Source organism: Camelina sativa, chromosome 1, assembly GCF_030686135.1.
Source record: "Camelina sativa cultivar CO46 ecotype springtype chromosome 1, ASM3068613v1".
NCBI lineage: Eukaryota > Viridiplantae > Streptophyta > Magnoliopsida > Brassicales > Brassicaceae > Camelina > Camelina sativa.
In genome coordinates, this window is record NC_141880.1 from 15,078,190 (window position 1) to 15,201,239 (window position 123,050).

At 39.5% G+C, this 123,050-nt stretch overlaps 9 protein-coding genes, 1 long non-coding RNA gene, 1 other non-coding gene and 2 pseudogenes across 16 annotated transcripts; 5 read left to right on the top strand and 8 right to left on the bottom strand.

The window, feature by feature from the left end:
• Positions 1-464: 464 nt before the first annotated feature.
• Positions 465-4,254, top strand: LOC104792318 (uncharacterized). 4 transcript variants are annotated; one of them, XM_010518437.3, is made up of 12 exons: positions 465-1,404; positions 1,498-1,607; positions 1,736-1,805; positions 1,914-2,064; positions 2,160-2,297; positions 2,550-2,689; positions 2,842-2,889; positions 2,989-3,099; positions 3,317-3,492; positions 3,594-3,715; positions 3,826-3,902; positions 4,005-4,254. In XM_010518437.3, the coding sequence occupies exons 1-12, from the start codon at positions 1,213-1,215 to the stop codon at positions 4,116-4,118; spliced, it is 1,449 nt and encodes a 482-aa protein (XP_010516739.1). In that variant the 5' UTR covers positions 465-1,212; the 3' UTR covers positions 4,119-4,254. The 4 variants fall into 4 exon arrangements, 3 of the variants coding, with proteins under 3 accessions (XP_010516739.1, XP_087315418.1, XP_087315422.1); XR_015562362.1 differs by having other exon boundaries at positions 1,150-1,404; positions 3,003-3,099; XM_087459292.1 differs by having other exon boundaries at positions 1,150-1,404; positions 1,711-1,805.
• Positions 4,255-5,907: 1,653 nt separating this feature from the next.
• On the top strand, positions 5,908-8,686 carry LOC104792330 (BEL1-like homeodomain protein 7). The gene is made up of 5 exons (XM_010518464.3): positions 5,908-6,538; positions 6,747-7,355; positions 7,451-7,830; positions 7,921-7,981; positions 8,070-8,686. The coding sequence occupies exons 2-5, from the start codon at positions 6,798-6,800 to the stop codon at positions 8,523-8,525; spliced, it is 1,455 nt and encodes a 484-aa protein (XP_010516766.1). The 5' UTR covers positions 5,908-6,538; positions 6,747-6,797; the 3' UTR covers positions 8,526-8,686.
• On the bottom strand, positions 8,630-13,277 carry LOC104708738 (protein CHROMATIN REMODELING 35-like). 2 transcript variants are annotated; one of them, XM_087459298.1, is made up of 6 exons: positions 12,896-13,277; positions 11,865-12,556; positions 11,562-11,732; positions 11,002-11,160; positions 8,941-10,697; positions 8,630-8,854 (listed from the first exon to the last, which is right to left on the bottom strand). In XM_087459298.1, the coding sequence occupies exons 1-6, from the start codon at positions 12,930-12,932 to the stop codon at positions 8,851-8,853; spliced, it is 2,820 nt and encodes a 939-aa protein (XP_087315424.1). In that variant the 5' UTR covers positions 12,933-13,277; the 3' UTR covers positions 8,630-8,850. The 2 variants fall into 2 exon arrangements, with proteins under 2 accessions (XP_087315424.1, XP_087315430.1); XM_087459304.1 differs by lacking the exon at positions 8,630-8,854 and having other exon boundaries at positions 8,937-10,697; positions 12,896-13,103.
• A 791-nt stretch (positions 13,278-14,068) lies between these two features.
• LOC147949950 (uncharacterized) lies at positions 14,069-14,584 on the top strand. Its single transcript, XR_015598531.1, has 2 exons — positions 14,069-14,226; positions 14,309-14,584. It is a non-coding gene; the product is annotated as an uncharacterized LOC147949950 (long non-coding RNA).
• A 465-nt stretch (positions 14,585-15,049) lies between these two features.
• Positions 15,050-16,612, bottom strand: LOC104708748 (uncharacterized). The gene is made up of 2 exons (XM_010425368.2): positions 15,700-16,612; positions 15,050-15,624 (listed from the first exon to the last, which is right to left on the bottom strand). The coding sequence occupies exons 1-2, from the start codon at positions 16,565-16,567 to the stop codon at positions 15,050-15,052; spliced, it is 1,443 nt and encodes a 480-aa protein (XP_010423670.2). The 5' UTR covers positions 16,568-16,612.
• A 49-nt stretch (positions 16,613-16,661) lies between these two features.
• On the bottom strand, positions 16,662-18,550 carry LOC147949951 (uncharacterized). The gene is made up of 5 exons (XM_087511495.1): positions 18,328-18,550; positions 17,930-18,222; positions 17,621-17,748; positions 16,867-17,525; positions 16,662-16,669 (listed from the first exon to the last, which is right to left on the bottom strand). Exons 1-5 carry the CDS (start codon positions 18,548-18,550, stop codon positions 16,662-16,664), a joined length of 1,311 nt encoding a protein of 436 aa, XP_087367621.1.
• A 24,439-nt stretch (positions 18,551-42,989) lies between these two features.
• LOC147949952 (small nucleolar RNA R71) lies at positions 42,990-43,096 on the bottom strand. Its single transcript, XR_015565556.1, has one exon. It is a non-coding gene; the product is annotated as a small nucleolar RNA R71 (small nucleolar RNA).
• An 18,504-nt stretch (positions 43,097-61,600) lies between these two features.
• LOC109132216 (protein CASPARIAN STRIP INTEGRITY FACTOR 1-like) lies at positions 61,601-62,755 on the bottom strand. Its single transcript, XM_019243484.2, has 3 exons — positions 62,538-62,755; positions 62,059-62,105; positions 61,601-61,882 (listed from the first exon to the last, which is right to left on the bottom strand). The coding sequence occupies exons 1-3, from the start codon at positions 62,620-62,622 to the stop codon at positions 61,763-61,765; spliced, it is 252 nt and encodes an 83-aa protein (XP_019099029.1). The 5' UTR covers positions 62,623-62,755; the 3' UTR covers positions 61,601-61,762.
• A 7,177-nt stretch (positions 62,756-69,932) lies between these two features.
• Positions 69,933-89,594, bottom strand: LOC109127324 (putative F-box/kelch-repeat protein At5g03000 pseudogene; annotated as a pseudogene).
• LOC147949953 (small nucleolar RNA R71) lies at positions 72,830-72,911 on the bottom strand (annotated as a pseudogene).
• A 6,672-nt stretch (positions 89,595-96,266) lies between the features above and the next one.
• LOC104708756 (uncharacterized) lies at positions 96,267-97,106 on the top strand. Its single transcript, XM_010425381.1, has one exon. The coding sequence runs from the start codon at positions 96,267-96,269 to the stop codon at positions 97,104-97,106; it is 840 nt and encodes a 279-aa protein (XP_010423683.1).
• Positions 97,107-101,181: 4,075 nt separating this feature from the next.
• Positions 101,182-104,887, bottom strand: LOC104792347 (phosphatidylinositol/phosphatidylcholine transfer protein SFH7). Its single transcript, XM_010518480.3, has 13 exons — positions 104,704-104,887; positions 104,471-104,505; positions 104,136-104,379; positions 103,611-103,710; positions 103,229-103,495; positions 103,045-103,122; positions 102,824-102,975; positions 102,602-102,701; positions 102,420-102,509; positions 102,180-102,294; positions 101,708-102,075; positions 101,564-101,638; positions 101,182-101,458 (listed from the first exon to the last, which is right to left on the bottom strand). The coding sequence occupies exons 2-13, from the start codon at positions 104,487-104,489 to the stop codon at positions 101,444-101,446; spliced, it is 1,623 nt and encodes a 540-aa protein (XP_010516782.1). The 5' UTR covers positions 104,490-104,505; positions 104,704-104,887; the 3' UTR covers positions 101,182-101,443.
• Positions 104,888-107,051: 2,164 nt separating this feature from the next.
• LOC104792357 (bifunctional dihydrofolate reductase-thymidylate synthase 1) lies at positions 107,052-110,039 on the top strand. 2 transcript variants are annotated; one of them, XM_010518497.3, is made up of 10 exons: positions 107,052-107,366; positions 107,480-107,968; positions 108,059-108,440; positions 108,524-108,568; positions 108,678-108,743; positions 108,855-108,916; positions 109,004-109,078; positions 109,164-109,329; positions 109,407-109,637; positions 109,730-110,039. In XM_010518497.3, the coding sequence occupies exons 2-10, from the start codon at positions 107,541-107,543 to the stop codon at positions 109,838-109,840; spliced, it is 1,566 nt and encodes a 521-aa protein (XP_010516799.1). In that variant the 5' UTR covers positions 107,052-107,366; positions 107,480-107,540; the 3' UTR covers positions 109,841-110,039. The 2 variants fall into 2 exon arrangements, with proteins under 2 accessions (XP_010516799.1, XP_010516792.1); XM_010518490.3 differs by having other exon boundaries at positions 107,091-107,366; positions 107,457-107,968.
• The last annotated feature ends 13,011 nt before the right edge of the window (positions 110,040-123,050 follow it).

Sequence of the window (123,050 nt, forward strand, 5' to 3'; positions counted from 1 at the left end):
TGTATTCCAACCAGATAACAGCTTCACTACCATCCGGGAATTCGATAATGGTCTCCTTCGTGATGGGCTCCAGGCCATTGAGTAAGATCTTGAGATGTATGCATGTAGAAGAGATTTCCCATTCCAGAATTTCACCCAGTGCTTCCCCAATGGAGTGGACCATTTCCTTTTTCCAGTAATGCTTAGGTAGTCCCTGGATTTCTAGCCAGAACGGTAGGGAAGAAGGGAAAGATGGAGAGATAACTGGTTCCCATCGCTGTATGATGATCATCCACTGATCGAAGTGGTAAGGTCTGTTCGCCAGCACTTGCATAATATCCTCCTCTAGATCAAATTTAAATGGGAAAACACCTTGTCCCAGATCAGCTCCCGTTGCTTTCCCTCGTAGATTCCACCTGTTGATAAGAAAAAGGAAGAGAGCCCACATTCTTTGTCCGGCTGGGTTGGTGAGTCTTCCTATGAGAGTAAGAGAGTTTTCACGGATTAGATCCGAGGTATCTACTTCCGGAGCTTTTATCCGTTTACATGGGGGTGGAGAAAAACCTTTCACAGGCTCCTTGCCTTTGAGGTGATAAGGGATGCGATTTGACATGTTTGTAGATTGGAAACAAGGAGATATGGATAAAAGGTGACCGTTTGTGCCGAAGTTTTGAAAACAAGATGAAAGGCGGTGAAACGAAAGCTCACAGGTGCTTGATCCTCACGGTAACTAGAGTAAATGCAGGAAAGAACGTCGTTGGGGACGTTTTGTTGGGTCGAAGTTAATGCTTTGGATCAGATCTGGAGGTGGCCGAGGTTGGAGAAGGGTAGCAAACGTGAAGAACAGCTCTCATGATTGCAAATGTCCAGCGGGTAAAGGCTTGGGGGTTCCTATTGGAGGATAGAAGTGGTTGAGATCTGGATAATAGCTTGCTTCATACTTTCTCGGGGAAGGTGCCTGGGAGAGTTTTCAGTTTTTGCGCTAGCTTTTGCTTTTTTTCGTCTGAGTATTGTTGGGCCTTTTTTTTGTTATTTTCATAAAATAGAGGGTTTTATTTGTAATAAATTCGCTATCTTTCGGTTATTTTAGTTTTCTGATTTTGTAAAATTTCATCTTTCTTTTACGATCTGCAGAGTTTAATTTTGTTTGAATAAAATGATGATTTCGTTCTGCTGATCAATTGATCTACCGTAAGGTAAGGTAGGATTGCTCGGGAAGATTTGATAAAAAAAATGGAGGTGAAACACGGATCAGCAGAGGTAGAGATCGGCGAGAAAGATGAAGCGAAGAAACAATCAAAGGATCTCGAGTTTTTGAGCTGTATGATGCAACCGACAACATCGGAATCAGATCCACAGTACGTCGGAATCCGCCGGATTCTTCTCCATCGGAAAGCTGAATCTGGTGCTATCTCTCGCCGTTATGTGAGAAAGCTCTCTTTCATCACATTTATGTTATATACAATTGACTGATTCTACTAATTTCTAAGAGCTTCTGTGGTTGGTTGATTTTGAAAGGATTGGAGATGCAATGGGAAAGGATATGTTGCTTATCGTAATTTCATTAGTAGACCTAGGAAATGGGAGAATCAACGAACGCCTAGTCTCTTAAGTAGTCCAGGGAACAGGTTCTATCTTTAGCCCTTTTGAGTTTTTTGTACTTGTTACCAGCATACATATAATTCTGTGTTTTCTGCGGATTTATAAGTCCCAATATAATTCTGACATCAGGGTAATTTACTGGTTGATGCTTCAGTGGTCGATGGTTACCTTCTACGGGTCCTCTCTCTCATCAGTTTGAAGCTGAAAGCTTTACTTCTAGTAGGGTAAGTAGAGTTTATCCATTCTTTACCACTTACTGGATTCCTAGTTTAGACTTTAAAGATCACTGGAATTATCAGAATAGATCATTGGAGTTCGTGTTTTGTTCCTAGGATTTACGGAGTGTCAATCAGGTTTCAAGCCGCAGGGCGAGTTTTAGCTCGAGCTTGAGTGATGGTGATAGTTCATATCGTCGTGGTGGTGTTGAACATGCTTATTCTTTTGTCGGAATGCATTCCATTTTCGATCAATGCAAATCTTCTGGTATTTTAAAAAAATTTATTGTTGGTTTTGTGTTCTTGACTCAGTTTTTGTTTTTTTTTTTGTTCTAAGAGTGAGTCTGTTTAACTATTATGCAGTTACTGTTCTCAAGTTTGGCCACATGAGTTCTGATCTACTTGCGTATGGGGCATCGGATGGAAGCTTAACAGTTTGCAGTCTCTCCGAAGAGCCTTCTGTCCTCAAGCAGTTGACAGGACACTCGAAAGATGTCACAGGTTAGATTGACTGGTATTGTTTCTTTTTTTTCTTTCTGTATATTGGGAAGATCTGTCTGCTATCCTGAACTTGCTCTTCGAAACTCTTAGAATATGATGCACAGTACTTATTTAACATGCTTTGTTAGGGGTAGATTTGAGTGGGAAGTGTAAAAGAAATCGATAAGGGTTTATGGATGACATTCCTTTTAGATCCTATCTCAAAGTATAAATTCAAGCATCTTACTTTATTGTTTCTTCAAATACCTTCAGATTTTGACTTCTCGTCAAACAATCAATACATCGCGTCATCATCGCTTGATAAGACAATACGAGTATGGGAGTTGTCAAGAGGCGTTTGTATTAGAGTTATATATGGAATCTCCCCACAGTTTTGTATCCGTTTCCACCCTGTAAGTTGCTATCTTTTTATCATCTGTTTATTTTTCTCTTGTTGCAACTTGTTGTTTTTGATAGTGAATATCTTCTCATATACTGTGTGAGGAAATTTGTGGTTTTCTCTCGCTTCTTTATTAAAGATATTCCATTTTCATCTTTTCAACAGGTTAATAACAATTTCCTCTCTGCTGGCAATGCAAACAAGGAACTCACGGTACTACTCCTTGTAGCTAAGTAGATTGGTGTATTGCTTTTGTGTGTTTCCAACTGTTTACTTATCTGATGCCTTGCATCTCTCTTGTTGACAAAGTAGGTGTTTAATTTCAGCACAGGGAGAATTATTAAGAAATTGTTGTTCGAAGATGCGGTGACATCTATGGACCATGATCACACTGGCCAAATTATTTTCTGTGGGGATGGGCAGGTAACTATTCTCTGTACTGATGTCAAAAGATATTAACTAGGGAGATGGTCTGATATATTGCCAGTTACACATGTGGTGGTCAAGACTGACATTAAGTTTTGCATTGTTCGTTATAGCTAGAACGGGTTACATGATGCTTTTGACATTTCTTTGACTAAATAAAGATTTCTGTGGCATTTTTACGTTAGTTTGACAAGGTAGTTACTAATAATTGCAGGGAACGGTGTATTCAGTGAGCATGGATTCGCATACAGGTTCATTATCCCGGTCTCATCGCCATCGTACTAATCACAAATCCCCTGTCACAACTGTGAAGTACCGAAGCTTCTCCCTACTGGCATCAGGTCCTGTTCTGCTCACATGTACTCAGGACGGAAACTTGTGTTTCTTTAGGTTCAGCAACAGAACTTCCACTTTTGTTTCTGAATTTGTTCTCTTTGTTTTTCCTTATAAATCCTTGTGATTGATTGTTCTGCTTTGTGTTGGTGATGCAGTGTTGCCCTTCAGATAAAAGGTTATCTAACTTTGCGTTGCTCCCTCAAACTAGCCCCGCGAATACACAGAATCCAAGCATCGTTTTGCCCGCTATTATCCGTAGAGAAAGGAGAATACATAGGTTTGAATTTCAATCCGTCATTCACCTATTATACTGGCTATAGTAGATGCTTAGGTCTTTTTAGCACTCCTAGTCATGTGCTCTGCGTTTCTTCGTGTTTGAAACTGCAGTTGCTGGGAGCGAAGACTCGAATGTCTACTTCTATGATCTAACCAAACCGAAGCACACATGTGTAAACAAGCTACAGGTTAAACAATATATTCTTTTCTTCTTTATCTGAAACTTTTGTTGGATGGATTATACATTATAGGAAACCGGACTCACGAGTTGTGAGAATTGGATACTGCAGGGTCACAGGTTTCCAGTAATGTGTGTTGCGTGGAACCATGGAGAGGACTTGTTGGCCTCGTCTGATTTCTACGGTGTTGTTATTGTATGGAAAAGAGCAAAGAAAAGCTCATAAGGTTTGTCTATAATATTTTAAATGAATCTTAAAACCCGCCATTTTTTGCCACAAAGGCTTTGGGGTTTTGCTTCATCTCTTTGTATCGCTAATCACAAACTGTGTCAATTTAGTTTTAAGTTTGTTTTCTTTTCCATCTCTTACAAATTATAAGGTTCTGTGACAATCCTATGCACAGATTCAATAGCTTAAATGTAGGGTTGGGACAGGCACGTCCATAAAAAGTGAACAACTCTTTCGATCTCTAAAAGAAGAAGAAGACATTACTTAATTACTTCTCATCCGACGACAATTCTGTCTTTTGTCTGTGTATTAATTTCCTAACTAAAAGTCTAAAGGCAATACAACTCAAATTCAACGTAAGTACTAACTACTAAGTAGGGGTATTAACCAAATCTCCCGGCTTCATGACTTATTAGATTATTGCCTATGTAGATCTTCCATTATTATTTTTGTTTATTACTTTTTTTTTTAGTAATAATATGGGTTGGTTGGTCGTATATATTAAGTCACTCTTCCCTATCCACTGACTCGACTCTGTCCATTGTCAAAGTCTCTCTGTCTCTCTCTGCTTCTGCCATCTCTGTCCCAATTCAGACATTTTCCCCTTCTTTCCTTTGCCACCCATCAATTCACGTTCTTCTCTTACTCACCCCAAATGATTTTTTTCTTTTAATTTTGACGTCTTTATTCTCGATTTTTTTTTTAATCTCGAAATTTGCAATATATTTTTTCAGTAAAAAGACTACTATTTTTACCCCAAAAAAAAAAAAAAAAACTCAACTGTATGTATTTCGTAAAAATTCTTTTTGTTTTTCTTTTCTATTATGGTCTCTCCATTCAAAATATATACACTTATGTTTTGCATCAATACCGCTGTGGTTTAATGTGTACCACGTCCTACATCCTCTATATAAATTTACAAACCTTTCACTTTGATGATAGTATGACGAGGTGGTACCACCATTTTTCTAATCACACTAACATTGCTCACCACACATGTTTATTTTAACTAGATTTACATATATCTCTTACCATCATTTCTTGTCATTTTCATACCACCTTATACCACAAATCAGACTTACAAAATGTCTTGGAGTTGGCATTTACTCATTTTGTTTCCGCTTCTTAAATATGTTATATGGACCTAGTCTCATAGAGAAGAAAGTAAAAGTTTCATTCATCCATGACAAGATATGGACGTACACTCAGTGAGAAAGAAAGTAAAAGTTTAAAACAGAAGAGAAACATTGTGGAAAGAAAAGGTATTAATCCGTAAATACCTAAAAAATCTACGGGCACAATAAGACAAAGCTGAGTGGGCAATTAATTCATAAGAATATGCGTTTTGTTGTTTTCATTTTATATTTTTTCTTATAAAAATTGTTGTATATTGCAAATGCAACTATATAGTATGGCATGTGGACCATGACACAAAGTTTTCAAATGTTGAAAAAATGAACTTTAAAGACAAAGAAGAAGAAACTGTAAAAAGCTTACCCAAAAAAAGTGAAATTATTTTTATTTGAATAAAAAGGTGTTGAAAAAAATACATCCGTGTGTAAACTTTGATCAGGCTACACAAATTATTCCCACTCTAATAAAGATGATGAGACTACTAAAGTCTACAAAGAAAAATATCTTTGGTTTACAAATCGGACAATGAAATATTTTAAAATTGTATAGCACCCAAAACTAGATATGAAAATGTATTTTGTCTTATTCTCCAAAACTATGCTTGATGAATACAAATCATCTTAGAAGAATTAGGAATATCTTTACTTTTAGTAACCAATTAGGAATATATATCATATTTTCAACCCAAACAAAAATTATTAATAAAAAAAAACACAGAAAATAATTGTATGGTAGGCTTTTATAGCTCCAATCAAATTTTGTTGCAGCAAACAAAAACAAAAGGCCACAGAGACGAAAGAGACAGAGAGAGAGAGAGAGAGAGACTTTAGGGTTTAGAGATGGGGTTTATAGATCTACCAACTAGTTGTTAAGAACAGAAGCTCCTTAACTTAATTTTATTCTTTAAACGTTTTCTTGGTTTTGTTATCTTTGACTCCAGGAAACAAGAAACAAGAAGAAGAAGAACAAGAAGCAAGTTCAAGAACCAACCAGCTTTAAAGAGATCATCCATTATCTTCTACTCTACCTCAAAAGGGGAAACTCAAAAGCTTGCTTTAGACAGATGGGTCTTTTGTTCTCTTGAATCTTTTTCTGGGGGTAAAAGCATTTTATATTCTCAAAAATTTTGATTTTGGGGAGATAAGGATTTGTTTGTCAATTTTGTGTTCTTGGGATCATCAAGACTTCAAACAAAACAATTTTATTCTTTTTTTCCTTTTTCAATTTGAGATTTCATAGTGTCTGTCTCCTTTAACACCCACAAGCCAGCTGATGGTTTCCTGGTAATTTTTTAATCTATCCTTTCTTTCTCATTTTTAAATTCTTATGTTAATGCAGAGAGATAATAGATTCACATGTTTCTTGTACACTCCTTGTTCATTGGTTCAATTTCTAAAAAATCATTTCTTTTTCCTTGTTTAATTAAAGATTTTTATAACATAATGTGAAAGTAAAAGGGCTTACTGTTGAATGTGTTTTATTCTGAAACAGAACAATCCTTGTTTGATGGTGATGATCTGATGTCATAAGAAGAAGGACACTATGGCAACCTATTACAGAAGTGGCTCAAGTGAGATTTATTCCAGACCAGAATATGTCCCTGGAAACGCAACGATCTACACGAATTCTTTCTCAGAGACGTTTCCTAGAGAATCAACTAACAATGATGTCTCACCTTCAAAAGAGATTCAAGCACTGTCAAGTTTTGGTGGAGCTTCACAAATGGTGGAGGTTCAAGATTCTGGTTCTTGGAGAGATCAAGAAGACAATGATAGGAGTTGTTTCCCTGTGATGATGCGTCTTGGCCTCAGCTCGCAGATTGAGACATCCAGAAGCAAGAATAATAACAATGCGTATGCAACACGGGTTGTTCCAGGCTTGACTCGAACCATTCACAACTCCAAGTATCTCAAGGCTGCTCAACAGCTTCTTGATGAAGCTGTAAATGTTAAGAAAGCTCTGAAGCAGTTTCAGCCAGAGGGAGACAAGATTGGTGAAGAGAAAGAGAAGATTCTTCAGACGAATATTGCTGAAATCCCTCAAGCAGAGAGACAAGAACTGCAGAGCAAGTTGTCGAAACTTCTATCGATATTAGATGAGGTAATCCGCCTTATAGCATATCCTCTATGGTCTTAAGTCTTAACTTATCTCTCTTGGTAACATAAATTGCTGTTTTGATTCTTCGTTTTTTAAAGGTGGATAGAAAATACAAGCAGTATTACCATCAGATGCAGATAGTTGTGTCGTCTTTCGATGTAATAGCTGGATGTGGAGCAGCCAAACCGTACACGGCCCTTGCGCTTCAGACCATCTCAAGGCATTTTCGTTGCTTAAGGGATGCGATATCCGGACAAATCTTGGTGGTAAGGAAAAGTTTAGGAGGGGAACATGATGGATCAGAAGGGAGAGGAGTGGGGATTAGCAGATTAAGGAACGTTGATCAACAGGTTAGGCAACAAAGAGCATTGCAGCGGTTAGGTGTGATGCAACCTCACACTTGGCGGCCTCAACGCGGTTTACCTGATTCCTCTGTTTTGGTTCTCCGCGCTTGGCTATTTGAGCATTTCCTCCACCCGTAAGTCTCTATACTACTACACTTGTGAATTTCTTGATTGATCACAAGAGATTCTGACCAGTTGTATTTGTTTTAAAACTCTGAACTTAGTTATCCAAAGGATTCAGACAAGATTATGCTCGCTAGACAAACGGGGTTGAGCCGAAGCCAGGTATTGTACTTGTTAGCTTTTGTGTCATGGAATGCTTTTCTTTTTATTGTCTTCATTATTCATTGTTTTGTTTGATGACTGTTGAAAGGTGTCGAACTGGTTCATAAATGCGCGTGTGCGTCTGTGGAAACCAATGGTGGAGGAGATGTACAAGGAGGAATTCACAGAAGCATTGGAGGAGAATGATCCCAACCTGTCTTCTGAAAACACACCAGAGATCACCGAGATTCAAGAGCATCAAACTGAGTCTAGTTCCAACAACGGACATGCATCTGGTGTGGCAAGCAGCAGCATGGGACAAAGCACGGTGGCTCGTGGTGCTGACAGGTTCATGATGGTGACTGACATGACAAGGAAAGGTAGTGGTGGGATGTCTTTAACGTTGGGGATTCAAAATTCTGACGCTCGTGGCGATGTTCCTATGTCTGGTGGGATAGATAATTACGAAAATAACATCTCCGGAACCGATTTCCAATACTTAAACTCCCACAACCACCAGCACCGGCTTGGCTCTTCAAAATTGCTGCATGACTTTGTAGCTTGATGAGGAGATTAGAAAGGTGTAGAAATGTATTCTTTTGTGAAAGTAAACCCAGAAAATGAATTTGTAGATTAACGAGAAAACATGATGAGATGATGAACACAATCTGAGACTGAAAACAATTTACTCTTCCTGGTTAATATAATAGATTAATTATATGGTCAGAGGCATATGGGATAAAAGGTTTGACATTGAAACGAAGCTTGAAGCTGCACTTAAACTGCTAACAAACTTTTAAAAAATTCACAAGAGTCCATCCGAAGTTATCTTATTGACAGGTTTCTAAAACCTAAGCATGTCCGAAACCGGAAGAAGTTTCTGTCTGAGTTTACCTGAAAGGGAAGCATTAAGAAAGTTCAATAACAGAGAAATGTGAGTTAAAAGAGTTATGTGTTGAGCTGATCTAAAGTGATTTTACCTTTTGTAGAGAACTCTTATGTCTTCTCTTAAGGCAGGACTTTCAAGGAACTTATCACCAGCTTCATCCACATCGATAGTCTCTACCTCAAAGTTTCGGTAGCCGCAGTACTCGTTCCACTCGAACCACATCTTTGAGATAACTTCCTTTTTGAAGCAAGTGTTGTGATCCTCTTCCTCAGGTGATGACCCAGCAATCAATCTGTATGCATGCACCATCTTCTTTTGTCCAGGTCGAAACGCTCGCCCAATAGCTTGGCGGGTCACAGAAGGGTTTAGCGGAACATCCAATATTAGTATGCGAGATGCTCCCACAAGCGAGATACCTTCTCCACATGCTTTTATCGAACCAAAGAAGATTTTGGCGTCTGGCGAATTGTTAAAATTTTCCATTGCACGCTCACGATCCTCAGAACTGCTCTCGCCTGTAAGAACAAAAACTTCTGTCCCTTCTTTCCATCCCTTAGCTACAGCAGCTAGTCTTTCAAGAAACTTCAGTGGAATGAGATACTGGCTGAACACCAAGAGCTTTTCACCAGCTGAGTCGCACAGGTTTATCAAGTTAAGGAAGAACTTTGCTTTGACGCCTTCATTCACATCTAGCTTCTCTAGCATTTGGTCCATTGTATCATCACGGACATTATCAGACTTATCAGAGAAAACTTTCAGCTTCGGGTGAAGGTAAATTGCACTTCCCACAGCAGAAACCTTAAATTTTCTCTTCTCATGCCTTAACTTCTTCACTTCGTTCAACTGCCTTGGAGACAGATTAAGAACCACAGTGAAATCAGCAAGTCCAGGAAGCTCATCTAAGAAATCTCCTTTATAGTAATGAAGCACCTTCTTGGTCATCTCCCGCAAATCTTGGATTACGGCAATTTTCACCTTGAAATCCTCGCACTTCTGCAGGGTGTGTTCCACAGTTTCATTGAACACCGAAGCCAAGTCTGAATTGCTGTTTCCAGTAAGTCTCCCCTTGACACCAGATGGGGCACGACTCAGTATCCTCTTCACAACAGATTTGGAAGTATCCAATTTGAGAAACTTGGGTCGAACAAGGTTCAGAATGTTGAAAACCTCCTTTACATGGTTCTGATAAAGCGTTCCAGAGAGGACAACTTTTCTTGGTGTTTGGACTTGGGCGAGGGACTGCAATATATTAGTTTCTTCATTCCTTGGAGTGTGTCCTTCATCCAAAATGAGGATTGAAGGTGCTTTGAGCAATATCTCCTGGCAAGAACGTGAGTCAGTACTTGCATCATCACACACAATTGTTGAGAACTGCACGTACCCAAGAAATAAGATACTCTTCTTCTCCAGCCACTGTTTTAAAATAGCCAGCTGCTGTGCACGGTTATCTGCTTTAGCACTATAGAAATCAAGCAGTGGTATGTCCTCAACTTGCCATCTCACGAACTCTCTTTTCCAAGTAGACAGAATACCCTTTGGAAGTATAACCAGTGGCTTAGCCTGAGGATACTTTGCAAGAAAGCTCTGCATAAAACTGATAATCATGAAGGTTTTTCCAGAACCTGGAGCATGAGCCATGATACAACCACCAGGATCGTCTGTCACTAAATTGCTGCAAAGGAACTGGAATCCCTCAACTTGATGAGGCTTCATTTTGTTAGCATGCAGTGGATGAGCAGAAAGTCCACCTATCATCAGCCCTTCTTCAGATAACTTAAGTTCAACATCAGAGTCGCCAAGCCTTTTATTCCGGGTTTCAGAAACATATGTTCTCGTGTTTCTTTTTGCCTACAACAAAATCATTATAGGAAAAAATAAATTAGAAGCTCCACCAGTATTGACTAGGGATAAAAGTTTTGCGCTAAGCATCCAGTTTGACCATATACCAATAGATCATTATGGACAATAAAGTTCCCACGTCAGTTGGATGAGCAGAATTCAGAAGCACAGTCATTATGGAGGTAATGGAAATAGAAAACATGTATGAAGAAGTCCTACCGCTACTGTGCCAATAAAATTTCGAGCACTACGAAACATACTTTTCCATCAAAGCACAAATTAGCTTCGTATCAGAAAAGGAAAGGATACTTACTTTAGTGAATTGCACATCGATTATATCTAATATACTTTTCTCAATAACTCCACAGACACGGCAAACAGAACCCATATCGTCCTTTAGAATAAACGAGTGCTCACAGTCTTCCACTACGTCTGCCTTTGGTTCCTTTTGTGAAGTCTCCCCGGCTACATTCTGCACGTTTATCGTAATCTCAATGAACAAAGCAAGAAAAGTGGGAAATAAAACATTAAATTTAAGGAGCTAAGTTCTGAACATGAGCTTTCTACTAAATATCTCAGATGCAAGAAATCTAAAATTAAGAGAGAGCAGAACCCTCTTCACAAAAGGGATACCCAGTCTCAGTATTAAAAGGAATGCACAGTTGCAGTAGGGAAACAATTTATGCAAACGTAGAGTCCATATTTAGATCCTTGTGATGAATTTCTATTTTCGTTAATATATAGGACAACAAGATGAATTTCTATTTTCGTTAATATATAGGACAACAAGATGAATTTCAATCCTTCTCTCGGAGGAAAAGCAAAGGATTGAAATTTCAGTTCCATCTTAACAAAATCTTCAGACATATATACCTTGGAACACACTATTGACATGGCCATTTCATTCCAGATATCACCAAGATCCTCATCTCCTGATTTAGATTCATTGTCACTGTCATCCTCCTCAACGCCCACGTAAACACCTTTATCGTTAACCATACCATTTTCTATGGGAAGTACTTTTTCTCTACTTGTTTGTCCCTCCTGTGAAAATTACAAGTAAACAAAAAATCAACCTCTTTTGTGGCTAGTTTGTAAATACAGGTGACATTAATTTGTAACCTTTAATCAAGTCTAAACGCAGAACCAGATAGCTTGACCAAAAAAGGAACTTACCACCATGTCCTTGATGGCAGAAGGCATCTCCATGCCATTGAAGGCAGAAGGCACCTCTATGTGCTTGATGGCAGAAGGCATCTCCATGCCATTGAAGGCAGAAGGCATCTCAATGCGCTTGATGGAAGAAGGCATCTCCATGCCCCTCCCTAAATTGACCTCCTCGAAATTGAGTTGCGGTGTTACTGGTGTCACATCCCCTTGACTCATCTGATGCAGCACAAGACTTGACTGAAACTGATACTTAGGCCTCGGACTCTCGCTGCCCTCATCATCAGAATCAAGATTCACAATCTCGGATGAAGGAACCACACAGAGAGCTTTATTTGAAACATCAGTATCATCATCATCATCCAAATTGATGACATCGGCTTCCACAACCTGTTGATTTTCCAACTCAATCGTCTCATTTTTACCTCCTCCAAATTCAGTATCCGCTAGAGATGGGTATAACCATATACATTTCTTAACTAAGTCCATCCTCAGATCAGCTATCTCTTGCAACTCTTTCGTAACACTCCCAAATCTACCACCTTCCAAAGCTTCAAGCATGTTGCTAACAGCAAATGGCTGAGAAAAATCAATAAATTTTGATGAGCACTTAACCCGCTTTGCTTCAGGTGTAACAGAACCAACATGGACTCCATCATCAACTTGATTCAGCTTCCTTTTACGCACATTCTTATAGTACCCTGTCATCAAAAATCAAAACAAGCCACACATACATTACTCTCCAAATGACCAACACAGCTAAAAAGTCAACCAGTTGGTAATTCCACACAAACCCTAAATTACATTTCCATCACAAAAGACCCAAAGATGAGAAAATGAACCAGACGTCAGCAAGAGTCTAAACACCCAAACAACCAACATTGCAAAGATCTTCGTAATTTCCCAGAATAAACACAAAATCATGTCTGGGAACGACATGCATATAAGGAAGTGGCACTAAAATCATACAAAAGAACCTAACTTTTTTAGCTGAGAACATTCATAAACAGTGAGAGTGGAGGAGGGAGAGGGAGAGATACCGTTAGAGTAAGCTTGATCGGGCTGGAGAATCTCCATTAAAGTAGTAAAGGTTGGAAATTTCGAGGTGAATTTGAAGGAAGACGAACAAGAATCGAAGATGAGAGAACGAACGAAGCAAAAGCTGGGTTTGTTTGGGTTTGCCTCGCTCGCTCGTGCTTCGAAGCTGACTTGGGAAGTTGTAGCGATTTTGATTCTCTGACCCGGTTCGACTCTAAACTACTATGGGAAAAAAATATTTTGCATAAAAAGCCTTTGAGTTTACTACTAATTCGAATTAACACCTACAACTTTTCTCGATGTGTATAACAAACCTCCAAGGCTGCCGTTGGTGCCACCGCTCTACCGTTTAAGATCAAGCTCGATATTGAATTATTGAGGGATTCAAAACAAATTAACATTAGTCCAAATATATATAACCCAACGTTTGATATTTTATTTGTCTTTCACCAAGTTTTATTATGGTTTTTTGTTGTTATTGTCCTTAAACAATCCCCAATATATTTTTTTCCTCTAAAATAGAGTAACTTTATAATAGAGCAACTAGATCCGGATCCGCACGTACGTGCGAGATTTTTTTCAAAAACCAAGCTTTTTTTTTTTTGTATTTGTGTCTGTAAATGTTTGAAATTAAGTTATAATTGGTTTATGTCAAAGTTGTTTAACTTTTAAAGAAAAGGAAATCAATTCTTTATAGTTCTTTGGTTAGAGTTTATAATTTGTTATAGAGAATAAAAAAGAGTAGAGAATGTGTTGTGAATGTAGTATAGAAGATTTGATGTGAATGTAGTATAGTTTTTTTTTTTTTTTTTTTTTTTAATTTTATCAAAATCATATCTTTCTCAATTAAACTGCGTTAGCGAGTAGAACTCGAAAACTACATGGATATTGTACTCTTGATTATTGTCCAAGTTATTGTAGTACTTTATAGAGCATAGGATTAAGATACTTTTTTTTTTTTGGGAATCTAGATTTGATTGAGCTACCTATAATTGAATAATTAGACTACAAATCCTATAATTTAAATCTATTGCATTTAGTCCCACCAAAAAGTTATGGGCTCATAATTGGGCTCGATTTAGTCCAAAACAATAATCTCTTTGTAATACCCAATAAAACATGGAAACCGATTCACCAAACCCAAAAAAAAAAAACAAAGTAACTGATTGTAAGGGGAAAAAGTTCCGGTGATAGTCCGACGGGAAGAGGCGAAAATTTGAACCTTTTTCGTCCACAAAAACAAACTCGATTGAAACATCAAGCGGCATCCAATTTCATCAATAATTGGCCGAATCTAGTGAGATCAACACTATGTGTGTTATCATAGTGCAAGGTAAGCAATTTCAGTTTCTTAATTTGTATTGTTGGTGGGTTTTTGAATTCTATCAGGTTTTCATTTTCTTTCATAAATCTAGTTTTCTTGCAAGTAATCAATGGATCAAAATTGAGATGGGTAGTCCACGATCAACGCCCAAAGCAAGGTTCGCCATCGTTTATATCATGTCGGTTAACTTACTCAATTATCTGAAATTTGTTTTAGATGAAAATTAGATTAAGGAAATTTCCAAATAGGTTTCTCAAATTAATCTCTAGATCCCCAATGATGACAATATTGAAATCTAAATCGGGATCCTCCTCTTTTGATTATATTGCTTTGTCATATTATCATTATCTATGATTAACAGGAAAAATATTTATAAAATTTTACCATCAGCTCTACTTCTATACTATTCTTGAATCCACAAACTCCTCCGATATCCAAATAATTAATCTTGAAGCCTCTACGACATTTTTAGGAATCTAATGTCTTATTGTAGACTCTTTCTTTATAAAAACTGCGTTGAACCGATCTTAGACAAATCTCATGAAAAAATAGGTCCCAACTGAAAGTCTTAATAGATTTCAACATGATAGGTAATGCAATGTTTGCAAAGATATAAAAAGAATGTATAGCAACTTAAACAATTTGATTTCATGTAAGACACATAAATCCACCATTGATCATCACTCACGCCTTCACCAATACCTACCTGTAATTCAGCCAACCGAGAATAAGCCAAAGCAATATAAAGTAAACCATAAGTTCTAAAACTTAGTGTAATACTTAAATAAATACATACCTAAGTAACATAAGTTACTTCGTGTCCAGAAATTGCCTATATGTTTTGAAAAACTTCTTTGAACACCACATTCATGGTTTTCTTTTGTGGTTTCCCATCTTTATCAACGATTAACACCTTAAGCCCCTTCTTAGAAATAACTCTTGATAAAGCAACATAGAGCTGGCCATGTGAAAAACATGGTCGGGGTAAATACAAACCAACGTTGCTCAACGACTGTCCTTGACTTTTATTAATGGTCATTGCAAAGGCGACAACCAATGGCAATTGTCTTCTACGCATGATGAAAGGAAGTTTTGTATCTGAAGGAGTTAACAATAATCGTGGGATCAACACTTTATCTCCAACTCTATCTCCTGTAATGATAATAGCTTCCAAAACAAATTCTGCCATTTGTGTAATCTGTAAACGTGTACCATTCATTAGCCCACCTCTTGCATCTATATTCCTTAATAGCATGACTGGACATCCAACCTTCAACCTAATGCTGTGGTTCGGAATCCCAGAAACCTTTATGATGTTCAAGAACTCTGGAGTCATCACTGGATTGTTGGCAGAACGCTTATCAGAAGGCTCAATAGAGTCTGAACTTAAGTATATATGTTCTTGACCTACAAAGAGATTTTAATAGTTATATAATAGCTGTAAGATTATTAAAACAACATAATAGAAGAATAGGTCCTTACCTTCTAGTTGGTCAAGCATAAAGTCGTTGTTAATGCCCACATCCTCATTGGTTGGGCACAAAATTGCTCTTTCTTGGAAAAATTTAGGATCAGTCTTATCCTTCAATAATTTTGGATCTCCATAAACCTCCTTGGTTATTGCTTCTATGGGATCACTTGCATTGTTTATTAGTAACTCATCGGGGATATCAATCAAAACCTCACCGTCATTAGGCTCCGAGAGTTTACATTCTCCAACAGCAAGAATCCACTCTGAGAACTCGTTAATATCATTTGTCTCAGTCATACTCAGCTTACCAGACATTAGGCGCATATTTTTTGTAAGCCTTGAAACTTTACAATTATCCCAAATATAAGAAGCATTTAGTGCAGCTATACAAATTTCTGCCCTCCTACCACCTTGAATGACCGGCAAAACTTGTCTGAAATCACCTCCAAACACAACGACTTTTCCACCAAAAGGCCTATTGTTTTCACATCTAATAATATCAGACAAACTTCTATCTAATGACTCAAAACAATGTTTGCTCATCATTGGAGCTTCATCCCAAATTATTGAAGATGCTTCTTCCACTAAGTTTGCAAGATCACTTCCACGCTTAAGGTGACAAAAACTAAACTCATGAGGGTTTAACGGGATACCAAACATTGAGTGAGCTATCCTCCCACCTGCTAACAGTAGTGAAGCAATCCCACTGGATGCCAAATTGAGTACAATGGCCCCTCTACTTCTAAATCTAGCAGATAGAGTATTATAAACAAATGTTTTCCCAGTACCTCCAAAACCATAGACGAAAAATACACCACCAGTGTCGTTATCAACCGCGTTTACAATCTCAGTATAAATATGCTTATGCTCTTCAGTCATCTGAAGCAACCATTGATCATGTTTTCTTTTCTGGTCATCACGATCATAATTTTGTTCATCAATGATCTGCACATTGGTGTTATCAACTATTCCTTCAGGCAACTGCGGCATCGAACCAAAATTTGTTAGAGCTGTTCCGTTCCTTCTCAATATGTTATCAATATCTTGGAGTGCAATCCTCTGTTTATCTTCATCTGACAACATTAGGTCTAAAAAAGAAAAGTAAATATTATTGGTACGGTAATTTAATATATAGTAAATATGAGTTAACAATTTTAATTGAACTAATTTATTATTACCTAGCTGATTAAAGTATAATCGCCTCTCCCTTTGAATCTCATCACAAAGAAGTTCCCAAGTTTTGTTCCAAACCAATTCTGGCTGGGATAAACTGCTTGACTGTAGCATGACAACAAACATATAACGAAGGTATTTCTCAGAACCCCAATGACTTGTCCTCAATATATCATCAATATATTCTTGATCATTATCTAGTAATCCTAGAGCATAACATGCCTCTTTATATGTTTTGTAAACAATCCCCTTGACCGTTTTCAGATCATCATAACTTTGTGGTCCTAATCGCACATTAAGAAGAACTCTTAGATAATAACCATCTTCAAACCCAATTGGGACATAATTTATCCTCCCTATAGCTTTCCCTGGTCGTTTGCGCAAATTAAATTGCCTCTCTTTCCCATCGTACGTGAAATATTCAGGAATTTGAACATAGGTTAAACCCCTTGTTATCTCACTAACCTTGTTTAGTTCAAACCAAGCCAAAAACATAGTATCTAGTAATTCTGATCTATGCAAAACATACTCAACCTCATCATCAGCTTTAAAGTATATCAGTTGCTGCCCCTCTAGGTGAAATGATAGCCTCTGAACAGATATTGATCTATGATGTATTGGATTTTTTAGAAGCCTCCACCCTGCTTTGCATGCAGATACGTACCTGGTACACAAGAAGAGTTATTGATATTTGCCTTTATTAATGTGAAATCATATCTCAAATATTATCTATATTCAAATAGTATAGATAGGATAAACCTGCAACCAAAGAAATCTTGTATATCATTTTTCGGCTTCTCCCCAGAAACAGAATTTTTTGAACTTGATTTAGTGTTACCTGTAACTGTAGTTTTCTCTGAATGTTCAACAACAACCACTACCTGATCCTGACCTTTGGTTATATACTTGAATAAGTATTTTTATAGAGCCTGATTGGTTGCACCACTCTACATTAATGTGAGCTCTGTACCTTAGCAACAACTTTTTGTTGTAAGGTATAACATAGCGATTATCACACTTAAACCCATTTTTCTCAACAAAATTTTTGCTCCTTCTTCTTCTGTAAACCGGAAATCCTTCTTTGTCAACAGTTGTATGCTCCACGTATTTCTTTAGATAAAACTTTGTACACTTCCCTTCTTCCATACATGGTGAATTTGGGTTAACAGCTCCCCAAGGGCCATGAATCATTGTTTCCTTTACAATGTCGAAAAGTATTGGATCTTTATTCTTGTTGGGGATTTCAGCGGATATCAACTTGTCAATGTCCTCAGCTTTTGGCAATTTTGAATCTGGGTGCATCCATAGCAAGATATGAGCATGAGGTAGACCTCTTTTCTGAAACTCGATGGTATACATGGCTACAATAATTAGCAAAAACATTGGTTAGATAAATATATATATCAAACATGACATAGTACTCAACATCAAAAATATTAAATAAAAACTAAGGCATGTAAACTTACAGCAAACTGTCTTCCCTAGGATATGTTTTCTGGTAAAGTCGTCCATGAAGGAATTTAGTTTCATCTTGAAAACTCTACTTATAATATCTGGCCTGTCATCAGGGTTCAGATTTCGAGTACCAAAATATCTGACCAGCTCAGGCCATTTAGGGTTACATGTGAATGTGATGAATAAGTCTGGAAATCCATAGTGCTGACATATAGCCATTGCATCCAGATACATATTTCTCATATATCTTGGACCCCCAACAAAAGTAGCTGGTAAATAAAATTTGGTACCTTGTTCATTCGAATTATATATAGTTGTACAGTTTCCAATTAAGTTGCGAGTTAATGAGCAAAACAATAATGGTAAGTAGAATTTATTTAGTGTAATATTTTCTTATTGTTTTTGGAAACATTGCATCCGGTAATTATGCTAATTATTATCATTTCCTAGTTAGAAATGTCTTAATTTGAGTGACTGGGACATAAGGTTAGTTTCCCTTTTCAACATGAGTGATATACGAAATTTTGCTAATGTTTGATTTTACCTAATTATTAAATGCTTCATTTGCATGATTATGAACACACAAATATATATTTGTGTTTCTTTAGTATTGGTATTATTAAATGCTTCATTTGCGTGAGAATGAATATATAAATATATATTTGTTAACCTTTAGTATTGGTATTCGTTTTTGTTTATGGTATACAATATCTTCGTAATTATAGTAGTCATTACCTTTTCTTATGTAGAGAATTATGTTGTGTTTGGAAATATTTCGATCTATTGGACCACTGTATTTATTACGTATATTGGTAATGGATTGTTGGATATTACACGTTTGGCCCACTCGCACTAATTTAAATGTCGAGACTTTGTTGAAGCATAAAGACTTTATTTGGTTATACTATTATGTAATCTGACTCCGAATTGCTTATAAATGATCCGAATTAATTACACCCGGGTTAGAGAAGGATCCGTGATTTTTTACATCGACATTTACTTCAATGTCCTTCTTATCTTGTATGCTTTTAAATTTATTCAGGGGCATATTATGTCATATATTTTGATGTGTCATTTTTGTCTTGAAAAAGTGCTTCCCTTTTAATAGTATAGATAGTTAGTGTAAAAAAATAGAGATGAAAATAGAGTTGCTCTATATATAGAGCAATCTGAAGCAAATATTGCTCTATAATAGACTTTTGACTCTAAAATAGAGTGGGGTTGGAGATGCCATTATACAAACCACAAAATATGCATAATCTCTTTAATACCAAATGATTCTTTCTCTATTTAACATTAACTAGGTTGGTACCCGCGCTACGCCGCAGATTATTTTAGATTAGTTTTTATTTATTAATTTTATTTTGTACTTTTTGGAATACTATTTGTTTTTATGTTGTTTGGAATCAGATATATCATAATTAATAAAGTTTTTTGTAGTGATTAATAATATGTTTTTTTGTATTCGTATTTTTATAATTTGTTGTAGTTTTCAAAGTAAAAATTGAAGAAAAAATTAGAGTTAAACAAATTGTGGTTACTGTAATTTTTGTTACACATTGGTACGTGAGTCCGCATAAATGGTTTTTAGAAAAATTAATTACTTAGATAAATAAACATTCAAATTTACTATAATGATATATAAATTGGATGATATTGTATATAAATGTGACTTTTTATTATAATTCAAACTTACTCATTACATATATATATATATATATATCACTACCAAGTACAATATTTTTGTCAATCAAGCTCAATAATTGAAGCCATCCAATTTAGTTCAATTTTCCAATACAACATGATAAACCGAGATAAGATTTTCCTTTGTAAGTATTATTAGCGTGGACGTTGATTAGTTAGCTTGACGACTTTAGAATAAAGTGTTTGGTTTAAATCATTGTCAACTTCTCCACACGATATCCTTTATAAAGCTTTGAAGTCTTGGCCATGCTTAGGAGAATCAACGGTTTGAACCAAACATCTTGAATCACTTTCTCATATGAAGGTGGCGATTCTGTTTTTAATGGTGTTCTCTATATGGCATGTGTTAGTTGTTTCGTTTTGTCCATAACTCATATCTTGAAGAACGCCTCCAACGATTTTAGATATTGCAACTACATAACCGATCATGATTCCAATCTATCATCTGTTGTTTGTTACAAATCAAAGATGAAGCTTTTGAAATTTACTAAGATCGAAAGGGAAATAAATAATGATAATTTTTACATAGAGAGTTCTGCAGTAGTAGTAAGTAACATTATTGTACTAAACCTTGAAAAAAAAAACGTTATAGTCCAAAGCATCAATTTGCTCAATATCATCTTCATTTAAGACCTAAGTCAACAAAAAAGAGGTGAATCAATTTTACACAGACAACATCTTTACCTCAATTAGACCTACGATTCTAAAAGAAATTAATGAATTTTTTCATGCCTAACTTGCTCTTTCGTGAATTTTATTAATCTTTTGTATATCAGACGACAATTGTGTGGTTAGGGAGGGACTTGCCTGAGAAATTGATATCTCTATGTCTCTCTTATCTTCTTCCTTCATCTTCACATCACTATCTCTCTCTCTCTCTCTCTCTCTCTCTCTCTCTCTCTCTCTCTCTCTCTCTCTCTCTCTCTCTCTCTCTCTCTCTCTCTTTTCAAATTTCTTCCCTATCCTAATCTTTAACTTCGCTTCTTCTTCTGTAGATTTTGATAAAATTATTGTTAGAATTAATCAAAGGTGAATTTGGTGAGATTGCTTTGCCTCTTTAACAATGACCTAAGCTTCTTCAATGTATCTTGCCGCATGAGTCATGCGTTTTCTTCTCTTTTTGATTGTTTCATTGAAGGTAAATCTTTGTGACGATTCTTTTGTTCCTTCTCTCTAACTGAATTCAAGAGAAGTTAATGTGAAGGAGACGAACAAACAATTAGAGTCTTGGTGTTTTTCTTTTATTATGTCTGTAAGAGTTTATGAAGTGAAAGACAACGTGATGTGGCACATAGGGATGTCAATCGGCCTGGCTCGACCCGGTCCGGCTTGAAATCCGCAAAACCTGCATATATTTGAGCCCTTCTCGGCCTGGTCCAAAATATTTTCGAGCGTATATTTCAAAGTCCGGTCCGGCTCTAACAGAGCTACAAGACTTTTCGAGCTTTTCCGGGCTTATCTTACAGATAAAAAATTCACACTTATAAGTTAGTTTATAACATGTCTTAAAAAGCAATGTTTAAAGGTGCAATATAAAACAAATCAATCAAAACTTAAATAACTCATCTATATTCACTAAAACCAACTTAATCTAAAACAAGTAAATAACTTAAGACCAAATAAATTTTTATACTTTAACCAAATAAAAATATAGATAATTTATATAAAATATCACAGATAAAGATTTTAAAAATATTTAGTAAGGGTATTAAGTAAATATGAAAACTAAGATTAGAGTTTTAAACTTTATTTACAATCAAATATTGCAATCAAACAATCATGTTAAAAAAAATATAATTATATTTGTCTAATGGCTTTTCGGGCCGTTCCAAACCCCATTGGACTAAGTCCTAAAACTCTTAAGTTCGAACGGGCTGAGTCCAAAAAGCCCAATTTTCTGGATATATATTTAAGTCAAAGCTCAGTGTTTTTCAAAGCCGGGTCGGGCCGGACCATCCTTCAGGCTCTAGGGCTTTTCGGGCGGTCTGAGCCTCATTGGACTAAGTCCTAAAATTCTTAAGCCCGAACGGACTGAGTCCAAAAAGCCCAATTTTTTGGACATATATTTAAGTCCGAGCTCAGTGTTTTTCAAAGCCGGGTTGGGCCGAACCAGCCTTCGAACTCTGGGCCTAATTGATATGTCTAGTGTCACATAGTTTTTTTATTGGTTTAAAAATCTTAGTTATATTAATTAAAATGTTTTTATTGGCTATTGATTTTAATTGATGTGTCAACACCAACTTGACTGTTAAAGCTGATGTGTCATCACCTTGTGAAAAACATCCAAGTTTCATTGTATTGATTACAAAATATGTTAAGAAGACTTTCATAGTTAATATTTGAATATTAAAACAAAAGAAAGTCAACATTTTATTTTTGTCAAAAGATTAAGCTATGCAATTTTGCCGTGTTGGACGATAAAATAATACACATTTTTAAAGATATAAACTAGATTCAGACCCGTACGTACTTGCGGGATTGTTTTCAAAAACTAAATATTTTTTTATTTTCTTTTTGAAAATATAGTTTACAGTAATTTGGATTGTTGTTATAATTCGTCTATGGACCATAAAAGGGAGTAAAAAATGTATTTTGAATCAAGTAAAGAATTTGTCAAGATGATCCTATAATGGCCATGTATGTAATAGATTAATAACATTTCAATCGTATAGTTTGGTTGTATTAGTTATTAACTCTATGTTTAAAGTTTTGGCCTAACAAATATGTGATGGGCTTGATATAGCCCAAAAATCTTATCCATTTTCCATGTCCACTAAAGTTATCTAAACCGATCACATTTTTTTTTCCTAAAAACTCACTGAAAGAGAAAAAAAAACAACTTCTGGAATTCTCCGACCCAAACAATTACATAACTGAATGGTATAGATCAATATGTTGATAGATGTTTAAATAATGTATGTATGTAGTATACGCACTAATGTAAAACACTAATATACATAACTTACTTCGAGACAAAATCGAGGACACTAGGATTGTCGGAGTTAATCAGTAACAAAGACATATCATACGCACTTGCTATGGATCTTTCACCTGTATATTTCATAGTCAATTAATTTATTTTTTAATCTATACTATTAAGGTGAAAAGATATAGTTTATAATTTTTATGACCATTGAACATATTGATCTTCGCCAGTTGTAGCTAGCATGTAACCATATTGTTGGCAGCGTTCTCACAAGCAGCCCACATGGTATCAGCATATCTCCCCCATAATTTACAGGACAAACAATTGTCATTGAGGAATTAAAAGAGAAGCTTATAATATACTTTTTGTGTTACCAAATTATTATATATTATGATTGAAATTTTAATTCACCTTGTGTCCCGTAGCTTAACCTCAAATCTCTTAAAAATCTTTCCATTGTTTTCAGTTGTTTTTATAGCACCAATGTTCCAATGTTAACAACTTGACCAAGAACATCTACATAGGAAAAAAAATTTTAAAGGATATCGTGAAATACATAGATAACATTATGAATAAACTGATCAAAAGCTAACATACCAATTAAGATGTTTTCATTGATACCATCATCAGCAGTTATGGTTTCAAAGCTATGCAAGTGCAAATACCATTCATTTGAGAGTGAAGGAGATCGAGTAATGATTGTTGTGTTAGTTAGGGACATCTTGAAAACATGTTTCGTTGCCCTAAACTTTCCTATCGATTTAGTCAACTGGAAATTTGAAACGACCCAACCCGTTTTTTTTTAAATACTATATATATAATTAAGCATCCCATACTACTTAATTAAATCAACCCAAACCACAAAACATCATTTAAACCAGCCATAACCATCTTTTACAGCGGAAACGTACAAACAATACCAAACCAACATATCCTTAATATAATAACATTCCTAACCATTCTATCCAACAACCTATCATAACTCTAACCAAGGTTCCAACAAATAACCATAAATAACCAACAACACACAAATGAGACCCTAGATCATCCTCCTCCTCATCGCCTTGATTCCACGTTCACACTTGCCTTTACCCGCACCGCAAACACAAATTGAGATGCATGAGTATTTAATAAACACTCAGTGAGGCCATCCTCCCATCTACTGGGCTATACACACAAGCAACTGAGATTCTATTATTAAAGCCAACAACCAAAACGCAAATAACACAACAAACCAGGAAAACAAGACTCGGTTAAGTCTGGTGTCGACCGACACTAAGTCGGTGTCGATCGACGCTAACGCGTTAATGGTGTCGACCGACACTAGGTCGGTTTCGACCAACACTCAACCAACATGGTGTCGACCGACACAACCTGGTGTCGATCGACACCACCTTCGCAGAATCGATCTGCACGAAGCCGAACGACGAACCTCCATTCCAAACCGCTTCTAAACCCTCCCAAACTCTTCCAAACTTCTCATGAACCTATGGGAACATGAAAACAACCAACCCACACAAGCAAAAACACCACAAACACAAAGAAACATCCAAAACAACAGAGATCTCAGGCTTAGATCAGCCATGGTCAAGCACTCACCTCTTTTGCAGGAAGATTCTCACTCAAAAACGACGAATCCAACACTTAGAAGCCTTCTCCTTCGTTCCTAACACAAGATCTTCCCTCCACAGCAATAGATCTCTCAAGAACAACAAAGGATCTCACAAATCTCTTTCAAAAACGTTTTCTCCTTCTTCTCTCTGCTTCTCTGTCCAAAAATGGCTAAAATGACGAAATAAGTCGAGTTCCCCTTTTAAACTCGAGTTTAGGGCTTCTCTTAAACCAACCACACAATTCGGACGATTAAAATCGAACCAATCGAACCTTCAGCAAACGGTGTTGACCGACACCACATGTGGTGTCGATCGACACCCTAACCAAAATTCCAGAAATTGGTTCGCAGGCGTTACAATTCTCCCTACCAATAAGGATTCGTCCTTGAATCCCGCAATATTGTCCCTCCACCAACAACCCCCGTGCAACCGTCACCACGGCCTGCACAATATCCGACCGGACTGAACACTATCATCCCAACTATTTCTGTGCAACTGTCGCAACAGCCCGCACATCCACATGTTACAACGGTCCACACAGCCCTGACTCCACTAGTCATCACAACGCAAAAAAAGGACAAGATCAATCCCGACCTCCGAGGTCTACATCTAGCCACTATGCTCATACCCACATCCTAGACATTGTTTGCTCTCTCACTCATACGTTCTTAGGTCGCAACCTTCGAACTACACCGCCTGCACTCTCAGACCGTCGTCCTCGAGCCATACTGTCTCACTCTCGGAATTTAACCCTCGAGATCTCGGTACCAGGGGAACTACTCATCCCCTCCGGGGAACAAATCATCCCCTAGGAGATCTAATTATCTCCTCTGCCGCTCTCAGGGTCGCAACCCGTCAAGCCCACAGTGCACTAGGAAAACTAATCATCCCCTAAGGAGAACTAATCATCTCCTCCGGAGAACTAATCATCTCTCCCAAGAGAACTAATCATCTACTCATGAGCAAACAAGTCCTAATGTCTTTAAGCATCTCCTGACCGGAACCACCTTCCGTGGTTTGCGTAAAACATCACAATGTCCTACCAACCCCCATATTCTCTCACTGGAATATCAACACCATCATGACCACTAATCAGGCCAACTCTAACACATCTTAACCATTCGGGTGTTTACACACGCCCTTTTCAAAAACAGACAAGTTCTAACTATTCATAGAACGTTTTATTTGTTTGCAACTGCAATCTCCATAAATAGCTTTTTCCGCTTGGCAATTATCCCCAGCAAATCATCAATACGAGCGTAATAAAACAAACAAGTACCATACGTTCGCATATTCTGATTCACCGCATCAAATGCTTTGCAAGCCGCAACTCCGGTGTTTCACATCCCCTTTCCAAAAATAGACAAGTCCTAACTAGTCATAGAACTTCACATTTTTAGAAACTTTCTATTCATGGAAACTTTCCATTTATAGAAATCGAATAATCCTTCAACCCAGTATACCTCAGGGTTCCATATGAACTAATCATCTTATTAAATCCTCTTCAACAACACCAATAAGCACATCGGCCACACAATTGGCTAAACAGCCCGCCAAAAAGGCCACACAAGCCCCTCCAAGGCTCGCAACCGCTAAAAAAGGCAACTTTTATCTCCCCTAAAACTTTCCATTTTTAGAACTTTCCTCTTTTGGAAACCTTCTACTTATAGAAATTTCTATATCAGGAATTTCTCTCCATTTACAAATCACATAAACATTCATCCATTACGCATCAAAATTTCATAAGAACTAATCATCTTATTAAATTCTCAAATGCAACAAACGTCTACAATTCCAAAACGCAAAAGCTTAACAAAACCAATGAAAACAGAAAGAAACTAAACTCCGGGATTGGCGCCTAGCCCCTCCCTCAGCTGCACCCGTCTCACTGTCAACCGCTGCAACCTTGGACAATGTGGCCTTATATGTCCCCCCTCCTTGCAATAAAAGCACACTCGAATGTTCTCTTGCGTCCCGCTTCTCTTGGGGCAGCTTGCCAACCTATTATCCATGCTCCCGCACCTGTAGCATCTCTGACCGCCTTGATTTGTCACCGACGTCTCCTCCCGCTCCCTTTATGCCTTTGTTCTGACTTCTTACCCTTGCTCGGAATGCTCGGCTCCAATGTCTCATATGGCTGAACGGTAGGGCTAACCACCACAGTCTTCCCCCTCAAGTCATCCTCTATCTCAGCTGCAGTCTCCACTAGCTCCGCCATCGTAGCATAACTCCTCCCTCTGCAGTGGACCCTTAAGTTCTCACGAAGCGCCCTCATGAACCTCTTAATCTGAGCCACTTCAGACTCCATCGCCCGACCACCATACATTAGAAGCCGAATAAACTCCAAGTCCAGCTCCCGCACCGACCGAGTCCCCTGAGATAACTGTAGAAACTGTATCTCCAATCGGTCCAATGCCTCTCTAGGAAAATACTTGCGGTTGAACTCCTCGACGAAGTCAGCCCAAGACATCTCCCTCTGCACTCTCCTAGCAGCCATTGATCTCCACCACAACTAAGCATCGCCAATCAAGTGGTGGACCCATATGTCCACCCAAAAATTCTCAGGACATCTGAGAGACTGAAAGTTACATTCCACTCTCGTCCTCCATGCATCTGCAACAGTAGGATCAGTACCACCCGAAAACCGTTCAGTACCGATGTTGTTCATCTCCTTCCTTTAACTGACATAATGAGAATGAACCCGCACATCCGCAGGCACTGGCTGCCGCTCCTCCGCCACTACTGGTGGCACTACCTGAGCCTGAGCCGGTGCCACTGGTGGCAACCGCTCTAACAACTGTGCCAGCAAACCCGCAAGGTCGACACCCGGGACTCCACCCACTGGGACTCCCACACCTGGGGCCCTAACATCACCGACTACTGGGGCATCATCACCGCCCCCTCCGGCCACACTCATGGAATCTCCTCAGACACCCTGCGACTTGCCAACACCCTCTGGTGTCACACTCTGGTCCGCAGTCTCACTAACAACTGGAACTCTATCCCTACCACGACCACGTCCGCGTCCACGACCACGTCCGCGACCTCGACCACGACCAACAACAGCACCCTCTCTAACCATCTCTCTGCACTGACAGAACAGAAGGCTAAGCACACAATTCAAAACCACAAACAGAGCACACACACATCTTACCGTGGAATCTCATTGAAGGCTCGAAGAGGATGATGCTAGGACTCCATACAACAAGCAAATTGACTAACTACTCATAATCAATTTCATCAACCAACATCAAGTATCAAACAACATAGAGATCAATTCAACCAATTAAATCCCTAAACCGCTCCACAACATCCACATGACGATCCTAGAACCGTATACGCTCTGATACCAAATTGAAATGACCCGACCCGTTTTTTTTTTTAAATACTATATATATAATTAAGCATCCCATACTACTTAATTAAATCAACCCAAACCACAAAACATCATTTAAACCAGCCATAACCATCTTACACAGCGGAAACGTACAAACAATACCAAACCAACATATCCTTAATATAATAACATTCCTAACCATTCTATCCAACAAACTATCATAACTCTAACCAAGGTTCCAACACATAACCATAAATAACCAACAACACACAAATGAGACCCTAGACCATCCTCCTCCTCATCGCCTTGATTCCACGTTCACACTTGCCTTTACCTGCACCACAAACACAAATTGAGATGCATGAGTATTTAACAAACACTCAGTGAGGCCATCCCCCCATCTACTGGGCTATGCACACAAGCAACTGAGATTCTATTATTAAAGCCAACAACCAAAACACAAACAACACAACAAACCAGGAAAACAAGACTCGGTTAAGTCTGGTGTCGACCGACACTAAGTCGGTGTCGACCGACACTAGGTCGGTGTCGACCAACACTCAACCAAAATGGTGTCAACCGACACCACCTTCGCAGAATCGATCTGCACGAAGCCGAACGACGAACCTCCGTTCCAAACCGCTTCCAAACCCTCCCAAACTCTTCCAAACTTCTCAGGAACCTATGGGAACATGAAAACAACCAACCCACACAAGTAAAAACTCCACAAACAAAAAGAAACAGCCAAAACAGCATAGATCTCAGGCTTAGATCAGCCATGGTCAAGCACTCACCTCTTTTGCAGGAAGATTCTCACTCAAGAACGACAAATCCAACACTTAGAAGCCTTCTCCTTCGTTCCTAACACAAGATCTTCACTCCACAGCAATAGATCTCTCAAGAACAACAAAGGATCTCACAAATCTCTCTCAAAATCTTTTTCTCCTTCTTCTCCTTCTTCTCTCTGCTTCTCTGTCCAAAAACGGCTAAAAGGACGAAATAAGTCGAGTTCCCCTTTTAAACTCGAGTTTAGGGCTTCTCTTAAACCAACCATGCAAACCGGACGATTAAAATCGAACCAATCGAACTGTCAGCAAACAACCAAAATTCCAGAAATTGGTTCGCGGACGTTACAAAATTCTCCATAAATCTCCACTCCCTAGCCATGATCATTTTGTGGAACTTGTTAACTTGATTTTTTTGAACACTGGCATGGATTAGAGTTCCCTACAATCACATAGTAACTTGGTTAATCAGACTAATCATTAAAGTTTTAAACGAATATAAATATATAGATAAGGGATTAATATTGACGAATATAAGATAACCTCGACATCTCCTAAGATCATTTCTAACGTTTCTTTCGTATACTAGCTCCACGAATGAATGATCCGCACCTGAATCTTCCAAGTCATCTTGAAAGGCTTACTGTTTGTGAGGCTCGTCATTCCATTATTTGCAGCCAATTTTTGTAGATTATAAATTTGTATGGAGTACATTGTTGTACGCTATAATGATAATCGAAGAGCCATCAATTTATAGTTGGAGACCTATGTAACCTAGTAGATATTTTACGAATAATTTATCATACAAGAATATAGTAAGTTCCTGAGATTTCGTGTAATTTTCTATCGTTAATTTAGATAACAGTATAAACGATTTTCTTGAAAATTTGTTAAATTTGGAATAGTTCCTTAGTTTGTGTCCCTATTTAATATAATTGTTCAATTTTAGGAAATGTTTTTCGTTACACGGAATTGCTTTACTGATTTTGCATTATTTGATCATTTTTCAGAAAGAGGTAAGTTGGGTGATCTTGAAAATTTGTTAAATTTGGAATAGTCTTAGTTTGTGTCCCTATTTAATATAATTGTTCAATTTTAGGAAATGTTTTTCATTACACGAATATCCTTTACTTGTTTTGCATTATTTGATCATTTTTGATTGATACACGGACATTAATATGGGGACATTAAGTTGCGTGATTATGGGGACATTAATATTATTGATTTTTGATTGATATCTTCGTAATAGTTTTGTGGAGCTAATGATCGTTATAATTAATCTATATATTAATTATACAATGCTTGTTTTTAGAATATTGTATGTAGACCAATAAATACAAATATCCAGGTTATGGGCTGATCGTCCAATTTATGGGCCCAAGTGTTTTTACGCAGAATGATACTTTCATAAAACCGGTATAAGTTTGGTAACTGGGATAAGTGTCCTCAATCCAAACACACAAAACGGGATCCGAACAAAATAAAACCGGATTACATTAAGGTCCGTGTGCTTTTGGCAATAAAATTACATGCCTGTCCTTTTCTTTTTATTTGCTTTGTTATATTATGAAGGGTATTTCATGTCCTATTTTGTCGATTCTTTTTTTACTGAACAAATAATGTTTACCTTTTAATAGTATAGAAGTCCAAATATATATATATATATAACCCAACGCTTGATATTTTATCTGTCTTTCACCAAGTTTTATTATGGTTGTCTGTTATTGTCCTTATACAAACCACAAAATATGCATAATCTCTTTAATACCAAATCATTATTTCTCTATTTAACATTAATTACACAATATGTTAACAAGACTTTCATAATTAATATTTGAAGATTAAAACAAAAGAAAGTTATCATTTTATTTCTGTCAAAAGATTAAGCTATGCAATTTTGCAGTGTTGGACGATAAAATAATACAAGTTTTTTAAAGATATAAACTAGATTCAGACCCGCACGTATTTGCGGGATTGTTTTCATAAACTATTTTTTTTTTAATTTTTGAAAATATAGTTTATAGTAATTTGGATTGTTGTTATAATTCGTCTATGGACCATAAAAGGGAGTAAAAAATGTATTTTGAATCAAGTAAAGAATTTGTCAAGATGATCCTATAATGGCCATGTATGTAATAGATTAATAACATTTCAATCGTATAGTTTGGTTGTATTAGTTATTAACTCTATGTTTAAAGTTTTGGCCTAACAAATATGTGATGGGCTTGATATAGCCCAAAAATCTTATCCATTTTCCATGTCCACTAAAGTTATCTAAACCGATCACATTTTTTTTTTCCTAAAAACTCACTGAAAGAGAAAAGAAAAACAACTTCTGAAATTCTCCGACCCAAACAATTACAGAACTAAATGGTATAGATCAATATGTTGATAGATGTTTAAATAATGTATGTATGTAGTATACGCACTAATGTAAAACACTAATATACATAACTTACTTCGTGACAAAATCGAGGACACTAGGATAGTCGGAATTAATCAGTAACGAAGACATATCATACGCACTTGCTATGGATCATTCACCTGTAGATTTCATAGTCAATTAATTTTTTTTAATCTATACTATTAAGGTGAAAATATATAGTTTATAATTTTGATTACCATTGAACATATTGATCATCGCCAGTCGTAGCAAGCATGTAGCCATATTGTTGGCAGCGTTCTCACAAGCAGCCCACATGGTATCAGCATATCTCCCACATAATGTACAGGACAAACGATTGTCACCGAGGAATTAAAACAGAAGCTTATAATATACTTTTTGTGTTACCAAAATCTTATATATTATGATTGAAATTTTAATTCACTTTGTGCCCCGTAGCTCAACCTCCAATCTTTTAAAAATATTTTCATTGTTTTCAGTTGTTTTCATAGCACCAATGTTCACAACTTGACCAAGAACTTCTACATTGGGAAAAAATTTAACAGGATATCGTGGAATACATAGATAACATTATGAATAAACTGATCAAAAGCTAACATACTGTAACATCCGCGAACCGAAATCCCGGTTTGGGGATGTGCATCAGTCGATGCTGGAGGAGCATTAGTCGATGCTGGAAGAGCATCAGTCAATGCTGGAGGAGCATCGGTCGATGCAGGTTCAGTTTTTTGCGTTTTGACTTAAGTTAAATGCTGCATTTTGGGCAAAGGGAAAAGGAAAAAAAACCCTTAAGTCGTATGTTTGTCTCATTCAACGAGTTTTAGCCGTTTTCAGAGAGGAAAGAAGAGAGAAAAGAGTTCTAAGTGTTCTTGGTGAGTTTTGAGAGATTGGAGGCGTTTCTGTAGAGATCTGTAGCTGAGATCGTTGTAGGAGCTTCCTAGGAGCGTGTTCTTGCTTGTTTGTGGTTCAGAATCTTCTGTGGCAAAGGTAAGTGCATGACCATGGCTTATCTAAGCTAAAGATTCTCTGATCTGTTTGTTTATGTGATGTTTGGCTTGTTAGAGCGTTGTTTAGGTTCGTGTGAGGCTTTTTTGTGGCTTGGGATCGAGTCTTGTGGTTGCAGGAACGAAGATCCGACGAGAAGCTTCGGGAAAAATGGTGCTTGGCATGTGCATCGGTCGATGCACTTTGTGCGTCGGTTGATGCAAGTGCGAGAACAACGCGGTTTAACCTAAGAGCATCGGTCGATGCCATGTGGAGGCGTCGGTCGATGAAATTAGGGTTTCTGCGTGATGTCGAGCATGCGTCAGTCGATGCAATGGAAGCATCGGCCGATGCATATCATGTGTCGGTCGATGCTGTCCCCAGATGGTGTCGGTCGATGCAAGCCTTGTGTCGGTCGATGCAGAGTCTGGTTTGTTTGTTGATTGTCGTTTGATGGTTAGAGTATCTCTATTGCTTGTGTGTATAGACCACTAGATGGGAGGATTGTCTTACTGAGTGTTTATAAAATACTTATGCATTTCAATTTGTGTTTGTGATGCAGGTAAAGGTAAAGTGTGATCGTGGAATCAAAGGCAATGAAGAGGAGGATGTTGTAGGGACTCAATTAGATGTTGTCTGATTATGCTAGGTTGCTAGAGATGGGTCTGTAGAACATTGCTAGGTTGCTGGTTCTATGCCTTTTGTTATTTGATCATGGATTATGGGAATATCTGGAATAATGGTTATTGGATGATTGGCTATTTATTGATATTGTTATTTCCGCGTTGAATGTGTTTGTGGTTAGGTGGCTAGTGGGTATGAGACCACTAGCTGAAGTTTTTTATTATTATTATTATTATTATTATTATTATTATTATTATTATTATTATTATTATTATTATTATTATTATTATTATTATATTTATTATTTATTATTATTTTTTTAAAAAAAAGAAAACGGGTCAGGTCGTTTCAGTTTTGGTATCAGAGCCCTTACGGTTCTAGGTTTGGGTTCACTAGGTTTCTGTTGTGATGTTTGGGATTGCATGTCTTGATTGATTATGTGAATTAGTCAATTGTGTGTGGCATGGAGTCCTAGAACATCCTCTTCGAGCCTACAGTGTGATTTCACGGTTAGTTTATGTTTCTGTGTTATGATAATTGTGTGCTTAGCCTTCTGTTCATGGTGGTGCAGATGGTTAGAGGGGATGCTGTTGCTGGTCGTGGTCGTGGTCGTGGTTGTGGACGCGGACGTGGTCGTGGTCATGGTAGGGGCAAAGTCCCAGAGGTTAGTGAGGCTGCGGACCAGAGTGTGACAGCAGAGGGTGTTGGCGAGTCGCAGGGTGTCCAGGGGGATTCCATGGCGTGGCCGGACAGGGCGATGTTGATTCTCCAGTAGCCAGTGATGTTAGGGCCCCAGGTGTGGGAGTCCCAGTGGGTGGAGCCCCGGGTGTCGACCTTGCGGGTTTGCTGGCACAGTTGATAGCGTGGTTGCCGCCAGTGGCACCGGCTCAGGCTCAGGTAGTGCCAACAGTGGTGGCAGGGGAGCGACAGCCAGTGGCTACAGATGCGGAGTTCCATTCTCGTTATATCAGCATGCTGACAGAGATGGGCCGTATTGGTACTGAGCGGTTTTCGGGAGGTACAAATCCTACCGCTCAGTTGTGGTGGATTTCTGTGGCAGCCAGGAGAGTGCAGAGGGAGATGTCTTGGGCTGACTTCGTCTTGGAGTTTAACCGCAAGTATTTGCCTAGAGAGGCACTGGATAGGTTGGAGGTGCAGTTCCTTCAGATAGCTCAGGGGACTCGGTCAGTGCGAGACCTTGACTTGGAGTTCAGTCGACTTCTGAGGTATTGGGATCGAGATATGGAGTCTGAGGAGGCTGAGATTAGGAGGTGTTTGAGGGCTCTACGTGATGATTTGAGGGTTCACTGTAGAGGGCGGAGTTATGCTTCGTGTGCAGAGTTGGTTGAGACTGCAGCAGGGATAGAAGAGGATATATGGGCACAGTCAGTGGCGGCTAGCCCAGCAGTTCAGCCTAGTAAGGCTCAACATCAGGGGGTTCTAGCAAGGGCGGCAAGCTTGCGTAGGGAACCAAGAGGAGGTGGGAGGCTACGCAGACGCGGAGTGGTGCGAGTTGCTTCAAGTGTGGGAGAAAGGATCACAAGATTGCTAGCTGTCCCAAGAGGAGTGCTCCTTCGACAGCGGCTCGTGTATGCTATCATTGCAGGGAGCCAGGGCACATCAGGCCCTTGTGTCCTAAGTTGCAGCCGGTAGTAGTGGCAGCTTTGCAGCAGGTGCAGCCGGGAGGGCAGCCGGTGGCACAGATTGAGCAGGCGCCACGAGTGTACACGACTGCAGAGACTGGTGGAACCAGTGACGAGGCGATCCCATGTATAATTTCTGGTACTCTGTCTTTGTGAATTCTTAGTAAGTTCAGTTTTTATGTTGTCCTGTGATAAATTGTTAGGTTCTCAACACATGAGGTTTGTGTAGGGACCTTGTTGGTGGGCGGGTTTAAGTCCCACGTTATGTTTGACTCTGGAGCTACTAATAGCTTCATTACCGCGGAGTGTGCAGAGAGTGCGGGAGTTGTCAAAGTTGCTGGGGGCAAATTTCTGAGAGTTATTGATCGAGTGAGGGGTATTGATATTCAGATCGCGGGAGAGTCTTGGCCTGTGGATTTGCTTATCAGCCTAGTGGAGTTGTATGACGTTATCCTGCGGATGGACTTGTTGCATCAGCATATGGTTCATTTGGATTTTCATCGGGGTAGAGTGGAGTTTGAGTGCTCAGGAGGGAAGTTGGTTTTTCAGGGGATGAGACCGACTTCGGGGAGTCTCGTGATCTCGGCCATTCATGCTGGGAAGATGATCGAGAAGGGCCGCGAGGCTTATCTGGTTACCATATCTATGCCATAGTCAGTGGGGAAGTCTACGGTTAGCGGTATTCAGGTTGTGGAGGAGTTTGAGGATGTGTTCCAGTCATTGCAGGGATTACCACCTTCTCGGTCTGATCCTTTTACGATTGAACTGGAACCAGGGACGACACAGTTATCCAAGGCTCCTTAGAGGATGCCTCCAGGAGAGATGGCGGAGCTGAAGAAGCAGCTAGAGGATTTGTTGAGCAAGGGATTCATCCGTCCTAGTGTACCACCGTGGGGAGCGCCGATGTTATTCGTTAAGAAGAAGGATGGGAGTTTCCGCCTGTGTATTGATTACAGGGGTCTCAACCGGGTCACGGTGAAGAACAAGTACCCTCTTCCGAAGATCGATGAGTTGTTGGATCAGTTGAGAGGTGCTACTTGGTTCTCCAAGATAGATCTGGCGTCGGGTTATCATCAGATCCCGATAGATGAGGCAGATGTGAGGAAGACTGCTTTCACGACAAGGTATGAGCATTATGAGTTTGTGGTGATGCCGTTTGAGTTGACTAACACGCCAACAACGTTTATGAGATTGATGAACAGCGTGTTTCGGGAGTTTCTGGACGTGTATGTCATCATTTTCATCGACGACATCCTGGTTTATTCTAAGAGTCCTGAAGGGCAGTTCTAAAGAAGCTGCGGGAGCAGAAGTTGTTTGCTAAGCTGAGCAAGTGTAGTTTCTGGCAGCGGGAGATGGGTTTTCTGGGTCATATTGTGTCTGCAGATGGGGTTTCTGTAGATCCGGAGAAGATTCAGGCTATCAGGGATTGGCCTAGACCGCAGAATTCCACAGAGATCAGGAGGTTCGTGCAGGGGTTTGCGAGCAGAGTACGTCCTATGACTAAGTTGACAGGGAAGGATGTTCCTTTTGTCTGGTCACAGGAGTGTGAGAAAGGCTTTGCAAGCCTGAAGGAGATGTTTGATGTTCATATATTTTACCCTGTTTTCCCTTAATATATTCACATCTTTTGTATCTTTTGCTATCCTTTTTCACCATATTTGCATAGCTTTTAGGACTGTTCATGCATTAGAGTATAGTTGCATTGCATTTGCATATTTTCTTGCATAAACAGGTGATTTTGGAGCCTAAGGAGCATGGAAGCAATACTGAAGAGGAGTGAAGCTATCAAGAGAAGAAAGCAAGGGAGTTAGAGGTGAAGAATCAAGGGTCCGGAGTTCCACTCGACCGCCCACTCGACCAGACACTCGACCATGTGCGGAGAAAGACTCGACCGAGTGGAAGGAGCACAAGAAGAGCCAACTCGACTGGTCACTCAACCGAGCACCAGGTCGAGTTGACCGAGCCGCCTAGCTATTTTGTCTTTTAGCATTTTTAGGGCCTCCACTACTTTTTCTATAAAAGGGCCTTGTACCCTTCAGCCACCACAGAGCCACCTTGGAGAAAATCTAAAAACTTAGTTCTTACCCTTTTGGGAATTTATGCTTTTTGGTTTTTACATTTCTTAGAATTTGTTCTACTTTTAAAGGAGAAAACAAGAGATTTCTTCATACTTGTTTGTTCAATAACTCTCAAAGTATAAAGAATTCAAGTTTGATTCCTTCTTCAATACTGTAGATCTCTGCTTTATCTTTCTAATGATGCAAGTTTCGTTATTTTCTGGGTTTATGACTTTGTTCATCATGTTTAGCATTTGTGAGTAGTTGCTTAGGATCTTGAGGATGGGTTAGGCTGGATTATGGTTAAGGTTTGTTTAGCTAGGTCAAGCTTGATTGTTATAGATCTCTTCTAGGCTAGATATACTCTATGCTGATCCTATAACTGAGAGGGTAGGATTTGATTTTAAGCTTCTTAGCATCACACCAATGTCTAGGTTGCAAGATAAGGCTAGATCTAGAGATTATCATTAGGCATGCTAAGAGATTAGATGTCTTGTTTGATTTTTGACATAAATGATCTGTTGCTTAATGCTTGCTTGTATAAGTTCTTTGCTTTGTGAGAAAAAGTCTAGAAATATATGAGCTTAATTGTTTTTGCCATGAGAGTGGATTAACATGTTCTAGGAGATCATTGTCTAGAGATTAGCTCAAGTTGATTGAGATTTGTTGACAAAGTTAGATGACCTTAATCATTAGTCCAGCCTATGAATCCCTCCTCTTGACCTTCCTTGTCTATTGATTTCTTAGTCTAAATCCTGTTGTTTGGTCGTTGTTTGATTTACTTTTGTCTTGCTCTGTTTTGTTTGCATTGCTCTGTTTCTCGCATTTTTCTGACTCGACCCTGTACTCGATCGCACACTCGATCGAGTGCTTGCTCGAGCTCATCCCCAGAATTCTTGTTTCTGCTTTGTGTTTGTCCTGTTTCAATTCCTATTTCATTTTAGTTGCTTTTCTGTTACATTCATTTAGTTTCCTGTTTATTACTTGCCTTGCATTAGTTTATTACTTGCATTACTATAGTTTCTATTTATGTTTCATTGCATTGTTGTTTAAATCATCCTGTTCTCTTTACTTTTAGCATCTAGTTTTATAAGCTTTTACATTCTGCATTTTACATTCATCATTAGGTTGTTAGTGACAAACATCCTACATATTTGGCTTGACTTAGACAAATATTCATAACCTGATTGCTTGCATAACACTCATTTAGGATTGACATCTCTTATACTACAACAACATAAGGGAAATTGAAACTCCTTGCATTCCACCTGTTCATCATCACATCATATCATCTCATTCATCATCACCCACCATAAAATACCAAGTTTCAATGTTGACTACCGCTCCAGTGTTGGCTTTGCCTAATCAGGGAGAACCTTATGTGGTTTATACAGATGCATCCAGAGTTGGTCTGGGGTGTATGTTGATGTAGCATGGGAAGGTGATTGCCTATGCTTCGCGGCAGTTGCAGAAGCATGAGGACAACTATCCTACTCATGACTTGGAGATGGGTAATGTAGTTTTTGCCCTGAAGATTTGGAGATCTTATCTTTATGGTGCAAAAGTACAGGTGTTTACAGATCATAAAAGCCTGAAGTATATATTCACTCAGCCCGAGCTGAACTTGAGGCAGAGGCGGTGGATGGAGCTAGTGGCGGATTATGATCTGGAGATAGCCTATCATCCTGGTAAATCTAACTTGGTTGCAGATGCTTTGAGTCGGAAGCGGGCGGCTTCGGGTCAGGAGCAGGATATGGAGTCTTTGGTAGGGGAGATCAGTGCGTTGAGCTTGTGTGCGGTTTCTCAGGAGCCGTTGGGTTTGGTTACAGCTGATAGAGCAGATTTGTTGAGCAGAGTGCGGTTGGCTCAGGAGAAGGATTTTGGGCTGGTGAATGTCTCAAAGGATGTTGATTCAGAGTATCAGGTTTCGGCTAATGGTACAATTTATGGTACATGGGCGGATTTGTGTGCCTAAGGATGAGGATTTGATGTAGGAGATCTTGAGAGAGGCTCATGTGAGCATGTTCTCTATTCATCAAGGAGCAACTAAGATGTACCGTGATCTCAAGAGGTACTATCACTGGGTCGGGATGAAGAAGGACGTGGCTAGTTGGGTTGCGACTAGTCTAAGTTTCTGTTTTGCTTAAGGGCAAGCAAAGGCTAAGTTTGGGGGAGTTGATATATCATGGTTTTTAACCATGATATTAGGAGTCTTTTATAGTCTTTTGATTTGTTTTGTAGGATGTTTTAGAGTCTTAACAGGTTTTCTAGGATTTTGGCATGAAAGGAGCAAAATGGAGCAATTAGAAGGGATTTTGGAGCAATTCAGCTAATGAAGAGAACTTGAAGCCAAGGAAGGATGAGACTGTCGATCGACACTGCCTTAGCTTGATCGACACCATGTTTAGCCGAGAGAGAAGCAAGTTTTGGAAATTTTACAAATCTGCCCAAAGTTTTCCATATTTGCATCATTAGTCCCTGATGCAATCCTAGAAATATCAACTCATCAAGAATTGGTTCAAGGAAAATCAAGATCAAATTATAAAGAAGTTTCTAGAAGACAATCAATTTATGGTTACATCAAGAAAGTGTCTAGATACAAAGAACCAATCTCCATCAATGATGATTGATAAAATCTCTCAAATTTATTCTTGATTTCTTTATGTAATTAGTTTGATTTATTTTATATTTATGTTATTGATTTGTAAATTGAGCCTATATAAGCTCATGTTTCCCTTCATTGTAAATATAGAATATTTTTGGAAAAATAAAAGAGAGAGTTTTCTCACTTTGAAACTTAGGCTTTTGTTTTACTTGTCTTTTCTATTGTGTGTGATTCCTTTAGAAAACAAGTTGAATCTTTATCTTTGTGTGTGATTCATTAGATATTGATTTGTGTTCTTATCACAAAGTCATTCCGCAACTTTGTGTGGCGAACTTCGATCCATCATTCATCTTCATCATATCCGAGTTAGTTAGAGAGTTCCTTTAGACCAGCTATTGACTCACCCCTATTTTGGCTCACATCATTTTGGTATCAGAGCTAAAAGCTTCTATCTCTTATTGTTTCATTTTAGCTTTATTTGAAAAAAAAAAATTCATTTTTGTTTTATTTAAATCGTTTAAAAAATATAGTACAAAAAAATATCTTTTTTATTTGCTGAATTTCAGTTTTATTTGAATAAAAAATATAGTTTTTATTTTATTTAATTAGTTTAAAAAAAATACAAAATAACTTTGTTTTGATTTGTTGAATTTCAGTTTTATTTGAAAAAAAAAATTGCTTTGTTTTCATTCAATTTTTCAATATAAAAAAAAATGCAAACTTTGGTTTTAGTTTTGAGGACAAAACCTTTTCAAGAAGGAGAGAGTGATGCAATCCTAGAAATATCAACTCATCAAGAATTGGTTCAAGGAAAATCAAGATCAAATTATAAATAAGTTTCTAGAAGACAATCAATTCATGGTTACATCAAGAAAGTGTCTAGAATACAAAGAACCAATCTCCATCAATGATGATTGATAAAATCTCTCAAATTTATTCTTGATTTCTTTGTGTAATTAATTTGATTTATTTTGTATTTATGTTATTGATTTGTAAATTGAGCCTATATAAGCTCATGTTTCCCTTCATTGTAAATATAGAATATATTTGGAAAAATAAAAGAGAGTTTTCTCACTTTGAAACTTAGGCTTTTGTTTTACTTGTCTTTTCTATTGTGTGTGATTCCATTAGAAAACAAGTTGAATCTTTATCTTTGTGTGTGATTCACTTAGATATTGATTTGTGTTCTTATCACAAAATCATTCCGCAACTTTGTGTGGCGAACTTCGATCAATCATTCATCTCCATCCTTTCCGAGTTAGTTACAGAGGTCCTTTAGACCAGCTATCGACTCACCCCTATTTTGGCTCACATCATTTTGGTATCAGAGCTAAAAGCTCCTATCTCTTATTGTTTCATTTTAGCTTTATTTGTAAAAGAAAAAAAAAATCATTTTTGTTTTATTTAACTCTTTACAAAAAAAAAATAGTACAAAAAAAAATAATACAAAAAAAAATTCTTTTTTATTTGCTGAATTTCAGTTTTATTTTTTTTTTTAAAATATTTTATTTAATTCGTATAAAAAAAATACAAAATAACTTTGTTTTGATTTGTTGAATTTCAGTTTTATTTGGAAAAAAATTGCTTTGTTTTCATTCAATTTTTCAATATAAAAAAAATGCAAACTTTGGTTTTAGTTTTGAGGACAAAACCTTTTAAAGAAGGAGAGAGTGATGCAATCCTAGAAATATCAACTCATCAAGAATTGGTTCAAGGAAAATCAAGATCAAATTATAAATAAGTTTCTAGAAGACAATCAATTCATAGCTACATCAAGAAAGTTTCTAGATACAAAGAACCAATCTCCATCAATGATGATTGATAAAATCTCTCAAATTTATTCTTGATTTATTTATGTAATTAATTTGATTTATTTTGTATTTATGTTATTGATTTGTAAATTGAGCTTATATAAGCTCATGTTTCCTTTCATTGTAAGGATATAGAATATTTTTGGAAAAATAAAAGAGAGAGTTTTCTCACTTTGAAGCTTAGGCTTTTGTTTTACTTGTCTTTTCTATTGTGTGTGATTCCTTTAGAATACAAGTTGAATCTTTATCTTTGTGTGTGATTCACTTAGATATTGATTTGTGTTCTTATCACAAAGTCATTCCGTAACTTTGTGTGGCGAACTACGATCCATCATTCATCTCCATCCTATCCGAGTTAGTTAGAGAGGTCCTTTAGACCAGCTATCGAATCACCCCTATTTTGGCTCACATCAGTCCCTGACGTGTTTTTGGACATATAAATAGTATTTTTAGGTTTTAGAAGACCCAAAAAGTTTTATTCTAGCAAGATTTATTTTTCTGCAACCTTGTGAGATTTTGAGAGCTTTTTGGGAGAGAGATCTGAACTGCTTTGAGAGAAGAATTCCTAAACACCTTCCTTCCTCTTTTAATCTCAATTGCCTATTATTCAGAATTATGTTTTGTTCTTCATTGAATATGTCTGAGTAGTTTGCTTGTTAGGTTCAGGGTTTTTCATAGGGATTTTATGATTTATTAGATCTGTTTATTTAGGATTCATTATCTTTCTAGATCTTCATCATGGGTTGTTCTTCATATTAATCCTTGATTGGCCATCTAGAATTAATAACCTAGGAAAATAAATTGATATGAGAATAAAATTGATTTTCCTGATAAAACCTTTTGATGAGCAAAATTACTTCTTGCAAAGAGATTTGATTTAGTAATTTTGTGAACAATCTAAACCTGTTTTTAAAGCTGATTTTTAACCTAGAATTTTACAAAGAGATTTAGATTTTTTGGTTTTAAATTTAGATAATATTTTGCAGTGAGAACTGATTTATTTTACAGAAGAGTTTAGAGTTCTAGATCTGATTTTTAATTGCTTGAATCCTAATTAATTTATTGATTTAATATTTCATAATTTACTGAGAAATTCCCTAGGCCTAGCTTTTTGATCCCTTGAATTTACAACAGTTTATTTTAATACTTTTGCATTGCTTTTATTAATTCAAATCATCTTGTTTAGTGTAATTATAAAACTCTATAATTAGAAAACTCTATAATTTATTGTGTAGACTTGAGTCCTTGTGGAATTCGACCCCTAAGTATTACAATGACCTCTTAATTTGAGAGAGTAGCTCAGGGTTTAATTTGTGCATATCTAATTTTGGCGCCGTTGCCGGGGACTCTTAGATCTACCATTAGATTTGAGTTTTTGATTTTGTCTAATTTTTTCTTTTTATTTTCTACTAACACGCTTTTGTTTCTCTTCTCTTGTGTGTTTCAGGTACATGCCTAATAGGCCTACCACAAGAAGCAACAAGACTGCTCCTACTGTGAAGCTTTCAAACCAAGAGTTGGGAAAGTTAGAGCGTGAAAACCGAAAAGCAGCCAAAACCTTGAAGATGGTTAACACAATCATTCTGATGTGTGATGCAGATGGTGCTTTGAGGGATCAAGAGGGCCACTTGCGCAATGAGCAGGGCCAAAAGATTGATGCAGAAGGCAATGTGATTGCTGAAGCTGCTGTTGTCGATGGTGTCGATCGACGCCAACATGGCATTGGTCGACACCCCCTTCTTGCAGACGGACGTGGAGCTGCAAACCACGTTAACAATCCGGTTCGAAGACAGCAGCACAACCGAGATTTGATCAGGACCATTGCTGACTACAACCGGGCTGATCTTGTGCATGAGAACCGGTCTGCTATTATTCCTCCTCCATTCCAGAGGAATGATTTTGAGTTGAAACCTGCATACTTCCAGCTAGTTGGACAAATACCCTTCTCTAACCTGCCAAATGAGAAGGCTTTGGACCATATTGTGCATTTTGAAGACTTGGTGACTAGTATCAAGGCCAATGGAGTGACTTAAGACTATATCTACTGCAAGCTCTTCCCATATTCACTTGCAGGAGAAGCATCCCAATGGTTGAAACAGTTGCCAGCCAGATCTTTGACCTCTTGGCAACAAGTAAAGGTGGCTTTCCTCAATTACTTTTATGATGGTGCAATGTCAGATGAGCTGAGAGTCAAGCTGTCCTCTTTCAAGCAAAGACCAGATGAAGCTCTCAAGGCAGCTTGGGTGAGATTCAAGGCTTATCAGAGGGACTGTCCACACCATGGATTTTCAAGAGTGCAACTGCTAAGCATCTTTTTCAGAGGAGTTGACTGGGAATATCAGCTAGCTTTGGATGCTGCAGCCATGGGAACTTCAAGACAAGATTTCCAGAAGATGTTGAAGCTTTGATTGAGAATTTGGCTTCCAGCAATAGCACTAAGAGAGCAGATACTGAAAGGAAGAGATTGCATGGAAGATTTGATTCAAACCAGCTTCCTTCTGTTAATGCCAAGCTGGATTCAGTTCACAATCTTCTTGTGGGTAAGAAGTCAGTTCACTTTGCTGCTGAAGTTGAGATATTTGAGCCACAACCTGAAACAGGGAATGAAGAAGCAGATGTCAACTTTGTCTATGGAAATCAGGGTCAGAGATTGGGTAATCAACAAAGTTACAAGCCTTACAGTGGGAACTCTTCAGGCTACACTCCTAAGCCTGAGTTCCAGAAGCAGCAACAGAATAATGGTTATACTAGAACCTATGGGAACTCTTCTTATTAGTCTCCTCCTCCACAGACTTCTTCTAAGGGTAGAATGGAAGCTATGTTAGAGAAACTTTTGCAAGGTCAGGAACAATTATCAGTGACATTCAATGGGAAGATTGAAAATGTCTACAATGAGCTTACTGGGAGGATTGATGCTTTGAACATTCATGTCAAGAAGCTTGAAAATCAGGTTGCGCAGACTGCTTGGTCAGTTAAAAGGCAAGAGGGATTTCTCCCTAGAAAAACTGAGTCAAACCCCAAACATTCTTGTAATGCCATATAAGTGAGAGATGTAGATGATGGAGAAATTGAAACTGCAGAAAAAGGAGAGCAATCGGCCGAACCCGAGTCGGAGAATTCGACTTCAGACGATGGTGTCGATCGACACCCCTCTCAGACAGAATCTGAAACTGCAAAATCTCAGGTTCCAGCTGCTGAAAGGGTGTACCAACCGAAGATTCCTTTTCCTAAGTGAAGAAGGTCCAAGCAGGAGCTTGAGGAAGCTAGATGCAAGGCAATGATGGATAAGGTAATGATTGAGATGCCTTTAATTGATGCAGTAAAGCTTTCATCACCACTTAAGCGGTATGTGAAGAGGATGGTATCCAATGGTTTGAGCCCTGAGGAAGGAGCACTACTTACCAAAGATGTCAGTGCAATTATTTTGAACCAGCCCTCACAGAAAAGGAAAGAGAAGAAGCAAGAGGTGGTTGTCTTTAAGGAAGTGAGTGCAATGATTCATTGTAGGACTGCAAAGGAGTTACCAGACCCTGAAAGCTTTGTACTTGATTGCTCTATCTCTGCAGAACGGTTTGCCCACTCACTTTGTGATCTAGGCTCTAGTATTAAGTTGATGCCACATTCTGTTGATGTGAAACTTGGGATGACAGAATTCAAGCCAACTAGATTATCTCTTATCTTAGCTGATAGATCTCAGAAGAATTCCTGAAGGTGTCTTAGAAGATATTCTAATTAAGGTTGGAAACTTCATGATTCCCACTGACTTTGTGGTGCTGGAATATGACAAAGAGCCTAAAGACCCTCTCATCTTAGGAAGATCTTTCTTGGCTACAGCTGGTGCCATCATAGATGTACAGAAGGGACATATAACACTGAATGTGGGAGGTTTGAGTATGAACTTTGAGATGGATTAGATGATGAGGGCTCCTACTATTGATGGACAGAATTTTTCTGTTAAGGAAGTTTCTAAATTTCGAGCATCAAGCTCAGTGTCGATCGACACCGCTGCATCATCGATCGACACCCCTCCACATCCGAGCCTGCACTTGTCCACAACTGATGCTCCAAGTCCGACAACTGTTCCCAAACAGAAGACACACCCCTCCACACCCTAGAGTCCTTAGGTAAGGCAAAGGTATGCATTTTCTTTACCCAACCCCCCCCCCCCTCCTATCATTAACAAGGCTTTCAAAGGTACAAAAACTGTTTTGCAGTTAACCAAGCCACGAAATTATCGTAGAGCGTTTGTTTCTTCTGTTGATGATTGTGAAGGACATAAAAGAAGCAAACCCAACCCTAAATCCCACCCAGGTCATGTTCCTCACATCCTTGGCAGTCCTCATGCACCTAAAGCTTATACACCACCTTGGATGAAGAGGACATTCTCTCGGAAGAATGCATTGCCATGTTCTGATCCACCCGATGCCTGAGCTTCACCACAGTCACGTTAATGACTGAAAACAAAAGTTTAGTGGGAGGCAACCCACTTCTAGGTTTTTCTTTTCCTTTTGAGTCATTTTTCTTTTTGTATTGAGTCAGTTTTTGTTTGAAATTTGTTTGAAATTATGGATTATCTATCTATCATGTTGCTTTTAACTTGTATTTGAGTGTTTCTTAACAGAATCATCATCTGAGGATTGATCCATCAACACAACTAACTGTAACTAACAAGGAGTTTCGGCCAAAAAAACACCATTCGTGATGAGTGTCGATCGACACTGAAATGGTGTCGGTTGACACTTGCTGGTGACCCGAAAACAGTTCATCTTTTCCTTACAATTTTCAATACACTTTTTGTTTCTTTGACTTTCCCTTGCTTGAAAACACTGGGGACAGTGTCGTTTAAGTCTGGGGGAGGTTAGTACTAACTATTAACATAGTTTTTGTTTTTTAGTGTGTCAAAACCGTATTTTTGTTTTATTGAGTCAAATTTTTCAAAATTTTGTTGGAAAATATGATTTTTTTTTTTTAGTGTATTGCCTTGATTAATGCTGCAGAATGAATCCACTAATCCGACTAATGAAAAATCCAATGGCTGACCAGTAAACCAGAGACATCCAAATTTCCAACAGAATCCATAAAAGCCTGAGGTAACTTTAGCACTTTTCTTTTTACCTCATCAAGGAGATTGATGTTCATAGAGCTTGACTCCTTGTTCATGCCTGACAAGTAAGATTTTCAAAAGAAACTGGTACTCCTCTCCCTTTTTTAAGTTGAAAAGATCACTCCTGAGAGCTTTGTTAAAAAAAAGAGAATAAAAGATGAGATGATTTTGATCAGTTTAGAGAGGGAGGTAAATTACCAGTGACCTCATTATTCTACTCTTGAGTCAAATGATCACACAAAACTTGGAAGAGAGGGGTAGGTAAATTACCGATGACCCCATTATTTGCTTACACCTTTGAATCAGAAAAAATAAAAAAAAATAATAAAAAAAAACAGCAAAGCAAAGCTCAAAGGAGGATAAGAATAGAATAAGTTTGGGGGAGAGGAAGAATACCACATGTTGTAAAAAGATATATCTTGCTTGCTTGAATGAGTCTAGAAGGTTCTTGACATTGATCTAATTGATGAGACCCACCGATGAAGGCTTAATGGAGGAAGTAGTGGAATTTGTTTTGAATTTAGGATGCTATGCATGTCAACGGAGAAGTACATGGTGGTTCGATTTGGATTTGTCTGCTAAGCATATGAATTATGGTTTGGATGATCATGGCAATACCTTAGAGAGAAAATGAGTTTCTGTGTTTTCAAACCTCTTTCACAGGTCTAAGTTTATGTTTTGCTTGAGGGCAAGCAAAGACTAAGTCTGGGGGAGTGATATATCATGGTTTTTATGGTTTTTAACTATGATATTAGGAGTCTTTTATAGTCTTTTGATTTGTTTTGTAGGATGTTTTAGAGGCTTAACAGATTTTCTAGGATTTTGGCATGAAATGAGCAAAATGGAGCAATTAGAAGGGATTTTGGAGCAATTCAGCTAATGAAGACAACTTGGAGCCGAGGAAGGATGAGAGTGTCGATCGACACTGCCTTAGCATCGATCGACACAATGTTTAGCCGAGAGAGAAGCAAGTTTTGGAAATTTTACAAATCTACCCCAAAGTTTTCCATATTTACATCATTAGTCCCTAGCATGTTTTTGGACATATAAATAGTATTTTTAGGTTTTAAAAGACCCAAAAAATTTTATTCTAGCAAGAATAGTCTTAGTTTGTGTCCCTATTTAATATAATTGTTCCATTTTAGGACATGTTTTTCATTACACGGATATCATTTACTTGTTTTGCATTATTTGATAATTTTTGATTGATATGAGGACATTAATATGGGGACATTAAGTTTGCATGATTATGGGGACATTAATATTATTGATTTTTGATTTATATCTTCATAATAGTTTTGGGGAGCTAATGATCGTTATAATTAATCTATATATTAATTATACAATGCTTATTTTTATTATTAATAAATAAAAATTTCCAAGTTATGGGCGGATCGTCCAATTTATGGGCCCAAGTGTTTTTACGCAGAATGATACTTTCGTTTGGTAACTGGGATAAGTGTCCTCAATCCACAGACACAAAACGCGATCCGAACAAAATAAAACCGGATTGCATTAAGGTCCGTGTGCTTTTGGCATTAAAATTACATGCCTGTCCTTTTCTATTTTGTCGATTCTTTTTTTACTAAACAAATAATGCTTCCCTTTTAATAGTATAAAAGTCCAAATATATATATAACCTAACGTTTGATATTTTATCTGTCTTTCACCAAATTTTATTATGGTTGTCTGTTATTGTCCTTACACAAAACACAAAATATGCATAATCTCTTTAATACCAAATCATTATTTCTCTATTTAACATTAATTACACAATATGTTAACAAGACTTTCATAATTAATATTTGAAGATTAAAACAAAAGAAAGTCAACATTTTATTTCTGTCAAAAGATTAAGCTGTTGGACGATAAAATAATACACATTTTTTAAAGATATAAACTAGATTCAGACCCGCACGTACTTGCGGGATTGTTTTCAAAAACTATTTTTTTTTTTAATTTTTGAAAATATAGTTTATAGTAATTTGGATTGTTGTTATAATTCGTCTATAGAACATAAAAGGGAGTAAAAATGTATTTTGAATCAAGTAAAGAATTTGTCAAGATGATCATGTAATGGCCATGTATGTAATAGATTAATAACATTTCAATCGTATAGTTTGGTTGTATTAGTTATACTATACTATGACCATTGAACATATTGATCTTCGCCAGTTGTAGCTAGCATGTAACCATATTGTTGGTAGCGTTCTCACAAGCAGCCCACATGGTATCAGCATATCTCTCCCATAATTTACAGGACAAACAATTGTCACTGAAGAATTAAAAGAGAAGCTTATAATATACTTTTTGTGTTACCAAATTGTTATATATTATGATTGAAATTTTAATTCACCTTGTGCCCCGTAGCTTAACCTCAAATCTCTTAAAAATCTTTCCATTGTTTTCAGTTGTTTTCATAGCACCAATGTTCACAACTTGACCAAGAACATCTACATAGGGAAAAAAAAATTAAAAGGATATCGTGGAATACATAGATAACATTATGAATAAATTGATCAAAAGCTAACATACCAATTAAGATGTTTCATTGATACCATCATCAGCAGTTATGGTTTCAAAGCTCTGCAGGTCCAAATACCATTCATTTGAGAGTGAAGGAGATCGAGTAATGATTGTTGTGTTAGGGACATCTTGAAAACATGTTTCGTTGCCATAAACTTTCCCATCGATTTAGTCAACTGGAAATTCTCCATAAATCTCCACTCCCCAACCACTATAATTTTGTGGAACTTGTTAACTTGATTTTTTTTAACAGTGGCATGGATTAGAGTTCCCTACAATCACATAGTAACTTGGTTAATCAGACTAATCATCAAAGTTTTAAACAAATATAAATATATAGATAAAGGATTAATATTGACTAATATAAGATAACCTCGACATCTCCTAAGATCATTTCTAACGTTTCTTTCGTATACTGCCTCCACGAATGAATGATCCACACCTGAATCTTCCAAGTCGTCTTGAAAGGCTTACTGTTGGTAAGTTTGTATGGAGTATATTGTTGTACGCTATAATGATAATCGAAGATCCATTTATTTATAGTTGGAGACCTATGTAACCTAGTAGATATTTTACGAATAAATGATCATACAAGAATATAGTAAGTTCCTGAACAAAATAAAACCGGATTGCATTAAGGTCCATGTACTTTTGGCATTAAAATTACATGCTTGTCCTTTTCTTTTTATTTGCTTTGTTATATTATGAAGGGTATTTCATGTCCTATTTTGTCGATTATTTTTTTACTGAACAAATAATGCTTTCCTTTTAATAGTATAGATAATTAAAAATCTCACAAGTCTAAATGCAAATTACCTTAAATTACATGATAAATTCATATTTACGAGTTAATAGTGAGTTAATGGACCCAAAAACCATCAAGAAAAAGGGTTTAAAACACAATAAAATATCACCACATCACCCTTCATCAAAGAATGTGGAAAACTTCATCAAATATCAAAACCTTGATTGTTTTGTGGTTGGTCAGAACAACCAAGAGGCTTGGATGAAGAGTTTTCTTTCTCATCGCCAAAATCTTACAACAACCATTCAGCTGCTAGTGCATTTGCTAGTGTGACATCCCAGTTTCAGGGACTTGCGAAGAGGTTTAAAAGAATTGATTTGGCCACCTATGTTACCAAAGTGCACTTATTTGTTTGGTCAAGGGTCCTGAGAGTACGACATAGTTAAGCGTGCACTTATTTGTTAGGATGCGTGACCTTCCGAGAAGTGACTGTTGGATCTGTGCGAGTGAGGACAAAACACAGAAAAAGATCATGTGGTGATTTGTAGGGACGATAACAAGTCTTTAAAGCCTCCCGGACGTAGCAAACCGACCGTCGAATATGGATGGGCTCACAGGCTTAGTGAGAGGACGGGGGGGGTTCACTAAGAGATGGCAGTCGGGGCATTACAACTGGTATCAGATCCAAACCCAGACGAGTGTGGATTCGAGTGGGCTCACACCGTTGTGCGAACGGAAGTTGAACTTCTATCTCCGGAGTATTCTCTGTGCGGGGGTGCTTACCACCGTCCTAGTTCCGAACTGAATAACAGAGTAAAATAGCGATTGCGTAGTGAAAGTACATATATTATTGCCAAATGAAAGTTTTTCGACCTCCTCTGCAGTGCCCTCTCACTCATACTTATACTACGAGATTACAATTAATGTCGTATGCATTTGTCCCCGCTAATTATGCGTCCTATTTAATGCCATTGATCAGAGAATCTTTGACCATTCCCGAACTATGAGATGACTTGTGGTATCATCCTGCTCCGACTTTGCTCCGCTTGAATTGGGCGTAGTGGGCCTCTCCCAATCATTATTTCGGCCCATTTATTTTATCCCAAACCCAGATAAGAGGCCCATGGAGGCCGATTGTGGTACCAACAGTTGCCCCCAAGTCCTCCGAGTTGGCTAGTTCGGTGGACTTTTGATCTTCTCACAACCGCTTTGGGAAACTGAATATATCCCGTATCTCATGATTTGATCGTGGTGATGATGGGATTTGCCTTGCCAAGAAAGCACATGGTCCCACTTGGACACGATATAAGAGAGGGGAGAAATGAACCATGTCTTTTCGTTTCCCCTTCTTCCTTCTCATTATCTTCAGAATTTAACTTTTCTGTTCTTGCTCTCTGCTCTTTGTTTTCTTCTCTATCCTTTAACTGTTCTACCGGAATAGCCTCTGTTCCTCCCTTCTGTATTCGTTTCGAATCATGTGTCCTCCCAAATCTACCCCGAGTAAGGTCGCTAAACCATTCATCCCCGGAGTTTTTGGTCCCCCACCTGTCGTCCATTCTTTCTGAGAGCAACGCGGCAGAGATTAGGGGGTCTTGCGGGATTCTGTCGCATATCGAAATTTGGTTCCCGGAGGCGCATGAGTCCCCGAAGAATCCTCCTCCCGGTTACTGCTGCGCGTTCGAGAGTTTCTTCTCGACTTGCGGGCTGTCTTTTCCACTTCCGGAACTCATCTTGCAAATGATGTTCGAACTAGGATTTGCCGTTCAGCATTCTCTGTCTCCAGACCTTAGCGGAGGAGCACAGCTACAAGTTGTCTCTTGCCGACTTCCTTCACATTTATACTGTGAAGACATGGCAGACTAAGGGCACCCTCTACGTAAGCTGTCTCTCCGGCCTCAAAGTCTTCGACGACCATCCCTAGAAGGATGAAAAATGGCGAAACTCATTTTTCTTTTTCCAAGTTAACGAACTCACTTTCGATTACCTTGCGAGTTTATTTGTATCGAACTGGACTGCGAAAATCGGTAGCGTAGTGAACTTCGTATGGTATTGAAATTTTTTAGTTTTTTTCTTCGTTTTTAACAACTCCTTTTGTATTGCAGCTCACTTCGAGCGAGGTCAACTTTCTCCTACTTGCGCCGAGTACTTCTCTAAATTCTGCAGCGGCCAAATTGCCTGGGATTCCTTTTCTTGTGAGCGAATTAGAGAGTCCGGGGTGAGACTCAGAAACTGCTCCTACGTGCGCTCTCCCCCACCTTGAATTTTTGACACTTCCTCGATGGGTTACAGAGAGGAGAGGGCTTTCTAGAAAGAGCTCAAGACCGATGAGAAAGAGGCAAAGAGGCTGATGTTCAACGCCCTTGCCGAGGGCAAAGCACGCATTCCGACGTAGAATTCCGACTCTTCTACTTCCATGGTCAGCGATACCCCCGAGGCAAGCGAGGTTCCTGTTCCGACCTCATCACCTGTTCGCGCTCAGAACCCGGAGCTTACTGCGGCTTCGACCTCAGAGCCTTCTGCAGCTCCGCTGATTATCATCTCGGATTCGACTGATGAACCTAGGAAGAGCAAAGTTCCTTCCACGGCTGTGACAGTGGCCGAGCCGATGATGGCTCGCAGCGGGTGGAGCAATCGAAGAAGAGGAAGGAACCTGAATTCTCCTCTTCTTCCCGCAAAAAGGTTCGACTCGGACTAGGTCGTCTAGGGACGGGCGAAGCAGATCTGTCTCGAGGGATGGAACATCCCTCTCTGAGAAGAAGTCTGAGGACTCTCATCATGCTAAGGAGTCCGGAGGCAACTCTAGTAGGCCTCACTTGAAAGAGTAGCACTAGTCTCCTCGTGATTAGTTTAAACGCTCAAGTGTTTTTTTTTTTTTGGAGAAATTTGTTAAAAATGGGATAACCCAGCTTACTCCACGCAGCTCCCCTGTCTCTCCAGCGGACTTGATGTGGAACTACGCCCACCCTGGAATTCGCGTTCCGGCGTACTCCGACATGTCCGAGACCAACCGCGGGAACTTCTTCCGCTTTGCGGACAAAGTGGGCGAGGTTGGTGTGACCTTGTTACTTGCCATTATTTTTTGTTTTTATATTTGCTGATCTCCGGGTTCTTGTAGATGATGATCGAGTTTAACAACTAGGTGGCGTCCTACAAGGAACAACTGTTTACGTCCCCTCGGTGTCTGAAGTGATCAGGCTACAACGCAAGGTAGCTGAGCTCGAAGGTCAACTCGCAGAATATATCCGTCTAGAGGCGCCGAATTCCAAAACTGTGGAGAAGGCTGAACAAATTTGAACTCGGATGAAGAAAGCCGTGATCAAAGTGTTAGACCTGGGAATCACTAATGAGGACCCCAGGGGGAAGCTGAAAAAGGCAGGTGAGCTTTTCTATGAGGTTGCGGAAAGTGAGAAAGCAGCCATAAACAGATTGCACGAGATTGAGCTCCGCAATCAATTTCTGGAGGCGGGCAACAGTTGCGAGATGGAGAGGGTGCAGAGAGAAGAGAGGAAATCCTTGAAGCGGAGTCTTCGCCCTTTGATTGAGGACGTGAAGGTCCATTTCGAAGAGCGGGAGAGGTTAGCCCCGGCCCAAATCCGAGCTGCAGAGATCAGGGTGAACCGGATGCTTATTGAGGAAATCTCGAGAGGAGAGATCGAGGATATCGAGGCTGAGTTCGGGATCCTGCGAGCTGACGAAGAGAAAGCTGATGTCGAAGTTTCGAAGGTAACACTCCGCAACTTTGACCCTTCCGCTTTTTCTAGCCTTTTAGCTGACACCCCCGAGCTGCTCTGCAGTGAGCCTCCTCTGAGCATCACCATTGATGAGTACGGAACTAACTTCGAGCAAACTTTAGATTTTAATAAACTTTAGAAGTAAGCCTTCAGCATCAAGTGTTTTTACGAAGTAAGACTTTGGTTTAATGTTGTAGTGAAGTAAGACTTTAGCTGCGATTGATTATGCGAAACAGGATTTTGGCTTTTAATAGACTTTCGAAGTATGACTTTGATCTTAAATGGATTTAGGAAGTAAAACTTTGGTTTAATGTTGTAGTGAAGTAAGACATCAGCTAGGTTGATTATGCGAAACAAGATTTTGGCTTTTAATAGACTTTCAAAGTAGGACTTCGACGAAGTGAGACTTCGGTTTAATGTTATAGTCAAGTGTCATACAGAAAACTGTCATCGCTTAAAAAGTACTGAAAAGCAAACAACTTTAATTTTTGTAAATAAAGATAGCTAGACCCGAAGTGGGTTGCCTACGTACCCTTTACTCGCGATCAAGCCAGTCGTAGTTCGATACAAGTTTCAAGTGAACTAATTATAGAAACGCTAGAGATGCAAGGAATTTCAAGACCTCGGGATTGGCTTTCCATCGGAATCTTCTAGCCGATACACACCATTTTGTACTTCACAGGTGATTCTGTAAGGCCCTTCCCAGTTGATCCCTAGTTTTTCCACATTATTCTCTTCAGTGCTCTCCTGGACCTTCCGAAGTACCAGAACACCAACCGCTAAAGGCCTACCACGAACCTTAGAATTATAATAGCGAGCCACAATATTCTGAAAATTCTGCATACGAGCCAAAGCTCGGTCCCGACACTCATTTAAGATGTCTAGAGTATCTTGCAGAAATTCCTCATTCTCTGTGGCCCGAAGTGGATTCAATGTTGTGCGGAATCCGGGTACCTCTATGTTGGCTAGGACTATAGCATGGACTCCATATACCAGGGAAAAAGGAGTTTCGTTGGTAGCTCGACGAGGCGTAGTTCGGATTGCCCAAAGTACGCCTTGAAGTTTGTCTGGCCAACACCCTTTGCTGGAATCCAACCGTTTCTTTAAGTTGGCCAATATGACCTTATTCATCGCCTCGTCTTGTCCATTCCCTTGCGGATAACGAGGAGTTGACTTGCTAAGTCGTATTTTCCACTTTGCGCATAAACCTTTGAACTGCGAGGAGATGAATTGCAGACCATTGTGTGTGAAGATCTCGTACGGAACGCCGTATCGGTAGATTATACTATTTAACACGAACTGCTCTACTTGCTCACTTGTCACACCTGCATAAGTTCCTGGTTCCACCCATTTGGAGAAATAATCAGTAAGGACTAGCACGTATTGAACTCTTCCCGGTCCCTGATGTAAGAGACCAATGATATCCATAGACCATTTCATAAATGGATAAGGCGCAGACACAGAGGACATGAGCTCGGTGGGCTGATGGATTGACGGAGCATGTTTTTGACATTTCTCTCAAGTTCGGGAATTTTCCTTCCAGTCGGCGACCATGGTAGGCTAAAAGTAGCCTTGTCTTTTAATTTTGAAGGCCAAGGTCCAACCTCTGGAGTGATTTCCATTGGGCCCGTTGTGAACAGCTCGCATTATCGTCGAGGGCTCTCCGCCAGCAACACACGTTAGATAAGGTCCAGCTACACTTTGGCGTAGAGGTGCTCCGTGTACTGCTAGTTTTAAGTTTCCTAGCCGCCTGCCCCCCAATTGTCGGTGTTCGTATTGCCCAGAGGCCAAGGTGGGAGATCGTGTAGGTCCGAACTTGAGGTAAGTTCTATGCCCATTTCTTTGTCGTCGACGAGTGAATAAGGACCTGCCGAGGTTGCCGTCGTATGCGTTGAAGTTATTACAAATGAGAGATAGTGAGCCGCCTCCTTAGCAGCTATCTTGTTCTTCCTCATTGCCCGGGTTATCACACTTGAGTTTTCTAGGCGTATGCTCGGATATTTGATGACCTCAACCGGGATAATTCGAGTCGTTGTGGGATCCAAGGTCGTGGCTAGCGATGCCAACATATTTTCGGCCGAATTCTCACTGTGGGGGATTTTGGTGATTTCAAATTCATCTAACTTCATTGCATACTCCTGAGCCGAGGTTAGATAAGCTTCCATTCGTCCGTCTCTAGTTTCATATTTCCCTGAGAACTGGTTGGTGACTAATTGAGAGTCACAGAAATCTCTGAGTTTCCTGACTCTGATGCCTGCTGCGGGGCGGAGCCCAGCTAGAAATGATTTTTATTCGGCTTAATTGTTAGATGCATTGAAATTTAGGCGAAAAGATTGCTCGATCACCTTGCCTGTGGGGGAGGTGAGACGAACTCCTATTTCTGCACCTGTTTTTGAAGAGGCTCCATCCACGTGCAAACTCCAAGGGGCTTCAGTGTTGTCGGCCGTACTGGCCAACAGGAGCTCTATCAGGAAGTCGGCTAAGACTTGCGCCTTGGCACAAGTTCGAGTCCAGAACTCGATGTCGTACTCACTTAGTTCGACTAATCACTTGGCTAACCTACGAGATTGGATCGGGCTATGGAGAACGGTCCGAAGCGGTTGTGTTGTTAGTATTACGATCGAAGGGGACTGAAAATAGGGGCGTAGCTTCCTAGCTGACGTTACCACTGCCAAGGTCAACTTCTCCATCATCGGGTATCTGGACTATGGTCCCGTGAAGAAATTACTGATATAGAAGATTGGCCGCAGCTCCCCCCTTTCTTTGCGAACTAAGACCCCGCTTACTGCGCTTCCTGAAACAACTATGTACAGAAATAGAGGCTCTCCTAGCTCGGGTTTCGCCAGGACTGGTGTTTTAGATAAGTATGCCTTTAGCTGAGAGAATTCTTCTTCGCACTTTTCATCCCACGCGAAGTGCTTTCCTCCCTTTTTTATAGCTGATAAAAATGGAGACATTTATCCGTTGACTGAGAAATGAAACGAATGAGAGCTGTGATCCGTCCGTTGAGATGTTGTACTTCCCTAAGTGTCTTGGGGAACTCATGGATAGAAAGGCATTGATTTGCCTCGGATTTGCTTTGATTTCCCGCTCTGTCATGATGTAACCCAGGAATTCTCCTGATGGGACCCCAAACTTACACTTCGTGGGGTTGAGCTTCATTCCGAACTGGTTCAGTATATCGAATCAAACTTTCAAGTCTGCGAGGTGTGAGATTGCTTCCATGGACTTCACCATCATGTCATCGATGTAGACTTCCATCGTCTTTCCGAGCTGTTGCTCGAACATTCGATTTACTAAGCGCTGGTAGGTAGCACCGGCGTTCTTTAGCCCATATGGCATTACCTTGTAACAGTAAGTTCCGCGGTCCGTGATGAATGCAGTCCTCTCCTGATATTCCAGGTTCATGAGGATCTGGTTATAACCGGAGAAAGCATCCATAAAAGATATCAGTTCGTGCCCCAAGGTCGATTCAACTAGTCGGTCGATATGCGGAAGTTAACGATCTCGACTCGTTCTGGGCCGAGTTTCCTTCACTTTTGTTTTACTGGCCTGAATGGGGGGTCTACATTCAGCTCATGCGAGATGATTTCAGGACTAATCTTGGGCATTTCGTCAGCGGACCATGCGAAGGTGGCAATGTTTTCTTTCAGGAAAGAGATCAGACTGGTCCAAAGCTCGCTTCCTAATCCAGCTTCGATCTTTATTTCCTAGTTCGGAAACTTTGCATTGATGAAAATGGATTCGGTGAGGTCTTCTTTGAGCTGCTTTCGCGAGCTTCCATTGGTGGTCCTTGATTGCTGTTATTGAGTTACGAAATAAACGTGATCCACCCATGATAAAGTCTATCCTCTTTTTGGGACTTGCTTCACCATCCGCTTGCTTCGGCTTTTTTGATGGTGGGGCATCCTCATCGACCTCGAATACTGTTTTTTGGTTGATCTCATCGATGGATAAACTTGGCATTTCATCTGATATGAACTTCTCAGCAAGAAGATGCATTAATTTTTTGCAATCCCGAGTTGAGTACCCCTTAGTTTTGTGCAGTTTGCAGTATGTATTTTCGTCCCGAATCCGCTTGTTACTCGGGAGCACTCCGCTCTTTGAGCCTGGTGAAAATGGAGGTTTGGACGGTGAGTTCCTAGGGAACCTTTCTGCGGAGACTTTTCCACTGCGAAGGTGCCGAGTCCGGACTTCGGAGTTTTTGGAGATGTCTTCTTAGCTGGGAACTCGATCTGAGGTTTAGACGCAACTTTGTGCTTCTGGGCTGCAGCCGCTTTCTCTTCCTCTGCAACTATCCAGTTCGAAGCGCGATATAGAGCATCCTGGATGGTGGCGAAGTGGTTTACAGTCAATTCCTCGTGGAAGCGGGATTCGTGCCAGAGGCCGTTCTTCAAAGCGGCCAGGGTGGTTGAGTCTGAGAGCCCCGGAATGTGGACTAGGATCTCCTTGAACTTAGTATGTATGAGCGAAGTGATTCCCCAGCGGCTTGGTTTAGGTTTCCAAAGTTGGGCATCTGTTACCGCCGTTTTGATCAAGCTCGAGTATTGCTTGATAAAGAAGGTTCACAATTTTGTGAATTTGTGAATAAAGCCGGCTGTTAAGGATGCGAACCAAAGCACGGCTGGTCCGCAAAATGTTTCTGCAAACAGCTTGCAGTACTCGGCATCGGCTTCGTGAAGTTCGAGGTTCACGCGGCTGGCAGTGAGGAGGAAGGTTTTGACGTGCGTCGTCGGATCTGCCTTCCCCTCATAGCTTGAAAATTTAATATTTCCATTGTCCTTAACGCGGACTCTAGCTATCTGAGCCGAGAAAGTAGTTCGCTTTGATTCCTCGATTACTCGAGAAATACCTGGTGCTGAAGTAGTCGCACTGTGTACCATAGATCGCATATCTCGGATCTCGTCTTGCATCCGATGGAACTCAGTGTTAGAAACATAGCCCGGAGTTAGGTTATCTTGAGGGACACTTACCCCAACAGGGGGAGGGACCCGAACAGGGACTTCTGAAGAACCCGCGACTTCGAGATGTATTGGAATACGGCTTTGTCCGGCCAGTGTTGGTGCTACCTGAGAGGTAGGTTGGGGTAGGAAGTCCAGCGTATGCGCGGTGAGAAGCCGAGAGATCGGTTACTGAACTAGTGATTTCCTCTAACCGAGTATAGACTTGTCCTTCCCGGCTATCAAAATGAGCAAATAGAGCTAATAAGAGACAAAGGGAAATATTGGATTACAAAAGATTTTGGTTGAAACTGTTTGGTTTTATTAATCTGTGGCATATCTTGGGATAATATTTTTTTAATTAATATTACTTTTATGATCTTATATTATTACTGTAACCCCTTAACATACCCACCGATATTTTTAAAACATAATACTATGGGATTTTTGTCAAAAGTGCCACATTCTCAAAAAAACTTTTTAGCAATGCCACATTTTGTTTTCCTTTCTAGAAATGTCATAATTCATCTTTATGGCATTTGTAAAAATTACAGAACTAACCCCTGAATAATAACTAAAAAGAAAAGAAGGAAGCATTAAATGTGGTATGACATTAAATGTTTTAACTGTGGACAAGTATAAATTGGAGACATTATTTGTCCATCAAAAAACAGTGGACAAGTTTAAATTGAAGACATATTTGTCCATCGAAAAAACAGAGTGTGAGAATAAGTGGACCAACAATTCACTAGGTCGTTAACAAGATTGGAGATGATAATGGATTTGTTCAAATAGTTGTCCACTGAATATTAAAATTGTTTACAAACACTATTCACAAGTAAAATATGAGAAATTAAGCTAAAATTGTTGTCCATTAGAAATTTAAATTGTCCATGAAAAAAAGTTGTCTACCGAAAATTAAAATTGTCCATTGATGATGATTAAAGTTGTCCATTGACGATTAAAATTGTCCATGACATTAAAATTTGGTCTACTACGAGGAAAATACTCCAATTCAGATTTGAGGTCTGTCATGTTTTTTTGTGACTCTCCATCAACACGATTCAATAGTGTTTTTTCTCAGGGAGATTTTCGATGAGAGGGTGTGAAAGAATTTAGATCTAACCTTAAAACTAAGATAAAAACACTTCTAAACCACCTTGAAAGAAGCCATAACACACAATAAAACAGATCCTACGAGAACATATCCAACAAACCAGATTGGCGAGTCACAGACCCAGATCGAAAAACTTCAACCTCATAATCAAAGCAGAAGCCATGGATCTGACTATGAACACCATAGATCCCACCAAAACTGACTTAAGAGTTGCCACTCCGAAAAGATTCATCATCGTCAAGAGAAAAACAAAAAGAGTTGAGATGAATGAAAGGAAAAAGATGACAAGGCCACCAATCTCTAACCATCGGAGAAGATGATAAACAACGGCTAGGGCAAATTTAGAAGAGAGAAGATTTTTGTTTTATTTAGATAAATATCTTTTTATTAGAAAAAATGTGAGAAAGAAAGAAAAATAAAAACTAAAGGAACAAATTTAAAAGGTTAGTTTTGTCTTTTTGATTGTCCATTGTGGCATTGTAGAAAAGAACCGATGAATGTGGCATTTTTCACAAACTTTTTTACTGTTCATGATATTTTCTTTAATTAACTCTAATACTATTGTTAGTTAAATTTATAAGAATGTTATTTGATATTATATGTATATATATATATATTTGATTTTATACTTGTAGCATTTATGTGTATATATATATATATATGTTATTTGATACTATATATGGATATTTATTTATTTGATAAAGACAAAGGGAAATATTGGATTACAAAATATTTGGTGTGATTATGTGCAAAATGAGCAGACAAAGGGAAATATTGGATTACAAAATATTTTGGTTGAAACAGATTGGATTTTGAAGATTCATAAGAAGTGCCAAAAAAAAGCTCAATTAATCGAAAAACCACCTAAACTATATTGAAGGGCATCAAAAATAAAGAATCTGGGTCTAAACGAAACCCACAAGACTCGACAATTATAGTAAACCCACAAGACTCGACCCAATCCAAACCGAGTCAACCCAACTCGGACCAGAACCTCTGTTTAATCATTTTTGTTTACCAAGCGTTGATGGATCTATCTATTCACTTGTTGTTAAAAAATTTGGTGAATTGGATGATTAAACTTCATTTTTCTTTTTTAATTTCATATTTGCTTATAATTTTTTTCCTTTTTACATTCATTTTGCATTTCTTACCATGATTTATTCGATAATCATGTGTGAGTAAATCTAATTGTATATTGTTCTTTTAAGCTAAAAGTAGATTAATTAGGAAGATTTGATGGATAGGATTTGGTACCTAGGGTTAGTTATTAAGATATCTATTATTATGAAAATGGATTTGTAGCTAGATTTAGATTGGAAAAATGAAATTCTTAGCTTAGATATTTCATACACAGCAGTTTCTCACGTTTTTTTGACTTTTCTCATTCATTTTCCCAAATTGATGATCGGTGATACTGGAGCCGACTGATGAATCTCAGTGAGTTTGTATTTCTTAATTTATATTTTATCTGTTAGCCCACTCATTAATGAAGTGAAGCAATGGATTAAGGCATCTTAGAAGTTTTTATATTTGTTTAAAATACTACAAAAAACCAGAAACTATATATAAAATCACATGGAACAACCTTCATATAAACGTTTACAAGTAATTCCATAAGCGTTAAAAGAATCACAAAAAGAAGTTAAACATTGCATGTATATTTGCAAATGAACAATTCTTGGGTTCACTACTAAGGAACCCCTTTGTTCACTTCTCCTTAGCTAATGATAATCTGACATTTCATAATACATTTAAGAACCTACTTATTGACTTCTTTATAAAATAAAAAAACAAAATCTGTATACATTAGTATAAAATTAAAAACTTAAACCGCTTATTTATAAACCCAAACCTTTATATAATTTCATTCTAATTATAAAATCTAAACCCTAACCATCTCATTTGTAAACCCAAACCGACATATAATTTCATTTTAATTGTAAAATCTAAACCCTAACCATCTCATTTGTAAACCCAAACCGACATATAATTTCGTTCTAATTGTAAAATCTAAACCCTAACCATCTTATTTGTAAACCCAAACCGACATATAATCTTGTTTCAATTGGTAAAATCTAAACCCTAACCATTTCATTTGTAAACCCAAACCGACATATAATTTCATTTTAATTGTAAAATCTAAACCCTAACTACTTCATTTGTAAACCCAAACCGACATATAATTTTGTTTGAATTGTAAAATCTAAATCCTAATCACCTTATTTGTAAACCCAAACCGATACATCATTTCATTCTAATTGTAAAATCTAAACCAAACCAATATTTAACTTTCCTTAAAAAAAAATATACAGAATTTGTTTCCTTAATATGTATTATTTTTTAATTTAATTTTGATTTATTTTTTTAAACAAGATAATGTATAAAAGATTTTGATTGGTTGAAAAGGAAGAAGTGAACGAGAAGGTTCACCCTACGAGTGAACGTAAGTATTTTTCTTTGCAAATTCATTTTTTCTACTTGCATTGAATTGCAAAATGATGTGTTATTAATGTGTGCATATAATAATAGTACTAGTATATATATATCACACAAGGACATATATCTGAAAACCAAAAACGAAGACACTATAATGTGATGACATGGATATGTGCAACGCATATGATATAGTATTGTAGCATAGCTCGAGCTAGCTGCTTACCTTTATTTAGTTTTCACGTACTATATTTTATATTACATCTCCAAACTTCGATAGAACTATATATAGTCACTGAAACTAATTTTGTCTACATTTAGTACTAAGGATAGATTAGGCCCAAGCTGAGGTCATCAATTGGGAATAAGCTTGAAAGGAGGCCTCTCAAGTCTAGGCGACGGACTGTTGTGCCCATAATCCTTTGTGTTCATTCTTAAAAGCCTCTCATGCTCATGCATGCTTCTTTCCACCATCTGTCTCTCACATCATTATAAATCACTAAATTTGTTTCTAAAAAAATTCTTGGATGTAATCATACAAATTAAGAAGAGTTATAATATTTATTCAACTTTGGAAATGATATATGTATGTATGAACAAAATCTATTTGAAAAAACATGTTCCACCTTATGTATGTTTGTTAGACTAACCTCGTCATGAAGATTTATATGTGTATGGACTAGAATCGACGATCGGCCTGCATAGGGAAAGAAGTATAATTATTTTAGTCACTCGAAAGATTTCTGCATAAATTTAAAAGATAATTTGTTAATGTTTCTTTATGAAATTTTCTCTAGGGTGTAAATAATAGTTTTCGTTATGTATTTTATTAATCCGTTTAGTTCAAGATTATGTGTATATGCTTTTATTGATAACTATATATCATTGATTTTTGAGTAATATTGTATTATAAATTCTCATGCATTTAATTTAGTTATTAAAAAAAATCCCATCCACTAATATGAATTAATCGTTAGTGAATATATAAGTTAGCATAACCACATATTCAATAAAATCTCTAAATATTCTAAAATATTTCTAATAATTATACAACAAGATATCTTAATCTTCTATAAAGTATAGAGTAAAGCTGCAACAAATCAGAAGATCGGATGAGAGAAATGAAAACCTGCAAAAGAGACAGAAAGAGCAGAAGCTGAAACAATCATGAAGATGAAACCAAGTTTCTTCACTGTTAATGGTGACACATCCATAACTTTTGGAAGTTTTTTTCTTCTCTGGAAAATTTGAGTTCTCAATTGGTCTTGAGTCGTTGGGGTATAATAAATGAGAAGAAACAGGAGGCCAAACTAAAGAGTTCGTTTATTTACATTATAATATCTGCTTGGTGTAGCTTTGTAACTATGATTAGACGTCAGATAATGCAAGTTTTATGTCGTATTATGCTTTTTTGAGATTATTAATTCAATAATCAATAGTGTTCATGAAAATGGGGGAGAAAGAAAAAGTTAAAAGGATGCCACATTCCTGTCGTTGGGCAGCATAAGTCTAACGGGGAGGTATTGGTTTAGGATTTAGAAAGAATTTTAATGACTTTAAAAGTTAGGTAAATTATGTTGTTATTCAATCAAAACTTTTAAAAACTCTTTAAAAATTTGGTGTTATTGGTTGTGGATTTGTAAAAAGTTATCTAAAATCTTGATAATTTAGTGTTATTGGATTAAGAGATTTATAAAGTCATTAAAAGTTTTATGTTATTCAAGTAAAACAAAAGAATCTTGGATTGTTAATGAATTCAAATTTTATGTTATTGGTTTAGGATTTTATATCATTTCCTTCATAACAAAAGTCATGAAAACTCTTTCATCAAATAGAAAGATTTTACAAGATTAGAAAAAACAAATCATCAAGATTTTAAAAAACTTCCTAAACAATCTCTTAGAATCCTTCATTTTTAACTTTCAATTTTCTATGATTCTAACAATCAGCAAGAACATAAAGTCATTAAAATTCTTTCTAAATCCTAAACCAATACCTCCCCCTAAAGAAGTTAGTCACTTAGATTTTTATATATTGAGGTCATGAATGGCGACTTAAATAAGCAGGGGTGTAATTCCAAATATAAGAAATGTGCAATAACTACGGCCTTGTTCTTTTACCAAATGCTGCGACAGCAACATGATAGAAGAAAAACAGTTTCGAGAGAGAGGAGAATACAGTAATGAAAAGAAAATTTTGTCGCAGAACATGAAAAGAGATGATGACTGAAGTGTTGCTGTTAGTTTCAGCGACTCATATGATGCCGTTCCGACTCATTTTTTGCCTTTTACGACTCATCTGAAACTGTTATTTTTAAGTTTCGATATCGTTTTAACTTATTTCTACTCTTCATGACGCGTCGTTTAGCTCTGTTGTTGCTGCTGTCCCAATGTTTAGTAAAAGAACAGGGCCTACACCAATCAAGTAAATTATAGTAACTGCGGTTTTCTAAAATACAAAAAGAAATCTTTTTTTTATTTAAGGAAATTCGTTTTTATTTTTTTTGTTATGTCTAATAAAATGAAAAACGCACTATCTTGTAAATAACTCCACATATGGTGCGGGATATTAAAATCCGCTTTTCATTACTAATATATACATAAATAATAATAACTATAAATAATAAAATAAATAATAATAAGTTCATATAAGTCATAAAAAAATAGTAATTAATAAATGGTGTTTTTAGTTATGCATAAATAATATGTACATAAAAACTTGAACTTATAGTTTAGTTAAATATTATTTATGAAGTAATTTTTCATTAACACAAAATAGACAATAAATTACAATTATATTGATTATTTAAATATTTACTAGTTTATTCATGCAATTATTATTATAATATAGAAATATATGTGTGATTTTATTGTGAACCGCAGTTACTTTTTTCACCAATAAAATATTATTCTATAACGCTTATTTTTTATCAACCATATTTGTCCCGCAAACATATTTTTCCCTCATGAACTGCAGTTTAACCGTATCGCACTACTAAACTATTTGCCTCGTACAACTTAATACGCGGTCACCATTCGGACCATAGGTTTATTTCTATATGTGTTTTGGTTAATAAAAATATAATTTTTTATTTAATTATCATTTTTTTTTACTCGAAGAAGTTTATATTACTTAACCAGAGTCATTACAAAGTGGTTCAATTAGCCAAAAAGAGGCTTTGTTACAGATTCAACATAAAAAACATTATTTTGACATCCAAATTTTGCAAGAGTATCAGCAACTACATTACATGACCTTCTTGTAAATTTACCAACAAAGTTATGAAATTTTGATCCCCAGAGATGTATATCCTGAATCACATTCGAAATGGACGCATTCCTTTGATGACCATTAACAATTTTCACCAAATTTTCACAATCCCCTTCAAAGATCATCGACTTATAACCTCGAATCCATGCTAGTTTTAAAGCCGATAGTAGTGCATTTTCCTCTGCTTCTAGTGTCGACTGAGAGTTAGATAAAACTGTTGCTCTCCAAACCAAAACTTCTCCCTGATAGTCTCTAATTATCCATCCACCTGAAGTAGAGTGACTATGTGTATCAAAATCTGCATCAAAATTACATTTAAACATTCGATAGCTTGGTCTTGTCCAATTTGATAAATTCGTAGAAGAACAGGTTGGAGGAATCCGTGTGTCCAGATTTAGAGTTGTTATCCACTCTTTTGTTTCAGCAACCGCTTTCAAAACTGTGGTTGAAGGATCTTCTTTAATGCTATCAAAAACTTGTGTGTTCCATATACGCCAAAGGAGCCAAAAGGGTAAATAAAACTTTTGTGGATCGTTATGTTGAGTTGCTGAATTGAGGAGTGTTTCAATAGATGACTCAGTATCCGATTAATTATCATTTAATCCCTAACAACTTGAAGAGATTGTAAGTTGTAACTAATAATTTACTAATTTGACGATAAAATTTATCTTTATATGTCTGTAACAATATGCATGAATGCATGGGATATATGAGTTTTTACACTAAATATATAAATCATTATAGATATATTTTATGCATTTTTCCCAATATGGAATTTTTAACTAAAATGGATAGAAGGCAAAAGAGTAAAAACGGTTTACAAACATTAATTGAACAATAAAAAGAGATGTCATCTAATATAAAATTAAACTAACATTAGGAAATTAGTATTTTTCTTTTCTGTTTAACTTCACGTCCTTCACCATCTACATCTCTTCTTTTTCCAATTTTTTTATTTTATTTTTTTCATAAGAAAAATTAAACTTAACAAACCAAGATATAACTTTGTTTAATTTTAAAATCTAAACTATAATTCTCATTTATCAAGTTCGACATATAATTTCTTTTAATTATAAAATCTAAACCCTAATTTTCATTTGTCAATCCAAACCAACATATAATCTTTTTAAATATAAAATCTAAACTCTAATTTTCATTTATCAACTCAAACCGACATATAATTTTGTTTAATTATAAAATCTAAAATTTATTTATACACTCAAACCGACATATAACCTTGTAAATCAAAACTAAATATTATATTAATCTTTTTATTAGGTGACCTAATCTGATTTGTCAACCCACATTTAAGTATTTTCCAACATTATTACATTTTGAAGGTCTAGAAAATATTATTACTTCTGAATTGCATCGAGATAGTTTATGAATATGCATTGTGGTAACGTCATGTTGGTTAATTTACCTAGGATTGATTAAATTGTTGGTTTGCTGAAATTTGAATCTAGGATAACTTGGCGAGTGAATTGTGGTATAAGATGCTTGGGTGCTCTTCTTCAGGATCTCTGTAAGTTCCACGGACAACTCTTGAATTCGATAAAGAAAAGTCTGGTTTAACTATTCTCCTTAAAATATTTGAATTGCTGATAAAATTTGCAAGGGTGTATTTTTAAACCGGCCATTTGTTCGTGCATAAGATTTGAACAAGTCCTCTTCTTTTGGCTCGGTAATGGATGAAATGATCCAAGTAAACTCTTGTCCTCTTCTTTTGCTGATAAAATGATCCAAGTGAACAAGTCCAGAAAACTTCTATCCGTGTCCGCTAGTAATGCGCCTATCAAATCTCTACCTTATATACTAGAGATATTTTAGTTTACACCAACTTGCAATGTGGGACAAAACCTACTTCGTCCAATTTTGTGCGTTAATTCCATGTTACTCACGTTGAGCATATACTTTTCCTTCAAAAGTACTTTCATTCTTGTCATCTGTGTGCGTTATAAGATAATATTCAAAACTCTAATATTTGTAGAAATTAACATTGCCAAAAATTGCCTGGAAAATTATATGTGGAACGTATTAAAAATAAGTTTCAACACAACGTTAAGAGTTGTAATTCGACATACGAATTTACTAAAAGAATCATATTAGAATTAGATCCAAGGATTTGTTTAAGAGAAGTGTAGTTTCGATCATTCATAAGGACAAAAAAACTTTACCAAACAACACAAAACTTTGAGAGGTGAGTGGTGGAGGATAAAAAGAGAATGTAAATTGAATATATTAGTTATAGGTTAAACTAAAAGTATGAAATATTAATTGAGATAGAACTCAATAATTCTATGTGCTCCGTTTGACTTAATCTTCTTACTTTTCTTAAAGTAGACCTGCTCTAATAATTGGTCAATCCCTACGAAAACCACGTTTCACTTAGTCACTTGCAGAAACGATTGTGTAATTTTTATAGATGATTAGAGGTGTCAAACGGGCTGGGCCGTCTACGGCGGGCAATTTATATTTTCTAAACCGCGACGGTCAGTCCGCTAAGCCCGCGGACATAAAAGTTATGTCAAAGCCTGCCCCGCGGGCCTAAATAATGTATTAAAAATAAAATAAAATTAATAAATAGTAATTTTTAAATAAAATTAATGTTTATATTAATTTTTATAGATGTTTTATTTTTTTTACATTAAATTTGTTTGGGTTATCACATACTTATAAAAGATATATATTTAAAATTATATAAAAATAGTTATGTATCTATATTAAATATTTATTTTTATTTTATGTTTGAAGACCGCGGGCCGACTTCAATCCGCGGACATAACCCGCTAAAACCCGCAATCTGTTTGAGCTAGGTCCGCAAGACCCGCTTTTTTATGTGCCAAATATTTTGTGTGTATGCCCGCCCCGCTGAGATACTATTTTGTATCTAGATCTTTAGTTCCCTTATTCAACTTCCTGATATTCTTCGTTGTTCCTCTAACTACTTCTCAAGTCTTAGCGACTTAGCCTTCTCTTCACTCAGCTCTTTAGAGAGCATCGTGACGTTCAGCTGCAGTGTATCCCTCTCAGAGATCAGATCAGTGTTGTCTCAGGTTTTTTGTAACACTGTTTTGATGAGAAGCTCTGTCTGATCTTCAGTCGACAAGTCTGCTTCCTCTCCATCCGAGTCAGAGTCAGCCTTCTTGCTTACACCTTCTTCTACTGACAAGACCTCGTTTTCTTTATCTTCTTCAATTACACCCAGTAGTGCCACAAAATTGTTCAATATCTCACCCTTGCTGTCTTCTTCGTCTGAATCACTCTCACTCCAGGTAATGTATGATTTTTGTCTATTCTCACGTGAAGGACAATCAGTTTTAGTATGTCCATAACTCTTACATCCATATCATTGCAAAGAGTTCTTACGCTTGTTGTTTGGACATTCAGACATGTAATGTCCATACCCGTCACATTCAGCACATTGTCGATCCTGCTTGTCATTTTTCCTGAACTCCTTATCTGCATCAGTTTTAATGAGTGATGTTGGTCCCTTTCGTTGACCTCTTTCCATCTTACGAAAGTACTTCTTAACCAGTAAACCCACTTTTTCTTCATTTGCAGCCTCCTGAGATTCTGCAATTTCCTGTTCTTCCATATCCTTGAGTGCAAACAACTTTTCATTCATCTTTTCCTTCTTCTTCAGTTGTAGTTCAAATGCCTGCATCATCTCTACTACCTGATTAAACTTGAGCTCGTCAGAATTCAAAGACACGTCTATAGCAGACCTGTGTGGTTGGAACTTGTCAGGAAAACTTCTGAGGAAATTTTTCACCAGCTTTTTATCCTTGTATCGTTTCCCCAAAACAACATCCTCTTGTGCGATACCACTTAACCTACTACTGTAGTCTGCCACTGATTCATTTTTCCTGAACTCCTTATCTGCAAGATTGTCTTGTCTGGTGCGCTTAACCCTTCTTGTGCCTTCAAACGTGACTACAAGAATGTCCTATGCTTCCTTGGCAGCTACACATCCCTGAACTTGATTGAAGATATCCCTCGGCAGAGCATTGAAGTTAACTGAGAGCTTGTGAGTTATGTTTGCATTATGCTTTTTCCTCAGTTGTCCATTTCTTCTTGTGCTTAGGAACCAATTCACCTTTCTCATCCTTTTCCATAGGATGTGACCAGCCATCTTCCACCGCAAACCAAGCTTCCATGTCGATGCTCGAGATAGTCTGCTTGATCGTAACTTTCCAATAACCAAAACACTCTGGATTGAGTTTCAGTGGTTTTGGTAACGCAACAAACCCCAATGATTTCTCCATACCCTTGTCGCAAGATCACCTCTGTTAAAAATATATCCGAACTTTTATCAGGTGTTTGCTCTGATACCAATTGTTAAGGTATAGAGACACACACAACAAATAATCCGCTTAGAAATGCGTCAAGCAAACGCTTCTTATTCAATCTTATACAAAAAATCTCGTTTCTTACAAGACTTGAACCTAAGCTCTCTCTCCTATTTATCTAACACAACACCTTGTGTAGATCTAAGAGAAACGAACACACTCACCTTCTAAGCCTTTTTATGAATGCTTGAAGGTTACAAATCTCACAACGTTTTACCCCACGAGTGTTAGCTCTTTTTGTGTCTAGCCCTAGTCGATTTATACTTGCACCAAAGATCTCTAACCAAATCTTTGTGCATCCTAACAAAAAAGAAATATTATTGATCCCCAAGAATATTACTTCTTTATCCACTTTATGAAATATACTCTCAATATCTTCAAGTATATCCTGATTGCTCATCCTTCCATATCTCGTGACTCGTCACCTCGTCCAACAAACTTTTCACACATCATCACTTCATGCCACGTCAGCAAATCAGACCTCTAGGTCTCTTTACAGCGTCCTGTCACATTCAGAGCTCTGATGCACTGTATGCGATTCAAAGCTCTGATGCACTGTATGTGATTCAAAGCTCTGGACCAACCCAGATGAGTTTAATCCTGAAAGATTTCTTGACAGTTCCATAGATTAAAAAGGACTAAACTTTGAGCTTTTACCATTTGGAGAATCTATCTCAGAAAGGGAAAACTACCAAAGACATTGACTTAGAAGAAACCGGATCGATCATTGTCAGCAAGAAAGCAACTCTTGAGCTTGTTCCATTTCTTCGTAACTAATTAATTATGGAACCAATAGTCTAAAAGACAATGTAATATTTGTTTAAACAAGCACAAAAAAAATCTCTTAAAAATCCATACAAATTCTAAATTTCAATCAAAAAACTAAAATAAAATTCCAATGATCAGTATGTCACAATAGCATAATGCAAAAAGAAATCATGATAAGATTCGCCTTGGTCAAAAATAAACACATTCTTAGACCATTCAACAAACCCCCAAAGCCTTCCTACATCGCGTCTCTCAAACGAAATCTCTGCACACCAAATCTCTGTTTTACATTCGTAATCACAATTGCTCATGAACAACTTCCACCAAACTGTTACTCTCATTCCTTGGTCTTAACTTGCCACCCAAGTTAGATAACTAGTAAAATATGAATCACGGGGCACTCCTTCAAGTCCCTCAACCTTACGACTCAACTCCAAACTCTCCTGTAGATCACACCATACTAACATCCTATTCGAAATCGATATTTGGTGCATCATGTTCTCTATTTCTACCAAAAAAACCTTCGTGTTCATGTTAAGCTTCAAACCATCCATATCATAAACTTTTTCACCCATTACCAGTTTACCTGGAATCACACTCTTACGAACGGTGAGATCTAGTACTGTTGTAGGCAATAATGGCTCCCAAGTTTTGGTCTCTGGATCATAAACCTCTCCCCAATTCTCGATTTTGTGGGAGTTTGATATGTCTATATTTTGATTCTTCTTAGCATATATTTATCATGCATTTAGCTAGGATAACTGATTGTTTTGCATCATTTTCTAGTCTTTTCTTTACACCTTGCATGTCTAGGTAGTTCTTGCATCATCCTTGCATACATTGTGCATTTTGGAGTATTTCAGGTATCTAGGAGTTGTCGGGAATACGTTACTCGTTGATCGAGCCAACCTCCGAGCACCTCCTTCGAGCCGTCGATCGAGCCACTCCCACTCACCGTCAATTGAGCCACTCTCCTTCGAGTCGTCGATCGAGCCACTCCCAGTCACTGTCGATCAAGCCACTCTCACTCACCGTCAATCAAGCCATCCTCACTCACACTCATTCGAGTCACGCCCCACTTCACTCGACCCACCCAGGTCGAACCTCGATGACATTGCATTCCACTCGACGTGCACGGACTCGATCGCACATGTTAGGAAGAAAGACGTTTGGTTTCACACGCTTCGGGAGAGTATTGAACCGACGTTTTACCTTGTCATTTTAAGTTTTAGGGCTTTCCATGTTGGACCACTATATCTACATTTTGTTAAGTCCTTGCTGAGACATCTTATCTTTTATCTTGTATTGTTTTCTTTTCCTTAAGGTTTGACCTAGCCACCAAAAAATGTTCTGAGACTTGTAATCCGACATCTCTGAGTTTATTTAGTTTTTGTTCTTGATTCCTTCTACAAAGTTGTTCATCTTATTTTTATCTACCTAATAATGCTTGTTTAAATATTTTCTGTGTTTGCATCCTTGATAATGATTTTCGGATCTGAGTAGTGTAGTAGTCCTTGAGGATGGGATAGATTAGGTGGAGGATCTTAGGATGTAGAGTGTTTAAGCTTTCATTTTTATGATTCCCTTCTAGACTAGTGTTAGAAATGATAGTTTCTCTCTGATCAATTGGAACTAGGTTCGAGACATTTCCACACCCAAAAGGTGTTTGATGAAATGTCTGACCAACTAGTGCCAGAGACTTACGTTCCTAGCCTAAGAGATTAGTTGTCTAGGATGTTTGTTGACATGAATAAAATTGTTTGTCATGTCTGCTCAACCATGTTTCTCTAGCGAGAGCTGGGTATGGAAGTGGTTGAGTCTGAGTAGCTTTTGCCAAGAGATTGGATTAGCTAAGTTGTGATGTTCGTTGTTTAGGGGTAGATTGCTTGTGGCATGTTAAACACTTTGTAGACTAGGAGACTTTACCGACATCAATTACTCACATCCTTAGGACCTCTTTCTTTCTGATTTTTATTACATTCCTGAGACTCTTTCGTGTCTTGCCTTTTAGTTCATTCTTAGACTCGTTTATGTTTTTATTCATTTTTCGTTTCTTGTCATGCATTTTCGTTTCTTATCTTTTAGTTCATGCTTAGACTCGTTTATGTTTTTATTCATTTTCGCTTCTTGTCATGCATTTTCGTTTCTAGTCTTAGAAAACATTTCCGTTTTGCATTCTGATCATTCTAGGACTGTTAGACAAACACTCTCTTTGAATTGGCTTGACTTGTGATTCCTTGATTGCATCTTGAGTGATGGCAAAGATTCCCAACTGGATTGACACCTTAAGTATTACAACTGCATAAGGTTAATTGAACCTGCTATGATAGACACAAAAAAGTCAAGTATCAATTTGGCGTCGTTGCCATTTGGGATTTACTTTGCTACATTTAAGATTTCAAGTTTTCCAAGATTAAGTTCTGTTACATTTGTCACTCTGAGTACTTACTCGTTTTGGTTATCTACTTGTTTGTTTTGCATCACAAGAACCTGTTGATTGCAACATTGCATGCACACCAGATCAAGAGGACATCAGAACCTCCTTCCGCCTATCGACGACATCAATCAGTTACAAAGACCAAGACAAGCTCGTCATCTCACTGATCTTCCCGCACCAGTCACTATGGAACAACCGAATGGACCAAATTTGAGACCGCAAAACATTGGTGTTGGGGATGCACCGAACACTCATACTCAACATGCTGGAATCATCCCTCCTGTCATGCTGAACAACAACTTCGAGATCAAAAGTGGTCTGATCTCCATGATCCAAGGAAACAAGTTTCACGGTTTGCCTATGGAGGATCCTATGGAGGATCCACTCGACCACTTGGATGAATTCGACCGTCTGTGCAGTCTCACCAAGATCAATGGCATGAGTGAGGATGGTTTCAAGTTGCGACTCTTCCCATTCTCCCTGGGAGACAAAGCTCACCAATGGGAGAAAAACCTCCCCAAGGGATCCATCAACACTTGGGATGACTGCAAGAAGGCATTCTTGGCAAAGTTCTTCTCCAATGCCACAACTGCACGTCTCAGAAGAGCTCTGAATCATTCTGTGAAGCCTGGGAGCATTTCAAGGGTTACTAGAGCCAGTGTCCTCACCATGGGTTCAGCAACGAGTCACTGCTGAGCACTCTATACTGTGGTGTACTTCTAAAAAATCCGCATGCTACTTGACACTGCCTCTAACGGAAATTTCCTGAACAAAGAAGTGGATGAGGGATGGCAACTCGTTGAGAATCTCGCCCAGTCTGACGACAACTACAATGAAGATTATGACCGCACCGTTCGCGGCAACGCTGGGTCTGAAGAGAAGTACAAGAAAGACCTCAAGAACGTCAATGAGAAGCTAGACCGTATCTTGCTAAGTCAGCAGAGGAGCGTCCACTACGTATCTGAGGATGACCCTTTCCAAGTTCCAGATGGGGAGGGTGAGCAGTCTGAGGAGATAAACTATGTCCAGAATCAAGGTGGATACAACAAATGTTACAACCAATACAAGGTAAACCCAAATTTGTCTTACAGAAGTAACAACGTTGCTAATCCACAAGATCAGGTGTACCCTCCACAACAACAGCAACTCGGTCTCCAAAAACCTTTTGTGCCTTACAATCAGGGATTTGCGCCTAAGCAACAGTTCCAGCATGGTTATCAGGCTCACTCAGGACCCCCACCAGGATTTCCATCCCCACAGGTTCCGCCTACACAAGCTCCTGACCAAGAAATGAAGCAAATGATGCAACAAATTATTCAGGGTCAAGCTAGCGGTTCTATGGATACTCCTAAGAAGTTTGCTGACCTTAGTCAGAGGATGGAATGTTCCTACAATGATCTGAACGTCAAATTTGAAGCTCTCAATTCGAAAATAAGGTACATGGAAGGCCAATCCGCTTCTACTTTGGCACCAAAGCCTGGCCAATTCCTAGGAAAGGCTGTTGAGAACCCTAAGGAGTTCGCCAATGCCATTACGCTGAGAAGTGGGAAAACGTTGCCTCCTAGGCAAGGAGTTCCAGACGTCACTGCGGACAGTGAGGAATTAGATGGGGAGGGTTTTGTTCAGGATGACGCTAAGATGGAGAACCCAGTTGAAGCAGTCAAGGATCCGGTTGAACCAGTGAAGTCGTCCGAACCTGAAACTGTTAAGGAACCTTTTGTTCCTGATGCCAAACCTGTGAGATTCATCCCTCCACCGTACAAGCCTCCTCTACTATTCCCAGTGAGGTTCAAGAAGCAGCTTACTGAGAAGTTCAAAGCCTTGTTCGAAAACCAAGTCAAGGAAATTGAGTTGAGAATGCCATTGCTGGATGCATTTGCACTTGTTCCTCACTACTAGAAATTCCTCAAGGACTTGGTGATGAAGATATCAAAAGAAGTTCAAGGCATGGTGGTACTAAGTCTTGAGTGCAGTGCAATATTCCAGAAGAAGATTGTACCAAAGAAGCTCAAAGATCCTGGATCATTCACTCTACCTTGCTCCCTTGGACCTATGTCTTTTGATAGGTGTCTATGTGATCTTGGCGCTTTAGTTAATCTGATGCCACTCTCTGTTGGTACGAGGTTGGGTTTTACAAGGTTCAAGGGTTGTGATATCTCTCTCATCCTTGCAGATAGATCAGTGAGACTTCCAAATGTTATTTTAGAAGACTTACCCGCCATGATCAGATACGTGGAGGTGCCAACCGACTTTGTGGTTCTGGAGATGGATGAAGAACCAAAAGATCCTCTGATCTTAGGAAGACCGTTCTTGGCGACTGTTGGAGCCATCATTGATGTCAGAAATGGCAAGATTGATCTCAATCTGGGCGACGACTTCATTATGAAGTTTGATATCAAGGATACCTTGAAGAAGTCAACGATAGGAGGACAAGTCTTCTACATTGAAGAGATGGATAAATTGGCTGATGAGTTATTGGAGGAATTAGCTGAGGAGGATCATCTCAAGACTGCTTTGACCAAGGATGGAGAAGAAGGGTTCCTGCATGAGGAGACCACGTGTTACAAGAATATGCTAGACTCCCATAGAGAAACGGATGGACCAGAGGAATTCGAGCAGCTATCTAACGCAGAGGAGGTATGTGCAGTTGAGACAGAGAGTTCAGAACGTGATATCTCCCACTCGACCGATATCATGACCCAACTCGAGGCACCGACAGACGCCATCGTCTCTCCTGTTCATCACCAACCCGACGTCCCTTGCTCAGTTCGAGACCAGCTGTAACTTGACCGCCATTCGAGCCAACGTCTTCCACCTCCATTGAGTCGCCGTCTTTCACCCCGCTTGACCCTCGCGTCAACTCAACTATACTCGACCACGACACGCTCAACCGGAGAACTCATGCGTCATCACACCACACTCGATCTACCAATCTAGCCACCTCCATGAAGCACCGCTCGATACACCGTGCTGCTGACTCGATCGAGCCACTATCGAAATCCGATCCAGCCATCCTGCGAACTACTCCCGTTCGAGCCACTGTCAAAATCCGTTCGAGCCATCCACATACACACCGCTCGAGCCATCTCTTCAGTGTGTGTCCACCACCCGTTTCTCGAGCCAGTCTTTAACGTGCCTCTCGAGCCACTCACGCAGATCCGCGATCGAGCCATCCATCGAAGAGTCACGTTCGAACCAATCTCAATCGATCCACCTTCGACACCAACTCCGACCTGTTCCTCGATCGGTTTTTCCTCACTCTGCATTTCGATTTTTAACTCTCTTAATTGATGTTGTTACTTGCTCACTAACGTATTAACGTTTAGTTTTGAGTGAACCATGTCTCAGAGAAACAGAAAAAGTTCTGAACTTATACATGAGATGAGAGAGGCATATGGTTGTGTTGCTAGCGAACGCTCATCACCTGAGTCCATGGTGAAGCGTTTCCTCAAAATGAAGCACATGGTTGACGAGGTTGTTCGTAGTTCAGCCTAGGCAGCGGGGTCAAGCACACCAGACAAACCGCTCTCTAAGAGCAAGAGTCGCGGAAAGAGACCGGCACGAGATTCAAACTCAAGGGAGGAAGGGAGTGATTACGAATAGGAGGAACCTGCGTTGCGCTCGGAATAGGCTCCCAGAAAATTGGTCAGACGGGTGAGCGCTGAGACGAAGCTAACTCCCAAGGAATACTACGAGCTGTTCCAGCAGTTGGAGTTTGATAGAACAAGATACCCTCATGTTGAGACGATGCAGCAACTCGGTATTGAGGAAGATGTTCAGTATCTGTTTGAGCGGTGCCATCTGGGGAGAATCATTAACACACTCAAGAATAGATAAAGGGAGGAGACAATTCAGTTCCTCTGTACTCTGGAGATGCACATGTATGCGGATGAGCCGGAAATGATGTCTGATGGAGGTATGGGCTACATTACATTTCACGTTCATGGCCAATTCTATACTCTCACCATCAAAACCGTCGAACAAATGTTTGGATTTCCCGGCGGAACGGGGACTACGCCGCAGTTTGATCGGAATGAGATATCCGCACTCTGGGAAATGATTGGGAGCACGCCCACATTCACTTCATCAAAGACAAAAGCACTGAACCTGCACAGCCCAGTGTTGCGTTACTTCCAGAAGGCAGTTTCCAATGCATTCTATGCCAAGGAGATTAAGGGATATATGACGAACGGCGAGCTTGAGATGATATATATCTGGCACTCAAGGGACTCTCATTCACTGCCATGGATTGCACGCGCTGCAAGGTGACATATCCAAGACATTCATCTCGCTCTACCTTATCAACTACATGATTTCATACAAGAATTGTGTCTCGAAGCTCAGCAGCAACCACACTCCCGGAGTGATGTGAATGGGAGGCGTAGTGAGTTGGTTTCTGGAGGCTTCGGGCGTTCCCCTACACTCTGAGTCGCACCCACCACGTTGGATAGACATCAGCAACTTGCGACAGCTACGCACTTTGGATTGGGGATTGAGACATGGACAGTTGCTCTACAAGTTTGTACACCCTGCGGTCGGTCCCTCGAGATTACTCCTCCTGATGTGATCATGGATGGAGTTAGGGAGGAGGAGCTTTTAGCTGAGCTTGAACCCGAGGAACTTGTAGCTGAGCTTGAACCCGAGGAACTTGTAGCGGAGGAATCATTGCTTGTACCGGAAGGACCAATGACTAGATCAAAAGCTAAGAGGCTAAGAAATGCACTAAATGGGCTTATTCAAGACCTATCAAGTCCAGCCCACTTTGAGCCTAATTCAAGTCCAAGAAAGCCCAAAATAATCACTTTGTTTTGTGGTCAAAGAGGAGTAACAAAAATTGAGTTCAACTTACCTTGGGAAGGACACCTTGGGAAGACAAAGTTCAAGAGTTGAATCTTCATTAAACTATCTATCTTTATTGTGTTTTAGTTTCAAGAATAATACTTGGCTTTGTGGCCAAGTTTTCTATCTCTATATAAACTCATGTAATCTCATTTGAGAATCATCAATCAATTTTCCTTTTTATTTTATGAGTTTATCTCTTTGTTCTTTGTCTAGAACATTTATTTGTTTCTTGGTGTGTAATATCCAAGCAACAGCCTCCTTTTGCTGGACTAGTGTGTCATATCTAGCAGTGATTTGAGGTTGGAATATCAGCAGCCATCCGCAACTGCTGTGCGACCCCTCAATCCATCAAATCTCCCTTGTTACACCTTGCATCTTGGCGAGTTTCTATCCTTTTTAGTCTGGCTGAGTGATCCTCGAATTTTGGGCGTATCAAGTGGTATCAGAGCCACTCAACCGGTACTTGTCTGTTCATCTTCTCATATTCCATTTCTAAATACTTCATCTTCTTTCTATCTTAAATCTGGGTCATCTCCTTACCTAGGTCATTTCTATTTTCAAAAAAAAAAAACAAAAAAACAAAAAAACAAAAAAAAAAACAAAAAAACAAAAAAAAAAGCCAAAAAAAAAAAAGATTTGCATTTGGATAGGTGGTGGAAGAGAAATCCTGCTGGCTGAGGAGAAATCCAGCTTTGGAGTGGTTAAAACAGATTTCACAAAAATCCTCTTGTCTTTCTATCTTCCTTCTTCCCTTGTTGCTTGGGAATTCCATTGGGTTGCTTGGATTTGTTCTCTTAGAACTTAGGGAGAAAGCTCTTGAGTGACCTACCAAAAAAATTGAGAGAAACACTTTTGTGAGGATTTTTTTATCTGCTAACTTTTGGTGTTTAAGTTTTCAGGAAACCATGCAAAGTGATGGAGAACGAGATCGGCCAGGGAATTCGGTTGCCGGGCTATCTAACTTGCAAATGAGAGCATTGAATGACACTATTACTAACCTTATGAATACAGGTCTAGAAGAACTACACCAGAGGTTCGATGAGATTCAGAACAATCATCAAACCCGTTCTAGACCAGCAGCCAGGAGAGAACGTTCAAGGAGGACTTACCAGCCCGAAGAGGAAATTGAAGAAGAGGAGTTCCATGAAGAAGATGATCGATCAATCAACCGACCTAGACGAAGTCATAGAAACCGTGATCAAGGTGATGTTAATCCTTTTGGTACAAGAAATGACAATTTAGGTGGTTTAAAACTTAAAATTCCAACCTTTGAAGGTAAAAATGATCAGGATGTTTATCTAGAATGGGAAAGGAAAATAGAGTTAGTGTTCGAATGTCAAAATTTCTCTGAACTCAAGAAGTTTAGGTTAGCAGCAACTGAGTTTATAGGCTATGCTATTAACTGGTATGGTCAAGTTTTGACTCATAGGAGAAGGACAGGTGGAAGACCAATAGCTTCATGGGATGAGCTCACTACCTTGATGAGGAAACGGTTTGTGCCGGCTCATTACCACAGAGATCTCCACCAAAAACTCAGGCGCTTGCTTCAAGGAACCAAATCTGTGGAGGACTATTTCCAGGAAATGGAAAGCTTAATGATCAAGGCGGACGTAGATGAAACCTTAGAAGCTACCATGGCCAGATTCCTTGTCGGCCTCAATCGAGACATTCAGGACAGAATGGAGCTTCAAGAATATGAAAGCTTGGAGGGAATGTTGCACAAGGCGATTCTAATCGAACAACAAACCAAGAGGAAGGGTTTCTCTAAACCTTCTTTTGCTCCAAAACCAAGTTATCAAGATAAAGGTAAGTCTTCAACCCCATCAAATTCAGTTTTTAAGACTAATGCTCCTACTCTTCTTGAGAAAGGAAAGGCAGTCGAGACCAACAATCGGGCAAGGGATATTCGGTGTTTCAAATGTCAAGGACTTGGACATTATGCCAACAAATGTCCGAATCAAAAGGTAATGATCCTCCTAGACAACGGTGAAGTGGAGTTCGAGGACGATAAAAAAAAAAGGAAGATTTGGGACCAATCTTTGATGAAGAGGAAGAGCAGTTTTAATATCCAACTCAAGGGACACTTCTGGTCACTAGGAGATCATTGAACGTTCAACCTAATTCATATGACCGAGAACAAAGGGAGAATCTCTTTCACTCTAGATGTTTAGTTAAAGATAAAGTTTGTTCTTTGATCATTGACGGTGGAAGCTGTACTAACGTTGCTAGTGAAACTCTTGTTAGGAAGCTTGGACTTGAGACAAGACCTCATCCGCGACCTTTTAAACTGGAATGGTTGAATGAAACGGGCGAACAGTACGTCAGGGAGCAAGTCACGGTTCCTCTTACCATCGGTTGATATGAAGATGAGATCATGTGCAATGTCCTTCCCATGGATGCAAGCCATATTCTTCTAGGACGACCTTGGCAGTTTGACATGAGGGCGATACATGATGGCTACACCAACCGGCATTCCTTTGAGCATAAAGGAAAGAAGATCACTCTGGTTCCTTTAACTCTGTTGGAGGTCCATCAAGACCAAGTCCAGTTGAAAAAAAGCCGAGACAAAGAAATTAAACCAGCAAAACCTGAGGTATCTCCTAAGAACTTTAACTTCTTTGTCAAAGAGAGTCAAGTAAGGAAATCTTTGTACTCTCAACAGCCATTGCTTTTGCTTGTGTATAAAGAAACACTAATAGCATTTTCTGACCTTGCACCGGAGCTCCCGAGTTATTTGATAGATGTTTTGCAGGAATTCTCAGATATCTTTCCAGAAGAAAACCCTAACGGTTTGCCGCCAATAAGGGGTATAGAACACCAAATTGATTTTGTCCCAGGTGCGTCACTTCCAAACCAGCCGGCTTATCGAACTAATCCGTTGGAAACAAAGAAAATTCAAAAGCAGATTGGAGAACTTCTTGAAAAAGGTTACATCAGGGAGAGCCTAAGCCCATGTGTTGTACCTGTTCTCCTTGTGCCTAAGAAGGATGGCTCTTGGCGCATGTGTGTAGACTGCCGTGCCATCAACAATATTACGGTAAAGTATAGGCATCCAATCCCTAGGCTTGATGACATGCAAGATGAAATGCATGGTTCTTTTGTTTTCTCAAAAATAGATTTGAAAAGTGGATATCACCAAATTCGCATGAAAGAAGGTGATGAATGGAAGACTGCATTCAAAACTAAGCTAGCATTGTATGAGTGGCTTGTCAAGCCTTTTGGCCTTACTAATGCACCTAGTACATTCATGCGTTTGATGAATCATATCTTGCGATCTTTTATTGGTCATTTTGTTGTTGTCTACTTTGATGACATTTTTATCTATAGCAAGAACCGTGAGGAACATAAGCTGCATTTGAAATCTGCCTAGACGTCCTTAGGAAAGAAAGGTTATTTGCGAATCTTAAGAAGTGCTCTTTTGGAACAGATCACGTGGTTTTCTTAGGTTTTATTGTAGGTGTTGATGGACTAAGGGTGGATGAAGAAAAGATCAAGGCCATCTGTGATTGGCCTAGCCCCAAAAATGTTGGAGAGGTAAGGAGCTATCATGGGCTAGCTGGGTTCTACCGGAGGTTTGTTCAGAACTTCAGCACAATAGCAGCTCCACTCACAGAGGTAATCAAGAAGAATGTTGGTTTTAAGTGGGAACAAGCTCAGGAGGAGGCGTTTCAGATACTTAAAGGGAAGTTAACTCAAGCGCCTTTACTTACACTTCCGGATTTCTCCAAAACTTTTGAGATAGAATGTGATGCCTCAGGAGTGGGTATTGGTGCTGTGTTGATGCAGGAAAAGAAACCCATTGCCTACTTCAGTGAGAAATTGGGAGGAGCTACACTCAATTACCCCACTTATGACCAAGACCTATACGCTTTGGTTAGGGCACTCCAAACATGGCAACATTATCTTTGGCCAAAGGAGTTTGTAATTCATACAGATCACCAATCCTTGAAGCACCTCAAAGGCCAACAAAAGTTGAACAAAAGGCACGCTCATTGGGTTGAATTCATTGAGACATTTCACTACGTCATAAAATACAAACAAGGTAAGGAAAATGTGGTGGCTGATGCCTTGTCTAGAAGGTATGTTCTTCTTTCAGCTCTTGAGACTAAGTTGATTGGTTTTGAGTTCATGAAGCAATTGTATACAACTGACCAGGATTTTAAAGAGATTTATAGAAAATGCTCTAAAGTCGCTTATGGAAAATATTATCAAATGTCTGGTTTCCTATTCTTTGATAACCGTATTTGTGTGCCCCAATGTTCTTTGAGGGAGTTATTTGTCAGGGAATCACATGAAGGTGGACTGATGGGACATTTTGGAGTAAAGAAGACCCACAAAGTGGTTCATGAGCATTTCTACTGGTCGAGCTTAATGAGAAATGTGGAAAGAATGTGTGGGAGGTGTGTCACTTGTAAGCAAGCTAAGTCTAAACTTCAACCCCACGGTTTGTATACTCCTTTACCCATTCCTACTGAACCTTGGACTGATCTGTCAATGGACTTTGTGTTAGGATTACCTAGAACCAAGAAAGGTAGAGATTCTGTCTTTGTGGTTGTTGATAGGTTTTCTAAGATGGCATACTTCATCCCATGTCACAAAACTGATGATGCTACAAACGTTGCTGAATTGTTCTTTAGAGAAATTGTGCGATTGCATGGCATGCCTAGAACTATTGTTTCTGATAGAGATACTAAGTTCTTAAGCTATTTCTGGAAAACTTTGTGGTCTAAGTTAGGAACTAAGCTGTTGTTTTCAACTACTTGCCATCCTCAAACTGACGGACAAACCGAGGTAGTGAATAGAACTTTGTCTACTCTTTTGCGTGCTATCATTAAATAGAACATCAAATCTTGGGGAGAATGTTTGCCTCATGTTGAGTTTGCATATAACCATTCAGTTCATTCTGCTACTAAGTATTCTCCTTTCCAAATTGTCTATGGTTTCAATCCTCTAACGCCTTTGGATCTAATCCCTTTGCTTTTGAGTGAAAGAGTTAGTATGGATGGGAAAAAGAAAGCTGAACTTGTTAAGCAGATTCATGAGAAATCCCGACTCAATATTAGAGCAAAGACAAAGCAATATGAGAAGCAAGCAAACAAAGGAAGACGTCAATTGGTGCTTAAAGAGGGAGATCTAGTGTGGATACACTTGAGAAAGGAACGTTTCCCAGCAGAAAGAGAGTCTAATTTAATGCCACGGGTCGATGGTCCATTAAAAGTCTTGACAAAAATCAGTGACAATGCTTACAAACTCGACTTGCAAAGTAAGTACAAAGGGAGTTCAATTTTTAATGTTGCTGATTTGGCTCCATTTGTGGCAGATGATCCAGATTTGCGGTCAAATCCTTTTCAAGAGGAGGAGGATGATGTGATCATGGATGGAGCTAGGGAGGAGGAGCTTTTAGCTGAGCTTGAACCCGAGGAACTTGTAGCTGAGCTTGAACCCGAGGAGCTTGTAGCGGAGGAATCATTGTTTGTACCTGAAGGACCAATGACTAGATCAAAAGCTAAGAGGCTAAGAAATGCACTAAATGGGCTTATTCAAGAGCTTATGGCCAAAGAGAGCATGGGAAGAACTATTGGGGATGATACCTATCAAGTTCAGCCCACATTGAGACTAATTCAAGTCCAAGAAAGCTCAAAATAATCACTTTGTTTTGTGGTCAAAGAGGAGTGACGAAAATTGAGTTCAATTCACCTTGGGAAGACAAAGTTCAAGAGTTGAATCTTCATTAAACTATCTATCTTTATTTTGTTTTAGTTTCAAGAATAATACTTGGCTTTGTGACCAAGTTTTCTATCTCTATATAAACTCATGTAATCTCATTTGAGAATCATCAATCAATTTTCCTTTATATTTTATGAGTTCATCTCTTTGTTCTTTGTCTAGAACATTCATTTGTTTCTTGGTGTGTAATATCCAATCAACAACCTCCTTTTGTTGGACTAGTGTGTCATATCTAGCAGTGATTGGAGTTGGGAATATCAGCAGCCTTCCGCAACTGTTGTGCGACCCCTCAATCCATCAAATCTCCCTTGTTGCACCTTGCACCTTGGCGAGTTTCTATCCTTTTTAGTCCGGCTGAGTGATCCTCGAATTTTGGGCGTATCATCTCCCTTGCGTCGAGTTGACTACAATCTTAGAGGGTGACCATATCGAGTTCATTCCTCCCGCTGATACCCTATACAATTCTGAAGCTGAGGAGGAACATGTACATGTTGCGGAAGCAGAAGCCGAGCCAATAGAGGAAGACACCAAGGAGTACCGCCCAGAGCAGTTCTACTTCGAAGAGTACTCAGACCCAAGAATGGCTAAGGGGGTCAGAGCAGCTCATCAACGCCTCAACCAGCTTCAGCGATGGGGGAAAGCCAGAGACAAGGTGTTCAGCAGCTTCACAAAGACTCTCAAGAACTTCATGCGTAAGTAAAGCTGCTCGACTTCCACAACCGCCATCCCTAGGTCTATCCTAGAGGACACCAGACCAATGCCAGGACGTCCTTTCGCGACCCTAGAGCGAACGCCATCTCTGATTCCCTCTCCAGCACGTCAATCTTCATATGTGCCTCGGGAGCATCAGCCTACACCCATCCCTTCACGCCACTCGTCACATGAATCTAGGGAGAGACGGGGACGAGGTTCACGTGGTTCCAGAGCCTCTTCTAGTCGCCGATCTGTGCGTCGTTCTGCAGCTCGAGATGAGCATGATGTTGAGGTTGAGCAGCTAGTTGAAGCTCAAGGTGATCATCAGGGTATGCACGGGGTTGAGCAGCAGATCGAACATCAAGGTGATTATCAGCCTACGAAGGTTGTTGTGTTGGTGTCTGAAACTTGTGGTTTTATGGTGGGTGATGATGAATGAGATGATATGATGTGATGATGAACAGGTGGAATGCAAGGAATTTCAATTTCCCTTATGTTGTTGTAGTATAAGAGATACCAATCCTAAATGAGTGTTATGCAAGCAATCAGGTTATGAATATTTGTCTAAGTCAAGCCAAATATGTAGGAAGTTTGTCACTAACAACCTAATGATGAATGTAAAATGCAGAATGTAAAAGCTTATAAAACTAGATGCTAAAAGTAAAGAGAACATGATGATCTAAACAACAATGCAATGAAACAGAAATAGAAACTATAGTAATGTAAGTAATAAACTAATGCAAGGCAAGTAATGAACAGGAAACTAAATGAATGTAACAGAAAAGCAACTAAAATGAAATAGGAATTGAAACAGGACAAACACAAAGCATAAACAAGAATTCTGGGGATGAGCTCGAGCAAGCACTCGATCGAGTGTGCGATCGAGTACAGGGTCGAGTCAGACAAATGCGAGAAACAGAGCAATGCAAACAAAACAGAGCAAGACAAAAGTAAATCAAACAACGACCAAACAACAGGATTTAGACTAAGAAATCAATAGACAAGGAAGGTCTTGAGGAGGGATTCATGGGCTGGACTAATGATTAAGGTCATCTAACTTGGTCAACAAATCTCAATCAACTTGAGCTAATCTCTAGACAATGATCTCCTAGAACATGTTAATCCACTCTCATGGCAAAAACAATAAGCTCATATATTTCTAGAATTGTTCTCACAAAGCAAAGAACTTATACAAGCAAGCATTAAGCAACAGATTATTTATGTCAAAAATCAAACAAGACATCTAATCTCTTAGCATGCCTAATGATAATCTCTAGATCTAGCCTTATCTTGCAACCTAGACATTGGTGTGATGCTAAGAAGCTTAAAATCAAATCCTACCCTCTCAGTTATAGGATCAGTATAGAGTACATCTAGCCTAGAAGAGATCTATAACAATCAAGCTTGACCTAGCTAAACAAACCTTAACCACAATCCAGCCTAACCCATCCTCAAGATCCTAAGCAACTACTCACAAATTCTAAACATGATGAACAAAGTCATAAACCCAGAAAATAACAAAACTTGCATCATTAGAAAGATAAAGCAGGGATCTACAATATTGAAGAAGGAATCAAACTTGAATTCTTTATACTTTGAGAGTTATTGAACAAACAAGTAAGAAGAAATCTCTTGTTTTCTCCTTTAAAAGTAGAACAAAATCTAAGAAATGTAAAAAACAAATAGCATAAATTCTCAAAAGGGTAAAAACAAAGTTTTTAGATTTTCTCCAAGGTGGCTCTCGTGGCTGAAGGGTACAAGGCCATTTTATAGAAAAAGTAGTGGAAGCCCTAAAAATGCTAAAAGACAAAATAGCTAGGCGGCTCGGTCAACTCGACCTGGTGCTCGGTCGAGTGACCGGTCGAGTTGGCTCTTCTTGTGCTCCTTCCACTCGGTCGAGTCCTTCTCCGCACACGGTCGAGTGTCTGGTCGAGTGGGCGGTCGAGTGGAACTCCAGACCTTGATTCTTCACCTCTAACTCCCTTGTTTTCTTCTCTTGATAGCTTCACTCCTCTTCATCATTGCTTCCATGCTCCTTAGGCTCCAAAATCACCTGTTTATGCAAGAAAATATACAAATGCAATGCAACTATACTCTAATGCATGAACAGTCCTAAAAGCTATGCAAATATGGTGAAACTAGATAGCAAATGATGCAAAAGAGGTGAAAATACTAAGGGAAAACAAGGTAAAATATATGAACATCAGTGTCGGACCATGGTGAGTCAAGAGTCGATGACATGCAGTGTGACGAGCAGCTGTAATGTATCAGAACACGCAAGCGGTTGAGCAACAAGTCGACCAACCAGCTGAGGTCACTCCCGCGGATCCGGAACAAGGTGAAGGACAAAGTCAGTATCACGCTCCACCTTGGGCGAGCACCGACTCCTTCTTCTACTACTGAGGTACTCCTACCCTCCTTTTGTATATATCATTTCAGTTATGCATTGTCTATGTTGTGATTCCTAAATCCTCATGCAAATTTTTCTTACACAAGGGACTGTGTAATTTAAGTTTGGGGGAGGGTTTGAGATGATGTATCTGATGTTGTTTTTTGTGATTCTTATTTTAAATTTTTGCATTATATCATGTTTGAGTCTGAATTCATCTATTTACATAGAAAAACCAAAAAATTTTGAAAATTTTTCGAAAAAAAAATCTCCACAAAACAGAGTGTTCATGTAGTTTAAACTTGCACATTGGGATTGAGTCTAGTGTCATTCATATAGGGTTGTTGCATTTAGCATAGGGGTTGATGATGATTGTAACCTTGGTAGCATGCTGAATTCAATAAGATAGAATCAAGGCCCTTGTTATTAGTTCTTTGATGCTTGTTAATTAAACTTGAAAATGTAAGATTGAAGCATGTTTTGAATTGATATCACTTCCTATCTACCTGAACCTAATCCTGACTTGCAATTATCCTGTTATGCATTGAAGTTGAACTCATGGATACCACATACATACTTGGATTATCTCTCTCCTTTTTTACCACCCTTGTTAATCCAAGTAGCTGATTCCCATCTTTGGAACAGTTCCCCGCACCTTTAACTAAGCCTTCTTTCAAGCCAATTGTATTCTTGAGTGTCAGGCCTTTTCTGAGTTGAGCTTGTTAGAAAGTTTTAGGTTCTAACCGACAAGAATAGAATCCTGTGTAGTTCTAATTCGCGTTATTCGGACTAGTAGGACTAGGTGAGAACTCGATTTTGGACATTGGGTATGGATTTGTGCAGAAAAAAAAAGAAAAAAAAAAAGTAAAGGGTAGAAAGTCTTTAGGAGGGGGATGTGTTTTCAAATTTTACAAGTCTAGTAAATGATTTGGGTTGAGCAAATAATGAGTTGTTGGTTCTGGGCATAAATGAAAAGATTAGACAAAGAAAAGAAAGTAAAATGTTTAAGATGTCTAGAGTCCTTAGAAGAAAAGAAAAAGAACCTTACTGATAATAAAGATTTCTCAATCCGCTAGAATGATAAGAAGTGAACTCCTCCTAAGACCAAGTCTAAAGAATGAAAGAATGGGTTTGAGATGAAGTTTCTGATGAAGGGTAGAGATAGGACCAACTTCGGTTTGGAATGTTCCTTGGGTAGACAGGGTGCTGCTATTGTATGTATCAGTTGGTTTCAACCTTTAGCCTTCTCTTAAGCTCAACTCCTTTTCGTGAGAGAACCTTGTTCTGTATTGATAAAACCACTTGAGGAGGAGACCCTCTATGTCTCTAACCTTTTACCCTAGCCAAATGAGTTCAATGACATTGTTTAGCTTGATTCACGGTTCTTTGTTAATGAATGTTAAGGGAGATAATTGATAGGATTGCCTGCGTAGACTAAAGAAATAAAGTTCCTTCACCATGCATCATAGAACTAAAAACAATGACCTTGATTCTAGCTATTTTATTTAGCATGTTTTAGGTTCTGAGACCCCATTTTCACACCTCTCTTCCATACTCTGCTCTTTATTGTTTGCTTGAGGGCAAGCAAAGAATAAGTTTGGGGGAGTTGATATGTCTATATTTTGTCTCTCCTTAGCATATATTTATCATGCATTTAGCTAGGATAACTGATTGTTTTGCATCATTTTCTAGTCTTTTCTATACACTTTGCATGTCTAGGTAGTTCTTGCATTATCCTTGCATACATTGTGCATTTCGGAGTATTTCAGGTATCCAGGAGTCGTCGGGAACACGTTACTCGAACTGTTGATCGAGCCAACCTCCGAGCACCTCCTTCGATCCGTCGATCGAGCCACTCCTACTCACCGTCGATCAAGCCACTCTCCTTCGAGCCGTCGATCAAGCCACTCCCACTCACCGTCGATCCAGCCATTCTCCTTCGAGTCGTCGATCGAGCCATTCTCACTCACCGTCAATCGAGACATCCTCACTCACACTCATTCGAGTCACGCCCCACTTCACTCGAGCCACCCAGGTCGAACCTCAATGACATTGCATTCCATTCGATGCGCACAGACTCGATCGCACATGTCAGGAAGAAAGACATTTGGTTTCACACGCTTCAAGAGAGTACCGAACCGACGTTTTACCTTGTCGTTTTAAGTTTTAGGGCTTTCCATGTTGGACCACTATATATACATTTTGTTAAGTCCTTGCTGAGACATCTTATCTTTTATCTTGTATTGTTTTCTTTTCCTTAAGGTCTGACCTAGCCACCAAAAAAAATTCTGAGACTTGTAATCTGACATCTCCGAGTTTATTCAGTTTTTGTACACTATTCCTTCTACAAAGTTGTTCATCTTATTTTTATCTACCTAATAATGTTTGTTTCAATGTTTTCTGTGTTTGCATCCTTGATAATGATTTTTGGATCCGAGTAGTGTAGTAGTCCTTGAGGATGGGATAGATTAGGTGGAGGATCTTAGGATGTAGAGTGTTTAAGCTTTGATTTTTATGATTCCCTTCTGGACTAGTGTTAGAAATGCTAGTTTCTCTCTGATTAATTGGAACTAGGTTCGAGACATTTCCACACCCAAAAGGTGTTTGATGAAATGTCTGACCAACTAGTGCCAGAGACTTACGTTCCTAGCCTAAGAGATTAGTTGTCTAGGATGTTTGTTGACATGAACGAACTTGTTTGTCATGCCTGCTCAACCATGTTTCTCTAGCGAGAGCTGGGTATGGAAGTGGTTGAGTCTGAGTAGCTTTTGTCAAGAGATTGGATTAGCTAAGTGGTGATGTTCATTGTTTAGGGTAGATTGCTTGTGGCATGTTAAACACTCTGTAGACTAGGAGACTTCACCGACATCAATTACTCCCATCCTTAGGACCTCTTTCTTTCTGATTTTTATTACATTCCTGAGACTCTTTCGTTTCTTGCCTTTTAGTTCATGCTTAGACTCGTTTATGTTTTTATTCATTTACGCTTCTTGTCATGCATTTTCGTTTCTAGTCTTAGAACACATTTCCGTTTTGCATTCTGATCATTCTAGGACTGTTAGACAAACACTCTCTTTGAATTGGCTTGACTTGTGATTCTTTGATTGCATCTTGAGTGATAGCAAAGATTCTCAACTGGATTGATACCTTAAGTATTACAACTGCATAAGGTTAATTGAACCTGCTAGGATAAACACAAAAAAATCAAGTATCAGAGTTAGAGCCTCCAATCACGTAAATCTTACCGTCAATGACATCAGCGGCTGGAGATTTTCTACATAGATGCATATTTGGTAGTCTACGCCATTGATGAGATTCACAATCAAGAACCAACACTCTATTGCCTTTCTTTCCATATTTGACGAGGCCACCGATTATGTAAATCTCTCAACCGATTGAAAGAACGGTGCAAGAACCGGGATGTTTATAATACGAAGGGATTGGTTTCAATTTCTGTTGTGTCGGAAAGGGTACAAGTGTGAACCAGTGAGGATCATTAGCTTGCACGCTAAAGCAGACGCAGAGGTACTCTTCTTTTATTCCGTTGCGGGAACGTGTGGCCTCAACATCAGGGGAAGCTATGAGAAATCGGAAATACTTGGAGACTAAGGATAGAGTTGGATGGTGGAATTTAAAGACACGAGCCAAACAGTTGAGGACGATGTCCTCCGGTAATGAAGAAAACGATGTTGGAAGAGTCGTCGTCATTGTGTTCTGTTACTGCAAGGTTTTAGGGTTTCTCTGCTTTTCTCATCTAGAAAGAAGACCTAAAATCTTTTATATCTTATATAATAAATTAATCTCATTTGACAAGCTCTAAAAAGTTGCTATCTAAAGACCCAACTCTAGCAACCTAACAATGCCAGACAACATCCAATCGAGTCCCTAGAACATCCTCCTCTTCATTGCCTTAATTCCACGATCACACTTTGCCTTTACCAGCACCACAAACACAAATTGTGATGCATGAGTATTTGATAAACACTCAGTGAGGCAATCCTCCCATCTATTGGGCTATACACACAAGCAACAGTGATACCAATGTTCCAAACAATCAACAAACAAGACATACAAACCAGAAAAACAAACATCATCTCGTTAGAAAGGAGGTGTCGACCGACACTAGCCAAGTGTCGACCGACACTATCCAGAGTGTCGATTGATGCCGATTTGCTGGTGTCGACCGACACCACTTGGTGTTGATCGACACTCCCTCTGCAACCGCAATCCGCTCAAAGCCGAGAGTCGAATCTCGCTCCCAACCTCCTCCAAAACGCCCAATACTCAAAACCCAAGCCATATACGTCCATAGGAACCTGTAGCAACCAATCACAGCAAGAAAAACACACAAAACAACAACTAACAAGCAAGAACAAGGAATCAAAGGCTTAGATTAGTCATGGTCATACACTCACCTCTTTGCAGGAAGTTTCTGAACCACAACAACGAATCCAACCCTCCTAGCAAGCCTCTAACACCATCCTAGCCTTGGATCTCTCAAGGAACAGCAAGGAATCTCACAAATCTCTCTCAAAAACTCAAGAACAAGATTTTCTCCCTTTCTCTCTCAAAACCGTTAAACGGCGACAAAGAAAAATGCCAAAAACCCTTCTTTTCGTCGACAAACACTTAAGTAACCCGGTTCAATGGTTTTCCAAAACCAAACCAAATCAAATCGACGATCAAATCAATCTGGTCGAACCAGAAATAACCGGTGTCGACCGACACCACTCTTGTTGTCGATCGACACCCATCCCCAAAACGCAGAGTTTTGGTTCGCGGATGTTACAATGGGCCTGTGTGTGTGTGTTTTTACAAATTACAAAAAATCATCAATAGGAAAACAAATATCGTAACAAGGTCATTTGAGACATGCAAACAATGAAATCATCACATATAGCTCTAAGATGCATAGTCATCTTCTCCCTCTTCACTCAACATGAATGTATGTATAGGTTTTACTCACTATATATATCAATAATGTCTCTCTTTTTTTTGCATATCATCACAGTTTTTTTATGTGTTTTTGTAACAACTCGTCCCGTGGACCCCATTAGCCCCCGTTAGCTTGCCTCCCTCCATATGCTCCAAGTTGGTCCTGCAGGACATCGATCCTAACCCCTCACTGTGGACAGGAATTACTCATCCAAATCCACCAGTAGATTATTAGTGCGTTAGGCGTTTCTCGAACCCTGATCCCCACCCTTTAACAATATTTCCATAGGACAAATTGTCACCAATTGGTTTTGATTTTATATAATAAAAAGTATTGGATAAAATATAAACCATTCGGTATTGAATGTGTTTAAGAATATATATATACTTGGTATTAACGTGATTAATATTATACATTATTTTTTATACATTGAAAGTAAAATTCAAATTATGTGATAAAATAATTCGATTATATCATAAAAACAAAAATTATTTAATAATTAGATGTCAAACTAAAACGACCGTTTGGAAGTAAACAAATATGTACCCTTGAAAATACGTTCAAAATCACTTAGAACAACCAGTATGATATTTTGCCAAGAGCCCTCTGACGCCCAAAGTCATCACACACTCAAGAAGAGACTAAATAAGGGAACAACCACATGAGGTGAATTGTTCAATTAAAAGTATATATATCTCTATGTGTGCTATATTTCCTATGATTTCATATCTTCACAGAAAATTGATCAAATGGTTATATAGTGGATGGTGATCGTATTAGCACAATTGTGCATTACGGTCTAAAACAATACATGCAAGATTAAAAAAATAAAATAAAATAAAATGCATATAATGGGCTTGTTCGTTTGGTTGACGCAGGTACATAAGGCTGCGGCAGACGCAAGTACGTTTGTTTGTTTGTCGTAGGTACTTGCGTCAAGACGCTGCGGCAAATGCTACGATCTGCGTCTAACATTTTTAAACGTTGTTTCAATTCAGCGGTTAAAAACGTAAACGCAATCGCAGTCGCTGCTGCTGTTGCTGCCGCCTGCGTCAACCAAACGAATAAGCCCAATGTCTTTTCTTATTGTTTACGAAATTCTATACACGGGATTTTTGTGTTGGCCTTGGTGTCTCAGTCACATACAAGAAGCTTCAGACGAAAAATAGTGAGAGTGTGAGACAATGACTAATATTTATTTAATTACTATTGATTTGGGTTTGATAGATAAGGATGATCATTGATTGGTTCACAATGTTTAATTAGCATTAGTTTTCTTTTCTGACCATCATCTAAAGATGTGCTTAACACTAGGCTTGATCTTTCTAATAATAATTTAAATCATAGATATTTTGTGTCTTAAAGCTGATAGATGAATATTGGCCAACTACACATAAATTCGCAAACCTAACCAATAGAATTGATGCTTAAGGCGTTTAGTGATTTTAATGGATTTGTCATTTGAATTATTAACTTCTTTGTTTGTTCGTTGTTGCCTTTTGTTTTCTGATTAATTTAGATAAAACAAAAAATAAATAAATCTATCTTGTTAGCTTATATTGTATATTTTTTTTTTTTTTTTTTTTTTTTTTTTTTTTTTTTTATATTGTATATTTTTCTACTTAGTTAGTTGTTAACCAATTCTTAATTTGTGCATGGTATCAATCGGGCATGGTAACCAATATCCCATGTGTGCTACGTGACTTAACCCGGGCATCTTCGGTATTACATTTTGGATTCCAAACTCGATAAATAAAGCTAATGAAACAAGTTTATTGTATAGCTAGAACAGGAATTTCTTTATGATGCTCAAAGATAGAGATGCAAGCTTGGACTACTGGAGAGATCCTATTTTTGTGAAGATAAATAGATTATTTGCAACGGACATGTGAGTTAGCTTTGTTTCTTGACATATGTAGTGATATTCAAAGAATCCTTCTTGAGGATGTTTGTTTAGCATCGTTGATAGGAAGTTCATCGGTAGAAAAAATAGATATGGTCAAATAGGATTTTCTTATCTGAATTCTCTCTTTCATACTAAATATCCATGTATGTTGATGTTCAGATTGGTCACAATTAGAGTATTTAGTTCGGCAAAATAGAGATCGAAACGTTCTTTATTAATCTTTACCGAGGCACAAAAAGGACGGACTACAAAGTGAATTAGACGAGCTGAGATAACGAAAAATAGAGTGAAGGACGAGCTCCGAGCTCGTCGATTCTAGACTTTGAACGACAGAACTTGTATTTCCTATCCGTATTCTTTCCTTTTTCGTGTCACCCCTTTTCTCAGATGCCGTACGCCCGTATTTTTGGGAAACTGTGTCGGTATGTCCTCCGAAAAGACCGAAATACCCTTCATTCCCTTGAAGTTTATTTGAGCCTTTTCTGGATCGGGCCTTTTGTTGGGGTGAGGATCTACCCTAACAATGCACTTACTTATCGATCAATTCAACGAACATTTGATATGACAGATCTTACTCACGTTGAACCAGTTTCCCATAATCCAATACAAAACACAGTTCTACACCATGAAATATAAACATCTTCATAAGTTTTAAAACAAAAGCAAACTCTATCGGGAAAAAAATTCGCGCACACACTACTCCCTAGAATGCATATCTCTACGTGTTTTTGAAAGACAATCCTCCTTTGTTTTCTCTATTTAGGCTCTTACTCGTGCGTCAACCACAACCGAAATCAGTCTATTGTGCACTCGCCTAGCTAGCTTTTGAACCCAAAATTTAGTTAGAGGGAGGTATTGAATTTGACAATTTTAGGATTTAGTAGGATTTTAATATTTTAGAATTTTGAAAGATTTTAAAGTGAATCTTTAAGAGATTTGATTGTGCTTTAGAGTTTTTATATTTTTAAACAGAAAATAATGTGATTCTATGAGATTTTATTATTAGACTTTAGGTGATTTTAAAATATTTTAGAACACAAAAAATAAAATTTTATACCAAAACAAAATCTGATCAAGAGTCTGCAGCTATGTCCTCAATTCATATATGATATAGAATATACGATAGTGGAACATGTCTCAGTTCATATATAGAGTATCTTGTCTCAGTTATATTTCACGTTGCTCTGTTTCACCTTTCGGTGCTGAACCTCCTCGACGATCGCTTCAGTTCATATATAGTATCTTGTCTCAATTATGGTTCACTTTACTCTGTTTCACCTTTTGCTGCTGAACCTCCTTGACAATCGCCGCCTCCACCGCAGCGACAGCAGTCTCAAACGCAGCAACAACCTTCACAATCGCAACAACAACGTTCACAACCACAACAACAGATGCGTTCACAACCGCAGCCCAATGATGAAAATCTGAGGGAAGTCATGTATTTGTGAAGCTGCAGGAGATGAAGGACGTCACTTCATCGCCACCACCACCATAGTCTAAATCTAGTCAAGCTGATCCACCTAATAACATATTCAATGCGTTAGGAAGTGAAACTTCACATCCAAGTGGAGCAGGCAAAGGGAAACCTCTTAGTTCATGATCACAAGCCTGGAAAGTAAAAATTGGGAATACATCATTAAAACTATATAACAAAGACCAAACAGAATATTGGAGCTGAATAACAAAAACCAAACTAGAATACTTGAGGTGAAGCTTGTGCACGATGTATTCTTACCCCAATGTTGATAGAGACTTGTTGATGTTGGTTGCTTGTTTAAGGCACTCACCTTCAGCTCATGAACTCTGTTGCCGATATTCCTGATGTTAGCAGAATAATTTAAAAGAGAAGGGTAGTCAATTTTTGAAGTTAATCGCTGATTTTACCTTTCAGATCAAGCTAAGTCAACAAGATTAACCTTGCAAAACGATGCTGAGTTACACCTTGAGATACCCACTAATCGATAACACATGTCAGGTTAATTTTTAATTTGACAAATTGATAAGATACATAATATCGGTTGTCGACTGTTTTTTTTTTTTTTTGCTTCTGAAATCCTTTAAAAATCCTTCTGATTTTGTGACTCATATTTTTCAACTAAAAAAACAAAATCTTGTAGAATCATTCAAAATAGCATTTTTAAAAAAGTTGTGATATTTTGAATAACAGTATATTTCAAGTAAGTTTTATAAATTATTGATTGAATAACAAAAGATTTTACATTATTTTAAATGATTTTACATAAATGCTAAGTTGTATAACATAGGATTCAAAAAAAAAAATTAAAATCATCAACTGAATAACAAGTGATTTTAAAAATCCTTTAAAATCTTCTAAAATATAAGTTCAATACCCTTCGAGGTGCTCTTCCAGGTGCTCTTCCAGGTGCTAGCACCAAGAAGAGGAATCTCTTTTCCTTATCATATCCGCGAAAGAAGGTTGTCGCCAAGGGTGTTGGACTGAATGGGAAACTCGGTTCTCACCAAGGAGGAAAACCTCCAAACTCAGCATCTAATTAATGTGTTTAGTCAGTATAGGGCAGCAAGGGGACGATGACTTTGGTTATTTGGTTTTGTTTTGTTTGGTTTTTGCTCAGTTGTTCTTCCGAAATAAGTTACCAACGGGTGTTCCGTATGGTTGTAGTTGTCCTTTGTTTCTGGTTTTCATTGTGATTTTGATTTGTGCGTTTTTGGGTTGTACCCAATGTATCCGTGTTCTACAAATAATAAAATGTCCTTGTTGGTCCTTTTGTTGGTGTATTGTCTTTGTTCTCTTCATATTTTATCTTTTATAGAATTATTGTTACTTCAGGTATTGGGTTACATTTTTGAGATGGGAGTCGGGTGTTGGGCTTCTATTGGGCCTACTCCTTCTCTACTCGTTACTAAAGGGTGTTGATGTACGGATGTTACAAAATTGGGTTCATAAAGGTTTTCAGTGTTGGGTTACAGACTGTGTGTTGGGATTCAGTTTCGGGCCTCTATTAGGCCTGCTGAGTTTTCCATTGCGATTAATGGTTACTTATAATTTTCGCATGTTCCAACTTTCTTTAGCTTGCAGCTTAGATTGTCGGATGTTTTTTTCGGGGTTGGAATATGTAGCCTTTTTGGGCCTTGGCCGTCTCCGGGTTTTTGTGAGGCCTGTTTTTTGGTTTTTTCCCTTTGGTTATATAATACCTGCGCTTTATGGTTTTTACGGTTATATCAAAATTTATTTAGGAGGCCTTGTAATCATGGGCCTTGCGGAAACGGTTGGTGTGATGTTTCAATTTTATATTTCCTCTAGGGCAGGAGGAGATGTATTTGGAGTTATTAACTCCTATATTTTCTTTTTTATTTTATAAATATTGTGAGTTGGAATTGTCAAGGCCTAGGTAATAAGGCCACAACTGGTAATCTTCGGGATTTATGGTCTAAACATCGATCGGATTTTTTGTTCCTCATGGAAACTAATCAACCATCACCTATTCTAGAAAAGTTTGTTGGTCATTTTGGGTATAAGAATTTAAGAACAATAGATCCTATTGGTTGTAGTGGTGATATGGCTCTGTTTTATAATCAGGATGATTTTCAGGTTTTGGTTTTATTTGAGTCTAACAGGTTAATCGACATTGAAGCGGTTTTCAAAGAGCGGATAATTCATTTAACTTTCGTTTATGGAGATCCTGTCCCCAAAAATCGGGATCTGGTGTGGGAACGTATTTTAAGAATAAGCTCTAATCGGTCCACCCCTTGGTTTTTAGTTGGGGATTTTAATGAGCTGACAGGAAATCATGAAAAAAGAGGGGGGAAGTTACGTCATCCTTCCTCGTTTCTCGCTTTTAATGGGATGATTAGGGATTGTGGTTTTTTGGATTTTCCTTATATTGGTGATTGCTTGTCTTGGAGGGGTTGGCGGGATAAAAAACCTATTCGTTGTCGGCTGGACAGGGCTCTAGGGAATGACGATTGGCATGATCTGTTCCCAGACACGGTGACGGAGTACTTACCAATGATAGCCTCTGATCATAAGCCTCTAGTGGTTAATATTGGGGCTAAAAGGCCGCGGGGGAACAGGAGTTTTATGTTTGACCGCCGCTGGATTGGTAAGGCGGGGCTGATGGATGCGATCGCATCAGGGTGGGACGGGGATTTGGATCAGGTTTCGAATACTTTCATCCATAAAATAGTGAATTGCCGAAAGGCGATTTCTCAGTGGCGTAAATCACAAGTCCCATACGGTAGGGAAACCATTGAAAATTTAAAGTGGCAGTTGGAGGTGGCTCTAGCAGATGATTCAATTCCTCCTGCTACAATTTCGGATCTACAGAGTCGGTTACGTCAGGCGTATGGGGATGAAGAGATTTACTGGTATCAAAAAAGTCGGAGTAAATGGATGTGATTGGGGGATAAAAATTCTAAGTATTTTCATGCCTTAACAAGCAGAGACGGGCTCGTAATCGGATTACTGGATTGTTTAATAAGGATGACACCTGGTCAACTGAGGATGTGGATATTTGTAATACGGCGGTATCATATTTTGAGGATTTTTTTACTTCAACAAACCCGACTAATTTTGAGGAGGTCCTAAGGGAGGTCCAGACGGTGATTACAGCTGAGGATAATGAGCGGCTGACAAGACCCGCAACGGAGGCTGAGGTCAAGTCTGCCTTATTTATGATGCATCCGGATAAAGCACCTGGCTCAGACGGAATGACAGCTCTATTTTTTCAAAAAGCATGGGGTATAGTTAAGATGGATCTTGTAGATTTGGTTAATAGATTTCTGGTGGAGGGAGTTTTTGAGAAGGGTCTAAATCGAACTCATATTTGTCTTATCCCGAAGGTGGCCAAGCCGACTAGAATGGCAGAATTACGTCCGATTAGTCTGTGTAATGTTGGCTGTAATATCATTTCTAAGGTTTTATGCCAGCGACTAAAGGGGGTTTTACCTGGTCTTATATCTGAGGCTCAATCGGCTTTCGTCCCAGGTCGGCTGATCTCCAATAATATCCTTATTGCTCAAGAGATGTTTCATGGCTTGCGCACAAACCCGTCTTGTAAAGGGAAATTTTTGGCCATCAAAACAGACATGAGTAAGGCATACGATAGGGTTGAGTGGGATTTTGTGGCAGCTTTGCTCCAGAAGATGGGTTTTGCAGAGTCATGGGTTTCATGGATCATGTTTTGTATCACTTCGGTAGAGTAACGGGTTCTTATTAATGGCCAGCCGAATGGTTTGATAGTTCCAGAGAGGGGGTTGCGCCAAGGGGATCCTCTCTCCCCTTATTTGTTTATCTTATGCACAGAAGTTTTAATTGCTAATATACGGAAAGCAGAGAGGGATAAACTTATTACAGGGATAAAAGTGGCGAACAAATGCCCGCCCATTACGCATTTGTTGTTTGCCGATGATAGTCTTTTCTTCTGTAAGGCAGACAGAGGACAATGTCGGGTTGTTTTAGATATTCTGAAACAGTATGAGTCGGTTTCGGGTCAACAAATTAATTTTTCAAAATCTTCTGTCCAATTTGGGCACAAGATTGATGATCAGACAAAAACCGAGCTTCGGGGTGTTCTTGGGATCACGACGTTGGGTGGTATGGGGTCATATCTAGGTTTACCCGAAAGTTTGGGTGGGGCAAAGACAAAGGTTTTCTCTTTTGTTCGGGAACGGATTCAGAGTCAGACGAATGGTTGGACGGCAAATTTACTGTCCAAAGGCGGAAGGGAAGTGATGATAAAATCTGTTGCCACTGCCGTTCCAACGTTTGTGATGTCGTGTTTTCGTTTACCAAAAACAATTACATCCAAGCTTACCAGTGCGGTGGCAAACTTTTGGTGGAGTACTAATGGTCAGTCAGAGGGCATGCATTGGCTTGCCTGGGAGAAATTATGTGTAAGCAAACAGTTGGGTGGTCTGGGTTTCAGGAATGTGGATGACTTTAATTCGACATTACTGGCCAAGCAGTTATGGCGTCTGATAGACGCTCCAGAGTCGCTGTTTGCCAGGGTTTTAAAAAGTAGGTATTATCGGAATACGAATCCTTTGGATCCGATTAGGTCATACTCTAACTCCTATGGATGGAGGAGTATATGTTCTGCTCGCTCTCTGGTAAATAAAGGGCTTATTAAACGGGTTGGCTCTGGGGACACCATCTCTATATGGTCTGACCCTTGGGTACCAGCTCAATTCCCGAGGCCAGCTTTCAATAAGGGTCCGTTAAAGGACCCTTCTCTTTAAATGAATTAATTAATTGATCGACAAACTAATACTTGGCGGATGGATATGCTTAATGAGCATTTTGATCCATTTGATGTTGCATTGATAAGGGCTATACTGTTGGGTGGTAACCAAAAGGATGATCCTTTCGGTTGGCATTTCACAAAAACTGGGAAGTATACAGTCAAATCAGGCTATCACACTGCACATCATGATGTGGTTCGGACTTTTGCAGCCACTGGTTCAGGCCCGGAAATTACCCCTCTACTCGCTAGTGTGTGGAGGGCCCGTTGCCCACCCAAGATTCAACATTTTATGTGGCAGGTTTTATCTGGTTGTATTTCGGTTTCGGCAAATTTGGGACGACGGGGTATTGCTTGTGATTTACGGTGTGTACGATGTGGTGCGGACATGGAGACCATTAATCACGCCATTTTTGTGTGTCCTCCGGCTCGCCAGGTTTGGGCCCTAGCACATGTACCGGTGGGACCTATTTCCTTCCCGACGGAATCCGTTTATGCGAATGTAGATCACTTTTTAGGGAACCAGAATCCTGGGGCTCATGTTGCGGTTTTCCCTTGGCTTATGTGGTTTATTTGGAAAGCAAGGAATGCACGTGTTTTTGACAATATTGTCGATCGGCCGGAGGATATTGTTAAGGTAGCAGAGGGAGAAGCTGCAGCGTGGCAGCAGGCTCAGGTAGAGGACGCTCCACTGACCACTATTCCAGTAGTTTCGGGGATACCAGCTAGGGTGGCTACTGGTTCCCTCCCTTCGGTCTTTTCGGGATACCGCTGCTTCACCGATGGATCTTGGAAAGCAGGGGATTTGTATGCAGGTGCTGGATGGTGTTGTACCTCGGCCCAGACAGTATTGCCGTTTTTGGGAGCCAAGAATTTCCGGCAAAGTCTATCTCAATTACATACTGAAGTTGAAGCGTTCCTTTGGGCGATGCGCTGCATGATCGGCCATGACTTCAGAGAGGTGGCTTTCTATACCGACTGCTCAGACTTGGTGAAGATGGTGTCTTCCCCTTCCGACTGGCCACCGTTCTCAGCGTACCTTGACGACATCAAGACTGATCGGGAGGAATTTTCTTCTTTCTCTTTATCTTTAATATCTAAAAATGCTAATGTAAGGGCGGATTCTTTGGCACGCCAAGCGCGTACATCTCCGCACCAAGTTTTGTTTGTAAACGATTTTCCCACCAATTGGCTCGTTTGAGCTGATCTTTTGTTGACAAAAAAAAAGTTCAATACCCTCTCTTATAAAGAACCTCTTCTTAATTTGTCTCACGAAAAAATTCTCATCCGAGCTCTCAGTCAATCACAAGTCACAAAGTTTCTATATACAGTAAAACCTCTATAAATTAATAATGTTGGGACCAAGACATTTTATTAATTTATAGTAATATTAATTTATCTATAAATTAATAATTATTATTTTATAGTGTAAATTAATAATTATTAATTTATAGGTATATTTTTAATTGTTTAATTTTTTAAAAAAATTATGAATTGAGACAATTTTTGTAAAATAAGATTATAATTTTGGATTTTGTAAATTTTATGGTATTGGAATTGAATTTGAAATAATTAAAAAATATTATTGGCAATGAATTTTTAATATTATAGACAAATTCACTTATACACATGACATAAATATTCAAATTTATGAATAAGAATATCAATTATCGTATTTTAATAATCTATCAAACTATCAAATGTAAATTATGCATATTTAGAAATTGAAAACTTTAAAAAGTTTTAGCTGTTTTATGAAATGTTATAGAATATCATTATAGTTTGAAAATACAACATAACAACTGTTTTATAGATATGAGGTTTAAGAGAAACATATTTTACTATATCAGCATATATATATATATATATCTAAATTTACATGATTATTAATTTATGATATTATTGGGACCATATTTTACATGGAGATTTCAAAAAATTATTATCTTATTATCTTATCGAATTTTGTTATTTTTTACACTGTCCCGACTTAGGACTAGCAAAATTTATTAATTTATAGTATTTATTAATTTATAGAGTATTAATTTATAGAGGTTTTACTGTATATATCTTTTAGTACTAGAAAAGAAAAATGATTTCATGAAAAATTCAGTTGGATATAAACTATTTCGTTAAGGACATTAATCAATAGATAATCACCAACTCATCATCCTTACATTATCCATTACTCTGAACGAGATTATAATTCACGTATAGAATTAACATAAAAGAAAAAATTGCAAAAGAACACCAATATAAGCACTCCAAGTTGCATGGGAACACCCAAAACAAACCTCTTGTGGCAATATCCACTACTTGTTTAAGTAAAAACAAAAAGAAAAAAAAGTTATATACAAAACAGTACCGATGGGAGAGTTTAATTATTTCCACTAAAATGATACATTTATATATCTCATTTGTGTGAGAGACACATATAAAAACTCTCTTGCTTCTCATCTGATATTGTGGTGGGCGATCATAACCATTGTTCGCTGATTTAGAACATGCAAAACTGGAAAAATAATAATAAGAAAATGCTTAGGGACATAGACAAAGAATGTTGGAAATTAATTAAGCATAAAGTATTAACAAAAGTTTTATAATTGATTCGTCTCACCAGTCTCTTCTTCTTCTTTTTCTTCTCAATATATGAAAGAATCCCCTTCTGGTTAGCGATCGTTTCATCCAAAGCCTAAGCCGGAAAACATAACGTAATCGTTACTACACATTCGAGTAATTAGGTTGAGGTTATATGTCTTACCTTTTTGGTTTCAGATAACTCATGCTCAAGCACTTGAACTCGGTTAACTGCGGCCTGAAGTTTATCCTCTTTTTCTAAAATATCATCGACTGATTTTGAGTCAAGGGACTTGTACTTTTCTTCAAGCTCGGCCATTCGTTTCACCATAATTAGGTACTCGGAGTTTGAGACTGGTGGTGCTGGAGTTTGATCTTCGTTCGGTTTAGACATTTGTGATTGCTCGTGGTAGACAGAGTTTCCGAATAATGCAGCGTCTGTGAGCTTCTTTGGAACGTCTTTAGATAGCCGGAGCATTGCAACAATTCCCATCACAAAAGCTATAACCCCTCCCACAAGAAAGCTATCATCTTTGTTTTGTGGCCCCTTGCCTACGTAACAGTGTATGAGGAGTAAACGGATTGGATTTTTAGAGCAAGAAATAAATCTTCAGACTTGAGCATTAATGTGAGTAGATATATATATTAAAATATACCTCTTTTTAGGGTCCTTAAATGAGGTTTTGGAGGCAAAGACACTGCCATGAACTTGTCAATGTGTTTCTCAGACACATTCTCTTCGATGGTTTTCATCTTGTTTCTCTCTAGAGGCTACGAATTTGATGTATAGAAGAGTCTTAGATCAAAGAAAAGAGTCTTATAATTTTATGAGAATTATAAGTAGAAAGAAAAGAACGCTAAGGCTTTTAGTATTGTTGACAAAGTTCTTAGCTTACTTCAAAGACCATTGATATTGTTGTCCCTTCTACTACAAGCTTATCTTCCTCTGAAATAGTCGAGAACCTTGCTTCGGGGGTCTTATTCATCTACTTCCCATAAGAACAACCTAGTGTTTAGTAAGAAACTCAAAACAAGTTTAATATAGAAAATAAAATGTTAATTAACCTCAAAGGTTAACCTTTAGAAGCTCAGGATCATTCCACGGGCCTTTATCAGATCGCATACAGCCTCCTTTACCTTCACAAGTGCAACGGCCGCCAAAGAAATGTGGCAACTCGCTAACACATCAAAGGAGATTACAACAAGGACTTTTGAGCAATAAGTATTGTAGGTCATGCTACCTAATACAGAAGAAAAAAATCGATATATAATTAAATGAGTTAAAGACTAGTAATCTTACCTAGCGTCAATGGCTTCAAGTAATTTGCTCTGGTATTTGTTCCCAAGAACATGAATCTTTGATGTCGTCTTTGGATCAAGAAAGGATTTAACTGGCCCCCACAAGAGCCGGAATCCAGGACCCGCATTGATAATAAACATTCTGTGAAGAGTCTACCAAGAAAAACTTATTTAGAACTTTTGTTAACACTTCAAAATGGATGTTCATTTGTGAATAGCTACCTCAGGATAATTGTCGTTATCGATCTTGAGAAGGCGTTGAAGAAGTTCTCTCGCGGATTTGTTGAAGTTCTTAAGTCCCTAATATTTAGAAAAAAATGCAACATGCTTTTAAATATTTAAACCACTTTTCACATTTACGCTTTTTTCGAAAGAAGAAACAAAGGTACAAAAAAATGTAACTAACCACGCCTTGCACATCAAAAATGGTCGTGCTTTGATCAATGTGCTTATTGGCTGCGGCTGAGCAAGAAGGGAACTTGATCTTGAACATCTTCTCAAACTCTTTCACATGGTATCTCTCGTACCGGTCCATCGTAGTCACTTGCAATAGCTTGATTGCGTCGATTTGGCCTAATCTCTCAATGTAAACTGGCCTGCCTTCTTTGTCCACTCCATGATAGCCTTGAGGATAATGCTTGAGTACTTCATCGATCTCTTCAAACTCAAAATCCTTCATTTTTAGAGAAAAACAAACCAAACAGAAAAATTGTCAATTGAATATAGTATTTATAATATTTACTCGGTATGGGATATTCCAAGATTTTGGGGAAAAAAAAAAGATTTGCCTCAATGATCGTATCGGCTCCGAAATCCTTCCTCCATTGAAGCATGTCACTCCACATTTGCTTTGCTTTCTCAATGTCAAATTTTCTCGCCCTTAAGTATCTATATATGTAGATCAAACAAACATCAAATGATCCGTAAAATAATTGTGCCAATAATCACCAAAAAAAAAAAAAAAATAACATCTAATTACAAAATTTATTGGCAATGAAAGACAGAAGGGTAGACTGAGTAATAAAAAAAATCCTAATTAAAATGTGATATTAAACTTAACCTAATTAAAATGTCATTTTTTTTTTTTGACAACCAAAATGTCATTTTGGTTGGTGTATTTGGGTGATCTTGCATTTGGCTAACAATCTTAGATTCATTATTCAAAATGTCGAACAATATTAATGTGTTAGTTTTTGTCGTTAAACTATTGACTTGAAAACCATATATTAGTTGACTTCATGCGTCAACTATATTATTCATAACGCATCGCATTATTTGGCCTAATTGGAATAACCAAGGAAAAAATGAATAACCTGAGCATCATATGAAGATCGTCATGTTTGGAGGGTAAAAGGTCGTCGTAGGCAAGAACTTCACGGAACGCGTCAAGACACTGGCGATCCTCAGCGTTGATGTTGTCAACGGACACAATTCTGCTGCTGCTCCTCCGAGTCTTCTTCTTGAACGAGTTCTTGAATCTGTTTGATGCACTTATCGCCTTCTTTTTAAGCGAGCCCATCTTCACTATCTTCCTCCCATCCTCTGAAATCTCCAAATCTAAACCGCACATGATTATTTTCCATTAACATTTAGACAGGACAAAAAAAAAGTATTATTGACAAGGCAAATGCATTGTTTGACTTCTAACCTTCTTTGGTGTCAGCCATGGTTTTGATGAAACACCTACAAGACGATTAAGATTGTTCCAAATAAGTATTGGCCAGATTATTCATACAATTGTGTAATGAAACACCCAATCGCACAATGAAGTTCATCATATTGATCCCGGAGAAGGGTAGATGGTGACAGATCAAGAAAAAGAGAATCTAAAATAAGAATTAATTAAGATTTAGAAAAACAGATTTTTTTGCTTGTTTTTACCTTATTGGGGATGTGTGCTTGAGGGGGGAAGGTGGGAAATGGTAATGGTGAGGATCATCTGAAACTAATCAAGAAATGTAGAAAATTACTTGTTATGTTCTTTCTAACAAGCTATTGATAAGGTCCAAAAGATTATTTCGTTTTTACAATTGGGTTATTTCTTAATGTTTGGAAATGGACATGTGTGCGATATAATATTAAATATTATGAAAATCGAAGCATATCTGTACATTAAATGCTATAATTAATAAAATGTATGACGCCAATTTGGACTAAGTGCAACCCACCACTTACACTTATACATAATTAAACTTACTTTACAACCAAATTAAATGCTATATTAAGACGATTAATATGATGAACTTCATTGTGCGATTGCAACATATCTGAGATCCAAGATCTGACTAGATCCATCTAAAAATTAGGGTATTCGGAACGAGCTGCTCCAATGACCATCAATCAACAGGTTTGATTGGTAACCTTTAACCGTCTCGTTTGCAAACGAGCCGCCTTGAATATTGGAAGAAGCGATTGTAGTAGATGGTTGAAGAGAGTAGTTGGAAGGGGGAGAACGGGCGGTTGGCTGCCCCCAAAACAAGGCGATTCGATTGCAAACAGAGGCGGTTGTAATTTTTGAAAAATTATATAAATGTTTAAAAATAATATTCATATTTATTATTTTCTAAAGGAATTTATGAAATAAAAATATTTTTTTTGAAATGTTTTGATATTTTAATTTATTTTTATGTTATTTTCTATAATAACTTGTTTACTATTCAACCGCTTGTTACCAATCAAAACTATTATTTAACCGCTCATTTTAATTTAACCGCTTTTTTAACCACCTTCTTTTTAACCGCATTCTCTACAATCGCTGAAAATTTTTTAACTGCCTTGTTTAAATGTTGTTACCAATCGGAGTCGTCTTTCCTAGAAGATGGTTGAATATCAAAGTTGGGAAAAGCGGTTGAGGATGATGGTTAAAACCTATTTTTGGTGGTTAAAAACACTAATCCTAACCACTAACAAAAACCAATGTTTGGCATTACAAAGAGGTTGCACAGTTCTTTTTTTTTTTTTAGGCAAAAGGTTGCACAGTTTTTATTTTTTTTATTCACTGTTCAGATTATAATCTTGATTTAATATGTGTTGCTATTCTTCTCAATGTTTTTTAATGAAAAAGTTAGTAAGCCAAAAATAAAGAAAATTTAGTAAATCAAGATTATGATTTGAATAGTAACATGCTGTTTTTTTTAATGGAGATTACTAATATCATATAATGAAGTTTTTAAAAATATACATTGATAATTTCGTTAATATCAAATTTGATCATATAGTTAATATCATTTAAATATATTAATATTTTAAATTATGAATTAGACAATAATAATTTATCTTTTCATTTAATTTTTTTCATTTTTAATTAAATTAATTTCAAATTTTTATACTTTATTATAACTTATACTATTCAACCGTTGTAATGTTATCAATCAAGCTAAATACTCAACCGCTTTCTTTTACTCGACATCTTTTCCATCCGTTAACTTAAACTGCTTTCTTTTTAACCACCTTCTTTACAACCATTATAAAAGTTTTAACCGCCTCTTTTAAACGTGGTTACCAATCAGGGCCAATATCTCAACTAATTAAGAATCTCAGACATTTGAGAAGAAACCATATAAAATATTTTAGTCCCTAATATAGAAAATGTGCAAACCCAAAAGCTCTTAATTGTTTTTTAAAAAGAGTGTTAACTCAAAGTATATAAGATAAATATTTAGGTTGTTTAAGATCAGGTTTAGAAATTACTTTTAACCGATTTTATTTTTCCTCAAAATTTTACTATGTATGGTTCATTTTTATTGGATTTCTTTTTTTTTTTGTTTTGTTTGTCATATATTATATCATCATTACAAATTATTTGACCTAATCCTATTTTGATGACATTCAAACTACCTGCTACATATGCGATTATGATGAAAAACTCTCACAAACAATGATTTCACTATGCATAACTCTCATCTATAACAGACAGTTCTGTATGCACGACATTCAGCTCACCTACAACACATACGATTATGTATGTACGACGACGTCCCATAATGAATATGCTCTCCCCCACACACAACAGACCACAAAAAACAATTCTGCATGCGACACTTTGAACTGTCCAATAAACTTTGCATCATTAATTTGCAAAAAGTTGTGTTTACTAGGATCAAACTCCATATTTAGTGTAGAAATATTAATAAACGATTGGTCAACTTTTGGTTCTTAATTTTATTTTAAATAAATATATATATATACATATTAACTTATAACAAATAATAATTATGAAATATCTCAGTATATACATATACAAATATTTAATTGTTTAACCCTTCAATATACACACCTTACTCAAGCCTCTGGGTTTTTATAGTTAAACGATACAGAGACACGTCCTACTTGGAGCGTTTTAAGAATCGGCGTTTCCCTCTATTCTCTCCCGCTTATCCTCTCTCTCTCTTCTTCTGTCCTTTTCAACCAAAACCCCAAAAACAAAAAAAGGGTAAAGCTTTACCAACTTTATCCTGATTTCGTCTTTTCTTCTTCGATTTCGATAAATCTCTTCTGGGTATTTGCTCAATCCCTCAAAGATTCTTCCTTTCGCCTTTAAATCGGTCAGTACTCCATACCCTTTTTTATTTTTTTGCTTACGTTGTTGAAAATTTCGATTCCTGAATTGTTTGGTATGAATCTGATTCTCTCAGTCTCTGCTGTCTTATTCCCAAAGACGGCTTTGTAATCTCTTTCGCAATTCATCGTCATCTATTGCAAAGGTTTCGATTTTGACCATGGAAACAACGGCTCTCAGTGGCAACGACACCACCGTTATGGCTGCTACTACAGAGCCTCAAAGGACTTACCAAGTTGTGGTTGGTGCGACTAAAGAAATGGGTATTGGTAAAGATGGGAAATTGCCATGGAATTTACCTACGGATCTCAAGTTCTTCAAGGACATTACTCTTACCACATCTGATTCCTCTAAGAAGAATGCTGTTGTGATGGGTAGAAAGACTTGGGAGTCTATTCCTATTAAGCATAGGCCGCTTGCGGGTCGTCTTAACGTTGTTCTGACTCGCTCTGGTGGGTTTGATATAGCCAATACTGAGAATGTTGTCACTTGCAGTAGTGTAAATTCTGCGCTTGATTTGTTAGCTTTACCTCCGTATTGTTTGTCTATTGAGAGGGTGTTTGTTATAGGAGGTGGTGACATATTGAGGTAATTGTGTTGATGTCTCTGTCTCATTCCCCTTTTTGCTGGATTCTCTCAGTCCTAGTTGTTTGCAACTAACTGGTTGTATTTGTGTAGGGAAGCATTGAACATGCCTAGTTGTGATGCTATCCATTTAACTGAGATTGATACTAGTATTGACTGTGATACGTTTATACCTGGGATTGATGCTTCTGTTTATCAGCCTTGGTATTCGTCGTTTCCAGTTACTGAAAATGGTCTGAGGTTTTGCTTCACGAGTTTTGTCCGTGTGAAAAGTTCTGCTGATGAATCCTCTGATGAAAGAAATGGCTCACAGTCTCTTCAGTTTGATGGGAAGAAGTTTTCATTTCTTCCTAAGATTGTTTTTGATCAGCATGAAGAGTTCTTGTATTTGAATATGGTTGAAGATATCATCTCTAATGGCAATGTAAAGAATGATAGGACCGGGACTGGTACATTATCAAAATTTGGTTGCCAGGTGATGTGAAAAACCTTTCTTTGTGTTTAAACTTTCTGGTTGGTTAGTAAGGTTACATGATCTCACATTTTCTTGGAACACAGATGAAATTCAATTTACGCAGAAGTTTTCCACTTCTGACAACAAAGGTATGCTCACTTTGTCTTCTGTTGTATTTGGTGGTATTAATTTGGTGGCAGTTGCATATCTACACTATCTTATACTCAAAGTCACGCTCTCTTTGCATCTTTTGTGTAGAGAGTTTTCTGGAGAGGTGTTGTTGAGGAACTTTTATGGTTTATAAGCGGTTCAACCAATGCAAAGGTAAAAAAAAAAGAAATTATATCTCCATGATTAAGTCTGTCTGTCTCTGCTGTGCTCTAAAACTATGCAAATGAATTAGGTAGTTCTCTGATAGGCTTTATACATGGGCAGGTCCTTCAGGAGAAAGGTATCCATATATGGGATGGGAATGCGTCAAGAGAGTATCTTGATGGGTAAGGGTTTTAACCGTCATTATCCTTGCGGTAAATGAAAATCTGATGTTGATGGCCTTCTCGCTTATTTATCTACCGTAATTTCAGTATCGGTCTGAAAGAGAGAGAGGAAGGCGACCTTGGACCTGTATACGGATTTCAGTGGAGACACTTTGGTGCTAAGTCAGTAACATTTTTATGCATATTTTGGCTTTTCTTCTGTTCAGTTGGATTTGTTTTGGTGAAACATCTTTCTCTTGTTTTACAGGTACACAGATATGCATGCTGATTATACCGGTCAAGGATTTGATCAACTCTCAGATGTAATTGACAAAATCAAGAACAATCCTGATGATCGTCGTATCATAATGTCAGCTTGGAATCCTTCTGATCTCAAGATGATGGCACTCCCTCCATGCCATATGTTTGCACAGGTAATTCTACCTTATTGTGTGATACCTTTGTTTCGTTACAATGAGTTTGATTTTTTTTATTACTCTTTTCTTTGCAGTTCTATGTGGCAGATGGGGAACTCTCCTGTCAAATGTATCAGCGTTCAGCAGACATGGGCCTTGGTGTGCCGTTTAACATTGCGTCCTACTCTCTTCTTACTTGCATGCTCGCTCACGTGTGCAATCTTGTTCCTGGTGATTTTATCCATGTTATAGGGGATGCTCATGTGTACAGAACTCATGTGAGGCCTCTGCAAGAGCAACTTCAGAATCCACCAAAACCTTTTCCAGTAAGTAGCTAGCAACGATCATTACATAGGAATGTATTTTTCATCTATCCTTACTGTGTTTTTATATTCTGCCATGGCCTTTATTACTGCAGGTTTTGAAGATAAACCCAGAGAAGAAACAAATTGATTCTTTTGTCGCTGCTGACTTTGACCTCGTAGGATATGATCCTCACAAGAAGATAGAGATGAAAATGGCGGTTTAGTTCTTATCTCTTACTGTGGGATACAACCAAAAGAGGAGACTACTAATTTACAGAAAGCTTCTCTGTTTTTTCTGTACTCTGGGTCTGTGGATGTAAAATTTAAGATTGTATCAGCTGAATGACCCTCAATGTCTCGACTCAAATACCTTTATGTCTCGACTCAAATACCTTTTGTGGGTGATATAACTTAACACTAAAATGTGTTGGAATCCTTTAGTTCCACAGGGTTCTAAGGTGATTTAGGAGTTTATACTTCAGAACCATACTATTTTTTCTTGATTTGAGTTTCCTATTCGAACTATCGAATGAGACTTGGTTGGATATGGAATTTATGAGACTTGGTTTTAAGTGTTTTTTGTGTCCTTTTCAAGGATAAGGAATCTACCAGGTGATGATACGGTGATAATACTACTACAATCTATAAGGCTTATGGTTGGATTGAGTATGTCCTAGATAGTAGACACATATATCCTTTGATTAAACATGTGACTGTTTCCGTATTAATTACTTGGCATTCACTATACGAACTAAATGAATTTCTCTATATGCATGTGTTATATGTACTATCATAGTACAGTGCAACGTAGGTAACGACTAACGAACCAATAGACAGTTTTATATGCAAAATTATCTCTTAGGTCATTAGGTGTTTTTTCATTAATACAGCTTCCCTTCTTCCACTTTAGCACCGCTCCTCTGCTGTTCAGTTTCTTCAATGGTGGTGTGTTCTCTCTCTCTCTCTCTCTCTCTCTGTTTTCGTATGAAATGATGAATCTAAAAATGGGTTTCTCTGGCTGATTCTAGGCACCAAAGAAGGATAAAGTTCCACCACCATCCTCTAAACCAACCAAATCAGGTGGCGGCAAGCAGAAAAAGAAGGTCCTTTACACCATCACAACACTTCTTGGACTTTGTTTCTAGCCAAAGTCTCGTGGGTTTTTTTTTGTTTTACGTTTGTCATTAGTTCCTTGGAATTCAACAGAAATGGAGCAAGGGAAACCAAAAGGAAAAGATTAACATTAACAACATCCATTGTTATTTTCGATCAAGCAACTTACGACAAGCTTATCTCTGAAGCTCCCAAGTTCAAACTGATCACTCTCCTTGTATTCTTTCTGACCGTCTTCGGGTAAGGTTTCAATTTTTTTCTTTTGTTAGTTTAGCTCATACGATGTTAGCTTGATGGGTTTTTGCTTTTGTATTGGTTCTATACTTCTATTAATTGTTTTACTGTTTGTGACCCGATGAGTATGTCTGTGTGTTTGTGTTATGCAGATCAATGGATAGTGTTGATGTGCGTATCGGTCCAATTAGAGTGTTTTAGTTCGGTATTTAGAGGGTCGAAGTTCTCTTATATATATGAAAAAGTTGGGCTACAATTGGTAGAGACGAGCTACAAAATGACGAAAAGGAAACAATTGACGAACTGCGAGCTCGTCAAGTCGATACTACGAGAACCTGTTCTCTTGTACGAATTTCCTCCCCGTTTTTCGTGTCCCCTCGCCATACGACGTACATTCACTATTTATAGATTATTGTGTCGGTTTGTCATTCGAAAAGACCAAAATACCCTGCTCGGCCTATTAATTATTTTGGGTCTTTTCTGGGTTGGTCCTATTGTTGGGATGAAATCCACCCCTAACAGTATTCCCCCCATCTTTAGTTCCTAGTTATGCGGAGAACTCTGTATCCTCTAGTGATTCCCCGGCGGCCGAGCAAGCATCGAACCTTTGTTTTTGACGACGAGCTGGATCCGAGGTCGGCAAACGATGGCACTTGAAGGGTACGCGGACAAATATTGGGAAACTGGAGAGTCGCGCATGAGGTTTCCCGCTTCCCGAAAAACGCGGTCACATCGTCACGCGTGAGCTTTCCCGCTTCCCGGAAAACGCGGTCACATCGTCACGCGTTTATCTTGATGCGCGTGACATCCAAAAGTTGTAACGTCCCTTCGATCCTCGAGTTGTAATGATGACTTCTTCGGGAATCTTCCTTTCAACCCTATAAATACTCGTCCCTTCTTCATCTTGGCTTCATTTCTCTCCACCGATTGTTTCCTCAGCTCGTCGTCCCAGGTAATCTCTTCCCCCGTCTTCTAGCTCGTTTATATATTTGTTTTTCTTGAGACTATGGCCCCCCGGTCCACTTCGTCTGATTCTTTGGCGGCGAGCCACCTCGTCAGAACACTTCGCCTCATTCCAGCGGTTCAACTAGATCGGACCGTCGTGTGGCGAGGTCTCCGACGAGTAGTGAAATTTCTTCGGGATCGTCGTCTAGTTCTGACGACACCAATTTGGCTGAACTCCAGTGTCGCGTCTTCTCCGATGTGGCGGTTCCGAGTTCGTCAGCCCTTCCATTCCAGATCCCTTCTCTTATCAACGAGGACTTCGACGACATGATCGTTCCGGCTGATCGCATCATCAGGCACAGATCTCCCCCGTCGGTAGCCGACCCTTCAGGAACCAGGGAGCATGCCCTTTCTTTCTTTCCCTGGTCTTCCTCTAAACGTGAATCGGCTCTCGTGTCGGTTCAGATCGGCGAATTCCCGGCCGATCCCGTCATTATTATCCCCGAGCGCGATCAGCGTTCTTGGGATGTTCCCGAAAGGTTCGTTTGTCTCTCGGAGAAATTTTTCTCCCAATGTGGGGCTACTTTTCCCCTTCCCTGTTTTTTGATGTCGTATTTTGCTAAACGCAAAATGGCAATTTCTCAGTTTGTCCGGCTACGTTCCGGAACGCGGTTGGTATCTCGATTTTGGCGATGAGAGCAGGGATTCGACTTTTGGTTGATCACTTCGAAGCACTTACCCGTCTTACAGCGTCTTACAGAAATAAGAAACTCGGAGTTTACGATGTCAGTTCGCGACCCCCTCTACTCGTCGAAGGGGCAAAAGGGAAGACCCACAATTGGGAAGGGTCTTATTTTTTCTTAAAAGTGGTTCCGGGGGTCATCGAGGATCCTGCGATCCCTTTACTTTCTGGGTGGAACCTTTCACCTGGTAGTTCATCTTTCTTTGTAACTTGTTCACGTCCTTCATATATTGTTCGTTACTTACCCGTTTGCTTCTTTGCAGTTGTCATACTGCGGTGCCTTCTTCCTTATCCTCCTGCGTTTCGAGCTGATATCGACGTGATACGAGCAGTGGGTCCGTATACTTGGCCAGGCTCTGGACAGAGGAAAGGAGTTCATCCAAGAAAACAAAAGGGTTCTCGATCGACAGGTAATAGTCAAACTTTTCTTTGGTTTATATAAGGCATTTGTTGACGACCTGTTAGGAGGGCGAGTTTTTTTTTTTTTTAAAACTCGAACTCTCTGTGCAGCTAGGACGATGGGGAGGCTTCATTTGGATGTTCCCAATGTGTCGGCTCGCTACTGTCAAGCTACTGGTCAACTTGCGCTCTCTCCACCTTCTCGCCCTGAGGTCCAATCCGAAACTTGCCCTTCCGGGGTCGACTCGTCTCGAAGATCCCCTCCGGCTTCTAGCAATTCTCGTTCGGCTGAGATTCTCGCTGGAAAAAGGCCGGCATCGCGACCGTCTCCTCTCCCACCAAACCTCTTGGTTCTCCCCGCTGGAGCTGACTCCCAAGGGAAACGGCCTACGGGTGACTCTAGCAGTCAAAAGGAGCATTCCTCGAATCCTTCGCAGAAGAGGGCAGATCGATCTCAGAATCGATCAGACCCGTCAAAGCGACAGAAGACCGTGGAAAATCGGTGGGATTTCTCTCATACTTCGGCAACCCGAGCTTTTCCGAACGACTCGGAAGCATGTATAGAGCTGTTTCGCAAGATCCATTTTGGTCTGGTCGTCTTATGCCAATCGAGAGGATGAAGGAGGGCGATAAGATCATCGATCTGGCGAATACCGCCTTCGGGGTTCGTAGTTCGTCAATTGTTTTTTGTTTTTTTATATTTAAGTTCCCATTTCTGATTTGTGGTCGTTGCAGCTCATAGTTCGCATCAACCGCCTCGCTTCTGGCTATGAGAGGCGTGTGTACGACCTGGAGTCCGCTGCTTCTACGCCTTCAGGTCCCTCAGTCGAGCAAGTCAAGAAGCTTGAAGCTCAGCTCGAAGAAGCAGTTCGCTCAAACCAGACGCTGAGCGGGAAGATTTCCGAGTAGGAGCGTCAGCGAGATGTGGCGAACTCTGCAAAGGCTGCCCTATTGTCGAAGCTCAACACGGCAGAAGCGTCTTGTGCCCAACTTCGAATCGCTCTGGACTCCGAGATGACGAGGCTTAGGGCTCGTCGTCGTGGGTTCAGTCGGTATCAAAAGATGGCTGCTTATCGTAGGGTTGCCGACCGTGCCCAGAAGATTTTGGATCGTCACAAGGCTCCAACGGAGGCTGTTGAAGCATCTCGCCCAAAGTTGCTCGATTACAACCATGCCTTGGGGAATTTGCACATGCTCGAGGCTTTGGTTGTCGTTGGCCAGATCTCTCTTCTGGCTGATGGAGTACAGGAGAGGTTTGATGCTGTGGTGGCTGGGCTAAAGGAGGAAATCCTCAAGATTGACATCCTGTATCTCAATCCCGTGGATTTCGACATTTCCTCCGTTTTTTCCGAGCCTTTCCCTGATCCCCTCTAATGGGTTCCTTCCCCAGGTGTCGCTGATGAGTCAGGTTCGGAGTCTGAAGGAAGCGCAGGTAATAGGTCGGAGCGTGCGTCCAGTGAGGAAGCCGAGGAAGAAGATACCGTTCCTGCTACACTAGGTCGCACGGCGGTTGATCATACTCCTCTCGCGCCAAACGATTCAACTGCCGCTCCATCAATCAAACCCAACGTCCCAGAGGTCGGTGTTAATTCGCCTGTGGATGGTCTTGTCGCCCCTTGACGAGCGATTTTTTTTTTAACTTATCCCCGTGATGTAGCGGATGCTGGGCCGTTATGGCATTGTACTTTGTTGTTGGAATTTATTTACGTCTTGTCTTCCCTTGTATTTGCTTAACTCGTATCGTCAAATTTCTTCACGCTATTTCTTCTCTTCTTTAAACGTACGAGCTTCTTCTTGGGATCGACCGAGGTCGTTGCGTCACTTGCAACAACAAGTTTGGTGTCTTTGGAATAGAGCTGGTGAATATCCCACTATAGGTCGTAATACATCGTAAGTTCGACATGCGACACCCGATTGGTTGGCGTTTCCTAAGTCACGAGTGGTGACTCGGCTATTTCTCGTTCGAGTGTGTTGTACAGGTTATACGAGTAACTAACTCGGTTTTATTATATAGGTGCGACATGCGATGGTCGGCTTACCCATGAATTTGCGAGTAGCGACTCAGCATAAGTTATTTGTATATATATATATATTATTATTATATATATATATATATATATATATATCTATTTTTTTTTTTTTTGCCTATGAAACGCGCTGATCATTTGATGGGTGTGTGTCTCGAGGCTTGATTTATTTCTCCCCTCGGGAACACGCATTTTGAAATCTGTAAATTGTCCATCCTTCTTTCATTTTCCTCTGTATGTTTCATGAAAACCAAGTTGCGATGCCTGTAACAACGAGGTTGGCGTGGTTGAGGAGGGCGCGGGAACGGCTCGCTGTACGACCTGATGATGTGATTCGTTCGGAGCTGGAGTACTATCATTCTCGGATTCAACGGCTGCGGGATTATATTGAGGCAACGCGTCGACAGTTCGAGCTTTTGATTGACGACGGATTGTTCTTTCCTAAATGGAGATGCGACCGACTACTCGAGGAGCGCTCTCGCTGCAAGGCGTTACTGGCCGAAGCGGGGGTTCTCGATCTTGAAAAGGAAGACCTTGGACCTATTGGTAGCAGGCCATACGAAGATCATGTGGAGCTCAACGTGTGCCGAACTCGGGTCGACGTGTTGCAGCGGAACATTAATCAGCTTGAGAGTACAGATCACTACTTCTGCGAGAGTAGAAGTGTTGAGGGACAGGCTGAAAGAATTGAAGGATTCGTGCCGTTTCTGGCAGACGACCATCGGTGGCCTGGAATTTGACGAACCCTCGAACGCCGACCTGGGGATTGAGTATCGCGGCCTTGTGCGAAGTGCTTGATAGTATCTTGTGCCGTATTGGGGTCGGCTCCCCCTTTTGAACCTTTGTCGGGTGTGAGGTCGGCTCCCCCCCTTTTTTTTGAACCAGCTCGATTTTTATGCTTTTGTTGTTATTCTGGTGCAATGCACGATCGCTGATAAGCATAAGAAAAATATATTTATTGGCAGCTGTGTCTCGTAAACGAGACTGCCTACGTACCCCCTGATAAGGAGGGATCAAGCCACTCGTAGTTCACATTACATGGATAATTAAAACTGTAGAAAACGGGCTGTGTAGTCGAATGTCGCCCTTCTTTGTTTTTTTTTAGTAATAGTATTGCTTTAGCTGCATGGCGTTCCAAGAGCGAGGTACTGGCTCGCCGCTCATTGTCAGGAGCTCGTAAACACCAGGGTGGACGACTTTCGACACCTGATATGGACCTTCCCAATTGGCTCCCATTTTTCCATCATTGGGCTCGGCAGTGTTCTCGAAGACTTTTCGTATGAAAGGATCTCCCTCGTCAAAGTGCCGATTGTGGACATTCTTGTTGTAGTACTTGGCCGCGGTGAGTTGGTAGTTTTGTATTCGTAGAAGCGCCTTGTCACGTTCTTCTTCCAGCTCGTCTAGCCTATCCAGGATCATCTAGCTGTTGAGTGTTGCGTCTTGGACGAGCATTGTTCGGCGAAGGCTTGAACTGCTTCCATCCCATAGGCCAAAGAAAACAGGGTCTGGTTCGTGGCTTGTCGTGGGGTCGTCCGGTAGGACCAGATCACTCCGTCGAGCTCGTCGGCCCATGTGCCCTTCTTGGCGTTCATTCTTTTTTTAGGTCGTCGAGTATTGTTTTATTCGTCGCTTCTGCTTGCCTGTTCCCCTGGGGGTATCGCGGTGTTGATTTCCTTAGCTTAATTCTCCACTTAGCACAGAAGTCTTCAAACTGGAGGGAGATGATCTGCGAGCCGTTATCGGTAACTATCTCGTATGGCAACCCATGTCGGCAGATGATGAATTTTCGAACGAACATTTGCACGTCCTTGGCCTTGATTATAGCGTAGGACTCGGCTTCGACCCACTTTGTGAAATAATTGGTGAGAACAAGGATGTAGTGCTTTTGTCTCGATGCGGGTAGCGAACCGATTATATCCATTGCCCAACGCATGAAGGGGTACGGGGCTATGCCGACTCGTAGTAGATCCGTTGGCTGGTGGATGATTGGAGCATGACGTTGGCACTTCTCACACTTGGCGACGAACTGCTCGCAGTCGGATATCATTGTTGGCCAGTAGTGACCGTGGTTCTTGATTCGTAATGATAAGGCTCGTCCTCCGGAGTGGTTCCCGCCAGCGCTGTAACACCCGCGTCCCGCGATCCGAAAGGAGGGGCAGTTTGTTTTAAGGAAATCGATAGCTATATGAGCTTAAGTAGCTAAGCTACTAGCTCAAATAGCTGGAATACGAGCTGAATGAGCTGAACAAGCTCGATGAACAAGTAGTTCAGCTGCGGACAGCTATCGGCCAGCTATGGACAGCTATCGGCCAGCTATGGACAGCTGTAGGCCAGCTGTGGACAGCTATGGACCAGCTGCGGACAGCTAGGCCAGCTAGTATCAGCTCGTCCAGCTAGCGTCCAGCTAGCGTCAGCTCGACTAAGCGCGGCCAGCTGGACGGTGGTGGACAGTCTCCGGGCCAGCTGGGGAGCTCGTGGACGGTAATGGGACGGCATGACCGAACGGGCATGGCCGGACAGGCACGGACGGACAGGCATGTCCGAACGTGCACGAATGAAGGGCCTTGATGGACAGGTGCCTTTTGGAGCCTAGACTTCGGCCAGGGCACTATAAATAGAGGGCAAGGCCTTCATTCCAACACACCATCATCCTTCCATCGTCCATCTAAGCCTAAGAAGAAAAGGGGGTGCGGCTCGGCGAGTTTGCTCGTCCGAACTGATGCGCATGCTACCTCTCTATCGATTGTACGATGAGATGAGCGGCGGTTCGGCAAGCGGGCCGATCCGATCGTAGGATAGGCGGCGGTTTGTCCGGGAAGACGAACCGATCGCAGGATGATCGACGGTTCGATCAGAGAGTCGGACCGATCGAAAGGTTATCGACGATCCACGTCAATGGACGGATCGATCGAGAGTTGACCGGTGATTCAATCGCTAGTCGGATCGGGTGATCAAAGGATCGACGATACGAGCCGTAGGTTGGATTGATCGGTCGGGTGGTCAAGTGGTCGACAAGTCAATCGGAAGTATCAGCCCAGGTCTGTGGTTGATCAGCAATTCGATTATGGGGTCGGATAGTTGATCGGACCTGGCTCTGATACCAAGACCGACGAGTTAATCGGGGTATTAATGGTATGACCGATGGGTCATTTAAACGGTACGTCCGATACCGAGCTTTGGGTACGCGAGTGGTTCGGGAAGCCGATAGAGCAACCGTTCACCGTGCACCGAAGGGACTATATGTCCCCATCCCTAATATGTGCAAGCCAGTGGGGTTGGTTGGTTGTATGGCTAAGCACAAAGGGATGGGTCAAGGTTAAAGTTATATTCCGCTGCGTAAAGGGGTCTATGAAGCAAGGCCATGAGCCAAAGCTTAGTGACCGAATCAAAGGATATTCGGCCGGGAATGGGGCCGAATGGAAGCCGTGATCGCGGACGCTGGGACGTCCGGGTCGGGGTCTTTCAAGTTGGTATCAGAGCATGCGCGATCCTGTGAGGACGTATGCCGTTATGCTATGTGTTCGGACGAAATGGAAATCTCTGATAAGATCGAAGACATGCTTGGGAACGGGAATGTGTTCGCCAAGATGCACTCGTGAATCGAGCGATTGTTCAAAACGTCGAACACATAGCATGTCGACCAGATGGTCAGAAACTACGACCCTGTTCGGGAAGGACCAGGGTCGGGAACTACGACCGCGTCCGGGAAGGACCAGGGTCGGGAACTACGACCGCGTCCGGGAAGGACCAGGGTCGGGAACTACGACCGCGTCCGGGAAGGACCAGGGTCGGGAACTACGACCGCATCCGGGAAGGACCAGGGTCGGGAATTACGACCACGTCCAGGAAGGACCAAGGTCGGGAAATTGTCCTAGTTGGGATGGAACTAGGACAGGAACAGACTTGATCTATTCGGAGATTGTCCAAGATCAATGGGAAAAGATTGCGTCGAGAAAGACGTAGATCTAGGAAAATGACCAAGTCCTAAAAAGAGCATGATCGAGAATAGATCAAGTCTCAAGTGGACGAAGGTCGAGAATCTCTACACCCACCAAATTCGAGGACGAATTCATTTTAAGGGGGGTAGACTTGTAACATCCGCGTCCCGCGATCCGAAAGGAGGGGTAGTTTGTTTTAAGGAAATCGATAGCTATATGAGCTTAAGTAGCTAAGCTACTAGCTCAAATAGCTGGAATACGAGCTGAATGAGCTGAACAAGCTCGATGAACAAGTAGTTCAGCTGCGGACAACTATCGGCCAGCTATGGACAGCTATCGGCCAGCTATGGACAGCTATAGGCTAGCTGTGGACAGCTATGTACCAGCTGCGGACAGCTAGGCCAGCTAGTATCAGCTCGTCCAGCTAGCGTCCAGCTAGCGTCAGCTCGACTAAGCTCGGCCAGCTGGACGATGGTGGACAGTCTCCGGGCCAGCTGGGGAGCTCGTGGACGGTAATGGGACGGCATGACCGAACGGGCATGGCCGGACAGGCACGGACGGACAGGCATGTCCGAACGTGCACGAATGAAGGGCCTTGATGGACAGGTGCCTTTTGGAGCCTAGACTTTGGCCAGGGCACTATAAATAGAGGGCAAGGCCTTCATTCCAACACACCATCATCCTTCCATCGTCCATCTAAGCCTAAGAAGAAAAGGGGGTGCGGCTCGGCGAGTTTGCTCGTCCGAACTGATGTGCATGCTACCTCTCTATCGAAGGTACGATGAGATGAGCGGCGGTTCGGCAAGCGGGCCGATCCGATCGTAGGATAGGCAGCGGTTTGTCCGGGAAGACGAACCGATCGCAGGATGATCGACGGTTCGATCAGAGAGTCGGACCGATCGAAAGGTTATCGACGATCCACGTCAATGGACGGATCGATCGAGAGTTGACCGGTGATTCAATCGCTAGTCGGATCGGGTGATCAAAGGATCGACGATACGAGCCGTAGGTTGGATTGATCGGTCGGGTGGTCAAGTGGTCGACAAGTCAGTCGGAAGTATCGTCCCAGGTCTGTGGTTGATCAGCGATTCGATTATGGGGTCGGATAGTTGATCGGACCTGGCTCTGATACCAAGACCGACGAGTTAATCGGGGTATTAATGGTATGACCGATACCGAGCTTTGGGTACGCGAGTGGTTCGGGAAGCCGATAGAGCAACCGTTCACCGTGCACCGAAGGGACTATATGTCCCCATCCCTAATATGTGCAAGCTAGTGGGGTTGGTTGGTTGTATGGCTAAGCACAAAGGGATGGGTCAAGGTTAAAGTTATATTCCGCTGCGTAAAGGGGTCTATGAAGCAAGGCCATGAGCCAAAGCTTAGTGACCGAATCAAAGGATATTCGGCCGGGAATGGGGCCGAATGGAAGCCGTGACCGCGGACGCTGGGACGTCCGGGTCGGGGTCTTTCAAGTTGGTATCAGAGCATGCGCGATCCTGTGAGGACGTATGCCGTTATGCTATGTGTTCGGACGAAATGGAAATCTTTGATAAGATCGAAGACATGCTTGGGAACGGGAATGTGTTCGCCAAGATGCGCTCGTGAATCGAGCGATTGTTCAAAACATCGAACACATAGCATGTCGACCAGATGGTCGGAAACTACGACCGCGTCCGGGAAGGACCAGGGTCGGGTACTACGACCTCGTCCGGGAAGGACCAGGGTCGGGAACTACGACCGCCTCCGGGAAGGACCAGGGTCGGGTACTACGACCGCGTCCGGGAAGGACCAGGGTCGGGAACTACGACCGCGTCCGGGAAGGACCAGGGTCGGGAACTACGACCGCGTCCGGGAAGGACCAGGGTCGGGAACTACGACCGCGTCCGGGAAGGACCAGGGTCGGGAACTACGACCGCGTCCGGGAAGGACCAGGGTCGGGAATTACGACCACGTCCAGGAAGGACCAAGGTCGGGAAATTGTCCTAGTTGGGATGGAACTAGGACAGGAACAGACTTGATCTATTCGGAGATTGTCCAAGATCAATGGGAAAAGATTGCGTCGAGAAAGACGTAGATCTAGGAAAATGACCAAGTCCTAAAAAGAGCATGATCGAGAATAGATCAAGTCTCAAGTGGACGAAGGTCGAGAATCTCTACACCCACCAAATTCGAGGACGAATTCATTTTAAGGGGGGTAGACTTGTAACACCCGCGTCCCGCGATCCGAAAGGAGGGGCAGTTTGTTTTAAGGAAATCGATAGCTATATGAGCTTAAGTAGCTAAGCTACTAGCTCAAATAGCTGGAATACGAGCTGAATGAGCTGAACAAGCTCGATGAACAAGTAGTTCAGCTGCGGACAACTATCGGCCAGCTATGGACAGCTATCGGCCAGCTATGGACAGCTATAGGCTAGCTGTGGACAGCTATGTACCAGCTGCGGACAGCTAGGCCAGCTAGTATCAGCTCGTCCAGCTAGCGTCCAGCTAGCGTCAGCTCGACTAAGCTCGGCCAGCTGGACGATGGTGGACAGTCTCCGGGCCAGCTGGGGAGCTCGTGGACGGTAATGGGACGGCATGACCGAACGGGCATGGCCGGACAGGCACGGACGGACAGGCATGTCCGAACGTGCACGAATGAAGGGCCTTGATGGACAGGTGCCTTTTGGAGCCTAGACTTTGGCCAGGGCACTATAAATAGAGGGCAAGGCCTTCATTCCAACACACCATCATCCTTCCATCGTCCATCTAAGCCTAAGAAGAAAAGGGGGTGCGGCTCGGCGAGTTTGCTCGTCCGAACTGATGTGCATGCTACCTCTCTATCGAAGGTACGATGAGATGAGCGGCGGTTCGGCAAGCGGGCCGATCCGATCGTAGGATAGGCAGCGGTTTGTCCGGGAAGACGAACCGATCGCAGGATGATCGACGGTTCGATCAGAGAGTCGGACCGATCGAAAGGTTATAGACGATCCACGTCAATGGACGGATCGATCGAGAGTTGACCGGTGATTCAATCGCTAGTCGGATCGGGTGATCAAAGGATCGACGATACGAGCCGTAGGTTGGATTGATCGGTCGGGTGGTCAAGTGGTCGACAAGTCAGTCGGAAGTATCAGCCCAGGTCTGTGGTTGATCAGCGATTCGATTATGGGGTCGGATAGTTGATCGGACCTGGCTCTGATACCAAGACCGACGAGTTAATCGGGGTATTAATGGTATGACCGATACCGAGCTTTGGGTACGCGAGTGGTTCGGGAAGCCGATAGAGCAACCGTTCACCGTGCACCGAAGGGACTATATGTCCCCATCCCTAATATGTGCAAGCTAGTGGGGTTGGTTGGTTGTATGGCTAAGCACAAAGGGATGGGTCAAGGTTAAAGTTATATTCCGCTGCGTAAAGGGGTCTATGAAGCAAGGCCATGAGCCAAAGCTTAGTGACCGAATCAAAGGATATTCGGCCGGGAATGGGGCCGAATGGAAGCCGTGACCGCGGACGCTGGGACGTCCGGGTCGGGGTCTTTCAAGTTGGTATCAGAGCATGCGCGATCCTGTGAGGACGTATGCCGTTATGCTATGTGTTCGGACGAAATGGAAATCTTTGATAAGATCGAAGACATGCTTGGGAACGGGAATGTGTTCGCCAAGATGCGCTCGTGAATCGAGCGATTGTTCAAAACATCGAACACATAGCATGTCGACCAGATGGTCGGAAACTACGACCGCGTCCGGGAAGGACCAGGGTCGGGTACTACGACCTCGTCCGGGAAGGACCAGGGTCGGGAACTACGACCGCGTCCGGGAAGGACCAGGGTCGGGTACTACGACCGCGTCCGGGAAGGACCAGGGTCGGGAACTACGACCGCGTCCGGGAAGGACCAGGGTCGGGTACTACGACCGCGTCCGGGAAGGACCAGGGTCGGGAACTACGACCGCGTCCGGGAAGGACCAGGGTCGGGTACTACGACCACGTCCGGGAAGGACCAGGGTCGGGAACTACGACCGCGTCCGGGAAGGACCAGGGTCGGGTACTACGACCGCG

What these genes read in the sequence shown, in the direction of transcription:
- LOC104792318 (XM_010518437.3), top strand. Translation starts at nt 1,213, where the DNA reads ATGGAGGTGAAACACGGATCAGCAGAGGTAGAGATCGGCGAGAAAGAT. An exon ending in ACACTCGAAAGATGTCACAG is followed by an intron (nt 2,298 to 2,549) that starts GTTAGATTGACT and finishes AAATACCTTCAG; the next exon opens with ATTTTGACTTCTCGTCAAAC. An exon ending in TTTTCTGTGGGGATGGGCAG is followed by an intron (nt 3,100 to 3,316) that starts GTAACTATTCTC and finishes TAATAATTGCAG; the next exon opens with GGAACGGTGTATTCAGTGAG.
- LOC104708748 (XM_010425368.2), bottom strand. Translation starts at nt 16,567, where the DNA reads ATGACTGAAGAGCATAAGCATATTTATACTGAGATTGTAAACGCGGTT. An exon ending in TATGCTTGACCAACTAGAAG is followed by an intron (nt 15,625 to 15,699) that starts GTAAGGACCTAT and finishes ATCTCTTTGTAG; the next exon opens with GTCAAGAACATATATACTTA.
- LOC147949951 (XM_087511495.1), bottom strand. Translation starts at nt 18,550, where the DNA reads ATGTATCTGGATGCAATGGCTATATGTCAGCACTATGGATTTCCAGAC. An exon ending in CCTAGGGAAGACAGTTTGCT is followed by an intron (nt 18,223 to 18,327) that starts GTAAGTTTACAT and finishes TAATTATTGTAG; the next exon opens with CCATGTATACCATCGAGTTT. An exon ending in CAAGATTTCTTTGGTTGCAG is followed by an intron (nt 17,526 to 17,620) that starts GTTTATCCTATC and finishes CTTGTGTACCAG; the next exon opens with GTACGTATCTGCATGCAAAG.
- LOC104792357 (XM_010518497.3), top strand. Translation starts at nt 107,541, where the DNA reads ATGGAAACAACGGCTCTCAGTGGCAACGACACCACCGTTATGGCTGCT. An exon ending in TATCAAAATTTGGTTGCCAG is followed by an intron (nt 108,441 to 108,523) that starts GTGATGTGAAAA and finishes CTTGGAACACAG; the next exon opens with ATGAAATTCAATTTACGCAG. An exon ending in TGGAGACACTTTGGTGCTAA is followed by an intron (nt 109,079 to 109,163) that starts GTCAGTAACATT and finishes CTTGTTTTACAG; the next exon opens with GTACACAGATATGCATGCTG.
- LOC104708756 (XM_010425381.1), top strand. Translation starts at nt 96,267, where the DNA reads ATGGCTCTGTTTTATAATCAGGATGATTTTCAGGTTTTGGTTTTATTT.
- LOC104708738 (XM_087459298.1), bottom strand. Translation starts at nt 12,932, where the DNA reads ATGGAGATTCTCCAGCCCGATCAAGCTTACTCTAACG. An exon ending in CGATCAAGCTTACTCTAACG is followed by an intron (nt 12,557 to 12,895) that starts GTATCTCTCCCT and finishes TTTTGATGACAG; the next exon opens with GGTACTATAAGAATGTGCGT. An exon ending in TCGATGTGCAATTCACTAAA is followed by an intron (nt 10,698 to 11,001) that starts GTAAGTATCCTT and finishes ATTTTGTTGTAG; the next exon opens with GCAAAAAGAAACACGAGAAC.
- LOC104792330 (XM_010518464.3), top strand. Translation starts at nt 6,798, where the DNA reads ATGGCAACCTATTACAGAAGTGGCTCAAGTGAGATTTATTCCAGACCA. An exon ending in TTCTATCGATATTAGATGAG is followed by an intron (nt 7,356 to 7,450) that starts GTAATCCGCCTT and finishes CGTTTTTTAAAG; the next exon opens with GTGGATAGAAAATACAAGCA. An exon ending in CGGGGTTGAGCCGAAGCCAG is followed by an intron (nt 7,982 to 8,069) that starts GTATTGTACTTG and finishes GACTGTTGAAAG; the next exon opens with GTGTCGAACTGGTTCATAAA.
- LOC109132216 (XM_019243484.2), bottom strand. Translation starts at nt 62,622, where the DNA reads ATGGATGTGTCACCATTAACAGTGAAGAAACTTGGTTTCATCTTCATG. An exon ending in TCTTTCTGTCTCTTTTGCAG is followed by an intron (nt 62,106 to 62,537) that starts GTTTTCATTTCT and finishes TTCCCTATGCAG; the next exon opens with GCCGATCGTCGATTCTAGTC. An exon ending in ATATAAATCTTCATGACGAG is followed by an intron (nt 61,883 to 62,058) that starts GTTAGTCTAACA and finishes TGTGAGAGACAG; the next exon opens with ATGGTGGAAAGAAGCATGCA.
- LOC104792347 (XM_010518480.3), bottom strand. An exon ending in ATGATCCTGAGCTTCTAAAG is followed by an intron (nt 102,510 to 102,601) that starts GTTAACCTTTGA and finishes TATGGGAAGTAG; the next exon opens with ATGAATAAGACCCCCGAAGC. An exon ending in AGTTATCTGAAACCAAAAAG is followed by an intron (nt 101,639 to 101,707) that starts GTAAGACATATA and finishes TTTCCGGCTTAG; the next exon opens with GCTTTGGATGAAACGATCGC.